This window comes from Cervus canadensis, chromosome 1 (genome assembly GCF_019320065.1).
Source record: "Cervus canadensis isolate Bull #8, Minnesota chromosome 1, ASM1932006v1, whole genome shotgun sequence".
Classification (NCBI taxonomy): domain Eukaryota; kingdom Metazoa; phylum Chordata; class Mammalia; order Artiodactyla; family Cervidae; genus Cervus; species Cervus canadensis.
The window spans coordinates 110,329,006-110,457,507 of NC_057386.1; the positions used below are offsets into that span (position 1 = coordinate 110,329,006).

At 51.5% G+C, this 128,502-nt stretch overlaps 5 protein-coding genes and 1 non-coding gene across 10 annotated transcripts; 3 read left to right on the forward strand and 3 right to left on the reverse strand.

Annotated features, from left to right (window-relative positions):
• The first annotated feature begins 1,686 nt into the window (after nucleotides 1-1,686).
• On the forward strand, nucleotides 1,687-12,363 carry PIK3IP1 (phosphoinositide-3-kinase interacting protein 1). 2 transcript variants are annotated; one of them, XM_043436117.1, is made up of 7 exons: nucleotides 1,703-1,914; nucleotides 2,849-2,965; nucleotides 3,057-3,176; nucleotides 4,061-4,252; nucleotides 4,351-4,429; nucleotides 5,487-5,533; nucleotides 10,860-11,017. In XM_043436117.1, the coding sequence occupies exons 1-7, from the start codon at nucleotides 1,845-1,847 to the stop codon at nucleotides 10,871-10,873; spliced, it is 639 nt and encodes a 212-aa protein (XP_043292052.1). In that variant the 5' UTR covers nucleotides 1,703-1,844; the 3' UTR covers nucleotides 10,874-11,017. The 2 variants fall into 2 exon arrangements, with proteins under 2 accessions (XP_043292044.1, XP_043292052.1); XM_043436109.1 differs by lacking the exon at nucleotides 5,487-5,533 and having other exon boundaries at nucleotides 1,687-1,914; nucleotides 10,860-12,363.
• A 1,022-nt stretch (nucleotides 12,364-13,385) lies between these two features.
• Nucleotides 13,386-66,243, reverse strand: LIMK2 (LIM domain kinase 2). Of its 3 annotated transcripts, XM_043436092.1 has the most exons (16): nucleotides 66,091-66,243; nucleotides 53,356-53,455; nucleotides 26,728-26,863; nucleotides 25,942-26,051; nucleotides 25,213-25,401; nucleotides 23,949-24,054; nucleotides 23,483-23,679; nucleotides 22,242-22,428; nucleotides 21,426-21,512; nucleotides 20,675-20,806; nucleotides 20,372-20,428; nucleotides 18,888-18,953; nucleotides 17,843-18,017; nucleotides 17,104-17,159; nucleotides 16,154-16,311; nucleotides 13,386-14,797 (listed from the first exon to the last, which is right to left on the reverse strand). In XM_043436092.1, exons 1-16 carry the CDS (start codon nucleotides 66,104-66,106, stop codon nucleotides 14,653-14,655), a joined length of 1,917 nt encoding a protein of 638 aa, XP_043292027.1. In that variant the 5' UTR covers nucleotides 66,107-66,243; the 3' UTR covers nucleotides 13,386-14,652. The 3 variants fall into 3 exon arrangements, with proteins under 3 accessions (XP_043292027.1, XP_043292033.1, XP_043292034.1); XM_043436098.1 differs by lacking the exons at nucleotides 53,356-53,455; nucleotides 66,091-66,243 and adding an exon at nucleotides 35,089-35,495; XM_043436099.1 differs by lacking the exons at nucleotides 53,356-53,455; nucleotides 66,091-66,243 and adding an exon at nucleotides 26,998-27,030.
• On the forward strand, nucleotides 15,354-15,426 carry TRNAG-CCC. The gene has a single exon. It is a non-coding gene; the product is annotated as a tRNA-Gly (tRNA).
• A 3,740-nt stretch (nucleotides 66,244-69,983) lies between the features above and the next one.
• On the reverse strand, nucleotides 69,984-98,161 carry RNF185 (ring finger protein 185). Its single transcript, XM_043436128.1, has 7 exons — nucleotides 98,069-98,161; nucleotides 84,976-85,198; nucleotides 82,262-82,280; nucleotides 79,887-79,999; nucleotides 78,372-78,426; nucleotides 74,308-74,425; nucleotides 69,984-72,405 (listed from the first exon to the last, which is right to left on the reverse strand). The coding sequence occupies exons 2-7, from the start codon at nucleotides 85,149-85,151 to the stop codon at nucleotides 72,308-72,310; spliced, it is 579 nt and encodes a 192-aa protein (XP_043292063.1). The 5' UTR covers nucleotides 85,152-85,198; nucleotides 98,069-98,161; the 3' UTR covers nucleotides 69,984-72,307.
• Nucleotides 98,162-110,584: 12,423 nt separating this feature from the next.
• PLA2G3 (phospholipase A2 group III) lies at nucleotides 110,585-116,320 on the forward strand. Its single transcript, XM_043436103.1, has 7 exons — nucleotides 110,585-111,237; nucleotides 112,450-112,582; nucleotides 112,838-112,972; nucleotides 113,287-113,591; nucleotides 114,243-114,372; nucleotides 114,486-114,602; nucleotides 115,184-116,320. Exons 1-7 carry the CDS (start codon nucleotides 110,724-110,726, stop codon nucleotides 115,395-115,397), a joined length of 1,548 nt encoding a protein of 515 aa, XP_043292038.1. The 5' UTR covers nucleotides 110,585-110,723; the 3' UTR covers nucleotides 115,398-116,320.
• A 118-nt stretch (nucleotides 116,321-116,438) lies between these two features.
• On the reverse strand, nucleotides 116,439-126,503 carry INPP5J (inositol polyphosphate-5-phosphatase J). 2 transcript variants are annotated; one of them, XM_043436313.1, is made up of 14 exons: nucleotides 126,337-126,503; nucleotides 123,771-124,428; nucleotides 123,281-123,314; nucleotides 122,814-122,930; nucleotides 122,569-122,677; nucleotides 122,241-122,357; nucleotides 121,537-121,712; nucleotides 120,784-120,895; nucleotides 120,534-120,643; nucleotides 120,205-120,388; nucleotides 117,892-118,029; nucleotides 117,657-117,734; nucleotides 117,426-117,530; nucleotides 116,439-117,212 (listed from the first exon to the last, which is right to left on the reverse strand). In XM_043436313.1, exons 1-14 carry the CDS (start codon nucleotides 126,439-126,441, stop codon nucleotides 116,703-116,705), a joined length of 2,553 nt encoding a protein of 850 aa, XP_043292248.1. In that variant the 5' UTR covers nucleotides 126,442-126,503; the 3' UTR covers nucleotides 116,439-116,702. The 2 variants fall into 2 exon arrangements, with proteins under 2 accessions (XP_043292248.1, XP_043292160.1); XM_043436225.1 differs by having other exon boundaries at nucleotides 123,281-124,428.
• Nucleotides 126,504-128,502: the final 1,999 nt, after the last annotated feature.

Below are 128,502 nucleotides of genomic sequence, written 5' to 3' on the forward strand. Positions count from 1 at the left end.
CATCTCTTGCAGTGGTGTAAGAGGACTTGGGACTCACAAGGAAAACTGAGCAATGAACTTCCCCTTCAGCCTTTTCCCTGTAAAAATATCCTCCTTGAAAACAGTGTAAGTTTTCTTCAGCAAGTGAGGTACCACCTCCTTACTCTCCCTCTCTTACCCAGCTTCACTTTTTTTCATAACACTTAAGACCACCTGACGTTTTTACAGACTTGTCATTTGTCTTTTTAAACTAGAAGGTAAGCTCCATGAAGGCAGATATTTCAAATATTTTGTTCACAGATATCTTCTCAGTATTTCAGTATACAGAACCTTAACTAACATGTACTTGTAGGAGGTTCTTAAAATTTTTGTAAAATTAATTAAAAGTGTTTAAAAAAGATCCCTGAATATGTTAGAATTATTAAAGAATAAGAATTTGGCATATCTGTGTATTTATGTCTGTTATTCCCAAACAAGACTCCCAAATCGGGTGTCAGAGGACCAGAAGCTTGTGTAGAGATGGGAGAGCAACTGCAAAGACAAAGCAATGTGTCTTATCTGATGGATGGACGGAACCCACTGTCACCAAACTTCTACAAAGAGTAAACTCAATTCATCCCTCTGCCCTTGCCATGTCTGAATCTGAGTGTAGTGAATTCAAATTCACTTCACATTACTAGGCTTAACATTAGCTTTCTTCCTTGAGAAAACGTCTGAAACTTATGTAGTAAAGTTTTTTTGTTCCCCTCCTCCCTAAATTACTGCCTGCTAGATGCAAGCCCTCAGATGGAAACCATCTCCCATTTCTATTTTGAGATTCGCCTGAGTCACAAGGTAGTCTTGGCGAATCACTCTGCTCCATCCCTCAGTTTATTGAGCCTGCCTGGGAACAGGCGCTGCCAGCCAGACAGGAAGAGGGCCGTGTTGCCTAACTCCAAAAGGTCTCAGGCGTGTGGATGTGGTGAGGTTTAATAATGGATATAAATCGCTGCAGATGGATTTCCCACAGGGTGGGGGTGGGGAAAGGGCAACCATTTTCCTAAACTTCCTCTATATGAATTCATGGCTGGTACAAAGGCCAGGCTATTAAACATAGCTGAGCAAATGTCCCAATGTCTGCAGGACATGTGTTTCCAACTAAAGAGACCCCTAGTGGGCTCCTACTATATATGACACCCCCAAGCCCCAAAGAGAAGCAAAAGAATGTGACTGATATGACTCTGGCAAAGTTACACTAAGAGTCAGTGTTTATAAACATGTATAAACCACAAGGCCCTTTTCTTTTTTTCAAGAATGGGTATAAAGAGCTGCTTCCACCTGGATTCTCTTGCCTGTGCCCCATCCAGTCTCGAGTTCCTCCGAGTTGTGTAGCTAACATGTTCTAAGTGGTTCTGCCTTACTGACTGTAATTCCAAGCTCCCTGAGCCCCCAACCCCCAGAGATGCCTCTTGACAAAATTATTCTTTATGTACTCACACAAATGTAAAAAGAAGAGAAGAAAGGCCCCGGGGATGCAGCCAGTGCATGTCTCACGCTGAACCACTGCTAAGCATGACCTGAACTTTTCTGCCTCTTTCCGCTTGGCTGAGTTCCTCTCTTGACTCAGGGCAAAGTGATGAGCATGGCATAGGAGGCTTAGGACCCAGGGGGCGCCTTTCAGCCGGAAAAAAAAAAAAAATAAAAAAACCACCTCGCTGCAGCAAGCTTGCTGGAAGCTCCCAGTTCTAAAGAGAGGCTGTTTACCAGAAGCGCATAACAAGAGCAGGTCTGACTGCCAGGCTGGGAACGGGAGGCAGAGCCGCCGCCTAGGGGGACCCCGGCTGGACTCTGGTTGGTCAGTCACCTGCAGGACGAAGGAGGTGAGGATGCTGTTGGCCTGGGTGCGAACAATCCTCGTCAGCAACATGCTCCTGGCAGAAGCCTATGGAGCTGGAGGTGAGATTACCACCTTTCCTTTCTGCAGCAACTTAATGAGGCAGAAAGGGTGAAGCTTCCTATTTCCCGAGCAGGAAGACGACAGGAAACGGAGCTTGTAGCAGGTTCCTGTTGTCCCATGAAAGCTTTGTTGGTTTTGTTTTTTTCCTTCTCCTTTCCCTGCCTGGAGCTTGCAGCTCCATCTTTGCCATTAAGAACAAAGGCAAGTAACCACTTTCTCTTTTCTTTTTCTTGCTGTTGGCTCATGAGTGGATGGAACCTGGGGGCTCATCTCCTCCACTCCTAAGTCCTGTTCTTTTCGGGGGGCTTTGGGAGTGTCTCCAGAGCGCTGGCCCTCGTTACCCAGCCCCTTCCTGCGGGCCTCCTGCTGAGGGGAGTGGGAGTTTGGAGTCACATCCAGGCAGCAATTAGGCAGGTTCCCTCCATTTGAGGCTCTCCTGTGCCTGACTGGATATAAAGGCCTTTGTAGGATTCTCTTGGGAGGGAATGCTGCCTGTGAAAGTGTGGCCTCATCCACGGAGACAAGAACACCAGAGTTTATATAACATGGAATGACAACACAAGGATGGATTTTCGGTCCTGCCGCCCCCCACCCCGACCCAAAACTCCCACCGTCTCCACAGAGGGTCCTGAACCCAGGACTCCCCCCGCATCTTCCTCCAAAGTGGTCACAAGTTCCAGAGCAACAACGCCTTGCACTTATGCAGTGCTTTCCGGCTTAAAAAAGAAAAGAAAAAAGCCAACACTGAGCAGAGGGGGCCGGGCACCGGCTGGGGCTCTTCACTCGCCCGCCCTCCCTTCTCTTTCCGGCCTCACAACAGCCCAGCGAGGCAGGCGGGGTTTTCCACGTGAGGGCAAGGTCTCCCAGCAGGGGTGGGCCCGGGCTCCCTGCCGGCCACTCAGTGTCCTGTCGGGGGGCTCCTCCTCCTCATAGGCTGCTTCTGGGATAACGGCCACCTGTACCGGGCGGATCAGCCCTCCCCCGCGCCAGGCCACCTCTGCCTCAACTGGCTGGACGCGCAGAGCGGCCTGGCATTTGCCCCAGAGTCGGGTGAGTGCCCGTCCCGGGCGGCGGGCGGGCGGGCGGGCTGGCGGCGGCCGTGTCCCAACCCGGGCCCATGCTGCCTTCTCTCCCCTCTCAGGCGCCGGCAACCACAGCTACTGCCGGAACCCGGACCAGGACCCGCGCGGGCCCTGGTGCTACGTCAGCCGCGAGGCTGGAGCTCCTGAGAAGCGACCTTGCGAGGACCTGCTTTGCCCAGGTACCCGCCCCGGACCCCGGGCCCAGGGCTTCCCAGGAGCTGTTGCTGCACCCGCCGCGCACGTGCGGCCGCGCGACGCCGGCCGGCCCCGCCCCGCCCCGCGCCGTCCGATTGGCCAGGGCTGTCTCCAGGCCGCGGGACCCGAAGCTCATTGGCCGGCGCCGCCGCCCGGAATGAGCTCATTCTCCTCCAGCGCCTAGTAAACAACCGTGGGCGGTTAGGCCCCGCCCCTCGGCCGAGCTCGGTGCCCTGAACGCCTCTGGGGGAGCCCCGGAGAAGTGCGTCGTTGGTCCACGCCCTTAGCTCGCCCCTCGGTGTTTACGCCCGTCGGTGTTTGTGTAGTATCTGCTGTGTGCTAGGCACTCTTTCACAGCCCCCCTCCACCCAGTTTGGGGGATCTAAGATTCAGAGAGAAGTTCAGCGACTTACCAAACGCAGTGGCAGGGTCCAGATTTAAATCCAAGTTTCTTGAGACTCCAGAGTGCAGCTTGTGGCTCCCAGGGCAGCAAGGACGATTCTCTAGGATTAAATGGGATATGTAAGCATGTAACATAGAGATTGGCATAAAGTGTGGGCTCAGCAAATGTGAGCTGTTTAGAGGAGTCACGCATTGCCTCTTGGCATAGAGGGGGTACCCCTGGAGCAGAGCTGAGCTGGGCCTTGGAAGACGGCAAGAATTTGTGAATATGAAGACGTGGGAGGCAGGTGAGGCCCTTTCTCACAGCCTTCTTTGTCTTGTTCCAGCTGTGGTGCAGCCTTTAGGCCAGATCTTGCCCCTAGGTCTTGATTTCAGCGTGTACAGTGCATTCTAAGGTGGGCCCACTCCGCTTCCCCCACACTCAGGCCCCTGTCTGATGAGAGCTGTTTTCCCACTTCACCTCCAGATACCATTTCCCAGGGCCTGCCAACCTCCACAACAGGAACTGAGGAGGCCGCTGAAGTGCCAGGAGATGAAGTGTTTGCTCCTGCCAACGCCCTGCCTGCCCGGAGCGAGGCTGCAGCAGTGCAGCCAGTGATTGGGATCAGCCAGCGGGTGCGGGTGAACTCCAAGGAGAAAAAGGACCTGGGACCCCTGGGTATGACTGCCTGCCTCTGTCCTTGTGAAATTCAAGGAGAAATATTTGCTGATTATCTGGGGTGGAGCTAACGGGACTTTGTGTCCTGTCCTTGGCAGGCTACGTGCTGGGCATCACCATGATGGTGATCATCATCGTTATTGGAGCTGGAATCGTCCTTGGCTACACCTACAAGAGGTCAGTAGCTTCTTTTCTGGGCTCGGTGAGAGAGGAGAGGAAGGTACACAAAATCAAACCAGACTCCTTTGTGGCATTCTTCCATGTAGAGGAAGGGAGGTATTGGGTGCAAAGACTTGGTTCTAGTTTTCACCAGGTGACCTTGGACAAACCTTCATCTTTGGTGCCTTTACTCTTCACCTAGCAAGCCTGATGAGGTAGGGATTCTTACTCCCCATTGTATAGGTGAGGTGAACGAACTTGCTCAAGATTATACTGCCTGGGAGTGGCTGGAGTCACATCCAGCTCTCTTGACACCGACATTCCCTGCTGTCTGGTGTGGAAGCATGTCTGCTGTGGAACTGGGTGGTCTTTCAGAAATGAGGCTGGGCTCTCATTGCAGGGACTGGGAGATTGAATTCTTTCTGTGTTATAAAATTATGCTCCTAGAAAAGGTTCCCAGCCACTGCTTTTGCAGTTGGGGCTTAAATGTCCTGAGCTGTAAGCAGTGGGATCTCCTCTAGGACAGGAGGAAGGAAGGGAGTTGGAGTGCATGATGATAATCAAGTTGTGCCCATTTTTCCAGCACTGGTTGACTCTGGGAAGATTATTTACAAAATGTTGGGCAAAAATCAGGGGCTTTGACTTCCATTCCTGAGTATCTGTGATATTTCTTTTCTGTGGTCTGGGAAGGCTTCCTATAAAGGAAGTGATGTGGTGGCCTGCGTTTTCCAGTGGTGAGGACCACAGCCCCCGCGGGTCATCCAGTATTAAAATCGAGTTGTCTCTAGAGTGTTGTAGTCAGCCTCATTTTACAGATGGAAAAGGGGACATGTTGGTAAGAATAATATCAGTTCTAGCAGCAGTATTTCTGAAGGCCAGGTACTGCTTCAAATGATATGTGTGCTTTAACTCAGTCCTCACAATCACCCCGATAAGGTCAATGATATTTACAGATAAGGAAACTGAGACTTGTTTGAGGTCACACACCTAGCATTTGGTGGAGCTAAGTCTCAGTCCTGCCACTGACTAGCAATCTGCATGACTTCAGGCAGCGTGGTTCTATTTCCTACTCCAGGCCATGGCTGTTGCTGAGATACTTGACTTCCTGGACCAAAGAAGGAGGTCAGTAAACCATAGTTGTTTCTCTTTTCTGTAAAATGTGGGCACACTGCACTTGCACTCTCCAGGCTCCATCACTTCTCTGATCTTCTGTGATTCAGGAAGCACAGGTTCAGAGAGGGGACGTGTTGACCTGAGAGGGTCTCCTGTCCCCTAGCATAAGGTCGCTGCCCTCAGTGCGATAGTGGCTGGGGCAGGTTCAGGGGCACCTGTTGGTCAATTCAGGGAGTTAGGGGGAGTGATGGGGAGGCCCTGGTTACAGTTCGCAGCTCAGACCCAAACCCTGTTGGCTGAGTCTAGCTGTTGAAATATTTCCTCCTCAGCCACTGGATAGTACTGGGCTTGCCTCCAGTCCTGTGACAGTGTCCAGGCCTCCAGGTGCTTGAACTGACTGTTAAATGTCCTTAATCGCGAACTCAGTTCTCAGGCCGGACGAGGAAGCCACGCCTTTTTCTTCTAGATCTGCTCCTCTAGGCTGTCACGGGAGTGCCCCGAGAGCCTATATTTTCTTTCCTGTAATCTCAGGGCGAGGCACCGAGTCACCAGACTCCTCATCACTAACCACCAGACCACCCCTTTCCTCAGCAAAAGTGCCCCAAGCACAGCCTGTACAACAGGAAACCGCATGTGGGCTGGAGGCAAACGCTCAGCTCCCACTCTCTCCCCAGAGTCACAGAACAGTGTCCTGGAAAGTGCTGTTGAGCGCAGGTCCTCCCACTTCTCTGCACCTCCTTTTCTCGTCTGTTCCATGGAGCGGTGTCCCCTCTCCAGCACACCCATACCCACCCCAGGTTACCCTTAACTATTACATGTAGACAGCAGAACACCAATCAGGTTAAATAACCACTACAGCCACCTGGACTTTGTCAGGGAGACCCACTGAGTGTCCTTCCCTGATGATAGCACCAAAGCCGCAGGACCACACTAGAAGGACCACTTTTACACCATTTCACAGCGAGGAGCTGAGACTGAGAGGAGTTCAGCAGTGTGTCCAAGCTACATGGCCAATAAGGATTGCCAGTGTCTTCCAAAAGTCCAGCAAGGCTCAGGAGCTTCGTGCCAATTCGCTTTGGATTGCATAAGACAGTCGCAAGCTTCCCAGGTGGCTCAGTGGTAAAGACTCCTCCTGCCAATGCAGGAGACCCAAGTTCAATCTCTGGGTTGGGAAGATCCCCTGGAGGAGGAAATGGCAAAGTATTCTTGCCTGGGAAATCCCATGGACTGAGGAGCCTGGCAGACTGTAGTCTATGGGGTTGCAAAAGAGTTAAGACATGACTGAGTGAACACGCACAGAACCTTTCAAAATAAAACAGAAACTTTCAAACTATAACAGCTGGGCTTAAAAGTCAGAAGAACCAGGATCTGGTTCTGGAACTGTGAGCAGTTCTGGGTGTGACAGTGGACAAGTCATTTACCTTCTCTGCTTCCCTCACGTGTAGAATAGCATGGGGCAGGTTAGCGATGATCCGCCCAGCTCTAACATTTCCTAAAGACAGTATTACTTGGTGGTGGTCGCAGGCAGTACTAGGTTCAGATCCCAAATCCGCCCTCTGCGTGAATAAATGATGGAGCCTCTCCACTTCTGCTATCCTGTTCCTGAAACAGAGATCCTAGTAGATGCCGCATAGGTTTGTTGTGACGATGAAATGAGTGTAGTCTGGGCAGACAGTTGGTATCCCTGACCTTGGCTGCCTTGAGGAACTTGCCCTGGCAGCAGTGTGGCACAGCGCCACTTCTGACAGGGATGAGAGCGGTGGCCCAGAGTTACATAATAATGTGGCAGCCTCTGTTGCCTGAAGGAGGTCTCGAGTGCCTCTGTCACCCAGCAAGAGGATGTCAGATACAGGCAGCAGCTCCGTACATGCTTGCTTTCTGGCCAGCCCAGCTACCAGGCCTGACCCTGGAGCAGTCAGGATAGAATTCCTGCAAGCTCTGAACCCTTCCAAGGGCCAGGAGGCTAGTGGGAGGGAGTCTTCCCCTGGCCGGGAGGGGCGGGCAGACACCAGGCTTCCCCCTCAGGGAGGAAGGGAGGCAGGTGGGAGTGGGCAAGGGCTCAGCCTGGCGGGCCTCTGTCCTGGTTGTCTGGTTCAGGGGGCCAGCCTGCAGTTCCCTGCCCCGAACGAGTGTCTGTGCTCTGGCTCTGATAAAAAGGCAAGGGGAAAACTGTCAGCCAGCAACTCCTCCGCCTGCCCAGGAGAGGAACTGAGTTAGTGAATGAGTCTTTTGTTCTTTCCTGGCTGTCAGACAACAGCCTGGGCCATCCCCCCACCTCACAGGTGGTGAGAAGGGGCTGAGCTGCCTGACGGTCAGTGCAGGCATCCTGGTGGCCTCTCTGAGACCCCAGAAGGAGCTGGGGGCCGCCATGGCACCTCTAGGACTCACAGGAGCCGTTAGCAGGAGGCATGCAGGGCTGAGTGTGTTTTGAGGCTTCTAAATGGAAGAGATTGCCATCCGGACTTGTCCCGGCACCTGCTCATTGCATTTACCCTTGGCTGAGCTTCAAGCCCAGCTCTGCCCCATTAATCCATATTGATTTTTCCCCCCTCAAGACTTGTGTATGATGCAACCTGACCATTATCAACAGCCTGACTGACCACAGCCAGATGCTTGGTAAAGGAGGCAGTTGAGGAAAGCCTCAGTTTCTTCGGCTGTAAAATGTGGATGACACGCAGTGCTGGGTAGAAATGAGACAAAGATGATGCATGTACAAAGGGTGCGGCATCCAGCCGGTGCACAGGTGACCCTTCTCAGGATGGACGGTGGGAAGGCCATTTCCTGGCACCTTAGGGGTCCTTGGGAAGCAGGAGTTCCTGCTTCCTCCAGCCTCTTAGGTTTTGAAATTCAGGCCTTGGCACAAGGCTCTGGGCACATACTCTGCTACTTTTGTAAATGGCCTTTGGTTCTCTGCTGGCTTGTTTGTGGGCTCCCTGGTTGTTCAGTCGCTTGGTCGCATCTCTTTGCAACCCCGTGGACTACAGCACACCAGGCCTCCCTCTCCTTCACTATCTCCCAGAGTTTGCTCAAACTCATGTCCGTTGAGATGCCATCCAACCATCTCATCTTCTGTCGCCCCCTTCTCCTGTCCTCAATCTTTCCCAGCGTCAGGGTCTTTTCCAACGAGTCGGCTCTTCACATCAGGTGGCCACAGTATTGGGGCTTCAGCTTCAATATCAGTCCTTCCAATGAATATTGAGGGTTGATTTCCCTTATGATTGACTGTTTTGATCTCCTTGCAGTCCAAGGGACTCTTCCTTAATAGAACTAAACCCAGACTTTCCAAGTTTCTCCTGACATGGGCAGACTGCAGTTTTCTGTTGTACGCTGGAGGTAGAGGTGTTCTCTTGTCCGTGGCAGTGGCCGTAACCGAGAAGCGCCCAGAAGCAGAGCGAATCTCGGGCCGTGAGCGGGGGTGCGCTTGTTCCAGGCAGTCGTGTCCCCGTGGCCCTCCTCAGCCCCTCTGGGGGCTCGGGGTGTCCAGTGCAGAGCGCGATGAGGATGGGCAGGAGCTGCAGGCTTACACGCAGAGACTTGGCCCTCCAAGTCTTGGGTGGCATGAGCATGTAGGTGTGCTGTCTGTGACCCGACAGTGAGGAGCAGGGGGACGTGGCGCCCACGTCACGCTCGGGATCTCACAGGACGTTAGGGGCCCTGGAGGTTCTCAAGTCCAGCTCCCTGTTTCACAGGATGATGAAGCTTAATGCCTAAAGCGGAGGGCAGTGGTCGGGGTCACATAAACAACACTCACCCTGGCTGTCCAGTAGGAGAGTTCCCGTGGGAACCCAGATTAAGATAACGTTGCCTGGTGAGTCACATCACCTTTAGGGCAAATCACAACAGCCCCCTGTGAGCTTTATAGCAGTCCCATGGTTTTCGAAATGCTTTCCCATTCAGTAGTCTTGCCTGGAAAACCCCATGGACGGAGGAGCCTGGTAGGCTACAGTCCATGGGGTCGCAAAGAGTCGGACACGACGGAGTGACTTCACTTTGACTTTCATCATCATATTTGGAGTCAGGTATCATTCCCATTTCACAGATGATGAAACCAAGGCTCCCCAAGGCCGAGTGTCACACAGCCCAGGCTGGGCTGGGCCAGGGGCAGAGAACTGGGTGATTTAAAGGCAGTTGGGAGGCACCTGCTCTTTCCCCTCCAGTGCCCGTGTCCTCAGCGTTGTGTTTCTGGAAACCTTTGTCTTTGCACCTCCCTGGGCGATAGCTGTGTCATCCGTCTGCTCTCAGCTGTCTCCCTGGGGACTCTGAGGCAGGCCTGTTTGCCGCACCAGGTCATCCATCAGCTACTTGCTTCAGGGCCTCTTCGGGATGGGCTCCTTCTGGGAAGATTTCCTCTGACAGCTGAGCCCACGTGTCTGATCGCTGTTAGAGGATGCTGACCTGGGTTTTGGCGTGCAGTATGCCAGGCACACACCACACCCTTTGGCTTGCAGTGGGTGTGGCCGGTCCAATGGGGCGGGCCTGACATGCACAAGCTGGAAGACTGGGTGGGTGAGGCCCTGCCCTATCCTTTTTGTAGGGGGTGACCCTGGTAAGGTCAGAACTTCTCTTGAGCATCAGCCAGAATCCAACAGACTTGGGCTTGAGCCCACCGTGTCATTTGGAGAGTTCAGCGTCTCTGGACTCACTTCCTCATCTATAAAATGAACGATAAGACCTAACTGTTAGGGTTCAGAGTGAAGTGAGGTAATGCACGTAAAGCCCTCAGCATGGAGTGAGCACTTCACGTGAATAAAATGGGGTAACACCTCAGCCTGAGAAGTGCCAGGAGAAGGCCCGTGAACACCCAGGGGCCCCATGGGCCTGGTGTCCTTGTTTCCCGTTGACCTGAGCAGCCCTCAGAGGCTCCTTGCCCACTGCACTCGGAGGGGTGGTCCCTCTTTGTAGCCAGGGCTCACACCTTCTGGGAAGGGGATGGTCCCTGTTTCCAGCCAGAGCTCACACCTTCCGAGACTTTCTGATGAGGCGTCTCAGAACAGGATGGTCAGGTCAGTTTTCTGGGCAGCTTTATGGGTGCGGGCTGAGGGTTTTTCTGGGTCCTGTGGTGCCTCGGGCTGAAAAAGCAAAACTCCATTTTACTTTAAGGGTCTCTTTCGTCCCCACCATCTTCACTGAGCCCCACTGCAGCTGTGTGAGGTTGGTGCTGCGGTCACCCCCATCTCACAGACGAGGTTTAGGGGCTCCTTGCTGAGTTAAGGCAGCCTGGCAGAACAGCCCTGCCTGGCTGTGACTGTGGCCAGCCCCTGCCGGGCCTCAGGGTGCTGGCCACGAGCAGACTGTGCAGGCGTCACAGCCTGACGCCTCCCTCTTCTCCCGCCAGGGGCAAGGACCTGAAAGCCCAGCACGAGCAGAAAGTGTGCGAGCGGGAGTTGCAGCGGATCACCCTGCCCTTGTCTGCCTTCGCCAACCCCGCCTGTGAGATCGTGGATGAGAAGACCGTTGTGGTTCACGCCAGCCAGACTCCAGTCGACCTCCAGGAGGGCAGTGCCCCCCTCATGGGCCAGGCGGGCACTCCAGGTGCCTGAGCGCCCCCCACGATGGGCAGGAGCCCATTGCAGACACTGGTGCAGGACCACCTACCCCCGCCCCCCCACAGCTGGGAGGATCTACACCTTCTGTTGTGGTTGAAACCCCCCACTTTTTCTGTTTGAACCCAAAGACAGGAGCAGGTGGCACTGTGGGCTGAGAGCGAGGCTGGGTAGGGTCCTGCCAAGGCTCTCTCTCCATACCATGGAGCAGGGTTTTGCCCACGGATGGGGACAGCGGCAGCCCCCGCAGCAGCGCTGTGACAGGGGCTTCCTGTGCCCCGGAACCAAAGCAGGGACAGACAGGGGGCTTCCCCAGCTCCCCTGTGCTTCGTTGTGCAAGGTGGCCTCAGCCTCAGCCTCCCCACGTGCTCGCTGTGGGTCTGAGTGGCGTGCGCTGTTATTCACAGGTCGAGAGGCGGTGTTTAGAAAATGTATTTAGTTTTTTCAGTATTTGGGACACAGTCCCCCTCTGACCATTTCTGAGAAATGGAAACAAGTCTGTACGAAAGTTAGCACTGTGGGTTGAGAAGAGGATCCAGGCGGAGGCTGCTGGCAGTGATGTGCCTTGAGGACTGCGGGCCGGGCCCAGGGCCCCGGGGCTCTTCCTGTTCCGAAAGGAAGGACAGCACTGAACATTCCACTGAGGAGGAGGGCGAAGGGTCCACAGCTGCCTCAGCCCCCAGGACCTGAGTGGGCCCGGGGCACCCCTGACCGACGGCCTCCCTTCAGGGTGCAGTGACCGCTCTGCATTCCTCAGGGCTGAGACAGCAGCCAGCTGACCTGCAGGAATGATGCTGAGGGCGGGGCCTCGGTGATGGAAGGACTCAGGACCACACCTTCCTGTGGGGAAGTAGGATGAGGGTCACGACCCCTAACTTGTGAGACAGTCAGAGACCCACTGGGAGGGTTCTGAGGGTTCCTGACGGTTCCTTGGACAGAGCAGGCCCGAAGGGAGTGACGCTCAGGTTCCAAGAGGAAGCTGCCGGCACGGTCAGCCTCGAGGCCCTGACGGCACACTTGGGGGGCCTCAGCAGGGCTAACCTGTCCAGAGCTTCCTTCCCAAAGCCCTGTCACCGCCCTTCACGGAGGCCAGGTTTGTGGGGCCCTGTCTCTCCAGCAGGCTGTTCCCAGAAGTGACCTGCTGAGGGGATCCAGGCCTCAGGGGGTCTGTTGTTGGTCATGATGCAGAAGAGAACATTACCGGTTTCTACTTTTCTATAAAAGCATTTCTGTGTACCTGTTTTTATATACCTCATTCTGACACCTGCAAATAAAAGTGCAGGAAATTGCTCTGCATTTGACTCAACATAAATAAATTAAAAAAAAAAAAAATCCCTACTGCCAAGTTTTTGTGGGTGTCAGGACACTCCTCCTCAAAGTTGGGAAGTGTTTGGTTACCTTGTCAGCACCTGCGGGCGAGCTCGGCTGTCTGTCCTCCCCTTTGGCCCACACCGGGGGCAGCGGCTGGGTGGTTGGTAACTGGAGCGTCGTCACCAGGAGAGCCTCTCGGGTCGAAGCTGCAGGAAGGAGGCTGTGCGGCTTGGCAGAGGGCAGCCAGTCACTGCAGACCCTCTCCCCCCAGCATTCTTTAGAGGTTAGGGAGGGGCTGGAGACAGGGTGGGGGGATGGGTGTGCAGAGGGGGGATGGGCTCCCAGGAGCTGCTCTGGCCGAGGGAGGTCCTCGCAGGGTGACTCCTAGGGCTCCAGCGGAAGCTACCAATGGCAGTTTTTTGGGGCTTTTTAGCAAGGATTTCGCAACAGGTTCTCAGCCTCTAGGACACCCAGGGTGACCTCTGCCTGTATCTAGTCACCTCTATATGGCTGCCAGCAAGGGGCACCCTAGCGCGTGTTTTTCCAGGAGCCAGATCGTGGCCCTGACTCCAGCCAGCTTCGGGAGAAGCCACCTTTGGGTCTGTGGACTTGTGCTGTGCCCAGGATCTCGCGAGCCAGATCACATCACCTGGCCCAGCCGGCACCCCACAGGCCCCGTGTGCAGACGCAAGAAACAGGTCTCCTCTCGAGCTCTTGGAAGGACACACCAGGGGCAGGGGTGGCGGGCACACATTTCCTCCCTCCCTTAAGGTGGCACCCGGCCCTGCAGAGAGGACTCGGACGGCCGGGCTGGGGGAGCGCGCGGATGGCGGAGGGCGGGCCGCTCACGTCCCCTGGAGCAGGCTGGTGTCTGTGTGCAGAGGTGGGGTCAGAGCACGCGCAGCCCTGCTGTGGGGTCACGAGGCCGGGGCTCAGAGTGGCCAGGGCGCCCTCCACGTGCGTCTCCCTGGGCCAGGCCGCAAGTCACAGTCTCACTCTCCGCACCGTCATGTTAACTGCTTAATTTATTTGGTCTGCTCCACGGCCCGGCTTGGGCCCACCACCCCCAACTCCTGCGGGGACCGCCGAGGCGGCACCAGCCGCACTCCCTGCTGCCGGGAGCCCAGGGCGAGAGAGCCCGCACACTCCACACCTAGGCAGGGCCGCGACAGCAAGGAGACTGGCCAGAGGCAACACCTAGTCCCGCAGCTCATCAGGTCTATGTACAGCGTTTCACGTATCACCCCCACAGGTACACCACCAAGACAGTCTGAACGGCAACCGCCTTCTCCCGCGTCACCCAGCCGCCCCTGCCCCCAGCACAACCACACACGCCGCAGTAAGGTCCCAAACCCACTCCTCACTTGTTAAATATGCTGCAAGTTCACCCCACACTCCACACGCTGGGCCTGCCACTAGCCAGTGTCCTCCAGAGCCTGCCTGGCACAATCCCGGGCTCCTGGATGAAGCGCACGTGAGCGTGCAAATGACAGCAGCCAGGACAGCAGGGCTTTCGAGGGCGGGGCCTCTGCCTTCAGCCTGGCCGCCTCCTGCGCTTGCCGCCACCGCCGGCAGGACAGGTGCACACACGAGTTCCCCGCCAGTCTGGAGCTCAGTGTGAGAACACAGTGGAGGCTCCCCCTCGATGTGGCCCCGGGGCCCAGGAGGCGAACAGAAACCAGCCCTGCTCCTGACTCCTGGCCGGACCCACCACAAACCGACCAGGAGACGCTTTACAGCCCACCCCCTCAACGCTGCCCAGGGGAGGGCGGGACGCGCCAGGGCCGGGGAGCACCGCGGTCGCTTCCCGTCCTCGGAGGGCCGCACTCTCTGCCACACTCCACGAGAAGTCCTCCTGCACAGGCGGAACCAGAGGCGTCAGGGCCGCCGGCGGTGCACCTGGGAGCCTGCCCAGCAGGTCCAGGGTGTGCTGGTTAGTGTCAGCAAGGGCCTCCGGGAATCCACTGCCAGGGGGCTCCCGAGTGGTCACGAGTAACAGACTCCTCCTGGCTCAGGGACCAGGCTTTGCTTGTTTTCTTCACAGCTTCCAGGCGAGTGTTGGATTTACAGACAGTAACCGGGCTCCAGGACCCGCGGGGACGTTTCCCGGTGCTGTGCCTGCTTGCCTCCGGGGACATAGGAGGATGGCCAGTCCTGCTTCTGAATGAGCTGCCGATCCCCGGGAGGCCTGGCCGGCCCTGCCCGAAGCAGGGATGGGCGCAGAGGGGGCAGTGCTGGCTGGGGGATGCCCCCCGGAAGGGGGTTGGGCCAGGGCTACGGAGGTGAGTCCCGGATCAGGCCATACTGCACGCTCACGGTGTGGTCCAGCTCCTCCAGCTCTGCAGGCAGAGGGATGCCCAGCTCCCCCAGGTATAGGGACAGTGCCTCAAAGCAGTCCTCCAGCTTGGAGAATGCCGGTCTAGAAAGAGGAGGAGGAGACAGGTGAGTCACAGGGGTGGGGCCGGGCAGTGAGGTGGCACAGAAGGCTCCCCCGGGCCTGGGGCTCCACCACTTCCTGGGTGTCTGACCTTGGGCAAGCCCTTAACCTTGGTGTGCCTTGGTAGGAAACACAGTCATATGACTGCACAGGCTGTTGCAAAGATGAGAGGTGATAACACAGGGAGAGGTGGGTCTGGCTCAAAGGGGCGGCTTGAAAACGAAGTCCAGAAGAAAAGCCCCTTCCAGGTCTCAGAGAAAATGCAATCATCACAGGTGGGTTTGGACTAAGTGCCCTTTTAAAGATCCTTTCAGTCCTGAGACTGAAAGTCGTTTCCACATGGACGGGATCTGCCCCGGGAGGGGCTTCTCACAGACTTGGCAGCTCACCCCATGGAGAGAGCGAATGCCTGGCTCCTACTGCCCTGGAGACAGCTCAGGTCCACTCCCCCATCTCCTTCTCGGATTGCTTAAACATCTTGTTGCCTTCTTGGCAAGACCTACTCTGAGCACCATCTTAAAGATGGTAACTTGGGACTTCCCTGGTGGTCTAGCGGCTAAGACTCTGTGCTCCCAATGCAGGGGGCCAGGGTTCAATCCCCGGTCAGGGAACTTGATCCCACATGCTGCAGCTAAGGCCGGGAACAGCCATATAAATAAATAAAATAAAAAAAAAAAGATGGTAACTTATACCTTGAACAACTCTTTTTGCTTGGCTTGCGTCCTTTTTCCATAGCATCTGTCACTTTCTCACATATTAAATACATGTTCTCATATACTAAAGATAATTTTAAAAAGATTTCTTTAAAGGAAAAAATTGGCTAATGCATAAAGATGCTCATTGTAATACCTATTGTAAGGAGAAGCTGGAAAAACCTGAGCACCTACACGTGTCTGTTCCTACAGTCTCCTAGTGAATTTCACAGTCAACAGAAATGATAACCTGGAATACTGGGTAGTGACAAAAATGCAGAGCAAAATGTCAAACTTTTCTCTATTTAGGAAAACTATAAAAAAAATGTGTTTGGACATGGACATGGGAATACGGAAACTTGAAGGCACTGTTAGCATGGTATACAGGTTTACACGGTATACAGGTTGGGGTGAATTTCCTGCTGTTAAGGTTTAACGCTGCTTCTGGGTCACTTGCTACAACACCCCTGTCTTCCTCCCTGCCAACTGACACGTCGGGGTCGTCAGGGGGCCTCTGTGGTTGATGGCCACATCCTCGAGCTCAAGGCTTTTGCACCCCCGTGCCTGGGAATGGTGTGGCGATGGCTGAGGACTGGGGTGAGCATCCCAGGACCATGCGGGCTGGGCGAGGGGAGTGGACTCCAACCTGCTCTCAGGCTCCAGTCTGCAGCAGATGGCGGCCAGGGGGAAGAAGGCTGGGGGGCAGTCTGTAGGCACAAACTTCTCCCAGAAGAGCTTCACGTTGAGGCCGAAGTCCAGTGTTCGGGGCAGGCAGTCAGGATCTGCATACACCTGCCCGATTATCTGCAGGTGGAAAGACAGTGGTCAGGGACGGTGCAGCCATGTGGTGGGGGAGGGGGGTGCCGGTGTGGGGACAGGACAGGAGGGATGGTCAGAAGCGGGAGGCAGGGGGACTTCCCTGGTGCTCCAGTGGTTGAGAATCCGTCTGGCAATGCAGGGAGGCAGGTTCAATTCTGCTTAGGGAACTAAGATCCCACATGCTGCGGGGCAACCAAGCCCGTGAGCCGCAACCACTGAGCCTGCACTCTAGAGCTGCGACTCAAGGGAAGACTACGTGCTGTAACTAAGGCCAGACGCAGTCAAATAAACAGAAGAGGAAGGAGGTAAAAAACAAGCAGAGAGGGCTGCACCCTCCGTCTCTCCATATCTTGCTAATGCAGGCTTGTCTCCTGACAGAGTCTGCTCACTGAGGGTCTGGAGGAGCCCCGACCGGCCTCTGGAGGGCGGCTTCCACATGGCCCCACCCCGCCCCGCTCAGTCCCCTTCTGTCCGAGCCTCCTGCTGGAGTCAGGCCCTGAGAAGGGAGGCACTGGATCTGATTCATGTCTGAAGCCCTCTGGCGCCAGCTCAGGGCTCTGCAAACCGTAGATGCTCAACTGATTTCCGTTAGAGTGAACGATATTTTTAAAACAACGAGACTCCAATGTGTCCACAGACCCGTGATAACCGACACGGCCCTCCACTCCTGCTGACTCTGTGGCACTACTCATCCTAGGAGGAGGAGCCCCCGTTCTGACTGGGGGGCCGGGCTGCCAGGTCTGCTGCCTCAGGCCTGGCCTCCGCGCTGGGGCTCACCTCACAGAGGACGATCCCAAAAGAGAAGACGTCCACTGTCTCGTCGTAGCTCTTTCCTTCGGAAACACGGGAGAGCAGGCTGTTAGGTCTGGTCCTGTCTCTGCTCTGCACTGAGTCTGCAGCCAGGTCAGGTCAGAGCCAAGAGCCAGGGCCAGGAGAGGTTCTGTCGGGGGGCCCCTAAGGCTGTGGGGACGGGCCCGTCTGAAAACCACCTCTCCTCAGGCAGCCTCAGAGAGAGCCCATGAAACAACACTGCCCAGGGTGAAGCTGCATAGGACAGTGAGAGAGAACTGGGTCAGGGTGCGCCTGGACTCTGACACTGCCTCCTGTGTGCTCTCTGCACTGAAGGCCTCAGAAACAGTTGCAGTGGACCACTTCTGCAGTCTCACGGCCCTATCGGGCTAAGGAGTCCTGGCCAGCATCTCAGGCTGGTTTGCGCCTCAGCCACGAGGGGGCAGCACACTTCAGTTCTCAGCAGAGAGAGAACAGGCACTAAATAAAGCACCTGAGCGCTCAGCTACCCCTTGGGGCACAGGAGCTGCGGTCAGACCTCAGCATGGGCCCAGGACGGGGCACCAGCCAGCCTGCAGGCCTGCTCTCAGGGAGGAAGGCGTCTTCAAGCTCTAGTCTGGCACAAGATGAAAACTGTGCACCCCCGGCTTCAGGTACCTGGCCTACCCACCCTGGGGCTCTGCTGCGAGACGCGGCCCCACCTCCCCGCCAGGGCAGCAGGACTGACCGTTCAGCATCTCGGGGGCCATCCAGTAGGGGTTCCCCACCACCGTGTAGCGCTTCTTGCGGTCGCTCTTGCGTAAGGTACGCTTCTTGGCGGTGGCCTTCTCCACAGGGGTCTTCTTTCTCTCCTCGACTATGAGCCGTGACAGCCCAAAGTCAGCCACCACCACGGTCTTGTCCTGAGAGCACAAGGGTCAGGTCAGCCCGGGGTGGGGGGGGACGATGGGGCGGGGACGGGACAGTCCCAAGAGAAAGAGAGAAGAGGCATATGACCAAGGGGTGTCTTGACATACGGGGCATGGTGTTTTCTCAGTCTGCGTGCTCTGCAGGGCAGACACCCCCAGACCCAGAGGGTGTTCTCAGCAGAGGCCCTGGAGCCTGGGACTTGGAGAGTGGAACTCAAGAGGCAGAACAGAGGATTTCTTTTGTTTTGCTTTTTTTCTCATCCTGCCTTGTTCTCATTTAAAGCTGGAACCAGGATAAGACAGAAAAAGACAAGATACAGGCCTTCCGTGGGAGTGGGGGGCGAAGGGGACATAAGCTCTTCAAATAGCTACAAGGCAGTCATGTGGAAAAGGGATTAAGACTGTTTGGTGTGAGTCCAGAGGGCATGGCCAGGGCCAGTGAGTGGACACCCAGGAAGCCACACTGCAAGTCAACAGGAGTAACACTGTAACAACCAGAGGTGACCACCCGGGGAGAGGGAGGCTGCCCCACATCCTTCCCTGTGAATTTGGGAGCTCTGTGGCCTCCGGCTGAGGCTTCAGGTGCCACAGCTGCAAAATGGAGCCTTTGGGGAGCTGTCTTCCCCAACACAGGGCAAAACCAGGAAAAGTGATGGGGCTCTACAAACAGTTGAGGAACTTTAAGTCACTTCCAACCACAGGATTTCAAAGGCTGCTACTGGGAGGAGGTGGGGTTTGTCTGCCGTGTGCGGGGATCCCCCAGAAGACAGGAGCCCGAGGCAATACCTCTGGTCCAAAGCCAGAGGGGCCAGGCAGTCCTGCTGGCAACAAGGGAGCCAGGAGGGCCGCCCTGGGGGCACGTACCAGCTTGATGAGGCAGTTGTGCGAGTTCAGATCCCGGTGGATGATACACATGGAATGCAAATAGGCCTGGAACCAGAGGTAGGAGCTGAGGCCCACCGCCAGTCAATCGGCTGGAAGCTGACTCTGAGCCTCGGGGGCCCCAAAACCCGCTGTTCCCCCAGGACACTCCCACGCCCCCATGCCAGCTTCAGAACCCAACCGGGACTCCAGGGCCCTCCTGCCGTCACTCCTCATCCCAGTGTCAACAGAAGCCGACGGCTTCCCCTCTCCCTGCCGCCATCTCCTGCCCAGCAGCCTCTATTTACCGATCCCAACCCAGGGGCTGCTCTGTCCTCAAGTTCCCGACTCCCTGGGCCCTGGTGAGCTCCCCCTGCCCCTACCTACTTTACTCAGATCTAGGCCACCCCCACCCAGTCTCTGGCTTTAGCCACCCTGGATCCTTCCTGCTGTGAAAGGGGAAGTGGCCACCTCCTGGCCCAGCTGGATCTGTGCTCCCAACACACACTTCCCTCTCTGTCCACACTTTCCCTGTGGTCTAGTGGTTAGCATTCAGTGCTCTCACTTAAAAAAAAAAAAAATTATTGACGTGTAGTTGATCTATAATGCTGTGTTAGTTTCAGGTGTATTGCAGTGAATCAATTACACATATACATATATCCACTCTTTTTTAGATTCTTTTCCTGTATAGGTCATTACAGAGTACTGAGACTTCCCTGTACTATTCAGTACGTTCTTAATAGTGACCTGTTTTACATATAGTAGTGTACATATGTTGGTTTCAACCTCCCAATTTATCCCTCCCCCGCGTCCCCCGTGACAGCCACGAGCTTGTTTTCCCCCTCTGTGGCTCTGCTTCCCTTCTGTGCACAGGTTCATCTGCACCGCTTTTTCACACCCCACAGAGAAGCAGGGTCATGTGTTTGTCTTTCTGTGTCTCGCTTACTTCACGCAGTGTGACAATCTCTAGGTCCGTCCACAGTGGCGAACGGCCCTATTTCATCCTTTTCGTGGCTGAGTCATACTCCACTGTGTGTATATACCACATCTTCTTATCTCAGCGCTCTGACTTTAACCTCTCCCTCTTCCTACTCTCATGTGTCCAAACTAGTCTGTATTTGCCATTTCCCCATCCAGGCCTCCGCCTCTGGCTCTTGTCATCACGCAGGAGTCACTTCCTTTCCCTTCCCTTCCTCAGTAAGAGTGGAAGGACCCCCCACCCACCCACAACACCGGTTCCCTCCCTTGGGCTCCTGGAGTTGCTCACATGCTCCAACCTGCCTGCTGCCCTCCTCAGGGGGAGCCCACACCTCTCCTGTGCCGCCTGCCCCCAAGATGGTGCATGCCTGCCTTTTCCTTCTGGCCTCCTCGATCTCAGCTCCTCTCTCGTCACTGCTAACCCTTACTAAGCAGCCACGCGCCGGCCTCAGCAGATGCCTATCCAAGCTTCTCCCAGACCCACTCTGCTGGCTGTCGGCAGGACTCACCATTCCAGAGGCGATGCCTTTGGCAAACCTGACCTTCTGCTGCCAGGGGAACGGGTCCTGCAGGATGGAGGAAGTCCCGTCAGAGGCCGCTGGGCCTTGTTCTACTGGTGGTCCAGGCCCCGTGGGTCTACGTGATCCACAGTAAACCCTCCCTACCTACGCCCAGTGCCACCCACCATGGCCCCTTGCAGGCAAGGCAGCGGGTCTCCCTGACTGACCACTGTGGCTCCAGAGCAGTGGTGACACAGGGGCCCCCCTGATGAGCCCCAAGGCTCTCGGGGGCTCTGGGGGTGCTGGGCTCACCGCGCTGCGCAGGAAGTCCTTCAGCGTGCCCCCCTCGATGTACTCCGTCAGCAGGTTCAGCTTCTTGTCCTTGTACAGCACGCCGATGAACTTGAGCACGTTGGGGTGGTCCAGGCTGCGCATCACCTTCACCTGCAGGGCGGGGAGGCCACGAGGGCGGGGCCCGGTTGCTTCCGCACCCCTTCCCTCCAGGGAGTCAGCGTGACACACGTGCCCCGTGTCTCCCCCCTTCTGTCTCGGGTGCTGGGGAAGAAACACCCACGTGGATGGGGACAGCCTCCTAGGCCTCGTGCCTGGGACCGTGCCTTTCCAGGAGCTACATCTGGGGAACTGGAGAGGCAGGGCCCCAGCGTGAGGTGGAGACCAGGAGGGCAGCACGCTGTGGGGCAGCAGGCAAGGACACCAAGGCGCCAGGCTTGCCCAGCTGCTCTAAAGCGTCCGTGCTCACCCCACACTCCACGAGCTCTGTAAGCACACCTCACTGTACCGGCTCGTGCTGTCCTCAGTGTTTTTCGTACAAATAATGTGCCGTCATTTACACGGGGAGGGGCAGGGACATTTCTCTAATGGTCTGTTCTGCCTTAAGAAAGTGATGACTCCAAACTAAGCTTCCTCTTCAGATCTTTTTTTTTTTTTTTTGGTGCTGAAAGCTGGGATTGAAGTCATTCTTTTTTTTTTGAAGTCATTCTTTAGTATCAATTTCCCTCTTTCAACAGTGACACAAACTCCTAGCCACCACCCCGCTTCCTACCTCAGTTAGAAACGTCTTCTGCGTCTCCTCATCACACCGGATCAGCTCCTTCATGACCATCACTTTGCCTGTGGCTTTGTGCGTCACCTAAAAGGAGGGTGACTGTTACTAGTGCAGAGAACACAGGCCCTCCCGGGGAGCTGTGCGCAGATCTGTCGCTGGCCATCCCATCCCCTGGAGGACACACTGAAGTCATCGGCCGGATCAGACTGACAGATCAAGTGCGGAACACACAGCATGGGCCTCAGACGGGAGCACACCTTTCTCCCTGGAGAGCTGGGCATGCACAGAGGAGAGGCGAGAACCCACAAAAGGGACGTGATGGGGGAGCGGGGGGAAGGGCGCTGCCAAGCCAAGCGGGGGTTCTGGTCATCTGACCCAGGAGCGTGTCTCTTGGGGAATAGGAGTCTGGGGGGCAAGAGGGTCAGTGCCACAGACATGCACCAGGGAGCTGGGGGGTTGGGAGGAAGCTCTCCAGCCCCATGGCCCCAAAGGCTGAGACACATGGCTTACCTGACCCCCCCTCCCAGCTCTCAGCAGAGGAGGAGGAGGAGAGAGAGAGAGAGAGGTTAGTCCCTGAGACTGTTCAGCAGGGAGGCAGGAGCCACTCCCACACCGAGGCCTCTGGGCACCTAGAAACACTCACTGACTGGAGATGGGGGGGCCACAGGTGACCTGGTCCCACCCGGGGCTCCAGGTCCCCCAAGCTCACACCAGGAGCAACACTGCCTTCAGGTGGCCTGGGAGGGCAGGTGATGAGAAATCCCCAGAGGTGGGTGGGAGGGCTGGGGGGCAGCAGGGCGGCGCGGCGCTCACCTTGATGGCCTGCCCGAAGAAGCCCTTCCCCAGGACCTCGCCGTGGATCAGGTCGCAGGGCCGAAAGATCTGCTGTGAGCAGCTACTGGAGCAGCGCAGGGACTCTGAGCGGCTGATGTCACGGCTGAGCAGGAGCGGCTCCTTGGGGGAGCTGGGGCCGGGGGACTTGGAGATGCTGTTACTGCGCCTGCAGAAGAGGAGGACGGATGAGGGTGGGGACGCGGCAGGCCTCAGAGACCCAGCACGGAAGCCTGGAGGCAGGAACCTCAGGGCCACCCCGGTCTTTCCAATGTCTGCAGCCAGAGTGCTGTGATGGGGGAAAGGGACTCTGACATCAGACAGAGGTGTCGTCTGGGGGCGGCAGACATCCGGAGTCTGTGTAAGCATGGGAAAACCACCCGCAAAGCGGGAACCCTGAGCACCTCTCACCCGGAGTGAAGGACTAGACTCCACCAGCGGGCAACACTGTCAATGGGTTGATGGGAATCCACCACCTTCCATGTCTGTCTGATTTAAGGCCCCGACTGGCTTAGAGCAACAGCCCAGTACCACCCAAAACAGGAGCAAATGGGACATCTTTGTAGTACCTGCCTGCATTTCCTGAACTTTAATAAATGCGTATGATTTTTACAGCAAAAAAGCCACTGTTTGTGACACTGTTAAAGAGCACCCAATGGTTGGTGACTGTCACTCTGACTTCCTGAAGAAGGGATTTCTGGTCCCCCCTTGTGCATTCATCTCTCTTTCTGGTTTTCAATGTCCTTATCCACACTTATCTGTGCCCCGTGTCCAGCCTCGGCACCCCACGCTTTCCCCACAGGCCTTGCTACCCTTTGGGATCCAGCACCGCTGCCTCCTGCCCAGCTCAGAGTTCAGTGGACGGGGCCTGACCCTCTGGCTTCTCCTGGAGAAGGAAATGGCAACCTACTTCAGTATTCTTGCCTGGACAATCCCATGGACAGGAGAGCCTGGCAGGGAACAGTCCATGGGGTCGCAAAGAGTCGGACATGACTTAGCAACTACACTCTGGTTTCCAGGGAAAGCTGGCAGACAGCTGGGTCAGGTCACGCATGGGCCCTGGCTGTGAACGGTTATCCGCGGGGGCGCTGGGTCAGCACAGTCCTCACTGCCTGCCCCTGGCCAGCTGGCTCCCTTCCTAACTCTGCTGGCCTCAGAGAGCCAGCTCCACTCGTCCGAGAGCTGGGTGTGGGGCAGCACAGAGCCAGGGCAGGACGGGGCACCTCAGGGAGCGTCTCCTCAGCGTCCCCTCCAGGTTCTCCTTGGTGTCCGGGGGGCTGAGGGTGTTCGCGTGTCTGTCATTCTGCGCACGGGGAGAGAGCTGTGCATCCAGCCGCAGCTGGTCCAGGCGCTGGGAGACCGGGTCATGCTCGATCAGGAGCTGCAGCGTCTGGCTCGTCTGGCTGATGGCCTCTTCCACCTGCGGCCGGGAGCAGTGTGAGGCGGGCCCCGCAGGGCATCCCATCACGGGCCACCCACTGTCAGGCCAGAGGACCAGAGCCCGCTGTGGCCACTGGCCACACCGTGCCCTCTGCCCACACCCTGGCAGTTCCCCCACCTGGCCAGCCATTCCTGCTGCCCTGGGAACAAGCCAGGCCGACAGAGGGGGTCACCAGTGCTCACAGGCTCAGTGGCAAGACAAAAAGGGTCTGTTCATGGTCCACCACCCCCGCCGAGGATGCACGGTACCTCCTCCACGCGGAGCGTGCGCACGGGGGCCCCGTTGATCTCCAGGATGCGGTCCCCGGGGTGGATGGCATTGCGGTTGTCCGGACTGATGTGCATCCGGTTGACCCTGGGCCAGACAGGAGAGGAGGCAGAGCAGAGGCATCTTCAGGCGGCCTGACCCATCTCACTTGTGCAGGCAGGGCTCACCAGGCCCTGGGCCCCGGCCGGCCCCCCAGGCCCAGGCCACTCAGGGAGAGGCCCCACCCCATTTCGGTGAAGGGCACCCCACTCACCCAGAGGCCTAAGCCTGAAGCCTAGACGGCACTCTCCACTTTGGGAGTTCCCTCGCTGCCCCCCAGTCCTCACGTCCCGAAGAATGCTCCATTATCATGGTTACCAACACCCCTCTCTTGCGCCGTGCATCATGCTCCTAACTGGTCTCTGCACCTCTAGGCCTGCCCCTCTCCTGTCCCACTTCCACAGCAGCGATGCTTCTAAAACGCTCACCTGGTCGTGTCACCTTGCTGCTTAAATCCCTCAAGAGACCCAGTGGGTCCTCATGATCCAGGCCCTCTGTGACTTAACAGGCCCCTTCTGGCTCCTCCCAACCACCCAACCTACCCCAGACACAGCCACAGACTCCCACCTCTGTCCTGAACACAGCTTCAGGCTTAGAGCAGACCTCACCTCCCTCTGACTTCCCAGCCCCAGGACCCCCTACCTCTGCTGTGACCACCCAGCGCCCAGCACACAGTAGCACATGATCACCATCTACAGGGCTGGGAGCCACAGTGCCTCACGACTGGTATTAGATGGACAGACCCTTTCTCCATCCGGGTGCCAACCTGGACACAGCATGGAGTCTCTACCTCTTTCTCCTCCTTCCTCCATTCACTCACTCAACCAATGAAACAATCCATGTGCACCCACTATGTGCCAGGCACTGCTCCAGGCCCTGGGTGTGCAGCAATGAACCAGACTAAGTTCCACAGGGAACTCGTGAGGAGGACAGATGATAAACAGACATAACCAAGCCAGATAATTTCAAAGAGCAAACATGATCTGAAACTTGACCCGTGAAAGGTGAGCGGCTCTGGTGTTAGGTATCTGGCGGGAAGCGGTTGCGGTGGGGGTCAGGGCAGTCAGTGCCAGGGCCCAGGATGGTGACAGTACAGTGGGCCCAGGAAGAAGAGACGCGGTGTGGATGCGGGGTCTCTGCTGAGACTCTGGGGCTCCGAGGCCTGCCTGTGTGCTCCGCTCCAGAACCCCCACCCCAGGCACTCACTCTTTCACTTGCACAGTGGTGGCGTAGTTGGAGCAGGCACTCTCCACGGACACAGAGAAGCCCCGCCTGCCTTCGGTGGTGGCCGGCATGGAGATGTGTGTGACGGAGTAGGGCAGCTGGTCCTGGACGGACTCCGTGGACAGCCTCTCAAACATGGGTGCCAGTACCACCTCATTGTGGCACTTCCCACTGCGGGGAGGAGGGGAACGGGGGCTGAGATCCTGGAGCCCCACCTGGAAGGCCCCGGCAACAACATGCCTTCCAGCGACAGAGTGCGTAGCCCAACATTCACCGCCCTTGCCCGATTCCAGCTGGCTGCTCAGAATGAGCAGCCTGGGTTCTCTTCCCTCTTCCACTGACTCAAGGTAAGAACTGGGCCTCAGCCTGACTTTTTCTGTTGACCGAGGCAGTTGGGCTGAGTGAGTTCTAAGGGGCCTTTGCCTTTAACATCCTGGGCTCCTTCTCCGAGAGCCCCCTCCCAGCCATCGTCTCCCTCTGGGAGGCCTGCAGAGCAGTATGCTTATTCTCCCAGTAGGTAAGGACAGGGGGCAAAGATGTTCCATTGTCTTGCTCACAGCTTTCAGAGCTGGTCAAGAGCCAACGCTGGGACAGGAATATAATCAGTGGATTAAGACCCCAGCAGTCCTTCTGCCCGATTCACACTGCCACTTGCCCCCTCTTGCTCAGCCACCCTTATCGGGAAGGATGGACATGGGGCCACCATCTTACCAGTAGAGGGTGGCGTGCTGCACCAGGGCGTATGCGTCCCCATCCTCAATGATCACCTTGCAGCTCATACAGGCAAAGCACTCTGGGTGGTACTTGTACTCCCCGGCCACCTGTGGGCAGGTGGGGAGAAGGGTGGACAGACACGGGGAGGAAATGAGTTGTCACTGTTGCTGGAGTGGAGGGAGGGGTGGGTGAGGGGCCTCCCATCAGGGATCTACAGACCATCCCTGCCCAGTCATCGCTGACCTTTGCCCTCCCCATCCCAGAGCTTCCAGAGAAAGGGCTGGATTGGTGCCTCTCTGTCATTTCTTTCTTTCTTTCTTTTTGTCAACACTGTGTGACCTGCAGAATCTTAATTCTCCAACTAGGAACTGAATCCAGGCCTTTGGCAGTGAAAGCGATGAGTCCTGACCACTGGACCAGCAGGGAAGTCCCTCCCTGTCATTTCTGAGATTGTAAGAAAACTCAGTCTCAGCCATGGGCACAGGCCCCCAGAAGTCATCGTCCCCAGGAGGAAGGCTCATGCTCCCCTCTGGGGCCGCATCCCATCTCACCGTCTCCCCTCCTTGCCTGCCCACCCCTCCCAACATTGGACTGTTAAGTCTCTGAGAGACGGATCATATCTGGCACTTAATAGGTCCTAAAAATCATCTGTTAAGTGATTGAATAAATAAAGGAAGAGGCCTTGGCTGACGGGAAGACAGGAGGTGAATGGCCACAGGGAACTGGAGGCACTGCCAATGAACTCTGACAACAGAGGGGGCAGAGATGGAGGGATGCACTCACCATGACGGGCCCCGTCATCAGCAGAGAGCATCCGTGGCAGAACTCCCCAAACTTCCCCCAGTAGTCCTTGTGGCAGTACAGCTTCCCATCCTTCTCGTAGTACCAGTTGGTGAGGGAATCCTGGCATTCAGAACACCTGAAAAGCAAGGCAAGAACAGAAACCTAAACCTTTTTGGGTCTTGAAGCCCTTGGAGAATTTGATAATTTGATAAGAGCCAAGAAACCTCTTGGCTTTTGAATTGTGATGTTGGAGAAGACTCTTCGGAGTACCTTGGACTGCAAAGAGATCAAATTGGTCAATCCTAATGGAAATCAACCCTGAATATTCACTGGAAGGACTCATCCCGAAGCTGAAGCTCCAATACTTTGGCCACCTGATGCAAAGAGCCGACTCACTGGAAAATACTTTCATGCTGCAGAAGATTGAGGGCAGGAGGAGAAGCGGGTGACAGAGAGGATGAGATGGTTGGATGGCATCACCAACTCAATGGACATGAGCAAACTCTGGGAGATAGTGGAAGGCAGGGAAGCCTGGTGTGCTGCACTCCATGGGGTTGCAAAGAGCCGGACATGACTTAGCGACTGAACAAGAGGCCTCTCCCAGAAAAATACACGTATGAGGAAAATGTGCATATCATTTAGGTATGGCGTACATGTCATAGGACTGAAGCCCATTCATGTGCCAGTTGAGAACTTCTGGTCTAGACTGATACCTCAATGAACCAAAGAAGCTCAGTGACCTCCACTCTTCAAAACCTACCCATCTCCGACAGCATTACTGATGGAGCATCCCTGAGAAAAATAGATTAAGTGTATGGAAAGGGAAAGGGAAGTCGCTCAGTCGTGCCCGACTCTTTGCGACCCATGGACAGTAGCCTGCACCAAGTTCCTCCATCCATGGGATTTTCTAGGCAAGAATACTGGAGTGGGTTGCCGTTTCCTTCTCCAGGGAATTTTCCCGACCCAGGGACCGAACCCAGGTCTCCCGCATTGTAGACAGACACTTACCGTCTGAGCCACCAGGCAAGTCCTAAGTGTATAGAAACAATCAGGCAAATCCAGAAAGGGGAGGTCGTTCTATAAGAAACTGTTTTTTTCTCTTTTAAAAAGTTAAGGCACAGGGATTAGGAAAGACCAGAGACTCAGAAACCCCCAAATGCAACACCTAAACCTTGGATTCGATTTTGGATTGAAAATGAAAACAGACAACAAGAGTGACATTTTTGGAACTGAGGAAATTTGAATTTTGACTATACATTAGACTATAATGTAAAATTATACTGTTAATTTTTTAAATGCAACAACAATACTTTGGCTATATAGAATTTGTTGAAGAAAAATAGTAAAGTCATCAGGAGAGTCAAGATATTTGCAATTTACTTGTAAATAAGTAAAAAATAAAACTGTGTATGTGCGTATACAGACATATAAAGTGGCTTAAACTTAACAAGTGATGAATCTTAGGTGAAGGATATATGAGTGTTCTTTCAACTAGTCTTTCAACTCTTCTATATATCTGAAATTTTTCAAAATAAACTAATGAGGGGAAGAAAATCTCCATCAGCACCAGGTAACACATGCGTGTGAGCCCCAGAGCTCCCTTCTCCAGTCACTGGGCTGTGAAGCTCCACACTCGGTCAGGCTGGGGGTGTTCTGGGGTCTGTCTACACACACGCGATCATCCTCACGTCTGACCCTGGCACCTCGAGCAAAGAGCTCCTCGGTCAGGGGAGCCTGTCCCACCTCCCTCCTCCTAGTTAGCAGACTCTGTTCCTGTCGTCGAGGCCTTGCGGCACCCACACTTTCCTTGCTTTCTGAGAGGCAGGGTGGAGCTGCTTTTGGTTTGAATCCTGACCTGCTGCTTACTAGTTATGTCATCTTGGGCAAGTTATTTCACTTCTCTGACCCAGCTTCCTTATCTGTAAGATAGACCACTGTGAAGATAAAATAATACGTGTTAAAGTACAGGCAGTTTGGGACTTCCCTGGCAGTCCAGTGGTTGGGGCTCTGTGCTTCCACTGTAGGGGGCAAAGGTTCGATCCCTGGTCGGGAACTAGAATCCCACAAGCTGTGTGGCAGGGCCAAAAATATTTTTTAAAACAGACAGCTTATATAAAAGGCTTGCACTGTAGGAATGCTGTAGTGTCCACTGCTATTGGGTGATGATGATAATGGAAACTCATGGTATCGGCCACTTACTGCCATTAGCTGGGTGGTTTTTGAACAACTTCTCTTACTAGCTTTTTCTCACTGATAAAATGTGACTAACAGCATCTACTACAAAGAGCCACTATGAACAAGTAAGTTAATAAAGAGGAAAGTCTTCTGCAAACTGTGAAGGGCAAAGCACGTGTGTTCTTAGAGTAACTTGGTAGTAAATTGGTAGGCGCTGCAGATAAAATAGATTATACAGGGTCCCCTCCTCCACTTCCAAGAGCTCATAATGAGTTGAGGAAGAGAAAATCTAAACAAAACTTGATTAACAGTGCAGGGGGAGAGGCCGAGATGGGGGCGTCTGCCATCAGCCACCCACCCTTCGCGTTTCTCATTTGTCCTTTGGATGCTGAATTTCAGGTAGACGACTGTGGATGTGAAGTGCCCAGATGGCTCAGTGTAGACCACAAGTTATGGGAGGTGGAGGGGAAGACCCCATTCTGGGCATGCAGCTCCAGCCCCTCTCAACATAAAAGGCACAGTTTCACCCGAGCTCTGAGTTGGGAGGAGACACTGGGTTCAGGTTCTTAGGAACAAAATGTCTCTGGACAAGCCCCTCTCCCTCTCTGGGCTCAGTCTCCCCACCTGTAAACTGAGGGGATTATTATTGTGGTGCTCAAATCTCAGCACCACATACCTCCCCCTGCCCCGCCCCCGGCTGATCTCGGGCCAGCGGCTCCTCATCTGTGAAGTGGCAACATCACCTATTTCCAGGCTAGCAGTGAGGACAGAACTCAGTTCTGGATGGTGGTGACATGCCCAGCGTGGGGCCAGCACCAGGGGCAGGGCCTTCCTTCGTGCTCCCACCTTCTGATGGAAAGCATCTGGGTACCTGCCTTCTTCCTTCACTGAGGAGAGGAGCAGCGTCCCACTCACCCCTGCGAGACTCAGCACCGTGCAAAGGGCCTTTGGAGTAAGCCCTCAGCAAACATTTCCAGAGTGAACACTGTGGGCTTGGCGAGTACCCACGGTCCAGGTGGGAGCACTGAGGTTCCGTGGCTCCCAGTCACTGGGCCCTGCCCGCCCTTCTCCTGTCTGAGGTGGAGGAAAGCTGGGGCAGACGAACCTGCACCAACTGTTGGCCGGGCCCTGTTACACCCTTGCCATGGTATGTGCGCTGCAGGGCATGGGAGCACCAAACATGTCCTCCTCTCCACTGCCAATATCCTGCTTTTGTTTGTTGCAAGTAGCCCAGGCCAGGCCTGGGAGCGGGGCAGGGAGAGGGGCGAGTGCAGGCATGCAGGAGCCAGACATGCCGGCCTCCTGGAAAGAACACCTGGCCGGAACGCGACACCACCACGCACATATCTGTGTCAAGGAATGCCTCTGCAGGGCACAGCCAGCTGCTCGGCCAAGGCCGGCCACCGCAGGGGTCTCTGAAGAACAGGAAGGTGAATGCCTGACAGCAGCATGGCCTGTGGGTCCCCAGGCTGCTTTACACAGGACACACGTGGTCCTGGGCCTCCAGGACATTGCCAGGGCAGACTTGCTTAACTGTTCACAGCAGCTGCAGTGACCGGTTTCGAGAACGTAAGCATACTCCGGGGCGCTGTATGAGACACCTGACTTACAGGAGCTCTAATCCTGACTGCACCCTGCAGGGGGATAGGATCAGCCCTGTTTCACAGACTAGGAGACTGAAAAGCAGAGTCAAGTCACTTCTGCGCAGTCGCCCGGGACACACGTGACGGAGCCGGAATCTGCACCAACGTGTGTCTGCGCCTCGCGGTGCAGCTCGTGCACCAAGCTGGGCCTCGGGGCTCGCATCTGTGAAGACACAGAGGCTGGAGCCGAGAGCTCGCGTCCCTTTGAGTGTCAACCTGCTGGGGCTTTTCCTGAAGCTCAAGGACCCAACGTTAAGTGGCGCAGTGACTCTCCTCCTCCACTGAGTCCACGGCAGGCTGCTCCCCAGCAGACTCTGCCCCTAAGGGTCCAAAACGCACTCTGGGAATGTAAGGTGCAACTCAAGAGAATCCCACCTTGGTCCTCAGGGGCCACGGCCACAATACCTTCTCCCCAAAGCCTTTCCCAGCTTTCAGTTTTCCAAAGGTTCAAGTGAAAGTTAGCATGTGCCCTGGCTACAGGCCCAGGGCATTGAGCTTGGAGGTGGTGGGGCTGGTGGTGGAGCCAGACCCCAGGGCCAAGGCATCAGCCACCACACTCTCCTGAGCAGTGAACGGAGTGGAGACTCTCCAGCCACAGGCTTTAACAACCTCCAGAACTTTCCCTGAGTGCTATGGAGAGCCTGGGCGGCGAGAGTGGACCAAACCCTGGAAGTCAGTTCGATGGGCAGCTCAGATCCAAGCTAAAACCTTTGGAGTCAGCAGGGAACATACCAGTTAAAAAATAATAATCAAATTTAGTTTAAAGTTTCATAAATAACTTAAGACCTGGGTCCACAGTCTGTCTTTGCCACTCACTCTCTGAGTCACCTGAAGCCGGTTACTTCATGACCCTGAGCCTCAGCGTCCTCATTCGCACACTGGTGATGATGAGAATTAAACCACATACAGAGATCCAGCAAGAGCCTGGCCCAGAGCTGGGGCCCAGGAAGTGCTCATGTCCCCGCCTCCCTCTTTGATTTGAGAACACCCAGGGTGAAAGGAGACAGACCCCTCCCTCTCCCAGGCCCAAGCAACAGGGACCTGTTTCTTGGCCCAGAACCAAACAGATTTCTGGAAACAGGGAAGGTCCCCAAATGAATTATTTATCTAGCCAGTTAGAAATCAATTGATTATAATCAATTCCAACCAATTAGGAAACAGTTACTGTGTATGGAGGGTGTGCAAGATGGAACAAGCAAGGTGCTGAGAGAAGCCAAGCGAGATAAGACAGAGGCCCAGCCCTCAGTCACATGAAAATTCTCCAGACCAAATGTTTACAGGTAAATTTTCCACCTTAGGTGGTGAGAGCACCAAAACGGCCACTGTTATAGCGGATTTACACAGGTTAAAGAACAAGCCCTCCCATGTCCTGCTTGAGGGCCTGGCCAGATGCTTGTCCTTAGCCTCTGACTGAGCGGAAAGCAGAGTGGGAGAAGCTTCTTCCACCCCTGCCTCTGAGCACTGAGTGGGGTGGACAGGACACCTGGCAGATCTCTCTGCTCTGGCCTGAGCGTCACGACTGGGGTTGCCACACCTCCCCTGGGCCCAAAGGGGTGGGGGGCAGACAGAGACTCCGGTCCATCAGAGCTCAGCCTTCTACCACCCCAGACCCCTTATCACCCCTCCTTCCTGCAGACCCTGAAGACTGAATACAGGCTGTCAATTAAGCTGTAATTATTATGGAATAAATAGGGTGTTATCCTGTTTGAAAAAATTAACCAAACACATAATGAGCCTCTGATCAGCAAGAAATAAGTGTTGCCAGAGTGCATGACTCGGTTCCAACCAGAAGCCAGAAAGCCTGTGGTTTCAAGTAATCTGTGCCGTGGTGCTGCAGCTAATGGAAGAGGGCTTGTGTGTCTCTGAGGAGCCACGTGGGTAGCAGAGCTGGGAACCATTCACCTGATCTGAGTTCTTCATTTTTCAGAGGCGAGAGAGAGTCCCAGGGGACCTAAGGCAGCTGCCAAATATGACTGTGAAGGTGGGCAGGGTTCAGAAGAGCTTCTCCTTTTAAACAAGGGTTGCTTTAGAATACAAAGATGCACTTGTTTTCTTCAAGAGACAATGTGTAAACCAAACTCACTAAATCAACGTCAGGCAGTAAGGGGAAAGCTGTAAAAAAAAAAAATCCTTTAACTATGTCAGACAAAAGTCCCCCCTTAATTTTCTTCTTCTGTAAATTCCGACTGGGGCGGTTTTCTTACTTGCGAGGACACTAGTGACCACGTCTCAGCCCCCAACCCTGGTGCACTGGCAGAGGGGGACGAAGTCTGCCTGCCGGGCAGGGGCGCCTGGGGCACAGAAATTGCATTCTTCATCCCCGGCTCCCACTTCCCTCCCCGGCGAGCTGTCACGCCTGATCATGTCCCCATGGAATCTGGTTGCGTCACTCTCCTTGAAGCCGCAGACCCAGAACTGTGTGCTCAAGGCCTGGGGTCAAGGACTTAATTTCTTCCACAGAATCTGGCAAGGGCCGTGTTGAGGAGCCCAGGAAATCCAGTCCCTACACTCCGCAGGGGAGTAAACCGAGGTCCAGGGTGGGGTCAGGCACCTGGTCAGAGGGCAGCCCTTAAAGACATCCTGCAGTAAAGGAGGGGGCAAGAGCAGGCGCGCCTTTCTGACCCAGCAGTGACACTGGTGACTGATTGGACTGCTACCTGGGAGAGGAGAGGGTCTGGGTGGTCCCTGGGTGGGGAGGCAGGGCACAGAGCCCCATGCTTGGCTATCTCTTCAGAAGTGGCCTCAGGAATGTGGCCTCCCATCTGGGGGGAGGGGAGAGGGTCTATGGCCCGCCAGTCAGTCCCCCCCGGACTCCAGCTGGGCAAACAGAGCCGGGGGGAGGGCTGTCAGGTCGCCCAGAGGGGCTGGGGCAGAGCAAGACAAGGCACGGGCAGACCTGGGGGGTGTGGTGGCTGGGTCCTCACGGGTCCATGCTGAGTGTCCATCATCTGCTTGAGCTCCTGAGAGGTTGTGTTATGCCCCCAGAGATTAAAAGGGGCACACATTCCTGGCTTCTAAGGGAGCCACCCCACCCCCAGGCTGCCAATCCAGGATTAAGAGTAAAAGGGATTAATGAGGCCCTGGTTTAAACTAGTGGCTGCTTCAAACACTTGGCATCCTGATTCCACATGGGACAACTCAAGATCAATCCCCATCCCCCGTGGTCCTGCAGAGGAGGGTCTCTGCTGTCCCCGCCATGTGCCAGGAAAACTATGGGGAAGCCTTTTCCTGCTTGCTTACTCTCCTCTGGGAGAGGAAAGCAAACCTGAGACTGATCCTGGAGGAGATACACGCCGAGGGAGGTGCAGCCTCCTGAGGACGAGAAAACAACCTGATGGAGACAGACGAGGCTGGCCAGAGAGACCCTGCAAGTTAACTCTGCTGAAAGCAGCTGCCACATCTGTAAAATGGGGGACACCAAAGGTCTTGAGGCTGTCGAGATGGCAGGATGAAGTGCTGGGCAGGATGTCTGGAAGAGGCAGCCCCAAGGACCAGTCTCATCCAGCCCCCTCAGATCCTGGGGTTTCCCACCACTCAGGGTCCAGTAATTCTGAGAAACCACGTGGTGTTCTGCTTTTCTGCCCAGGGCATGGCCACCTGACTCTTATCCCAGCAGCGTGGTCTGGGCAAGGGGCTGGGCTGGGGACGCCAGAGGGAGAAGCCTACCAGGACCACTGGTGAGGGGGAGGCAGACCTCAGAACAACAGGCTGCTCCCAAAGAATGAAAACAAGCTCCACCCCAGCCAGGAATGGCTCCATCCAGGAGGGACCCAGAGGCCAGAACCCCCTGGGGAGTTTCTGTTGGGAGGTGGGGTGGGGCAGACAGCAGAGAAAGGCAGGTCGGAGGTAGACCGGAAGTTTCCACATCTCCCTGTGAGAAGCCCCGCAGAAGTTCGGGCCTGGGGACCTGGCAGGCCTGGGGGCTGGCCCCCCAGCTCAGGACCCTCCAAAGCCGGCTGCCCCAGGTCTCACGTGCCCAGACCTTTGCCAGGCAACCCTACTCACAGGGAATGCAGGAGCCCTTAGAGGCCAGAGGCCAAGGCGCCTGCTATTAAGAGAACAAACGTGTGTAATGAGAGAGCTTACTGTGTACCAGGCTGCCCACACCCAGCCTCGCCGGCTTCCACGCTGTTTGGCAAAACCTGCCCATCCTGCTTGTTGGGACAAATTCCCGGGCAGGCGGCACAGCCCGCAGGTGAGACGTGGAGAGCTGGAAGAACAGCCCCTCCTGCGCTCCCCCCGGAAGAAGTAACACCGCGAGCAGGCCAGCTCGGCAGCACCTCGCACCTCTCGGAGGCTCTCCAGGTGCGTCTGGGAAGCCCCGGGAGGCCGAGCTCCCTGGGGGCTGTGTCCCGGCCGCCCCCTCTCCCCGTTCCCAGCACCTGGGGTGGGGGGACCTCGTTCCGTGGGAAAGCGGCTTCCATTGGCTTCTGCCTAACAGACGCGCGGTCGGAGGACAAGAAAAACCCGAGAGGCAGAGGGGGGCGGCCTCGGCCCTCCCCTCAGGACCGGGGCCCAAAGAGGAGATGGAAGCGCGACTCACCGGAAGGGGTCTCTGGAGGTGAAGTAAGCCTGGACGGACAAGTAACTCCCCATCTTCTTCCCACGCCAGACACACAAGCTCAGCTGCAAACCCGTCGGGGAGGGCCTCCGGCCTGCGGGCGGCCACCATGACAGGCCTGGGGCTCCGGCAGCGCTGGCTGCCCAGCTCACCTCTCCCTCCGGGGCGGCCGGAGGGGCGTGAGCGCTCTGAGCCCCTTGCCCCCCAGCGAAGTCAAGCAGGGGCTCATGGCTGGGACGCTGCTCCCCGGTTCTCCGAGGCTGGGCGGCCCCTGGGGACTCAGGAGAAGCACCTCTCTGCAGAGGCTACACGCACGCAGGCATTCTCAGGCAGGGGCCGGTGACTCGCCAAGAAAGAGGCGCTGCTGTCAAGTTAGCCTTCCTCGGCAGCCCCACCCCTGCCGGGGGAGGGAGGGAGGAAGGGGAGGGGCTCCGCGCGGAACGAGGTGTGTGGTTGGAGCAGCTATTAGGAAACAGACCTTGCAGGCAAGGGGTGGAGCCGAGCGGGAGGGAGGCTGCAGGCTGGCGCCGCAGACAATAACCAGGACTGGCTGGGTGTCCATCCCTGAGCCTGGGGAAGGGCAGGGCAGGAGACGGGGTGAGCACAGCTGCCCCAAGTGTCCCCAGCCTGAGGAGCTGCCCAAAGGATGGGAACGCTGCTCGGAGGTGAAGAAAAGCCCAGGAGGCCAGCTCCAGGCCAAGCCACACCCCCTAAAGGGGGGGGCCCCTCTGGCCGCAGAGGCCAGTTCGGAGACCCAGGGCCAGGGAGCTGCCCTCTGGGCTCTCGGCTCCGGGCTGGCATCTATCTACTCGGTGCTGGCACGAGGGTCCCCATTCATTCCTTCCCTCTGCCTGGCCTGGGCACTGGCACTCCACTTCTGGGCAGAGCTGCACCGCGGATGAGGAAACAAGGCCCTGAGAGTTACGTTGCCTGCCATTTCTCCTGTGACAAGCGCCCTATGATACTGTCTTATTTCTCTGACATGGGGGCTATCTCCTCAGTGGAAACAAGGGAAGCGAGGTACAGAGAGATCAGGTCACTTACCCATGGCCAAATAACTAGTCGGCAGCAGGGCTGGTATTTAAATGCAGACTCATATGACTCTAGAGCTGGAGGTCTCAGCCGCCGAGCTTCATTCTGCCTCTTCAAAGTAAACCATCTCCCACAAAACCCTTCTGCACACAGAGGGAGCACAGGGACTGGAGTCCAGGTCACTTGTGCCCTCTCATTCATTCATTCATTCATTCGTTCGTTCATTCCCGGAATGCCACCCATCGGCCTCAGCAGGCAGTGGTGTTTCTTCCCTGGTTGTCCACGGTAACCAGGCTTCTCACACTGAAAACCAGGGCACGATGGAGGGCAAGGCCCAGGGTGCCTGTGGGGACGATGAGCCAGGTGTCTGGAGAGGGGACTGGCCAAACCAGGGCCCACCATCAAGAGAGTCCCTCACCCTCTGCCTGAGGAAGACGGGGGCACGTCCAGACCCCACTGCTGGACTTGAGGCAGTGACACCTGCTTTCTCCCACCCGACACACTCTCCTCTCCATGCAAGTCACCCTGTCCCAGAGACAGGAAAGCCCGTGGCGAAGGTGGAGGCTGGGAGTTGGGGGGGCCTCTTCCCATTCCTCTCCTGATGGGGCACCGGGATAAGGACGCTAGTGATAAGACAGGGTGTCTGCACCCTGTTATAAGCTACCACTTATGGAGCACTTAGGACGTTCCTGGCCCTGCATTATCACTTATCTGTCATACTTAAATGGCCAATACGTGGGGTAGATGTTATCACCCCCATTTAACAGATGATGAAACTGAGGTTCCTAAGCGTTGTGTCACTAGCCTGAAGACAAACAGCTGCTGAGTGAGGGAGCTGGGTTTCAAATCCAGTAAGAGCCGGGGTTGGGACACTTTTTCTGTAAAGGGCCAGAGAGCAAACACTTTAGGCTTTGCAGGCCTAAAATGAACACAGATTGTGTCACTGCAGCACAACTGTGGCCTATATCTATAAAACAAACGAATGGATGTTGCTCTGTTCCAATAATGCTTTATTTATGGATACGGAAGTTTGAATTTTTTGTTTTCACATGCCACAAAATATTCTTTTGCTTTCCTCTGTTTAAGAATGTGAAGGGACTGCCCTGGTGGTCCAGTGGTTAAGAATCTGCCTTTCAACGCCAAGGACATGGGTTTGCTCCCTGGCCAGGGGACTAAGAACCCACATGTCGCAGGGCAACCACAACTAGAGAAAGCCCACACACTGCAAGAAGACCCGACGCAGTCAGATAAATAAATAAATATTTGAAAAAAGATAAAAAATGTGAAAATCAAAAGGTTGTATAAGAGGCGGCAGTGGGCTAGTCTGCTGGCTTCTGCCCACAGGCAGCTCCCTCAACCACACTGTACCTGGCCTCTAAGAGTGAAGACCACTCCTTGTATTCGTGCAGAGTGCGGCCACATCTGTGTCCCGCCACACGTGCCCTACACTCCAGCCCCCGAGGCGGCTGGCGGGCAGTGAGCCCTGGACCAGCGCGCACCCTGCCCGGAGCCCTGCTTGTAGCACCTTGCACACATGAATGAACTTAAACCACCCCAGCTGACAGTCCTGTGACTCCCCCCTTTATACGGTGGAAGGAACCGAGGTACACAGAGTATAACCCCGTGCCTGAGGTCAACCAGCTGCACGTGTGAGAGGTGAGGCCAGGATTCGAACCTGGGCTGTCGATCCTGGGCTCGACCGTTGCTATGCTGGAGCCTGGCCTGGGACCGCAGCCAGACTGTCTGGGTTTGAATGCGACAAGGCCCTGCACGTAAGCCCTTGGCACGCAGTCTGGAACACATTAAGGGTTGATAAATGTTAGCTGCTAATATCATTAAGACCATTGTTACTACCGCTACGGGCTCACTCTGTGGCCTTCAGCAAGTTGCTGCCTCTGTCTCGGTCTCGGTGAGGTCTCTAAAAAACTGCCAGCTTCCATGTTTTTCAGCCCTATGAAGTTGCAGAGGGCTCCCTGCTTCCCCTGGGTCTCAATTTGAGTTTAGACCTCTTGAGCTGGCCCTGGGAGGATCAGCATTCTGGTGTGGGGGCCACACAAGAGCCAGAGAGGAGGGGGGCACAGAGTGGAGGGGGGACGGCATGGGGGATACTGAAAGGCCCGCCCAGCTGCAGAGCGGGGAGCTCTCTTTCTTCCAGCCAACTACTTCTCACCAAAAATCTATTATGTTCCCTTGTAATTCGATCAGGCAAGGAGGGGGCCCCAAATTAAGTTTGGAACTAGCAAATTATCTTCTAATTGCACCTTCTGATTTCCATCTGATGAACAGAGTGCGGGTGGAAGAAAATGCAAGCCACAGCGAGACAGGGCCAGGGAGCCCATGAGCATAACTCCTCTTGACATTTCACACAGCTCTGCTGTTCCGGCGGCGGCGGGCGCAGTGAGTCGGTGTCTAGGAATGCGAGTGAGGCTGCAGGCACTCTCCATCCCCCTGCTCCCTCACAAAGGACTCGGTGGGTGGGTGGGCGGGCGTGTGGGGAACTAGTGTGAGGACCTCCCCCTGGAAGAGGTGCAGCCGCCTCCCTGGCCCCTCCCAGGTAGAGTCCGCTTGACCCCCATAAATCCAGACCGCCAGAGAAACCACAAAAGATGGGGGACCACCAGATGTGAGAAGCCGCTGGCCGCTCAGACCCAAGTATGTGGCTCCTCGGGGCCAACTTCGAAGGGCCTGAACCCCTCAGAACGGGAGGTGAAAGGTCACAGGGGAGGAGGTACTTAGGTCATAGTGGAGGCTGTACTTCCACGCCCTGCCCCTGGATACTGGTTCTGGGTGGGAAGCCACTCTTCTAGGTACCAGAGCGGCTAGGACAAGACGCGGCGGCTGTCAGAGGCAGTGCTGGGATCCCTGGACTGGCGGTGACAGCGGGGGAAGACGGCAGGAGAGGCAGTAATCTTCTGCACGTTTCACAAGCTGGAAACCTGGCAGGGAGCCCAGCCAACCGACTCCTCGGAATCAGCTGAGGCGTGGGGCTTCCAGGTGGCTGATGAGAGGCTGGAGAGGACAGCCCTCCAGGCCGGCGGCCCCAAGTGAACAGTATGAATGAATGAATCACCCCAGCCTCTTCTTGGAGGCAGCTCTGGTTAGATAGCCTGACGCCTGAGGAACTGTGTCCATGTGGGGCCCTCTACTGGCCGGGAGGACTCTGACCAGGGATGGGTGCTCAGTGACCTTAGCGGGGGGGCAGTGTCACCCCATCTGCTGACGGTTCTTCCTGCCTCTGCTCGCCTTCTATTCCAGCTCATTTTCCACACTACAGCAGCCGTCAGCTCTCAGTAAGGAGAGTCCCAGCAGTTCTATGGCTAGAAATTTTGCCCAGAGAAATATTCCTACAAATGTGCCAAGACACGTGTTCACAGCATGGTTTAATACTAAAAGATGAGGAACAATCCATGTGTCTAGCAGCAGGACTGAGTTAAATACAATCTCCCATCCATGAGACAGAATATTATGCAGCTGTTAAAAACAATGAGGGAGACCTTAGGTCCTGAAACAGAAACTCTCCTGGATAAGGGGTTATATGAAAAATCCAGGCATTGGAGAGAATGTGCAGAGTGATCCCACTGTTTCAAAAGTCTGCATACATAATCCTTAGCAATCACCTGGTGGGTTCTACTGCATGGTTAATCGGTTTCTCTTCAGGGGAGTAAAACAAGCAGCACAGATGAAACACCATTCATTTTCTACCTTTTTGATACTGCTTACATTTTTTTCTTACACTTAAGTGCTGCATATATATATACATTAAAAATTTTTTTTGGTATGCTCCAGGTCTTACTTGCAGCAATGAGGGCCCTAGTCCCCTCAGTGGGGATCAAATCCGGGCCCCCTGCGTTGGGAGAGAACAGGCTCAGCCGCCGGGCCAGCAGGGAAGTCCTAAGTGCGGCGCTGGGTCTTGGCTGCTGCGCATGGGTTTTCTCCGGCTGTCCCCAGCAGGACTACCCCCTAGTTGCGGCGCGCTGCCTCCTCATTGTGGCCGCTGCTCGTGTTGCAGAGCATGAGCTCTAGGGCACGTGGGTTCAGTAACTGTGGTGCACAGGCTTAGCTGCCATGCAGCACGTATGATCTTCCCAGACCAGGCGTCGAACCGGTGTCCCCTGCATTACAAGGCGAATTCTTAACCACTGGACTACCAGGGAGGCTCCTAAGCGCTGGTTTTTAAAATGATAAATGGACAAAAACAAAAAGAAGTCCCACAGTTTAGAGCAAACACCTCCTCATACGTTCTTCCTAGTGCTCCTGTCCAAAGCTAAGCCTGCCTGGGTGCCCTGCACTAGGGACCCCCAGGCTGTCTCCGCAACTTCACTCCTGGGGTTACAGCTCTGGCCACCTCCTCCCCTCCACCTCCTGACCGGCCACGCAGGCTCTCCCTGCATAGTCCCCAAGCTCTCGCTCCTTTAGCTCCTTCTGCGGCCTCCTCCACCCCCAGCTGGCAGCTGTCTGCTCCCTTTTCCAAGCCCACCTCCCACAGAGCACTCAGTCTTCTCGGGAAGGGGATTCTCTGATGCATCCTCAAGCACATCACACACAAGAGGGACTCGGAGCCTGTATCTACCTACCTCCAGATCGAATATGTGAGGTCCACACCTGATGTTCACAGATGCCTAGTAAATGGTTCAGGAACCCTGTTATGAGCAACTTCTAGAATGGTGATGAAAACTAAGGTTTATAAAGTGTTCTCCATTTACAGAGAGCTTTCAAGCTCATCATCCAGGTCAGTCCCTGCCAACCTTGAAAGGAGTATGTATAGCACAGACAAGGCAAGGGAAACCCAGAGATGTTAGCAATCCATCTGAGTTACTGTGGGAAGCTCAGGGCTGAGATTAAAAGCCAGGTCTGCCGACCTCCAGTCCTAAGGCCTTTCCTCAACAGGAGCCCAAGTGAGGTATTCAGGAATCCGGCCTCTGCAACAACACAGGGCCCCAAAGTGCTGGGTACCCTGAACTTCTGCCACTGATTTCTCCAGATTTCCTGCCTACATTCGCACTGTCAGGATATCACAAAAGATTTTATCCAATGCCTTGTAGAATTCAAGAGGACCCAGTGAGAACATGAAGTCTGGTCTAACGAGTCATGACGGATCCACGGCTGCTGAAGCCTCGAGATCAGCCCCTGTCCTAAGTGCTCGCTGCCCACCTATTCCATCATCTGCAAAATTCCACGGAACCCCACTGGAATTTGTCCACAAAATCCCCTCAGGACTTTGTGAAGGAGTCAAGTCAAAAAGATTATGAGTATTTTTTCCAGGATCTCTATTTTTCCTCCTTTTTGAAAACGGGGCCAGTTAGCCACCTCCATTCTTATTCATGATTAGATCCCCAATGCCTGGAACACAGCAGGTATTAACAATTATACAGTAACAAGCAATTATACCCGGGGGGATTATCCCATTCTAAACAGTTTCTCAAAAGTTACTAACAGTGGTTTTGTTGCTACACCCATAAGGTTGCCCCACCCCCGCCTTTCTTTCTTCAGTATATTGGGAAATAATTTTTCCATCTGAACATCTAAACACATTTCATGTGACTGGGTACCCTTGTATACCTTGGGCTTTCCATCTTCCCTTCTGAGTTTCAAGGACTCTATCTTGAAACTATCTTGGACTCTATCTCTAAGGTTCTATTCAGACTTCTGTGCCATCTGATTAAGCTGGGTGCCAAGGACTGTCTTTTGTCTTGTGTTTGTTAACACAACACCATGTTCCAGAAGTAGTGGACACTTTGCTTCCTTTCTGTAAAACACTGACCGAATTCCATGAGCCCTTTACTGAGGTGGGCTTGCTGACATGAACATTTTCATTTAATTCTCATACCCGTGAGGTTGGTGTGTAACAGCTCCATTTTACAGATGAAAAACTGGAATTCAAAGAGAAGGTCATTCAGGGTCACAGGTCTGAGAATAGGCAGAGCTGGGATTTAACCCAAGACTTTGGATTCCAGGTCCAAGAGTATCGTCTGCTTTGTACTTATGAAGAACTGAAGCTCAAAGAGAAGGTCATTCAAGGTCACAGGTTTAGGAATGGGCAGAGCTGGGATTTAACCCAAGACTTTGGATTCCAGGTCCAAGGCACTAAAGTTGCCTCGAATAACTATTTTATACTTGTTCTTTGATTTATAGCGGTGTTTCTGAAATCGTGGTTAAAAGAACGGCATCGGACGCCCCTGGGCAGCTTGTTAAAGATGAAGATTCCTGAGCCCACTCCAGGCGGATGTAGTAAGAACTGCTGAGAGTGAGCCCAAGAACTGCATTCTGCGTAAGCTGCGGTGTTTCCGAAGCAGACTGAAGGCTGAAACCACAGCTTTCCTCTCTCCTGTGTGCTCCTCCCCTTGATTCCATCCTGTTCTCACACAAAACCTGAGGCAGGCAGGACAGATGACTAGCATCCCCTCGCTACGAGTGAGGAAACGGCTACAGGCAGTCTGTTCATCTGCTTATTCTGGATGCAACTGGAGTAAAGAAAGGTTTGGTGGCTGACATCATGTGAAGCCTTGGCTCACTGGGGACGCCCCCCTCCTGGCGCTGTTCTTACTCGTCTGGAACCCACCGTAGCTGCCTCTCTCTTGTCCTCAGTGACACTGCAGTGTTGCTCAAGGTACAGTGGGGAAGGTGACTCCAGAATACAGGGTCATCTCATGAGAAGGCCACCTCTGGAACTGAAATAAGTTAACAAAGCAAAGCACAAGGGCTGACAAAAGCAAAACCAGGGACTTCCCTGGTGGTCCAGAGGCTAAGACTCCATGCTCCCAATGCAGGGGGCCCGGGTTTGATCCCTGGTCAGGGAACTAGATCACACATGCTACAATTAAAGAGCCCACATGCCCCAACTAAGACCTGGCTCAGTCAAATAAATAAATATTTAAAAAACAAAAACAGCCGGTGCTGCTGCAAGAGTCAGTGCTACTGACAGGAGCAGACAGAGCCCCTCCTGATCTAACCAGGATCACTAACTGGGTAAGGCAGGACCAGAAGATGACTGACACATAGAAAATCACTCGGATAATCCGGCCTGAGGTACTGGGAGGTTTTTCCTGGTCATGAGGAGGAGGGTGGAGAAAGAGAGCCTGTTAGCACTCTTCCAGCAGTGCCCAAACAAGGAGGGGTTCTAGCACCATGGGCTGGGCTGTGCAGAAGGCATGCCATCCCTCAAGGCTGCAGCACTGTTGGCGTTAGACTCCAGAATGACATTTACAGATGGAGGTCTTATTCCATGCCCCCATGTCAGAAAAAGCGATCTCACCTGGGAGAATACTGCAGAGCGAAGAGATGGTGATGATGTGTACTGGACAGGCTTTATCCAAGAGTCAAAAGAGAAAGGTGGTCGTTGGACAAAAACATGGTTTGCCCGACAAACCCCAAGTGCCTGCTGTGTTCTTAGCACTCTGCCAAGCTCTGGGCTACAAAGATGAACTGGATGCAGCTCCAGACTGAGAGAATTTCATGCTCGGGGAGTGATGCTAGACTTGTAAACAAATACTGACAGAGCCATGACTGAGGTTATACAAGGAGAATAACAGAGAAGGAGAGAGAGTCTCCTCTGACTGGTGGGGAGGAGAGCGGGCGCGTGTGGGGAGGCCCTTCCACGAGGGATTGGCCGCATCTAACAGGCTGATCGCCAGGCAGACAAGAGGCATTCCAGCTGAAGGAACAACATATGCAAAAGCACTGAGGCGGAACAGAGCAGACCCATCCACCGCCGCACCAGGCACATATGATGGGCGAGCAGCGGGAGGCTGGGATGATGGGGGGGGTGGGCAGGCCAGACCACCAAGAGCCAGGTTGCCCACGGGCAAGAGGAGTCATCAGAGGCGTTAAGCAAGCAGAGGCTCTCAACGAAGAGAACAGGAAGACTGAAATACAAAGGGAGTGCCGTCCTGTGCTGCCAGTTCCTCTCCCACTACTGGCATTTGTCTCAAGCCCACAGCTGGCTGCGCGTACATCCACTGAAGCCTGCTGGCCAGCTAGTGTTCACCAACAGCAGAGCACAGCTTCATCCTCAGGCCAGGTCTCCATCGAGGCGGTCCTTTTATTTACTTTTTTAAAGTCCGTTTAGGGACTTCCCTCATGGTCCCGTGGTAAGATACTGCACTTTCACTGCAAGGGTGAGGGTTCGATTCCTGGTTGAGAAACTAGTATTCCACATGCCATGTGGCCGAAAAAAAAAAGAATCCCAGGAAACTGAATTAGGCATCAGAAGGCTGAATGTGAGCATGAACCTAAGATAAAGGGAAATGAAGAGTCATGGAGAGAAATATCATTCTGGGAGTTATGAGCTAACCAAACCAGCCCCACCTGCAACAAAGGCGGCCCTTCTGGTGACTAAACCCAGATTCGGTTTCTCTATGTGGACATACTTCTAGTTTTGCCTGACTTTTCACTTTTTGTTTCATTGCTGGACACTCATTATTCTACTGATTTTTCTTTTTTTAAAAAATTATTTATTTTGGTTGTCTCTGTTGCTGAGCAGGCTTTTCTCTAGTTACAGAGAGTGGAGGCTACTGTCTCGTGGTGGCACGAGGGTCTCTCATCACAGTGACTTCTCTTGTGGAGCATAGGCACTGGGGAGTGTGGGCTTCAGTAGTTGCAGCTCACAGGCTCTAAAGCACAGATTCAATAGTTGTGGTGCATGGGTTTAGCCATTCCGTGGCATGTGAGATCTTCCTGGACCAGGGATCGAATCCATGTCTTCTGTACTGGCAGGTGGACTATTTATCACTGAGCCACCAGGGAAGGCTTCTACTAGTTTTTAAACTAATTTTAACTGAGAAAAAATCATTACTTCTTTAGTTATGTTCAGTTTAGTCAATCATGTCCAACTCTTCACGGCCCCATGGACGGCAGCAGGCCAGGCCTCCCTGTCCATCACCAACTCCTGGAACCTACTCAAACTCATGTCCATTGAGTCAGTGATGCCATCCAACCATCTCATCCTCTGTTGTCCCCTTCTCCTCCTGCCTTCAATCTTTCCCAGCATCAGGTCTTTTCAAATGAGTCAGCTCTTCGCATTAGGTGGCCAAAGTATTGGAGTTTCAGCTTCAGCATCAGTCCTTCCAATGAACACCCAGGACTGATCTCCTTTAGGATGGACGGTTGTATCACCTTGCAGTCCAAGGGACTCTCAAGAGTCTTCTCCAACACCACAGTTCAAAAGCATCAATTCTTCAGCGCTCAGCTTTCTTTATAGTCCAACTCTCACATCCATACATGACTACTGGAAAAACCATAGCTTTGACTAGATGGACCTTTGTTGGCAAAGTGATGTCTCTGCTTTTTAATATGCTGTCTAGGTTAGTCATAGCTTTTCTTCCAAGGAGCAAGCGTCGCCAATTCACAAACTGATTCAGCCCTGGGAGACATCTGGCTCCCTGGCAGCTACCAACAAGCAGATAACAGTGACAAGTGCTCGCTCTGCAAGCCCTGGTCCCACCAGGGCCACACAGGGCTTCACTCATTCACCCCCGCAGTAACGCCAGGAGGCAGGCAGTAGGCAACTGTCTCCATTTCACAGATGAGGAAACAACGCACAGAGAGCTAAGTAACTGCTCAAGGTGCACAGCTAGTGGACGGCAGGACCAGGATTTGCCTCCAAGCAATCTGGTTCTGGAGTTTTTCTTAACTACCACACAAGACTGCTCCCGTTCCACATGGACCCAATCACTCTAGCTCCCACAGGACAAACTTCACCTCCAAGTTCTTGGGGAATCACCCAACCATCCACACTCTCCCCACCATGAATCACCCACAAGTCAAAGATACTTTTCCCCCGGCTACTTTATACTCACTGGTCATCTTTAGCTAATGCCATCTTTCAAAGATTTCTAAAAGTTTAAAAAAACAAATAAAATTTAAACCTTACAATTACAATTGGGATTTGGCAGATTTCAGGGCAGTTCGTAACCAGTTTGGGCCACAGTAGCTGAGCTCTTTCTCTCTCTAGGGCTTGCTCCTGTCTGGACTGTACCTATACAGAAGGACAGGTCAAGACCTGCCGCTGGACAGGAGGACTCCTGGGCCAGCCTCTCTGGCTCCTTCGGGAGCAGAAGACAAGTCTTTAACTTCTCACCTCAACAGGTGCAGGCAGCTGTCCCAAGTAACCCAACATTCAGATCCAATCACTCATTGCCGTTTACAGTAACTGCAGCTACAGTGGCTGCCAAGGGAAGGATGTGGGGAAGGAAGGGCAAGGAAAGGCCTCTCTTACATCACATCTCTTGGCCGCCCCCCGGCAATTCATTCAACAACGACCCCTCCCATGCCAACATGACCTCAGTGGTGACACATGACAGGCAAAAAGCCCTATGGTCCCCGACCAATTTATGCTAGGAGAGTATAAATCTGAGAATGTCATTAAGGAGATGATCAAGTGAACAAAAATTCAAGCTTAAACCCACAAAAAAGTCTTCAAAGGGAAAGGTCTGTGAAACAGGGGCCATGACTTATCCTGCAGCGATTTCCCTGAGAATCCGTTCCTCATCCAGGTAGAGATCTGAAGGATGAGCAGGTGTTAATTAGGCCAAAAGAGGGTGAAGAGGCATTCCAGGCAGACCGAACAGCAGGAACAAAGTCCCTTCAGAAGAAAGAAGGGCAAGTTTTGGACCTGTGAAGAGCAGCAAGGCTGAAGCAGAGGGAACAGAGGCTATGGGGTGAGGCCAGGTCACAGGGGGCTCTACAGGCGCCCGAAAGGACTGTGGCCTTTATCTAAGAACGCTAGAAAGTTGCTGAAGTGTATAAGGCAGAGAGAAAACAGAATGTGATGTGGTCACACTGTTTTTTTTTCCCCCACAGATCACCCACTCTGGTTGCTCTGTGGAGAATGGACTGGGGGTGCAGAGTGACTATGGACTGTTAGAAGTCTACTGTGGTCATCAGGTGTGGGATGGTGGTAACCCAGAATACAGTGGTGACAGGAGCAATGGAAAGAAGTGGAGGCATTCAAAGCTATTATATTACTATTCAAAGAGATATTAATAAAACTGACAGACTTGGATATGCGGATGACAAGAGGTGAAGGACACCTGGGCTGTGGCTTGGGCAGTGGGCGGATGGTGGCACCATTCAACGGGACAGGTAACGATGGAAAAGAAGTCAATTTGGGGGGGAAGATTGAGGGTCCAGCGGGGTCTGAGATGCCCACAAGACATCCAAAGGGACATGTAAGGTTGACAGAAGGACAGCTAGTCGAGAACTCGGTGGGAAGGTCTGGACCGGTACTGGTCTCATCAGTGTGTGGAGTATACAGTCACCAGTGACTGGACAACAGGAGCCGCAGGGGTGGATGAGGCTGCCCAGGGAGGAAATAGAGTGCCCGGAGGGGCGGCAACATTTCAGAGCTGGGTAGAGACATGTGAACAAGCCAGAATGACCAGAGAGATCAGGGAAATTCAGGGACGCCAACGGAAGGGGCAGCTTCCAGAGTGACTGAGACACCAACAATCAACGCTAACACCTATTAAGTCCTGACTACAGCCAGGCACAGTGCTGAGTGCTCTGAATGCACGATCAAATTTAGTCTGCACAATGAATGACCTTTTGAGATGGGAATCAATCCACTCTTTTATAGAGGAGGAAACTGTGGCAAAGGAAGATGAAGGCAGCGACTCAAGAGGCACTGGGATGGAAACTCAAGCAGCCTGACTGCGAACTCTGGTTCCTGTTACCACCTCCAGCACAGCTCAGAAGGCCAGACAAGACGGACTGAAGAGTGGTCGGCAGACAGACTGGTGGCGCTGGCCTCTGGTCCAAGGGAATGTTCCAGGGAAGAGACACAGTGGAAGCCAGACTAGAGCCCACTGTTAAAAATGCTTCAAGCTAGGAGACCAGGCCAACAAGTCATCTGTATCCCCAACAGCAGCCAACTGAACGCTTTAATACAGCAGATGATGCTCCGAGTGAAGTCAGAACTAAGGACCACAGACTTGCCCCTGACCCTTTACATTACCCCATCCTAACGTCCTCAGTGCTCTCTGATCCACTATGTCTGTGATGCTCACAGTGACTTCATGAGGTGGGTAACTTCCACCACATCTTAGAGATAAGAAAATGAGGCTCATCTAGCCAAGGAACTGGTCCACAGTTACACAGCTGGTCTGGCTCAATTAAAGCTCAAATCCAGGTCTACTGTTCCTTTGTGGAAGTCACAGTGGAAAGAAGACCACCCCCCCAACAGCCAGAGAGACCTGAATTCAGATGTCAGCTCTGTGTGACCCTGAGCAAGTTACCTATCCTTTCTGGGCCTTCCTGTTTTAGGATAAAATGGGGTTGCAGGATTATTGGAAGACAATCTAAGTGAAACCAATTCAATCAGATAATCTAAGTGAAAATCCCAATACAATGCTTAGTAAATATCAGTCGTCCATCCCTGGCTCCCCACAACCCCTCTCCATCTCTACCCCAATAGCTGCTGCAGGGCTTCTATGGGATCTTAGTCTTCTCTTTCCAGAGAACAGAGCAGGATTAAGGCGCACAGTGAAGGACACACAGTTCTGCTACGTACCAGCAGAGCCCCTCTGTTCACCGAAGGTGGCCCGGTGTTTGCCCTTTCCCTTCCCCGTGGGGAAGGCCCCAGGCCGCTGACAGCCCGCCTTAATGACCTGCGGCGGACTATTTCCTTAGAGATAAACTGGACAGACGGGTAAGCAGGCACCAAGGTCTTGAGTGGGTAAACGTGGCGGCAGCACCAACAGTACAGCAGCAGGGGGCAGGGTTGCTCCACTGCTCCCACACCCGGAGCCGAGCCGTTTAACAGCGCTTTCTGTTAACACTAGAGTTCGTGAAGCCTTTGAGGTCCTCCAATGTTATCTGATACCACCAGTAGTCTCTTTTCACCGTGACGTTATAGAAGAGGAAACCTAGCCTCAGGGAGGTTAAATGACTGCCCCTGTCAGGAACGCAAAGACTCTGGTAAGTGAGGAGGCAGGACACCTCGGTTTAGATCCCAGCTATGCCAGCTACTAGCTCTGTGACTGTGGGCAAGTAAGCTCCACTTCCCTTTATTTGTAAAATGGGTAAGACCAGCACCACCATTATTAGGGTACTGTGGGAATTAAATGAGATAATGTACGTAAAGTGCTTAGGACAGTGTCTGATGCAGACTGAGCACTCGATAAGTGATACCTGTTACTCTAATTATCAAGCTACTGAGCTTGTGTGGATGGGGGTGTGGGTGCTCTCAGCACCGCGGAAAACCCTCTGTCGTCAGCCAGCCCATTACACCACAGTCTCGGTGGCTATGCCTGTGATTTCTTCACCAGCCTTTCCTGGAGTCAATTTAGAGGAAATGGTCTGCAGCTTGATGAGGTGACAACAGCTTTCTATCTGCAGCATCCCTTTCCCAGAGCTCTGCCTTTAGAAAACACTTCTCGAAAGAGAAAGATCTTCACGATCCTGAGGAAGAAGGCCCTGAAAGTTCGTAGGAACCTCATGGCGTTTCCCTCCGCAAATGATGTCAGATCAGGTCAAACAGCAGAGTTCTAGGTCAGGGCCATGAAGACCAACAGAGGCAGCTTTTCCCTCCTCCTTGGCCAAACGTCTCTGACAAGGGTGAAAAGGGCAGTCTTCAGAAAACCTGTCACCTGCTTTGCAAACATGCCAAGAGGCCAGGTCACCATTCACAGCTTCTTGTTTTACCCTCAGCTACAAACAATGAGTGCCAAAAAATGGATGCTTTCGAATTGTGGTGCTGGAAAAGACTCTTGAGAGTCCCTTGGACAGCAAGGACATGAAGCCAGTCAATCCTAAAGGAAATCAACCCTGAATATTCATTGAAAAGACCGAGGCTGAAGCTGAAGCTCCAATACACTGGCCACCTGATGGGAAGAGCTGACTCACTGGAAAAGACCCTGATGCTGGGAAAGATTGAGGGCAGGAGGAGAAGGGGGTAACAGAGGATGAGATGGTTGGATGGCATCACCGACTCAATGGACATGAGTTTGAACAACCTCTGGGAGACACTGAAGGACAGGGAAGCTTGGCTTGCCATAATCCACGGGGTCAGAGAGTTAGACACAGCATATCGACTAAACAACAACAACAAACAATGTGTGGCCCAGATGCTTTCCTCCCCACCAAGAGGGGGCCAGTTTTCCAGAAAGCTTCAGAGAGAAGGGCGCCAGCTCTAGAACCAACAGCACTGCTTATGGAGAAGAAAGGTCGGAGCAACTTAAGAGTCCAAATGGGCCCACTGCAAAGGCTGAGGAGAGGAAGCGGGAGGGGCGGTCACCAAGCATCCAGAGACCACAGGGATCCTGGCCAGGCGCCCACCGGCACCAGCACAATTCCGGACTTCCAGGAGGTTTGTCAGCTGGCCTCCACCGTACAGCCCTGGTTCCCAGCCTCAAGTGGTTTCCTATTGTCCGGGGAACCTGAGAATCTGGCGGAAGGCCCTATCAGAGGCAAGATTACGGATGTGGCTGCAGACAGGGGATGGGCTGGTGTAAGAAGGCCAGGGGAGGAGTTTCGGCTAAACTCCAGCAATTTCTCCATTCAATATCCAGCCCCACCCTGTGACTAGGAAAACAAAGGTGTGGGGGAAGGGGAGAAGAAAAGTCATTTCCTTTATTGTAACTGGAGCCCAGCTGGGTTGGGAGTCAGAAAGAATGGATTCCTTTGGGTAGCTTGAAGGGAGGGTCCTGCTTCTAGCAGACTAGACCCTGGCCCCTCTGAACCCACACTCTGAAATCAGATCAGTTGGGGTGGAAGAGACCTTTTAAGACCGTTCAGGTTGAGGCCTTGTGCTCCTCATAACCAAGGTCACTTCCAGAGTCAGAGAGAAAATGCAGTCCTTCCAAGCCCTGAAGATATTCGTCCAATTCGGGGCAAAGTCAAATTAGCAAGAACGAAGCAGTCAATCCTAAAGGAAATCAACCCTGAATATTCACTGGATGGACTGAGGCTGAAGCTCTAATACTTTGGCCCCCTGATGTGAAGAGCCGACTCATTGGAAAAGACCCTGATGCAGGGAAAGACTGAAGGTGGGAGGAGAAGAGGGGCAAGAGAGGATGAGATGGCTGGATGGCATCACCGACTGAACGGACATGAGTTTGCGCAAACTCCAGAAGGCAACGGAGGACAGGGAAGGCTGGCGTGCTGCAGTCCAGGGGGTCACAAAGAGTCGGATATGACTGAGCGACTGAACAGCAACAACACATTGACTCCAGAGCAGCCAGTCTCCCCAGGGCAAACCGCCAGGCTCCGTCTGAGGGTCCCACGCCATCCAGTCTCCATGGGAAAGCTCAGGAGGCAGGAGACATGACCCGTCAGTACAGCAAGATCAGAAAGACTCTGTCTGTGAGGCAAAGCTGCAAATGGGAGACTGAACTGAAATACTCTGCTTCCCCCAAAGGCATGACATTGGTTTAACTGTGCCAGGGTGGTTCAAAGTTAAAATACTCATGTGTGCGTAGGGGAATATAGACACACACTCAATATAACACTTAATGACAACTACTGATTATTTGTGGTTTTCTATGTGTCAGGTGCTATGCCAGGGACTTTTACGGGCCATCACATTTAGTCCTCCTGAACAACCTTGTGAGACGAGAACTGTCCTTCACCATTTTACAGACGAGGTGCCTGGAGCTCAGGGGAGTCGCTGACGGCCCGTTAATAAACCGCAGAGCCAGGACCGGAACAGTCTCCTCACAGCCTGTGCTCTGCCCCCAGGACAACGTGCCTTACCTCCTTAGGAGCACGTACTTGTATCTGTCTCTCACACACACAGTGCACGCGAACAAGCTAGCATCCCACCAGACCTACTAGTGACCCAAGACTGCAGTTCTAGAGCCAGCTCATTTCATCCACGGCCTGTCCATGTAATTTTTGTCTTTCTGGTTTCAGGCCTCGAGTCTGTGATATAAAGTGGCTGTATCATTCAGGAAGTGGTGCTTCTAGTTATAGGAGAATCCAGCAATTCTCCTATAGCTTTTCTAGCCATTCTTGCTTATTTTGGATAGAAGATATCCATACAAATAGGAAAATGGCAGGAACAAACACGACCATGTGGGTCAGAGGCAGAGGAGAGTTCCAGCCTGGGAACTCACAGGGCTCTGATGTTGCTGGTTTAGCTGAGCTGTAAAATGAAAGGGCAGCCAGAGGCCCCTGCAGCTCTGACACTCTGCTCCTATCTTACCAAAGAAGCAAAACAGAAGTAGAATCAACTTCCCCGGGGATAAGAGGAGTAACCAAGGCAATCAGATGCACAGCGAAGACTGGCGAGCTCTGAGTTAGAGCTGAAAGGGCAGGAAAGTGCTCCAACTCCTCCAGAGGCCAGAGCCCTCCAGGCCAACCCCTCACATAGTTCCCTGGGTGGAGGCAAGTGCTCAAAGGTCAATTGAATAACTTGCTATCAGCACAGTGGGCGCTTTGCTGTGTGTGGGAGCTGGAATTTATAGCACGTGCTGCCCGTCTGCACTCTGTCTCATTCTCCATCACGAGCACAGCGCTGCTGCTTCAGACCACGAGGGCCACAAATGCCCACCCAGCCTCCCGGTGAAGAATGACTGCGGGCCAGGTGCTGGGCTCTGTATTATACAAAGACAAGCTCTTGCTTTCGAGGATTCCAGCTATTCAGTGGGAACCTACCAAGGGCTGGACCACTGGCATATTTGACTTCATTAGATCTCAACAAGTCTGTGAGAGAGATGATTAACATCTGTATTTTCCTGATGAGGAAACTGAGTCTCAGAGAGCAGGAACAGATCTGACATTAAAGGCTGTGCCGTTTCCAAAAAACCAAGCTGCCTCCAAACAATCATCTAAGAGCCACTGATATAACAGAGTGAATAACAAAAAGCAGGAAGCTAGGGAGGCATCCTGGGGCGAAGAAGAGCCGGCTCTGCCAACAGCCCTCAAGGCACCTGTGTAATCGGAAGTGCAGGGGTCGGAAAGCCGCGTGTTCTCGTTCTCAGTCTCCTCATCTGGCAGGTGAGGGTGCCGGGACACCCTGAAAAGGGCTCCTCCCATCCCCAAACCTCCCACCCCTGGCCTACCTGGCCTGCGTGCCATTCTTCCAGTTCCATCTGGCGTCAGGGGGCCCCACCTGACCTCTGCTCATGTGCACTTCCTGGGCACCTTCCTCTCTGCCCCTTGAACACCACCCCTCAATATGGAAACTCTCAAGTCAGAAGCTTGTTCTGTATATTCCAGAGGATGAAGGCCAGTGCCTGGCCCACAGTGTATTGGTGAAGACAGGCAAATGGACTCACTTACCGGAAGCAGGAGGTGTGCCAGGCTTCGCTGACGGTCCTGTACAACCTCTGGTTGGGAGCAACGTGGTCTCCACAGCCCTGACACCTCCAGGCATCTTCACCTGCACACAGAACCGAGGGGTTCAGAGGCTGAAGAAGCAGGGAGTATGGGGGCAGGACCCCTACCTTCTAGAAGAATACGGAGTTAACAGACTCTGGTGTTGGAAGGGCCGAGTGACGCTCTGCTACATGCACAGTTCCCTCCCCCACAAGGTCCCTGCTGAGCAATCATTCAGCTGCTCATCTCCCCAGGGGCAGGGACTCCATGGCCTCAAAGGTAGTGTCGTTCCACTTTTTAAAAAATGGTTCTGGCACTTCCCTGGTGGTACAGTGCATAGGAATGCGCCTGCCAATGCACGGGGCCCGGGTTCGATCTCTGGTCCAGGAAGATTCCAACGAAGCCCTTGTGCCACAACTACTGAGCCCCTGTGTTCTGACTACTGTGTGCCTGGAGCCTGTGCTCCCAAGAGTAGCCCCTGCTCGCTGCGACTAGAGAAAGTCTAAGTGCAGCAACAAAAGACCTGAGGCAACCAATAAATAAGTATTTTAAAAGCCGGTTCTGGTTGTTCCTTTTTTTTAAATGAAACAAAACCTGCCTTTTCCTTCCTTTCAGCCCATACTTACAGTCCTGAGTACAAGAAATGAACAAGTCTCTTTCTTTTCAGGTCGACCTTTCCTACAACTGTCCCTAGCCAGCACCCAGAAAGGTCTACTCTCTAGGTTACACATGTTGTACTCTCTAGGTTACACACACATCCTTCTCCTCAAATGCCCTAGTTGTGCTGATTTCCCATCACTTCGTCCAGGAGCTCATTCATTCAGTCAGCATCATGGGTATTTTCACTGGACCCATCGGTCTAAGCTCTACCCTGGAGGCTGCTGGATAAATCACCTTGCTCCTGGAAGAGGAAATGCGCTGGAAAAGAAACATTCTTCCATATTGTAATTTTTTTTTTTACTGAGATGTTATTTCACAGCAAAGTACTTAGTTCAGCGAAAGAAATTACCAGTACAGTACGAAAAGAACAAACATTTCATGAATGCCTCCGCCTTGCCAAGAACTGTGCTAGGTTCTTTCACAGACCCAATCTCAATTCTCAAAACGATACCATGAGACAGGTATTATATTCATTTAATGGTGAGGGAGCTGAAACTTGGGGCTGGGGGTGAAAGCTCAAGCAGCAGCGTCAGCATCCTAGCTCAGGTCTGGCCACTCTCAAGCCTGTGCTTTTTCTAGTTCCTGCTCATTCTGCTCAGGGGAGCCAGGAAAGTGTCTGCAGGGGAAGTGGAGCCTTGAAAGACGGGGAAAGTTTACTAAAGGCTGAAAAAGGATGGGGAAGGGCTGTGTGGGCTCAGAGATGAGTATGGGCCGTAGCACAGAGTCCGTCTATGTCCCTCCAAAAGGGATAGAACACAATGCTCCTGGTGTGATTCAGATGCTAACTTCGTGAAATAAAGTGGGCAGCTGAGATCAAGTTGTGGTACCTGACTCAGCCCTAGGAAACGGGACAGGGTTGTTACAAGACTCTGTTGTGTGCCTGTGTGTGCAGCTTTGTTCTCTTTGGGTAACTCCAGACTGCCACAGGCACAGTGACAGGCACCGGACCCTGGTTTACAGGCACAGGGGCCATGAATAGACAATGCACGGCTCCGTACACTTCAAGACTGCTTGGCGGCCTTCTGGGGCTGCCAGGGCACCGGCAGCTGTCCTCCCAGCACAGGGAAGAGTTGAACAAGCTGGCAGGTTTTAATGCCTCAGCCCACCCACTCCTCTCCTATGCACGCATCACCTCCTGGATCTAAACTTCTTAGACTTTCAAGGGGAAGAAGCCTTTGTGTTTTGAGGGTGGTAGTGCTCACACAGTGCACCAACAAGTTCACAAACTCTGAGGCAGAAAAGTCTGAGATACTCCCTCCAACCAGATTATGGGTGAAACAGTGGTTTAGTGAGAGGGGTTTTAGTGAACACAGACATCAAAATGAATCTTCCCAGTTCTGGAGGTACTGGCATAAAATGTTTTGAGAACTCTTACATGAAAGGCCTGTTAAGACTGCCGAGTCTCACCCCCAGCAAGTCCCGTTATTTTAAGCCACACCTGTTTCTTGCTTTAACTTTTTAACCCACAAGGAACAGGCTCTGAACTGACCACCCACTTACTCAACAATCTGTCTTGGCTCTGAGTGACCTCTGGCTGTTTGCAAAATTCAAGAAGAATCAGGACTTTCCACTATGAAGATATTCAAGCTAACTTGTTATGTCCATACCCTCCAGAGCCTGTGGTGCTCTCCAGTCTTGAGAAACTCAAAGCCATTAAACACACACTTAACACATGCTCTGCAGACATTGAAAGTGAAAGTGAAGTTGCTCAGTCGTGTCCGACTCTTTGCGACCCCACGGACTGTAGCCTACCAGGCTCCTCAGTCCATGGGATTTTCCAGACAAGAATACTGGAGTGGGTTGCCATTTCCTTCTCCAGGTTATCTTCCTGACCCAGGGATCAAACCCGGGTCGCCCGCATTGTAGGCAGACGCTTTACCGTCTGAGCTTTCCGTACTAGACATTAGAGGGGCAAAGATCAAGATCCCCACCTCAACTTCCTCCTCTCACATCCACCCGACTCCACCTTTGAAAAGTCTCCGTGTCCTTCAGCACGGCCACTCCCCCACCCTGAGGTCAGCCCTTTGGCTCCGTTTCCTGCTGTACTGCAGTCGTAGCTGACTCACCCAGATGCCCCAGTGTCTACAGAACTCAACTGCTGAGCACTGTGCTCTGGTCTGGACTCCACCCCATCACACCTCTCAGAAGACAGTCTCCACCACTCCCTGTTCCACTGCTCCTTCCAACTGCCGTTTAAAGAAGTTCAAGTCTTTCCCATTCAAAACAAATCTGGAGCCCGCTTTCTCCTCTAGCTACCACCCTTGCTTCTCCACTTTATAGCCACATGTATTAAAAGCTGTCTAATAGAAAATAAACTTATGGGACTTCCCTGGTGGTGCAGTGGATAAGACTCACCTGCCAATGCAGGGGACTGGGATTCGATCCCTGGTCCAGGAAGATCCCCACATGCCGTGGAGCAACTAAGCCCATGAGCCACAACTGAAGCCTGAGTGCCTAGAGCCCGAGCTCTGCAAGACAGAAGCCACTGCAATGAGAAGCCCATGCACTACAGCAGAGAGCAGCCCTCACTGGCCACAACCAGAGCAAGCCTGCACAACCGTAAATAAACAAACATGGATCAAGAACAAGTTAGTGCATCGTTTAAAAAAAAAAAGGGATTCCTTGGTGGCTCAGCTGGTAAAGAATCCGCCTGCAATGCAAGAGACCTGGGTTCAATCCCTGGGTTGGGAAGATCCCTGGGAGAAGGGAACGGTTACCCACTCCAGTATTCTGGCCTGGAGAATTCCATGGACTGTATAGTCCATGGGGTCGCAAAGAATCGGACATGACTGAGCGACTTTCACTTCACTTTCCCCTTCCCTGGCAGTCCAGTGGTTAAGACTTCACCTTCCAATGCAGGGGGTGTGGGTTTGATCCCTGGTCAGGAGCTAAATTCCCACATGCCTCAGAGCCAAAAAAACAAAACATAAAACACAAGCAATACTGTAACAAATTCAATTAAGACTTTAAAAAAAAAGAAAGAAAGAAAACAAATTTAAGTACCAAAGGGGAAAGGACAGGGAGGGATAAATTAGGAGTTTGGGATTAGCAGATATAAACTACTATATACAAAACAGATAAACAACAAGGTCCTACTGTAAACCATGGGGAAACATATTCAATATCCAGTAAAACCCAAAAACCAATACAACACTATAAGTCAACTATACTTCAACTTAAAAAGAAGCTGTCTACACATACTACACTGCCTTCATTTCCACACTTCCTATTTACCACACAATCCACTGCAATTTGACTTCCACCCCCACCATTTCTCTGAAACTGCCTCACCAAGATCAACAGTGACTGCTTACTGCTAAATTCAATGGACATGCTTCAGTCATTCTTTCAGCAAATATTTATTGCATGCCAACTATGTATCTAACTGTGCTCGGTCGGAAAAAAGCAGCACACAAGAAAGAGATTAAACATAGAGCATATATTAAACATTAACATAATTATTTTCATTATAATTGTGGCAAGTCATAGGAAGGAGATATCAAGTTTATATAACGGAGCAAATGGTGTTGGGTAGGGCACACAAGAACATATTCCCGAAGGAAGTAATTTCCAAGTTGAGCTCTAAAGGATGAAGAGAAATTAACCAGGCCCGAAAGAGGAAAGGATAACTGTGCAAGCTGGGATGGCAGGCAGATCTGTGCAAAGCTCCTAAGGCAGGAACACAAGCTCCTCACACACACTGCTGCTGCTAAGTTGCTTCAGTTGTGTCCGACTCTTCGCGAACCCATGGACGGCAGCCCACCAGGCTCCTCTGTCCATGGGATTTTCCAGGCAAGAGTACTGGAGTGGGGTGCCATTGCCTTTTCCTCACACACACTAAAGCTGGCTATTGTCAGCTCCTTGGCCTACTGCAATCCCTCAACAAACATTTATTGAAAGGAGGACTTCCCTGGTGGTACAGTGGTTAAGAAACTGCCTGCCAATGCAGAGAACATGGGTTAGATCCCTGGTCTGGGAAGATGCCACATGCTGTGGGGCAACTAAGCCCATGCACCACAACCACTGAAGTGTGTATGCTCCAGAGCCCATGTTCCACAACATGAGAAGCCAGAACACTGCAATAAAGAAGAGTCTCTGCTCACAGTAATGAAGATTCAGCCACAGCCAAAAATAAAGAAATAAATTAAAGAAGAAAAAGGAAGAAATGGCCCTCGACTAGGTGGCCCCAAAGAACCTTTAACACCCCTTACAAAGGAATGTTCTAGTCACATCTTGATCTATTTTTTATTCCTGTCACACACATTTATATTCCTGCATCCTAATGCTCACACCTCTAGTTACTCTGGGTGTTTAGGCTACTGTTTACCCACCTTTTCTGCCCCCTTCATCAGACGTCCATCTTCCCTTCATGGTCCCCTAAAGGTAGGAAGTGTTTGTTTCACTTTGTCAAATACCTGCTTAATACCTTTTGTTCTGTAATTTCAGTTCATGTTTCTGCCTCCTTCAGTACCGCCCTCTCTGCATCACTGCCTCCAGCTCTAAGGGGCAAAGATTATATCTTGATCATCTTCAGATCTCCAGGGCCTAGCCTAAAGGTGGGTGCCAAATGGATACTCCTTTATGTGGCAAATCCAACTGAAAAACTGGACCCAGCTGCCAGCTATAGAGGTAATTTCCAAAGATAAGCTCCAACAGTCAGCAGTGATGAGTCACCTGGAATGTATCCTTGGGACTAACTCCAGGTAAAGTCACATGAAGATGTCCTGGTCTGTCACACTGTAACTGACCTACGCAATTCCCTCAGCACCTTCAGCCTCCCAAGCCTGGACTTTCTTCAGAAAAATACTATTGGCCTTTTCCTCACGCTTACAGCCTTAAAAGTCAATGATTCTCCCTTACAACCTTCATTCTAGGAAAAGGAAGAGAAATGTAGTAATACAAAGTCTTGGAGATTTTGGTGAGGCCCAGTGAAAGACCAATCTAGAGTGCTGTCTGCCTTGGAAAGTCTTCCTCTAAGAAAAGACCTCATTGTACCAGGCTGTTCACCTCTCCCTTGACTGTGTTTACAGATCCTGTGTGCAGACTTAACAGTGCCTACTGACTGTCAAGAGTCTAGAAAAGGGAGCCTGGCTACGTAAATGCCCTTAGCAACTGAAGAATACAGAGCTCTTTTTAGGTGTTTAATAATCAAAAAACTATGCCTCCACAGATTAAGACTGAAGGCAGGAGGAGAAGGGGAGGACAGAGGATGAGATGGATGGATGGTATCACCAACTCAATGGACATGAGTTTGAGCAAGCTCCGGGAGTTGGTGATGGACAGGGAGGCCTGGCGTGCTGCAGTCCATGGGGTCGCAAAGTCGGACATGACTGAGCAACTGAATTGAACTGACTGATGCCTTCATGGTTATTACTGGGATTTCTTGCTTTTAAGAAGTGCTAAATGTGTGATGCAGACAAGGTGACAATTATAATAAATGGCTCATTAGGAAGTTTCTCACCTTCAGGATCTTTGGAAAAACAGTATAAAATATATTCAGCTTATACATGCTTCTCTCTCCCAACTTAATAATTGGTGATGTGACCCTCAAACAACCTGTGACTCTACTGGGGCAGGCACAAGGGTACCAGGATGGTAAGGCTAAAAATCATCTATTCAAACCTAACCCTTTCATTTTTCTGAAACATAAATGGGGTCAGAGGATAACTGAGTTGTCAAACCATGAGAAAGGCTCAAACCCAAGTTCTGAGACCACCACACCTGTTGCATTTTCATGACACTAGGCAGCCTCAAACAAGCTGAGACTTGCTCAAAACTACAGTTACTCTGTGGAAGGCTCAGCCTACCACCCCAACTCAGAGCCAGTGCATTTCCCATAAGACACTAACATTTACCTTAATCTTGATCTAAGAGTTGGGTTTCTGCAAACTAGTCCTTTTCTGACTTCAAAGTGGTGAGAAATTCCCAAGCACTGAGAGCTCATGAAACCATAAAGCCTGACCTGAACCAACATGTACAGATTCTATCCTTTCACTTGAGAAAAAAAATCTTTGGTGCTTCTCATGTTCCACTAGACAATGAGAACCAGGAACAAAACCCAGCCAATTCAGTGCAGCACAAAACAAGTATGGTGACTGCTGTGCCCCCTGGGAGTTGACAGGTCAGGTATAGAAATCTGATTTGTTCAGGGATAAAGCAGGAAGCCAAGGGGCAGGGCAGCAACTGGTAGGAAACAGCAAAGAGAAAAAATATCACATTTCAATGACGTGACTACCAACAAGACTAACAATAATGATTTATGTTCCAGTAGATACTCTTCTCTGCATACCAAAGGATTTTCCTCCTCACTAGCTTCCCAAATATACCAAAGGGAGTGTCTAAGGAAGAAAGACTGGATGATTTTTAAAGATGCTTATGGACTTTTCTGGACCTTAGATTCTTCATAAAAGGAGCGATCAGATTATTCCTACTGAGAGTCTATGACACCAAACCAGGGGCCTCTCATTTTTCAGGTCAAGGCACAGACACAGGAATCTCAGGTTTTTTTCTTGCTGTTGTTCCCTTCTGCCCTTCTTTAGTTTATTGGGAAACATTTGTAAGGGTTAAGCAGAAGAACTGGAATTAGACCTGGGTTTGAAACCTGACTCTGTGTCCTTGTGCAAATTATTTAACCTCTCAGATCCTGTGTCTTAAACTTTTTTCTAAGAAAGTAAACAAATAACTTTCTCCCCCAGTTCCTATCAGTTAGGATTTTAAATTGAAATATAGTTGATATACATTATGTTAGTTCCGGGTGTACTGTATAGTGATTTGATGTCTGTGTACATTATAAAATGATCACCACACTAACTTCAGTAACCACCTGTTTCTGTACAAACTTACTACAATGTTATTGACCATATTCCTTATGCTGTATATTACATCCCTGTGGCTTATTTTATAACTATTAGAGGTTTGTACCTCTTAATCCTCTTCACCTATTTCACCTCCCTTGTCTCTTAATCTTTAAAAAGAGGATAATATCATCCACCTTACAGCATTATTAAGAGAATTAAGAGAAATACATTACATGAAAATACCTCCCACAGTGCCTGGCACTTAGTTGGCAACTGAATTGTGAGTAGCTTTCCTTCCTTCTTTCCTGCATACCTAGGCAGTTGGCTCGGGAAAAGTTTGAGCTATTAAACACACTAGCCTCAGGACTTCCCTGGCGGTCCAGTGGTTAAGACTCCGCATTTCCACTGCAGGGGACACAGGTTCAATTCCTGGTGGGAGAACCAAGATCCTGTATGCCATGAAGCCAAAAACAAAAAACAACAACAAAAAAACCACTGGCCTCTAAAATCTGAAGGTGAGGTTTTCAAAACAAATTCAGCAAATGTTTTCTATGTGCCCACATGCAAGACATAAAGTAGGCCACAAACTTCTGGGGCCCTTCATGAGTGTAAGGGGCAAGGATATGTACAAAAATAACATACCTCAAAGAGGGACAAACCAGGTGCTGGGGGCAGGGCAAGCTTGGTAGAGAAGTAAGATATTTGGTAGAGACACAAACTAGACAGGTGATTCCTGCAGCTTTGGGGCACTCAGGTTCTCACTTCCAACAAGTTTACTTAGCTGTGAATGAGTGGGCATTTTCTGATCTGTGGGAAGGGCTACAAATTGGTGAATCTGGTTAACCAATCACACACTCTTGGATGGTCATTCTCAACCCATTGTCAATGGCAGGGAAGAACTACTTTGAGTCCTTATTATGTGTCAGGCAGTGTTCTAAGCACTATGCAAGCAAGAACTAAACGAACATGGTTGGAAAAATCCCCTGGAGGAGGAAATGGCAACCCACTCCAGTATTCTTGCCTGGAGAATTCCACGGACAGAGGAGTGTGGCGGGATATAGTCCATGGGGTCTCAAAGAGTTGGACACGACTTGAGTCACTAAAAACTAAAAATCAAAAATAAGGATTCTATGAAATAAGGACTAGTATTGTTTCTATTTTACTGAAAAAGAAACGGAAATGGTCCATTAGCAAGTGTTAGAGCTGGAATTAGACCACAAGGTTTGCTAGCTCCAAAGTCTGTGTCTTTAACTACATTCTAGACTTTCTTTCCTGGAAAAATAAATCATGGCTAGAAAGATCTGACCAAACAGAATCCAGGTTGGATGTTCAAGGTTTATTTTAATAGAATCAAGCAATGGTTTCATGTTTAGCTACTGTTGGATGTGAATGAATAGGTAACAGAGTCTAATTCTTGCTACTGTATAAAGAAAGGTCAAAAATGGGAAAGAACAGACTTGTAAGAGACTTGTCCAGTTCCCCGTGCTCTCACTGAAACACCAAAGTGATACCTGGGGGTGGATCCCACCCCTCCCTAGTATGCCTGAGCCTGAGCTCCTTGCCTCAGTTTGCACTCATCAGAAGCCAGCCCTGGACTAGAAACCAGCCCAGCCTCCAGAAAAGGCAGAAAACCCACCAGGAATGTGGAAAGCCTAACAGTTGGGTTTCTATTCTATGATGGGTTTCTATTCAGCTTTAAAACCTTGTGGTCTTCTTAGACCCTACCTTGCTCCCTCCATCCCATATCCAGGGCCATTCGTATCACCCTGCCCTGACCATGACAAAAGGCATTTCCTCTGGTTGGTGCCTCCTTCCCCATTCCTATCACGAACAAGCTCAGCTCAGGGCCCAAAGTACCCTAATCCAGACTGGTGCTCTTCCTCACCCTTGTCCAATCCATCGTGCCCACCAGAAACAGATTGATAGTCTAAACATAAAATACCCACATCATGCCACAAAACCTACAGTCTCTACTGCAGACCAGAAAATTCTACAAGCCTGGCATTAAACCCTCCACAGTCTAGCTTCACGCACCTTCTCAGCCTTACATTCCACTTCCTACGGCTCCCACACCTTCCAATCTTTGTCTCCACCGTACATATCAAGTCACCACCCCTTGTGAAGATCTTGAAACTCACCAGCCTTTGCAATTGTACTCCCACAGTTTCTCCCTTACCAGGATATCAACCCGCTAAATTCCATCCCCCTTTCTTTAACCTACCTAAGATTTCTCAAATCTTACCCTCAAGTATTCCCCGAACAAATCCGGTAGCCACTCTGGACACCGTGCTGTTCTTCAAACACGCCAAGCACATACCTGGCTCAGGGTCTTTGCTCATTTTCTTGTATTCCCTGTCTAAAATCTTCTTCCCCCAGATACGCTTCATTTCTCTGCTCAGATGGCATTAACCACAGGGGTTCCCGTGACCTCCCATTGCACCTATGCCCTCATCATACTTCATTTCTCTTCAGAGCATTTACCCCTGACATATGATATTCATATATTTACTTAGTGTCTATCTCTCACCACCAGAACACACACTTCACAAGGGAAGGGATTTGATCTATCTTGCTCTGTGCTGAATCCCCCAGGCCTAGAAGTGTTTGGTATACAATAGGAATTTAATATAAATTTGTGGGATGAATGAATGAATAAAGTTCTCCTTCACCTTTGAAATTCCCTAGTGTTATCACTTGAAAGCTTCCCTGGTGGCTCAGATGATAAAAGAATCTGCCTCCAATGTAGGAGATGCAGGTTCCATCTCTGGGTCAGAAAGATCCCCTGGAGAAGGGAATGGCTACTCACTCCAGTATTCTTGCTGGGAAATCCCATGGACAGAGGAGCCTAGAAGGCTACAGTCCATGGGGTCACAAAGAGTTGGACATGACTGAGTGACTAATACACACACACAAAATGTTATCACCTACAGGACTCATAATAGCTTGCCTTGATTTGTTTATTTTTTCCTTAATTACTCTAAATAGTGAATTTCTCAAAGGCACAAACCACATATTATTCATTTCCACAAATATTTACTAAGGGTCTACTGTGTGCCAGACCCTGTACACCTCAAGGACTTTGGGCTATTGGAAAGAGCACTGGACAGGTCAAAGGTTAGTCCTGGATCTACCACTAGTTGAGTGACCCTAGACAAATCCATCTTTCTCCCTGGGTCTCAGTTTCTTTACATGTAAAATGAGGAGGGTTGCATTATCTCTAGCATCTGTTAACACTTGGACCCAGCTCAGTGCCTTAGACATCACAGGTACTTAGCAAATATTTGATTTCTTTGTTGCTGATTCTCCTGTTACACAGGAATCTGAGTTGTCTTGGAACACAGTTCAGACATAACAAGTAAAAGTTTAAGTCCCACTTCCTTCTCTGACTCCATGGGCAACTTCATTCTAGTGTTTGTGATATAGAGAGGATGATGCACCAAATTTGAAGCTGGAAAATATGAATTCTGACCACTGCCATTTACTTGGCTTTGGAAACTTGAATAAGCAATTTCTGAACCTTAGTCTCCTCTTCCATAAAACAGCCATATTGACCTTCTCATAGCTCTTCAAAGGCACCACATGCCTTCCTGCCTCGGGGCCTTTTTATGTTCCCTCTGCGTGGAAAGTTCTTTGCCCTTTCTTAGCTGGACTAACTTCTACTTATCTTCAGGGCTCAGTATAAACTTGCTTTTTAAAGGAATGTATTCCCTATCCACTCCCCTTGCCCCTGGTGCAATCTTACTGCAATTATCTCAATTGCTCACCTCAGTTATTATGGCATTTATCTCAATTGTCACCTCATTTATTTACTGTTCATCTCTAGGAGTGTAAGCACCACAAAGGTAAGAACTGTGTCTGTTTTGTTTATCTTTATATTTCTCAGCACTTGGCTAAGTGCGTGGTCCAGAAGTATCCAATAAATATTTTTATGGAAGAATGTACAAACTAATGCATCCAGAGGCACTAATACCTCCAGACAGCTTTTCGGTTCCTTCAGAGAAAGAGCCAATAAACATTACTGCACTATAAGATCTTTCCCAAGTTTCTGAGAATCAAGGTTCAAGACAGGGAACTGACATTACCTAGAGGTTAGAAAAAAAAAATTAGAAATCATTTGAGATAAAGAAACTCTGAAAGCTAAAAAAAAAAAAAAAAGTAAAACAGGAAGGGACAGGCAGCATGTCTACCCCTAGCCCTCTTTCTCCAGTAAGCCTATTATCAAGAATAAGGAGAAAATGCCATGCTCCCATGGTGAGGAAGTGACCCATTGGTGGCCTGCTCCTTGTATTCAGGATGGAGGAAGTGACTGTCCACAGGCTGAAAGCCAGGAAGCGGGGGCAGATATCCAGGACAGTCTCCCTCCTCCACTATTCCCTCCTGCCAGCTCTAGAAAGCTTCTGGATGCTGACCCTGGTCGACCTAGAGGCTGGGCCACCCACACAGGTGGCTGGGAAACAGTAAGGTCCTGGTGCTGGGGGACCGACAAGGAGGGCAGGAAGCTGCACGGTGGTGTGAGGTGATGGGGAGGGGACTGCAGGCCTCACCAACCTAACCCTGAAGCTACCCTTCACCCTTGGATACTTCCTTTTAGGAGGTGTTGGCCCACATTCCTCTCTGCTCTCAGAGGGGCCCTCACGGGGGGCGGGGGGGGGGGGAGCCTACTTGCCCCAGAAAGATGCACTCTCTCCCTACCCTCAATCGCTGCCTAAACCCCCAAGGAGCCCACACTGCTTACTTCCTGCAAAGAACCCCAACCCCCCGAGACCGACTGCAACATACCCGCCAGAGAACTTGGATCCCACGGGGAAAGCCATACTCTCCGCAATTTTCCACAGAAAACCCATTACCCGGGGCAACTCTCCATTCCCTCCTGGCCCAAACTCTGAGGTTCCCGTACTCTCCGTGTTCTCTCAAACCCCTCACTGCAAGGAAACCCGGGCTCCTCAGCTTCCACAGTTTTAATTTAGGGACTTGCAGCCGCCAGGGCCACAGAAAAAGATGCTCCCCGGCATTCCCCCGCTCAGGGACCTCAGCTCGCGGGAAACCGACCCTCTCCGCTAGCCCCCCGCTTCTCGCGAGCTCTCTTCCCCGCCCCCCACAACCTCCGAGTCTTCGGGGAGCGCTGAGCTCACTCACCAAACTACCCCTCTGAGGAGCGGGGACCACACAGAAACCCCCGAGAGGTCGCCAGCTCCCCTCAGGCGCTCCGAGCCCAGAACAGGACGGCGCGGCCCTTTCTTACCCGCCGGCGCCGCCATGGTCCCGGAGGCGCGGAGATGAGGAGGAAGAGACCGCTGCCACACCAGCTCCGCGAAGCTCCCGCCGCCGCCTCAGGCGCGGGAGGACCTCAGCCCCGGGCGCGAGCGGGTTACGCCGCCTACGGCGCCCGGGGAGGACCAAACCCGCACCTGGCACGGGGGCCCGCCCGCCGACGCCCCGCCCAGCGGAGGCCAGGCCCCGCCCCCTTGCCTCGGGCTCTGTGGCGGCCCTAGCGCCCCCTAGCGCTAGAGGCGCCCGCCTTGGGTGCCCGAATTGGTGAGGGTGATTCTGAGCAGGCCCGAGATCTCAACTCAGAGGACCCTCTACCCATTTTAGGGACGAAGAAAACAGAGGGCTAGAGGGTAAAGTCTGACTACCTCAAAATGAGCTGAGCTGGAATGGTAACACAGGCTCTTAATCTCCAGTTCAAAGCTCTTTTCAATAGAGTGTTTGGAATCAAGAATATGAATCTGGAGAAACCATGTTTACCCCTCAAATAGCTTTGGGGAGGGTGGTGGAGGGTGAGCTTTTCTTAGAAGTTTACGGCTCAGAGAAGTCACTTGTCTGTGCCACTAGAAGCAAGCTCACACTCGGTGGCAGATCCTTAGCAGGCCAAGTGTGTATATAAATGACTCCCGAACACCAGACCTTCCAATGGAAATATACCTGTGGTCTGGATTTACCCTTTTCGGACTCCTCTTTGTAGAGAAGAGCCCTGGACCAGGATTTAGGACAGCAGACAGGTTTCTGGCAGCCACTACCTGGCTGATGGCCTTGAGAACCACTTCCCTCGCTGGATTTGGTTCCCTGTGTGATGAAGGGTTGACCACATCGGCTGGTCCCTGAGGTCCTTCCTGTCTGATTCTCTTGTGCTGGGTCTTTCCTTAGATCAGATTTAGGTCATGAGAAAGTGTACAAATGACCAGGAAGAGACAGGAAGGGGGCCCAAGGAAATGAATCAGGACACTCCCACCAAGGACAAAGTTCAACCCAGCCGACTCCAGTCCCAGCAAAGGTGAGCACAGTTCTCCTGCCCTGACCATGTAGTCCAAACCAGATGCAAGTCAGATGGGCCCCTGACGTCCTGAGTGTGAAGAAAGTGCTGAGGGGCAGTAGGGGAGATGCGCCTAACTTCTGTTAGTTCCTGGGAACCCTCTTCAGCAGCTGCCTTTAGTGTCTGAGGAAATCTCTGCTCTGATATACTAAAGACGAAACTCTGTGTTGAGTTAAAGTGATGGGGATCCAGGGAACTCTCCTGACAAGCCACCTCAAGGCTAGACAAAAGGCGCGGGACTTTTATTTGTTCTGCACATGGAAGAGATTACACTGTATTTTCCCAGACACCCAGGCACTGGCAGCCTTGGAATCAAGATCCCTGGGAGGCTTTCCCTCTCCCTCTGCCCCACAGCAAGGTACCCAGGTCTGTTTAATCTCCTTCCTCACTCTCTCTCACTTCTTTCCCATCTCCAGCCTCATGGTCTTCACCCACTGGGCATGAGGGGATAAACAACTCCCCCAAGTTGCCCCCTGGGAAGTTGAGGGAACTCTGAGAAACGCAAGTTAAATGTAAAGGGAGAGAGCAACCGTCTATAGAAATGATATAACCCAGAGAAAGCTTTTCAACATGGACATAAAGAACATTTCAGAAGCACTTATGAACTCAAAGGGAGTTCTGGAGGGCAGAAAAAGCCTGTGTGTGCAGGGAGAAGGCCCCCTGCGTTTCTGGTATCAAGTCAGCTGTCCAGTTTGACTACATGACCACGGCTTGGTCAGTCCTTGAGGCCAGATACTGCTGACTGACTGACTCACAATCAACTGACTGGGCCAACAGAAATGGGAACCTGGGCCATGACACCACCTTAAGGTTCAAGCTCTGACATCCTGAGGGAACTGGTCTATTGGTCGACAGCTAGACACCCCCAGTGTCACTTCCATGTGCTTCCAACCAACTCAGTCTAGGATCTCTAATCTCCTCTCCCTGAATCATCCTACCTAAAATGGACTGATGAATCGTCCAAAGTTATGCTTCTGTCACCTCTCTGCTCACCTCTCTGTAATAGCTCTGTAATAGCTCCCCGCTGCCTACACAGTAACAGCCAAACCAGGCCGTCATGAGCTAACCACATCTCACCCTACAGCCTTCTCTTCCTACTCCCGTCACTCCAGGACTCTGCTTTCTCCTGAACGCACTCTGCCCTGGTACCCTTCTGCCATTCCGACGGCCACCAGTTGTGCCCACCAACCCCACTGCTCCCCACCTTCTCTGTACTTTTGTTGTCCCATTCTGCCAGAAGAGCAGTCTTGTTTCTAAACTCTTAACACATTGTTATTTTCAATTGTATCATTTTGCAACCCCTGTGAACTAATCTAAATCTGCACTGTCCGGTGTGTTAGCCACTGGCCATATGTGGCTATTTAAATTGAGATTACAAAATTCAGGCCACCAGCCACGTTTCAGGAGCCTGACAGCCCCCCCGTGGCTGGCGATTACTGTGCTACACCGTGCAGACAGAGAACATCTCCACAACTGCCAAAACTCTTCCACGGTGCTGTTCTAGACAATGATCAGGAAAGGCTGCTAACGTCACAACGAGGGACTACCAGACATTGTGTGTCTCCTGATATGATGCAACAAGTATACACTACCACCTATGACACAGTCTTGCAAAACAAACAAAAAAATAAAGCCTGAATCTGGCCAAGTCTCTAGACTTAACATCAATTTACAGGAAATACAAGACTAAGTAGACTTGGTTAATACCACAGTGATGCAAACAGCAAAAGTGAAGCTGTGGGAAACTCAACAGGACAAATGAATTGGTTTTCTTAACAGATAAACCGCAAGGGAAAGAAAAGAGATGGAAAAGGATCATATAGATATAATAGACTTAGACATCCAATAGCAACGTATGGGTCTATTTTGGATCTCAACACAAACAGACTGTATGAAAAAGTGATGAGACAACTAAGAAGATTTGAACAATGATTGGATACGATATTAAGGAAGTACCATTGATTTTTAAAGGTACATGAAAAGTATTTTGGTTAGTTTTAAAAATCATTATTGAGATGCACATTCAAATACTTAATTGATGGGATATGACTAGAATTTGCTTCCTAACAGTGTTCCAACAGGACAAATGAATTGGAGAGGAACAGTGTGAGTGGGATAAATTAAGATTGGACCTGTGTTGATGGTTACTGGGGTTGGAAGACTGGTCCATGGAGGCTTTATTGTCCTGTTCTTGTGCCTTGTTTCCTTTTCTTACTGGGTTTATGAACTCCTAGAGCTCCCTTATCCTTGCATTTTCTACTACATCTTGACATTCAACTTGCTAACCGTGAGGTCAAAGTTTCAGAGGGTGAAGAGAGCTCCTTTCAGTGGGATGACCTGTAGCTCTGATGTGCTGGGGAGCTTGAGGCTGGGCCAGGTTTGTAATCCCACCGTCTTCCAAGGAACCTCACAGAGCAGCATGGCCCCTGCTCAAGGTGGAGGGCATGGCTGGAGGACAAGACAGCCTGCCTTGTCAAGGAACATGGAGAGACATGCTGACACTCAACAACCCGATTTTCCTCAAGGCTCTTTCGGGCCACAAGCTAGGATCCATGGTGGCAGCCTGCAAGCTTCAGATTTTCATACACTTATCAGAACTGGGTCTGTCTGCCACACAGGTCACAACTTGGGTGGGGCTGTCTATGAAACCAGGCCTCTAACCTAAACTTCTCATTTCTAACTATCCACGGGTGTCTGAAGACTTTCATCCTCAGTTTAACATTCCTGAGGACGCAAAGGTGCTTTGAAGAGGTCAGACCAGTGTGATGAGTCCCCAGCCCATACCCCCAACTCCACTGACACAGAAACTCCACAGCTCACAGTTATGTAAAACCATTTGTTTAATTCTAAATCAAATCACTTTCACAACAGTGAAAATTAGTGACTGGTCAAGGTGTGCCACTGTACACGGTGTTGTTTTCTGACTGTGGTTGGGACCTGGTCTTGATCCACAAAGGTGGCAGGAGGGGCTGGGGACCAAGAACATAGAAACACACACAAAAGAAAGGAAAACTGCCTCAGCAGAGAGGCAACATGGTGAGCCTGCAGGGGGGTGGTTGGAAGGGGGCTCCCTGTCGGGGCTGGGCCAGCAGTCCCAAGTTGGCTCTCCTGCCCCAGCTCCTGGCAGAGGGCAAGTGGGGACCTGCAAGGTTCAAGATTAGCACAGGGCCAACCTGGCTTTGCTAACAGGTTCCTGGGGTGCCTTTGCTGGTGGAGCTCTCCTGGGCTCACTACACTTCGTTGAAGGGTCCAAATTACTTGTCTTCCTACCTGCAATCCTTCTTTCTTTAACCTTTCTTCTGCAGACCCATTTCTGTTGGATCCATCCAACCGAAGTCCTCTTGCCCATCACTAGGTGGGACCATCACACTGAGAAACTTCAGGGGCCCTCACACTTTGGGGATTTCCAGAGGTGATAAAAAGGGCACTCTTCCGTGGGCGCCCAGAGAATGTTTAAAATCCATCAGGCACGCTGTAAAGCAGGTGGCTTATTCCTACCAAATGGGTTCGGTAAACGAACCACCTATTCAATACTTGTGTTTTGTCGGTTTGAACACTGAGTTCTGGCACTGAAAGGTATGGGGTGGCAGAAGGGGGTTGCAGTGGAGAGGGCAGAGGGCTTCCCTCATCTTCCTCCAGGTCTTGGTTACCACAGGCTGTGCAGAGCCGTATCTGGAACACACACCAGGTGGGGCTCTCAACTGGGGTAAACCCAGGAGCAGTGTGGACCAGTGAAGGGACAGAGCGCCCCAGAGTAAATCCACCTTCCCCCACCCTGAGGGTCTCTCCTGTAAGAGACTAGATTTCTAGGAAGAGGCCAGACCGGCAGAGCAAGAACCATCCCACCCGGTGAACTGGCCTGCTGCCAGCACCACACTTCCTCAATCACATTCAGAGGAAGAAGCTTGTGAGATTGAAAATCAGATCAAGGGCTGGGGAGGAATGGCTTCCCTGGACATTTCCAGGGGAAGCTTTCCACGGGAAGACCGCATCCTCTCATCATGCTGAGGCTCTTGGTCTCTGCGCCCGGCTCTACAAAACACCAGGGGCTGCCTGCTCTGGAGTCGCGTGCTCCCCTGGGTCTAGCACACACAGGGAAGGTCCTGGAGCCGTACCAAAATCAGAGTCACATGCTCGTCTTCCCGTCCCCGCCTCTTCATTAAGGACAACCTGGTCTGAGAAGAGTGGTCTTCAACATGCTGCTGGGATGACTCAACACGGCCTCCCAGTCTCCTCTGGGGGGTCTGGGCGAGGATGCACCCAGAGCCTCTGTGGCCTTTGGGATGGCTGCTTGTTCAGTCCTCTCTGCATCCAAGCTCGGAACCCCACCTCAATCCCACAGCAGGTCTCTCCTAAGATGCAGTCAGTCCCAGGCTCGGCAATCACCTGCGTTGGTGCCCCCGGACAGGAGGCAGATGTGCATAGTTCTGGAGGATAAGGTGATGGGCAACCACATGTCTCTGAGGGTAATCTATGTCAGGAAATCGGGAGGTCATTCAGGCCACTCTGGAGCCAAAGACACTGAACAAGGCCCAGAGGCAATAAATCTTTGGGTCTCTGGTGAGTTCATGAATCAACCCAGCTCCAGCTGCTGCAATTAGGATCTTAACAGAACAGCAATTTCATGCATCTCTGCTGAGGAGAAAGAGGAGGAAACAGGACAGAACAGCACTGGGATGCGGCAGCAGAACCTCTCTGTTCGAGGAGTCCCACCGACTCCAGAGGCCACTCACCAAGGGGTATTTAAAGAGATGGAAGAAAGTTTCCACATTGGGTTCATCCCTTTGTCTTTGTAATGTTAACTTCGGGTGAAACTGGACAGTTCTTCTTCTGCTTCTCCCCTGTGAGGAGTCAGGACCTGCTGAGCTGGCTGGAACAGAATTTCATGGTGTAACCAGTGAGAGACCAACTTGATGCCAAGGCCTGAGGTTACAGCAGGGTGTTTACAGCAGTGGCCAGACTCCAGAGTCCTCAATGGCTGGTCTTGAGTCCCAAAAGCTCTGATGGAGAAGCAAGACTCCTTGACGTGTCGCTAACCCCGCTGATTCCAGGGGTCAGGATTAGCCAGGAAGTCAAACATCAAGAGTGGGGGTGGCGTGTCACCGGTCCAGAGGCCCTGCCGTGGATGTGGGCTGGGAGCCCAGCATTAGGCAATCAATAGCCAGAACATGATCACCAGGGCCACAAACAGGAAGAGGCGTGAGAGGAACTGCTCGTCCACGTACTGGGGCGTTCCCGGGACAGCTGGAGGGACACGAGGGAGGAGAGAGGCTGTGAGAATGCTGCAGCTGTACACACTGCCCGCTGGGGTCAGAAGTCCAGAGCATCAACCTTCCTCTCTTTACAACAGAATCCTGCTACACTAAAAATACTTCCAACCCCAAATAATGTCAGACAAAACAAAATTAAAATTATTTTAAAAAATGTGGAATCATGTAATAACGAGGATAAAAGTCCCCAGTTTATCCTAAGAGGGTTTTTGCCTGCAGGTACACATAAAATAGCAAAGTCTTAGAGGGAAAAAAAGAAAAGAAAAGCTACTATCTGTTAAGTATCTTATGTGTGCTGTTTAGTATACACACTACGGCCTAGTGGGTACTTTTATCCCATTTTGTGTAAGAAGAACTGAAGCACAGGTATGAGGGGACCTTCCCAACACCTTGAGGTCCATGAGCTGGTGGAGACCCCGCAGCTGTGCTCTCAGCCTCTGCACACCGCCCCCGAGTCATGGAGTCTCCGGGTCCTGGCACTGGTGAGTCAGGAGGGGTTTCAGGGAGCCCTGTGTGGGGTGTCTTCCTTTTCCAGAGGCAAGAACTAGAGCCCAGACAGACAAGACGACCAGTCTCCCTTAGTGCACAGCAAACTCAGGGCAGAAATGGGCTGAGAACCTGGGTCTCCACTCCTCTCTGCTCTGAGGAAAGCTACTATGCAGAGCTCCTCCTCCTGCTTTGTGCGGCAAGGAGTTAGGAGAATCTCCACCCCAGATGGGCAAACTGTACTCAACACAACAGGGAAAACCGTCTGTGACTGGGGCAGGGGGATGAAGTGATCTGGGGTCAGCCTGGCTGTGAACTCTGCGCACCTGGGAAACCCCAGGCGAGGCTGGGCCAGGCTGGATGGAAACATGCTCCCAGGCAAGTGCCTGCTCCTTCCCAGCACCCTGACCGGCTCCTGCGGAGCAGAGCACCCCTGGCACTTTGGGATCTCTTTCCTCTGCTGAAACAGCAGATGAGGAGAGGAGAAACTTCTGGGGTGGATAAAGTCAGGAAGGGCAGTCCCCAGATTGCGTGGTGCCGAGCTCCTCCCCAGTGAGGCGCTCTGGTGGAGTCAGGCAGGCAACAAAGACTCGTTGATTGTCTGCCATGTGCCAAGCACCAGGGTGGAGGCAAGAGAAGAATGGACAGCTCAGGAGAGGCTACTGTCCTGAGAGCATAAGCTCCTGGTCTGGAACCATGCACTGTGCCCAGCACACTTGAGGCCCCGGTGAGCACAAGCAGTGCTCAGTGGCCCTCGGCAGCTCCGGTCAGGATCCAGGCCCGGGCATCAGACTGTAACAGAGCCCAGGGCATCTACCTCACCACCCCGCCCTACATTGAACGAGTTGGCACTCAAGCTGGCTGAAGGGACAAAGGCAGAAGCAGGTGGCAGACCCCGGCAGAGTTCCCAAAGGAACAAAGGGTGGGATTTAGGACCAGCCCCACATGTGTCCTGGGGGACTGGCCAGATGCTAGAATCAAAAGGTCCTGATGACTCCATGCAGTCTCCCTGCCCTCCCTGCCCCCAATGGTCAAAGGTGAGGGGTATGTGCCCAGGATGATGCTTCTACTCAGCTGGTACAATTTGTCCCTTTTCATTTTAGGGGCATGGGATATATCTTGGGAAACTACTGAGTGTTTTCTGATTTGTAAAATGGAGCTGATTGTACCCCTGTCCCACAGGCTCATCGTGAGGACCCCCAAGTTTATGATGGAAAGCACTCTGAATGTGCCTAACGCTTGGTAAGTGTGCAATGTCATGACCAGGACTACCAGTAATTTGAAAAGAGTTTAGCACATTTTGAAAAGCCTGATTATCCATGTAGTAACATACATACTGCACAATTCCAAGCAGTCTGCAAGCAAAATTACCAAGAGAACAGGGTCTTACCTGGAGGAGGCCGCCCATCATTTATGTTAAATGCTGTGGCAAATATGCCAAAGGGAAAGGCCCCAATTCCAAAAGACATCTGGAAGCCACCATCTCCAAATCCAAACCCTTGGAATCCCTGTGTGGAAGAGATGCAATTTAGGACCAGCAGGTTTCTCCCATACCTGTCACATGTCACCTTACATACGAGTGGCACCTCCCACCCTCTTTTCCTCCCTTCTCAACCCCAAGGCAGAGGAGCTCTGCCCCTCTGCCCTTCCAGGTGGCCCAGCCAAGGAGCTGCGAACGCCAGAAAGGACTGGCTCTGGCCCAAAGTGGAACTCTCTACTGATGCATGTGAGGGTTCTCAGAGCTCCAGGGCTTCTTTCCCAGAGTCCCACAGTAGCCAGTAAAACTTTTCATGCTTTATAACAGCCGAAGTGGCAATAACCCCTATGTCCAATTACAAAGGAACATAGAACAAGCTACACACTATCTGTAACAGCAAAAGAAAGTGGAACCATAATTAGCCAACAATGGAGACCATGATCACAATTTCCATACCTCCTCCCAAATAACGGTACAATGACTATGCAGGAACATAGAAAGACTCTTGTGACAAGTTATCAGATAAAACTGCACACCATGATCACAAGTATAAGACAATATGTACACAGGTGGAAAAGATATGGCTAAGTATTTTCCCTCAAATTTTTCTTTTAATATTGTCACAGAGAATTTTAAGACTTCAAAACACTTTTTCTCCTGATTACAAAAGTAATATATGCCTGCTATGAGAAATTCACATATTATAGGAATAAATGACATAGAAAGTCAGAGGTCTCCTTGTTCACCCTCCACTTCCTAACTCCTCCCTGCAATGATCACTGTCTGCAGTCTGGTATCATCCTCAGCTTTTTTCTCTATAATGTGTTCTACACGGCATCATCTTTCACATGAAAAGATTCAGCAGGAACTGCAATACTGCAAATAGGTTAACTTCTATTTTCTAAGTGCCAACTTTGTGCTGGGCACCAAGTGAAGCACTGGGATACTCAAATCACATTTAATTCTTACATCAGCATCACCCACATTCACAGAGGAACAAACCAAGGCTCAGAGGTGAAATAACTTGACCAAGGTCACACAGCTGGTAAGGGGTAGAGTTTAGAGCTGAAACTAGATCAATACGGTCTGAAAGTCCAGGCTCTTTTTTTCCTTTTTTAACATTTGGCTGCACCAGGTGTGCGCCAGTTGTGGCATGTGGGATCCAGTTCCCTGACCAGGGATGGAACCTGGGCCCCCTGCCTTAGGAGCTCAGAGTTTTAGCCACTGAACCACCAGCGAAGTCCCAAAGCATATTGTTTTTATTTTTTTGGCAGCACCGAGCAGCATTTGGGATCTTAGTTTCCTGACCAGGGATCGATCCCGAGCCCCCTGTAACGGAAGTGCAGAGTCTTAACCACGTGGAGCACCCCCCCTTCCCCCGCCATGTTCTTAATTATTGTGCACATCTTAAAAAAAACTCTCCTCCTCTGCATCTGTGGGTAGATCCTTAGAATGAATGATTTTAAAATAATTTTAGTAAGAAAAATTGTTGGGCTAACTGCTCTCCACAAAAAGCTGACTGGCCTGCACTTGTGAGTCTTTCGAAGGTCATGGAAGTGGTCGCCCCATCCCTACTGAGTGTAGCCTGGCACCTGCTCTGAACTTCCTGCTGGGCAGCACTACCTCTAAAGCCTAACAGCTGATTTTGATAAGAGGGCAAATGTACAGGGAAGGAAAACAACTGGTTTCCATCTCCTTGGTACAGAAAAGCTCTGACTCAGAGCCAGCCGGGTGGAGTCTGAGGGCTCCCAGGATCAGGGCAGCCTTACCCAGTAAGGTGCAACAGTTTCATCAGGAACCACCACCTCATTCAGGGCCAGCCCAAGAACTAACCCTCCAGCCCCACTTCCAGCAACACCTGTGTAACCCCACAAGTCCTCGCATGTGGTGGGCTTATGCTCCTGGGGCAGAGCAGGCAAAGCCTGCCTGGCAGCTGTGAGTGGACGCTGGTCGACGTCAGAGGTGCATCGCAGTTTTCACAGCCAGGGCCTCCGCCTTCCTGGGGCCTCAGACGACTGTGTTAGGAGCAATGCTCTGCTGGGAACCAAAGCCTGGGACAGTTAACATGGGGTCATCTGGTAGTCAACAGCCAGGACCTCAATACAAGCCTGGTCTAGGTTTCAGCTTTGTTGTGTGGACAAGTCACTTCACAAGCCTGTCTCCTCTTTTGTTCAGTGGGTTGATGTGAGGTTTAAGTAAGATCATACCAAAAAAAAAAAAAAAAGATCATACATATAAAGCCTTAACATAAAGTTCTTTACATATAATAATCATCTGTCAAGTGTTCACTGCTGTATTAAGATCGTCAATCTGAAAGCAACTAAAAGGTCCTTCAATGAAAAAAAACAAATTATAATGCCTCAAAATTCAATGAAGTATTTTTTATTATTATTAAAACTAATAAAGAGGACACTAAGAACATCATGGAAAATATTGTCAAAATTAAATTTTAGCATTGGTAATCAGCTATACCCCAATACAAAATAAAAAATTTTTAATTAAAAAAAAATTTTCTTGGAGAAGAAAGCAGAATGCTAATGGTTACATAAAAATATACATACACAAGCACACAGATGAAGAGAAGATGGGGAAATGAAATATACTTGTTTTGTGCAAATTTAAACGTGCAAATTTTTAATCCAGTAACTCTACTTCTAAGAATTTATCCCAGTAATCATGAACCTGCAAAAAATTTATAAATTCATCAAAGGGGGAATTCTCTGGTGGTCCAGTAGTTAGGACTCGGTGTTTTCACTGCCGAGGTCCTGGGTTCAATCCCTGGTTGGGGAACTAAGATCCTACAAGCTGGCTGTGCAGTGTGGCCAAAAAAAAATTCATCAGAGTATTTTTTAAATATAAAACAGAAAAGGATGCAGTTAGATATCCATTCAATCCAAAGGATTAAATAAATTACGTTAAGTCCATCTGAACACTTAAACGGCCAATTAAGTAAAATATTACTGATGCAAAATCTCAAGATACATCATTACAAACTCCTCCCTCTGAGGGTATTTCTCACTGTACTGTGCCTTGCTTTACTGTGCTTCACAGACACTGTGTTTTTTACAAATGGAAGGTTATGGCAACCCTGCACTAAGTCTGTCTATAGGCACCATTTTTCCAACATCATTTGTTCGATTTATCATATTTTGCTAATTCTCACAGTATTCCAAACTTGTTCATTATTATATCTGTTAGGGTGATCGATGATCAGTGATCTTTGGTGTTACTACTAAGACTTGCTGAAGATTCAGATAATAGCATTTTTTAGCAATAAAGTATTTCTTAATTGAAGTATATACTTTTTTTGGGCCATAATTTAATTTACTGTCTAAAAATTATGTCTGCTTATTACACATTTAAGAGACTATAGTGTAAACATAACTTTTATACACATTGGGAACACCAAAAAAATTGTGTGACTTGCTTTACTGTGATACTCACTTTACTGTGGCAGTCTTGAACTGAACCTGAAATATCTCCCAGGGATGCCTATGAACTCCATAGACACAGGGATCTTTAGTATGTTCACTATGTATATCACCAGTGCCTAGATTAATGCCCAGCATACAGAAGGCATTAAATAAAATTTTAAAAAGAAATATTTTTAAAAATAAATTTTTTAATTAAAAAAAAATAAAATTTTAAAAGAAGGTTACAAAACAGGAGCCAAATGCCATAAAAATAAAAACACATGTATACAAACAGATCTATCTGTAAAAGATACACACACACAAATAAATCTATAAAGTTTGTGTACACAGATAATTATAGAAAAATAGAAAACAGACCAAAATGTTTCCAGTGGTTATCTCTGGATGGTGTGATTATAAGTTATTTTCTCCCCTCTTTTCGTTCCTGTATTTTGCAAATTTTCCTTTACTTTTGTAATCAAGGAGAAAAAGTGTAGGGCCAAGAGGGAAACTTCTAAAGCCAGGGGCTCATTTCAAGAAGGTTTGTTCTAGAATTTTCCTTACCCCTCTGTTCTCCGGCTCTGGCCTCTGCCCTTGAGGACGGGGAGGGGTCTTCTCTCTGAAAGAAATGGTATAAAGTCAGTCCATTAGGAAATGCTTTGATCTGTTTCCTGAGTGGGGGAGCCCTTCACCAATAAGGTCAAGGCCAGGGCCCCTTTTCATGCCCTGCACATGAAGCAATGCCAAGTAAGATCAACTATCAACTCTGTGCTACCTGCAATTGCCTTTCCCTAGTGTATAGAAAACCAGAGAGAAAATCCACTTGCTACAAGATGCTCATCAGATTGCTCTTGGCTTACTCCTCTAATAGAGAGCTGGACCCAGACTGGTTATGACTGCCAGTGGGTCACCGTGTCAAAAACCCAAAATCCAAACTGGAATAGAAGACGGCCTATCAGCAGAGAGGGCTGAGATTCAGGGTCTCTCTGTTCCGCCCCATCACCTTCAGCTTTACCTCCCACTACCCTTGGGCAAGTACTTTACACTGTTCTTTTGCCTCTGGGTCCTGACCCCTTCCATCACTCACCCTACAAATACTGGACTGAGGACTTATTACCCATCAGGCAGTAGGTTATGACAGACCCTACTTCTGAGATGTTTGTGGATTAAAGGGGGCTACAGTCAATCACACTACTGTGTAGAAGGGGCTTCTTTAATGGAGGTGCCAACTAAATGGAGCAGGGTGCAAGCAGCTAAAGTGGGGAGGAAAGGCGGCTTCAAGGAGGAGGTGACTTTAGGGCTGCTCATTAAAGATGGAGAATTTAGAGGAGGAGAGGGGAGTTGAGCAGGACCTACAGGGAAGAAAGGGCAAAGGGACAATAAATACAATGGCTCATGAAGGTGAAAGGGTAAGTGTGTCCCTTAAGGGAAGGCCAATGTGTCTGGGTACAGGGTATGCTGGAGTGGGGCGGAAGGTTGAGAGACGCTTCAGAAAGTTTGGGGGGAAGAGAGAGAGAGAGTCTGTGTGTGCGTGATGCAGGCAGAGAGAGAGTGTGTGGGGGAGGAGCTGCAGGAAGACTGTGTGTGTGTGTGTGTGTGTGTGTGTGTGTGTGTGTGTGTGCACCACACCATGCAGGCTCTCAGTACTTGTGTCTACAGCATGCCAGACCTGCTCATGCCTCCAGCTCCAGAAATCTCAGACCCCAGAAAGTCTCCCAACCCCGTTCCCTCCCGCTGACTCTCTACATCACTGCTACAGCCACCGCCCTCCCTGCAGACCCTCCCGCTGGACACCCTGCTCCCCAGGCCCCCTCACAGCACCCTGCACACCTGCAGGGGTGGAGTCCGCATGCTGCCCAGCACACGACCTGCCCATGAGCAGGTGCTCAGGGCACGTCTGTGTTACAGCCCAACAAGCGGCAACCTGGCTCCGCTCCCCTCCTGGCTGACTCCCATCTGGATCCCAAGCGCTGGAAACTGAAGGTCTCTAAGCACCTACTAAAGGGTAGGGGTGAGGGATGCTGAATGGAAGTGAGTTTGCGTCCACGGGGAGCAGTAAGAGGGGCCCCATGAACTCACCTGGGGTCCTGCTGCCCAGTGCTGCCCCTGCCATAGAGCGGAATGACCTTGTCTCGGCTGATGCCAGCTTTGCAAACTGGACACACCTGTCTGTTAGGTCTCGTCTCCAACCACTGCAAGCAGGAGAGAAAAGTGCATGAAGGGAACAAGCCCACCAGGGTGGTCCGTCAGAGCCAGCAGGGGGGCTACAGGGACCAGAGGCCCCACACTGGAAACATGAGCACCAGCAAGGAACATCTCAAAGAACCCAAGTCTCTCATCTTGCACCTGGCACTTGATAAATATTTACTAGTGGTGCAATCAAAACTACCTTTAAATGCCATCATAATTAAACAGGCTTTTTAATGCTTCATTCTCTCATGGGGCTTCCCAGCAGGAAGAAACTGCAGGCCTGGAGCTGTGTCAAGAGGTCTGACAGATCTAGTCTCAGGTTAGGTTGTAGATGTAACAAGGGTTTCCCAGGTGTCATAGAAAGTGCAAAGTGAAAGTGAAGTCGCTCAGTCGTGTCCGACTCCTTGCGACCCCATGGACTGTAGCCTACCAGGCTCCTCCGTCCATGAGATTTTCCAGGCAATAGTACTGGAGTGGGTTGCCATTTCCTTCTCCAGGGGATCTTCCCAACCCAGGGATTGAACCCGGGTCTCCCGCATTGTAGACAGACGCTTTACCGTCTGAGCCACAGGTGTCATAGTGGTAAAGAATCCACCTACCAAGCAGGAGACGTAGGTTCAATCCCTGGGTGGGGAAGATCCTCCAAGAAGAAAATGGCAACCCACTCCAGTATTCTTGCCTGGGAAATTCCATAGACAGAGGAGCCTGGCGGGCTATATATAGTCCATGGAGTCACAAAGAATCAGACATAACTGAGCACGCACACCTAAGTATAACAAACTTTATTTTTCTTTTTGGCCATGCCCTGTGTTATGTAGGATCTGTTTCCCGACCAGGGATTGAACCCCCACCCCCTGCATTGGGAGCACAGAGTCTTAACCGTTGGACCCCAGGAAGTCCCAATATAACAAACTCTACATCTCCACCTCCCCTAACAGATCAATTGTATGATCCTGACAGTTATATTTTTCTGTTTCTTGTTTTTACAGCATTTCCTCAACAACTATGTACCTTAGTCATCAGTATCTAGACATAAACTGACCATTTTCTGGTTATTTACTATGTGCTAAGGATAGATTTTTCTTATTATCTAAATTTGCTTAGTGTTTTTTAATGCACTTTCATTAATTTTTGCATTCAACTACTTCTTTCAAAATTAAAAACAACAATCCCATTTTGAGTTTTCAAGGTCCTTTCCCTGGTCATATTAAAATAACTTTGTTTAATTTTCTCAAAAACAAAATTAAAATAGAAATACATTACATTAGTGTCTTTGTAGACATTACTTATTTATAATCTCTCTGTATATATATACACACACACACTCAATATTTATCTTAAAGCATAAATGGTACCTTTAGACACAGTGATACGTAGTTTATCACATAAATGTGAATCTAGAACTTCAGGGCGAGGAGAACGTAGCCTCCGATGACTTTATATCCTACTGCCTTTATTTTACTGTCAGAAGCACGAAAGTGTGCTGCGTGCTCTCTATCGATTTAGAACAGACATGCTCTACCCGGTTCCCCTGGGCTCAGAATGCAGAGCTGGAAATGCAGTGGAAAGCCCTCTTGCCTCCTCTGCTTCTCCCATTCAGATTCGGAGGCTCCAGCGGTCTGGAACTTCTAACCTCCCCCTACATTCCCAAGCCACCTACGAGTACAGGGCTTGACTGCCAACAACCATGGAGACTGTCAGCCAGCAGAGATTATTCACAGCCAGCCAGGCCCCGCTCTGTCCCACCAAGCAGGCGCCTGGGTCTTGGAGAAGACTTACTAACTGGTTTTCATAATAATCAGATGCCGGGAAAACAGACTTCTTCCCTCTCATAGAAGCTCTCCATTGATACCAAAAGAGTTCTCCCCTTCCTAGTATTTTCAAGGTCTTTAAGGCTAGAAATATTGTTGATATGATGGGAGGTACCTTTTATAGAAGCACAATCTCAACAATAAAATCTAACATACTATCACATCCAACCTGATTTACACATAAGGGAATGAGACCCAGAGAAGAGCAGCTTGCCAAAGCCACAAAGGCCACTGGCAGCAAAGTCAGGAGCATCCCACCTGGGACGCCACTGACCTCCTGTTTCATCAAGTGGCTGTCAGCAGGCAGGTGTATACACAGGGTTGGGGGGGAACGCAGGCAAATGAGCCCACAAGCAGGGGAGATTGCAGCTGCTGACAGCAGTCTCCTGAGACCAGGGGTGTCTTGTGCAACCACAGCTGATGAAAGACAAAGTAAAATGAAATGCATCTTACCTGATGTAAACACGGCCAACTGCAAGAGTCCCCAGGGCAACCATTCATCAAGGAGAAAGAGAAAGGGGGAAAGGTAAAAAAATGATTTCGTTAACAGAAACACTGGGTAACGTGGCAGCAGAAAAAGGGGCAAAAGGATTGAACTGTGGAGCACTGCAACCCACTGAGGGTCTGCGGGGATTGCTGGTATCAGAAACTAGGAAGACTGAGCTAAAGCCACAGAGCAAGGGAAGCAATGGAGACAAGATCCTAGTCTCTACCCTCGGAGTCCCACTACTTATGAAGATCCCCAGGTTCCAGACCATCCCAAACCCAGCTTCTCTACAAATCGACCTTCGGGGAGTTACGACCTCTGAAGGAAACCAAAAAAAGCTAAAGATCCTCTGTGCAGGGAAATTCATGGGGGCATCCTCACACACATGCACATGCACACATGTCCTATTTTAGACTCAACTTCAGTGGGTTCACAGCCTCCTCAGGCTTACAAGGAAGGTGGGATCTAGACCCAGTTTAACAAAATCTTCAGGCTATCCTCAGCCCTGAGAGCGCTGCAGGCAGGAAGCAGCTTAAAAGTTCAAGTGCACTGTAAAGACATCTTGAAATAATGGAAAGACTGGGACACTGCTTGGCAGAAAGGTCCACCTCCAGCTTAGGGAGAGACTGCTGCCTGATTTCTCATTGTACAAACGAAGAAACCAAACTCTGAAACATGAAACCACTTGCCTGTGGCACCAGGACTAAAACAGAAGTCTGGGCTTCCCTGGCTCAGTGGTAAAGAATCCTCCTGCCAATGCAGGAGACATGGGTTCAATCCCTGATCCGGGAAGATCCCATGTGCCACAGAGCAACTAAGCTCATGCACCACAACTGCTGAAGCCTGAGCATCCTACAGCCTGCCATCTGCAATGAGAGAAAAACCTGCTCAGCAACGGAGATTCAGCACAGTCAAAAATAAATAACACAGAAGTCTTCTGGCTTCCAGTTTCCTGTCCCTCTTCTGCCCAGCACTGGGTGCCAAAGACGTTTACAGAATTGAAGGAAAAGTTACTCTACCTCCAGATTTATTCTTTCTCTCTTCATTCATTCATCCACTCAGCTAACGAATATTTACTGCATGCCTACCAGGTGCTAGAACAGTAGAAAACGCAGACATAACCTATCTTCTCTGGACTCAGAGGATAATTCCCTTCCCAATTACTGAACAACACGTCAGCCTCACAACCCAGACACACAACCTCCCTGGACTTGACAGACACTTGACTCCAACATTAACCCTGCAACTCCATTCCCAACAGAGCAGAGGGCACCCCAAACTGTGGCAGCTCTCCAGTGGCAGCTTCCCTCACAGGCTGCAGGGGAGAAGACGGGGTGCCTCTCCAGGAAAAATTCTGGATTCTAACAATGATAATGGTCACTCCCAGGCAATAAACAACCACTGTGTGCCAGGCTGTGGCTCAGTGACTCTTCCTGTATCCGTGTCACTCAACAGTCGTCACATTAACCTTCGAGGGACTGCAACCGTTTCTGTTTCACAGACAAGCAAGGGGGTACAGAGTAAGGACAGCAGATTTGCTTGGGGACAAACCACTTGGGTTGGAAGCATCTGTTTCATTTTTGAATCTGTTCTTTCCATCGGTACCCTGACTGAATTCTTCATTTTTTTTCAAATCTTGGTTTTATGATACCTCAGTCACAAAACTAGAATATCTTCCATTTCTAAGAGAGGGCTGATGACAAACAGTTTTTGCATAAAACTTAATAATCAGAGCAAAAGCCTCCTAAAAAAAAAAAAAACACTAATAAATTTATCCTTTTCCCTGCTGCCAATTTAAATTTACTGACACATTATTTAAATGACCCTTTCTTCACACCACTCCTCTGCTCAAAAACATTCAACAGCTCCATGTTCTGCTCAGTCAAATCTAAGTTTGACAATCTGGCCCACTTCTCCTCTAACCATCTTGTTTCTAATACTCCCCTGCCCACACAGCAGCTTCAGGTCTCACATGAACCCGACCACGCAAACTGCCTGCCTCAGGTGGCACGCTCTGCACCTTACCTGGCTGGCACTCTCATCCCTCTAGTTCCCCCAATTTGCCCCTCAGGGTCCAGATCAAAAGCAAGAGGAAAAAAATAAATCAATAAAATCTTGACATTCACTCAGATTCTCAGAGCCAGGAGGGGCTTCTGTAAGCACCAAGGCTGAAATGGACACTGACTCTGCCACTTCATTGTGATATACATAAAATATGGTAACAAACATTAGGATCACAGCCAAAACATAACATTCACCACGTGCTCTTCTAAGTCACTGAATGCTCCGAAACAATCCTATAAAATGAAGCACTGTGTGAGGAAGCACCTTGCCCATGGTCACTCAGGAGGAAAGTGGCAGAGTCAGGATTCAGGGCAAGGTCCTTACTCAGGACCATTGTGCTGTAACTGCCTCTTGGATCAGGGTGGCAAGTGGGCATGGAGTAGTGCTCATTAAATGGTGAGCACTGTCACTTTAGCGATGGGGACAGGGAGCCCAGGGTGGGGACAGAACCTGTCCAAGGTCACTCAGTTTATCAGCAGCATGGCAGGGATGAGAACCCAGGTCTCCTGCCTTTGGGCCCAAGTATATCAGGACCCAAAATGCTGCAAAGCTGTCCAGGGCCACAAGCTTTTTAAACTTGGCACGTGTTCCCCAGAAGAATGGAAGGGGTACTGACCAGAAGAGGTGGCCGCACAGGCTGATGACGGCGTCCTTGGCTGTGTCCAGGCAGATGTTGCACTCGAAAGTGCTGTCCTGGCCTCCGCTCTCACCAGCGCCATTGCTGCTGCCGCTGGGCCCCCCTGCACTGGAGTTTTCAGGGGACGCAGAAGCCGAGGGCCCCTTGCTTGCCATCCTTGGCTGTCAGCAAGCTCCGAGTGACGATTCTCCCCAGGGAAACCCTGAAAGGCAGAGACATGATTGCCCATTTCTGCAGCCCACTCCCTGTGGCCCCCTCCACACCAACACCCCCATCTTCTCTCATGTCTGGAAGTTCAGATTATGACTGAACCCCTGAGACTTCCTAGAAGCGGCAGAGGGTGCCAGTCATGGGGTGTTAGCCAGAGAAAAATGACTCAGAAACTTTCCGTGAATGTAGCCCAGAATGGACCATGTAAATAACACAGTGCACAAATGGAAGACGGCCTCCGCTGGAACCAGGACCCTGTCTCAGTGTCTTTCCATTCTCCCGGGTAATTGCCCAAGTGATAAATACATGCTCAATCAGACTGAAAGTTCACAGGCAGTCCTCTTAACTCTGGATGGCCTCTATGTTGGTGGGTGACTCTGCTCAGGCCAGAGGATTGTGAACAGCACACACCAGAATACAAAGAAAACCTTGGAACCGTGAAAGGTTAGGAAACTGGCAAGGACCACAAAAGTCATCTGGTCCAACATTTTCCACACTGCCATCTTTTGCATTTTCCCTTTGGCTAAGCTGGAATCCTATCTACCTTATTTTGTTTAAATCTACCAACTTTCAATAAAGAGAAGACTTATATCCATGCTGAAAATAGAAAATCAGTATCACCTACCGTAAGTAAAAAATAAATATAAACGTAATGAAGGAAAAGCTTCCACCCCTCAGGAAACTGCAGCATGAGACCTCTCGGCGGACTAAGGGATGTGGAGTTGAGGCTGGGACTCCTGACAGTCTGTTCACACCACCACTGCGGCACCACAGGGGGAGGAACAGACCACCGTTCATGACCACCTCCAGGTCAAAGATCCACCAGGAGTTGAACAAGCACAAGCACAAGAACACCACCAGAGGATACTCAGAAATTCTGGGTGCTGAGTAAGAATCTGTCACCTCAGAAATTCCAAGGGGGAAATGCTAGCTGGCTACCAGTCAGAGAATCAGAAGCTTGGATGCTGGTCACGGATGAGCCTCCAGCTTGCTTATAGTAGTTCCAAGACCACTCGCTAGGTGATGCTGAAACCCCACCCCGTCTCTGGGCCACGGTTTCCTCATCTGTAAACTGAGGCACTGGACTCCCTGGTCTCCAGGTGCCCCTCCCGTTCTGAGGCTGCTGCTCCAGGCCATCTCACTCGCTCTCTCCAGTGCAGGTAGGCCCACCACAAGTCTGGGACTCACCAATGGAGCAACAGAAGACCTCCCTGATTTCAGCTTCCAGGGTACCAGGAGATAAGCACCAAAAAGCCACAGTCTTTTCAGGCCCAGAGCCTTCCTACACACCACGGACTTGGAACTCTGCGTCCACGAGCACCCCGCACCACGATAGCAGCTCAGCGACTTGAGCAGGGAGAGGTAGACAGCTCACCACCACTTTTTCACTCAGTTACATCATTTTGCATAATGTCCCAGAAGAGCAGCTGGCTGCCAGCAGCACAGCGCCGTGCTGGCCTCAGCTCCAGGCCCTTCCCCGTGGTCCAGGGCTTCCTCCTCTCCACACATCTGCTGTCTTCTTCACAGCATGGAGCCTGTTTGTGAGGGCCCCATTATGGCCTTTCTTTGTCATTCCAACTCAAGTACCCTGACACGTGTGTTTCCTAACAAAAAATTATTTTTAAATTAACGACCATGTGTACAGATATGGAAAGACAACTGTCAGTCAGGTTCACCGATGGATCTTAATGACAGTCGCCCGATGTGATGCAACAGGAAGCACACAGCACCAACAACAAAGCGTCCTCGCCTGAGAACACAGACTCCAGTCAAGTCTGTAAAACAAATGATGACTTACAGAAAATACGGGGCACAGATGCACGTGTTAAACAACTCCAGGGAACTGCAACCAGCAAATTCAGAATGTGGCGGTTTCTACAGGGCAAATAACCTAAGTTCTCCAAAAAATAAACAGCATGGAGTTATAAACTGAGACTTGAGACAAACCAACCACTGGCAGCATGCAGGTCTCACTGGAGCCAGACTCACACAAACCACCTGTATAAAGACATTTGTGAGATGGATGACAAAAACCGACTTAGCCTGGGCATTAGTTTATATTAAAGAATTCTTGTTAATTTTATTGGTTATGATAATGGCATATTTAAAATTTTTTCACCTGCTAGATATGTATGATTAAGTCTTTATGAAGAAATGATAAAATGTTTGGGACTTGCTTTAAAGTACTCGAAGGGGAAAAGTGAAAGTGGAGAGAAAAGATGAAACAAGAACGAGGAAGTTGATGGTTGTTGGAGCTGGATGATGAATGCGGATTCATCGCATTAGTTTATTTATGTGTGCCTGAAAATTTTCCATAATAAAAGGTACTTTTCAAAGAGGTCAGGCTGCAGAAGAATACGTGTATGAGTTTATTCAGGTAAGAAGAAATAAATTATATTGATGAGTATACATCCACATATTCACAAAGAAAATGTCTACACTATCAACTATCAACAGTGATTTCTGGGATTAGGAGGGCTGGGGAACTTTGCAGGTGGGGGTCAGAGGTCCTCCCTGTTTATAATACTGACATTTCTACCTGTATTCTAAAGTCAGACAATAACAATGCACTTAAAGAACTTTTCCCCTGATGTTTCAGTTCCCAAACCTGAGAGTTCTGAGCTGAAGTCCTGGCTCCACACTGACCAGCCGTGTAGCCCTGAGTAAGTGCCTTGATGGCTTAAATATCTCACCAAAAAATGAAAATGTCACACCTCCTACAGGCTGCTTAGGTGGCCGTATGAGATAACACAGTTACTTGGAGAAGCCACCAACGTAGGAGGGGGCTGCTGCTATGGGGAGATGCATGTACATCCACTGACCCTGGCTCACTGCCCTCTCCACTCACTGGCCCTATAAGGCTCCACACAGCACATTTCCTACAGAGGCCTAAGGGGACAATCGGGGTCATGGCAGGTGTCAGGGTAGGAATGGCCAGGGGACAGTGACAGGTCACCTCAGAGTTTGCAGGGAATAGCAGTCCTGCAGCAGGCAAGGCACTGGGACAGGCCGGCAGGTCCCAACTCTAGGTAGACTATCACTTTCATTCTAATTCTTAGCAGACTGATCACGTGGTCCCTACCTAAGCTCCAGAGCTTTATCCCAGTAGGCACTCAAATATTTGCTGAGTGAGTGGGTGCAGACACACATGACTGGTTTCAGTCAACTCCCAGCCGGCTGCTCACATAAGCTCTCTCTGCAACGTACCCTGGGCCCCATCCCCAGAGCCTCCTCTCCCCACCTCCTGCCTTCCCTCAGGCACAGGAGCCTCACCACACCAGGCCAGCGGGGCAGAGATGAGCTGCCTTCCCTGGGGCCGTTCACTAAGCACCCACAGAACATGATGTGGACAGAGCCTCTGGGACACTGGTCTAGAGAACAGAGGGCCCGGTCTGCTCAGGAACTGGACGGAGTGGAGAGGAAGTAGACCCCGGGTATATGCAAGCTGCCATCCTGCTGAAAGCTGGCCTGGTCCCTACAGGGCCTCGATTTGGACCTGACCACAGAGAAGCCCTGCAGTAATCAGTTATGTGCCCTTGTCCCTACCCCTACCGTTCTTCACTCCTGATCTGAACGCACTTTCCTGTTTTCAAAGCACATTCACATCTACTACCGCTTCTGACTCTCACTCCACTTTACAGAGGACATCAGACCAGAGATGTCAGAGGACCTGCCCAAGGTCAGGCCACTGCACATGTTAATTCCGTGCCCAATTCAGACTTTCCAACACATCAGCAATCTTTCCACTCTTACCTGTTGCCCCTTTAACATGCAGCTTTACAAAATTAAACATCTGGTCTTTGCTTTTCCTCAAATGCATTCCTCTAACTTTTTTGTTCTCTGCAGTGATTGGAAAGCAAACTCACCCTTCATCCATCTATGCCTGAGACCAAAGGATCTCTACTCCAGCTATAATCGAGGCCCAGTGCTACCACTTGGGGTGACGGAGTCATAAAGAAGAGCAAGACCATGCTGAGTCCCTGGAGTCTAGAATAGGAGTTAACTGTAAGAATCCTTAACAAGGAGCTCCATCAAACTTGCCTGTTTTTCCTAAACAAGGCACCCTCCCAGAGATCTGGTTCCTAGACTCCCTCAGTGATTTAAACAGGACCTGGAACTGGATGGTGGGATCTTTGATCTTCGTTGTAAGATCTTTAGTTGCAGCATGTGGAATCTAATTCCCTGACCAGGGACTGAACCCGGGTCCCCTGCTTTGGGAGCGAGGAGTCTTAGCCACAGACTATCAGGTAAGTCCCAAGAACGTGTATTTTAAGTAAGTGGGCCCACAGTCCACTCCAGATGATTCTGATGAAGAGTTCTGGAAAATCAGCTCTCAAATAAGAGAACTCTACCAGAAAGCAGTTTGGAGAGATGATAACCTCAAGGCTTGTCCTTCAGAATGCCCAATCCCCAGCTACAGTCCACAGGGACCACAGAGAGGTCAGGTCAACTCACGGGGTGGGGGGAGGCAGGGACAAGTCTGCTGAGATCTCAGACCAGCCGGCACCTGGACCATCCGTGACAAAGCTGATCATTTAAAGAACAAGTTCACACCTCGCTCTGAAAAACATCTCTAAATCTGAGATGTCCAAGGCACCACACATAATGCTGGGACTAAGGCAGGTTTGTAATACTCCATGATCCCTTGGGAACGCCAAGCCTGGCAGCTGGAGTTGACTGACCAAGCAGCCTCACTCCTACAACCTTCCCAGAGCTGGCCTGGCTTACCTCACAGGAATGAAGCAGAAGAGAGAAAGCGAGAGTTGCACATCCCCGAAGGAACCACCAGGGAATGTGAGCTCATGAAGAAATCTCTTTGCAGTACTCTTGTGCTCAGTTCTTAGGTCCTAGAGAAAACTGCAGGAATGCATAATCTTCCTTCTCTGCCCCTTTAACTCTAAGAATTCCTTGACCAGAGTGTACAGAGGCATCTGGAAACGTCGGTTCTAACTAAGAAGGTTACAGATTTGGATGATAAATAACTAGCATGATGTGAGAGGTGATCCAGCAGAGGTCTTGTTTCTGTGGGCAGATACGTGTTCACACAGAAGTCTTCTGTCGGGAACAGTGGTGAGCCCCAGCCTGTCTTCACGGCTCATCAGGCTGCTGCTGGACACACAGGCCCCGCATTCTAAGAATGTCGACATCACACTCACAGGTTAGAGTGGGAGGAAATCTGAATAAGCTGACTGAACTCAGAACACACTGAAACCAGGCTCTAAAATTTTGGCGTCTAAGTGGAGTTTTGGTCCCGCAGCTAGCTCACAGGGATTAAAGAGAGAAAACAATGAGGGCTGGCAGAGTTAATCCCAGTCCACTGTTAAGTTTCACAGAGCACACTGAAGGTGTGACTGCTTCTTCACACTCCCCATGGAGCTATGCAGTCAGCAGGTATTTATTTGATTAATTTGCTGAATGAATGAGTCAAAACTTCCCTTTCTGAATGAGCACTGTTCCTTGAAGGCATTGTAGGTGAGACAGCAGAACTGTGTATGAGGAAATCCAGAACAGGACACAATTTTTGACCTGGGCAAGATCAGATTTCCCCCAGCAGTGTTACAATCAGGAGGCCACTGTTATATCTATTGTCACTATGAGTACCATCAGCTGACACTGTGCTCAGCCCTTTACATGAACTGTCTCATTTAATCTTTACAACCTGCCTTCAAGGTAAACACTCCCTACCATATATATAGCATCCCCTGGGATGTTAGATTGAGGCACAGAGTAGTTAGGTCATTTGCCCATGGTCACAGAGCCAGTCAAAGTTTTCAACTCCCAAGCCAATGTGCCTAATTAAGTACCTCCATGATTCATTTGTGTGTCCTTTCCAGTCCAGACCCAGATTCTAAGTGCCTTACTCAGCACAGGGCTAGACACCTCAAGAGCACCTCATAAATGTGTGTGGGTTGATGGATCTGATGCTCAGGAGTACTCTGAACTGTACAAATCAAGAGAAGTCAATGTAGCCAACTAAAGCTGTAAAAAATCAGTGTCCTAAAAGCACAAGACATTATTCAGTGATGTTTTTCAGAACTGGAAATGTTACATAACTGTTTTAGAGTAATTTTTTTCTTAAGCATTGTCCAAAACTCTTCAACAAATGAAAGAAAAAAAAAAAGATTATGGACATGGGACCATAAAAAGTTCCGGTTTCCTCAGATTAGTACCGATCAGTATCAGAGATAACACTACTCACACACAGGATCAGTTATTCACTGAACTGTCTTGCTCACTCTAGTTAAACACCTCCTAGAGTCACATGCACAGTACCTGACACACAGTACATATTCAATAAATATACATCAATAAACAAAGGAAATTTGACAATTTCAGTTCAAACCAATATAACTGGATAAAACACTGTATCAAAGAAAGATCTTCAGAGTGGACAGGTCCTAGTTAAGCATGGCAAATTTCTAGTATAATACAGTGAGAGAAACAATCTAGAGCCAGAGGGCCTAGTCTGATGCTCTCAGCTGGACCTCTCAACTAGGCCAGGGTCCTCACCTGCAAATGGGGTGATTGTGTTTGTCCTTCGTCACCCAAAAACTTTTCAAAGTGAGAGTTCTGTTTTTGTTTTCACGTGGCCAGTGAATTCTTATTCAGTTCAGATTCTACAAAATCTCACTAATTCAAATTTTATCTGAAACTGAGGACCTCTGAAAAACTCTAAAGACAGAATATCAAGAAAATGAATAAAGTCGACAAGATTTAACTAGTTAACAAGAAAACTTTCTAAGAGTTTTAATAACGTCGGCATATACATCACAAAAACAATGATCCCACTTCTCCTAAGGTCCCAAGGAGGACCATCAGGAAAGCGGCGTGTAAAAGACAGATCAGGGGAGTTCCCTGTCTAGTGGTTAGGATTTGGCACTTTCACTGCTGTGGCCTGGGTTCAATCCCTGGCCAAGGAACGGAGATCCCACAAGCCATAAGGCCAAAGGAAAAAAAAAAAAAAAAACACAACTAAAAAACAGTATCAACAGAGTAAGAAAGCAACTTACAGAGTGGGAGAAAATATCTGCCAGTCATGTATCTGAGGGATCAATATACTGAATATATAGAGAACTCTTAAAACTCAACAGCAAAAAAATGAACAATCTAACCCAAAAATGGGCAGAGGACTTCAAAAGACATTTCCCCAAAGAACATATACAAATGGCCGATAACAACACAAGAAGATGCTCAACATCACTAATTATGTGGGAGATGCAAATTAAAACTGTGACACGCCATCTCATACCCATTAGGATAGCTACTATCTTAAAAAAAAAAAAAAAGAAGATCACAAGAGTTGGTGAGGAGGTGGAAAAATTTAAACCCTTGTGCACTTTTGTTGGGATGTAAAATGGTTCAGCTGCTGCGGAAAATTGTCTGGCAGTTTCTGTATTCTGCAAAATGTCTAGTATGAGCACAAATTACTTTCACAATCAGAATTACTGGTGTGGGGACTTCCCTGGCGGTCCAGAGATTAAGACTCCACCTTCCAATGTAGGGGGTGCAGGCTTGATCACTGGTTGGGGAGCTAAGATCCCACATGCCTTTGACCAAAAAATTTAAAAAAACAAAACATAAAACAGAAGCAATACTGTAACAAATTTTCAATAAAGACTTAAAAAATGGACATTAAAAATTTTTTTAATTAAAAGAACAAAGAAGAATTACTGGTGTGTGTATGTTTTCCAGACAGTCTCATGAGAGCCGAATATTTTGGAGTCAGGAGATGCATGAGGGCACTGGCAGCTCTGCCACCGGTAGCAGCGGCCCAAGGCCATCACCAGTCCCGACGTTGCCAACTACCTCTGACTCCTCAAGTCTCTGCCTGTGACCAGACAAACACAAGAGTAGCTCCTGATTGACAGCATCTCCTAGTGTTCTTATCTTGTCTGGGGTGAGGCTGCAGTACCCCTTTCACTGGACGTGGCCATCCCAGCTCTGCACAGTCAGCAGCAGTTGGGGCTGAACCAAGCTCTGTATGGTCAGCAGTTTCAAACAGCAACTTACTTTGAACTTCATGCTCAGTCACTCAGTTGTGCCTGACTCTTTGGCGACCCCATGAATTGTAGCCCATCAGGCTACTCTGTCCATGGGATTTTTCAGGCAAGAATACTGAAGTGGGTTGCCATTTTCTCCTCCAGGAGATCTTCCCAACCCAGAGATGGAACCCACATCTGCTGCATTGGCAGAATTCTTCACCGCTAAGCCATTGGGGAAGCCCCTTCAACATGTCCAAATACAACTGCATTCAGATCAGGGAGTTACTGGCATCGCCTCAGATTTTGCAGTTTAGCTCACTCTGAATTACTTCAAAGGGGTTTGAAGGGATCTGCAAACTCTGAATATTTACATGCAAAATTGTACATGATGACAAGTAACTCAATTACAAAAGGACTAAGGGTCTGAATAGACATTTCTCCAAAGAAGATACAAGGATGTCCAATATGCACGTGAAAAGTTATTTGACATAATCAAGCCTTAGGGAAATGGGAAATGCAAATAAAACTACAATGAGATGCCACATCACACCCACTAGGGTGGAAAAAAATAATAAAATAATAAAGGACAATAACAAGTATTGAACAGAGCGTGAACAAAATGGAATTCTCATATATTGGTAATGAAAATATAATGGTGAGGTGCTGTAGAAAGAAGTTAGGCAGGTCCTCAAAAAGTTAAAAAACAGAGTTGCCATATGACCTAGCAATTCCACTCCTAGGTATACACATCTAAAAGAATTCAAAATATGTTCAAACAAAACTTTGCACATGAATGTTCAGGGCAGCATGTCATAACAACTATAAGGCAGAAACAAATGTCAATCAACTGACAACTAACAAAACACAGTATATCCACGCAGTGGAATATTACTCAGCCATAAAAAGGAATGCAGTACTGACACATGCTATGACATGGATGAACTCTAAAACATTATGCTTAATCAAAGAAGTCAGAAACAAAAGGCCACATACTACATGATTCCAGATTAGTGGCTGTCGGGACGGGAAGAGGGAAGAATAGGGAGAAACTGCTAACATGTACAGGGATTCTTCTTGGGGTGATGAAAATACTCTGGAATTCAAACAGCGGTGAAGGCTACATAGTTTTGTGAACATTCACACATTAAAGTAATGAATTTCATGATATGTGAATCTTATCCCACCCCCCCCACCCCCCAAATTGAGAGACATCTACAAAATAATTGGCCCATTCTCTTCAAAAGTTTACAGTCAGGCTTCCCTGGTGCCTCAGTGGTAAAGAATCTACTTGCCAATGCAGGAGGCACTGCACTGATCCAGGAAGATCACAGATGCCAAGAAGTAATTAAACCTGTGCACCACAGCTATTGAGCCTGTGCTCTAGAGTCCATAAGCCGCAACTACTAAAACCACTTGCCCCAACTACTCCAGCCTGAATGCCTAGAGCCAGTGCTTTGCAACAAGAGAAGCCAGCACAAGAAGAAGCCCACACACCACACCTGGAGAGTAGCCCCCACTCTCTGCAACTAGAGAAAAGTCCACACATCAATAAAGACCCAGAAGAGCCAAAAATAAATGAATAAATAAATCAAGTTATCTTTTTAAAAAAAGTTTACATTCATGAAAGCCAAAAAAGACTGAGTAACTGTTTCAGATTGAAGAGACTAAGAAGACTTGATACTAAATGCAATGTGGGAAACTGGATTGGATTCTGGAACAGAAAAAGGATATTAGTGAAACAAATGGCAAAACTTGAATAAAGCCCATAGATTAGTTAGTAGACTGTATTTATGCTAAATTTATTAGATAATTTTATTATGGTTATGTAAATGTTAACATTACGGACAGCTGGGTTAAGAGTAGGCTTGAAGTTTATGTATTATTTTTGGAAGTCTAAAATCATTTCAAAATAAAAAGAAAAAAAAGTATATGGAGCAGGTCAGTGGTTGGCACATTTTTTTCTGAAAAGCACTGTATAGTAAATACTTCAGATTTAGCAGATCATATGGTTTTGGGGGCAATTACTCAACTCTGCTGCCAAAAACAGTATGTAAATTAATGGATGTGGCTGTGTTCCAATAAAGCTTTATTTATAGAAACTTATATTTGATTTTCTTATAATTTTCATATATCACAAAATATTCTTCCTCTTTGGATGTAATACACACCATTAAAAAATGTAAAAAACCATTCCCAGCTCACAGGCCACACAAAAACAGGCAGTGGGGTCAGATCTGGGCCCCAGACTGCAGACTCCCGCTCTAGGTCAGAATTTGCCAGTGTGCTTCAATTACTCAAAAAAAAAAAAGTGCTTCACATCAATTGAGTTTGGCAACACTAGATTAAACAAGGTTAGGCACGTTTCTTATCGACGTCTCAGTGCCTTTGACAAGATCCTACACACTGAGAAGCTCTAAGAAGGGATAATCATACGTAGCTTTTTCCAAACTTACTTTAATCACAGAATACTTTTTTCAGAGGCTTCTCTTCAGACTAGCGGCCTGAAGAACACACTATGGAAATGTTGCTTAAGTTACTTTTTTAAAAGGAAAACTTCAGATTGAAAAGTTTTAAAGACACCACCAAATTAAAACCACTTTACTCAGCACCTGGATAACATCTGAATAAGCACTTCACAACTTTAAAAAAAAATTCTAGGAAACACAAAAAAGGGAGGAAGAATAAACACAAGCAGGAAGTCCTGGCTCAAATCCAACCTTTTTTGGCAAAGGCATGTCAGCAGGATTGGGTCATAATAAGGAACCTCTGTTCCATAGGGCAACCTAAGCATTCTAACTGGTTTTTAAAAAGTGATCTGCTTGGAGTTTTGTAAATCACAAAATAAGGAGCTTTAACGTTTAATTAGAAAACGAGCGGGTGCCCTGCGGGCGCTCACGCACCGAGTGTGCGTAAGGGGCGCGCTGGACGCACACCCGTGCCCGCGGGGCCCGCCGTAAAAAAAAAAAAATAAAAAAAAAATAAAAAAGAAAACGAAAGATACTAAGAAGAGTATCTACTAAGAAGAGTACTAAGAGTCATGCTAGAAGCATTATCTGCAGATTACGGGTGAGGATGCACTGGCAAGTCAAGTCCATCAAAAAACCGGTTTTAAATGCTGAAGTTAGCCAAGAGATTGCAAAAATTCTCTCAGTAGACACATCATCTATAACAACACACTGCTGGAGAGAAGAAGAGGGATTTATGTCCTGGGGCTGCGGGGAGGCTGGCTTGAACAACCTCAAGGGGGTCTTTCTTTTATATTTTGTCCTACCTCCTTTCGAAGACAATGGTCTGCTTTTCTGGGCGCCTGATGACCTCAGCTAGCGATCAGAAGTTGTTTTGTGAAGTTTGCTCTGCATTCAGTTATTCTTTTGATGAATTTGTAGGAGAGAAAGTGGTCTCCCCGTCCTACTCCTCCGCCATCTTGGCTCCTCGTCAAGGGGGTCTTTCATACACAGGCTCCTCAACTGAGTCCAAAGAGTTTACTGGCTTTTCCTCATCAATCACAAAGTCTTCAGATTCATTTCCAAGTTGTTCTAAGACAATAAGCTCCAAACCGAGGGAGTGGGGACCTTTCTTAGTTATTCATTCAACAAACATTAATGGCCCTGATCAGATGGGCCATTCCAAAGTCCTTGAAAAGAACGGTACACAGAACAAGGAAGAGATTACCTAAATTTAGATCCACTGGCCTCACTTTTAGGAGATGTAGGCTGGGGGGACGTAGATATTAAGAAAAGAGGGCAGAAAAAAAAGAAGTCAGCACCAGAGAAGACTCAAAATAACTACTTAGAATTAGACACTTTAAAGTTGAAAAGGACTTTCATCTAAAAACTCCTTCGACAAGAGTACACCACCTCTGGAGGCAATCCATTCCATTGCTGGTCCCCTGTGACCAGCCTTAAGTTCTTTTATTAAAATCTTGTCTTCCTGTAGAATCCACCTATTGGTCCTAGTTTCTGCCTCTTTCAACAGCAAAGATGAAGTGGAAGCTCTCTTCACTGTAACAATGCTTTTGATGACAGTTCCCTTCCATTGCTCTCTTTCCTGGGCTAAACACCACCCCACCCACTTCCAAAGACACTGAAGGAGTTCCAGTTGCTCAAAGCAAAGAATGGATATCTAGAACCCACAGCAAGAAAGCACTTACCATTAGTGGGCTTCAAACATGGGTGTGCAAAGGACCCCCAAGGAGTATGTTCAAAATGCAGTTTCCCTGGTTCCGACCCAGATTCTAAATCAGAGCTCTTATTTGAGTCCGGAACTGTGAAGTATGCACCCCACGGCATTTCAAAGCATAGGCTGTGAGAACCGTATTTAGAGAAACACTGCCCTGTTTTACAAACGAGGAAACAGGCCTTGTACCGGGAAAGGACTTGGCGCAGAAAGCACAACTGGCTGTTGGCGGCGAAGTCTCCAGCTCTGGTCTCTTACTCCCAAGCCCAACTCTACTCAGCCCGCTTCCCGGCCTCGGCCTCTCCACGGGGGCAAACTCATTAAAAGCACCCCCCACATGAGAAGCGGCCTCGACTGGGAGTCAAAAGTGAGTTCCTGACTGGAGAGGGGAGTTTGTGGGAGCCTTCTCTCTACTAAGCCTTCAGTTTCCCCAAACTGTAATCAGTGGACAAAAGACCACAACATAATCCTGAACTCCCTTCTGGGAAGGAGGGCCTGGGCCAGAGTCGGGCTTGAAGTCTCTGCGCTCCTGGGCTCAAGTGTCGAAGTCCGTGCGCCCAGTGAGGGCGGAAACCGGTCCCCGTCCCTCAACCTGGACTGCCCCGAGTTGACCCCCTAACCCCTTATGTACCTGCCTCTCCTCAGTTAACGCCGCAAAGGCCACCCCAGCCTGTCAGCCGTCGGCCCCTCAGCCAGTCTCTTACCTGGGTCAGTCTGTCCGGCCGGACCTCGGAGCCCTCCTACGCGGACTCTGGTCAGCTGACGCAAAGCCGCCGCTTTCCGATGAACTTCCGGCCAAAACCGGAAGAGGTTGGTCCGCTGCGCTGTGCTCCGGGCCAGATCCTGGGCTCTAAGGTTCCGCCTGCCGGGAGGAAGCAAAAAAAAAACCCACAAGGACTGTCTGGAATCCTTTGAGAAAGCCAAGGTGTGACCACGGAAAGCGTCAGGCAAGCTTGGAACATTTTGGAATGTGTAAGGATGTGTAAGGATGATGGGAATCAGACTGACGAGAATATGTCAAAGGACACATGAGCTAACTTGAAGATCCAATGGCCAAATTGGCCCAATTTGAGCAAAATGCATGATGAGAGTAACAGAGTATAACTGATTGACTAAAATGGTAACCCAATGAGTCTTTACTGATATAAAGAAGTAATTAAATAAATGGGGGAGGAGAGGGAATTCTTCCTTTCAGTAGACTATGTGGTGTGTGTGTCTGTCTTGTGTGTGTGTGTGCCGTGTTGGACTCTGTGACCCCATGAACTGTAGCCCACCAGGCTCCGCTGCCCGTGGAATTTTTCAAGGCATGAATACTGGAGCGGGCTTGCTATTTCCTACTCCACGGGATCTTCCCCACCCCGGGGATGGAACCCATGTCTCTTGCCTCTCCTGCATTGGCAGGTGGATTCTTGACCACTGCGCCACCTGGGAAACCTTTTAGTAGAATGCTGACCATCAAATATGATGGAATTAGAAAACCAGTAATGGATGGTAAACCTGGAGGAACAGGATGGTTACATAGTAAAGGGTCTCCCATAAATTACTTACTGACTACAAAGGAAAAATAGGAATTTTACAGAGGTTAACCTTGCAGGACGAGTGAATCAAAATGATCAGAGTTAACATCATCAGTTGTAGGTCAGGTAAAGATAATGTGCCTCCTGAAAGAGATCAAGTTTGAATATGGATTGTGGTTTTGCTGTTAATACAAATTGTATCAGTGTTTAAATTTCTACATTTGATCATAGTATTGCTGTTATATGTTAAGAGAACTCCCCTTTTCTTAGGAAATATTCACTGAATTATTTAGGGGTAAAAGGGCACAATGTTTCCAACTTAATTTCGAATGATTCCCAAAAAATGTATAAAATTGAGAGAATAAGCAAATGAGGCAAAATAGTAAACAAGTGATGAATCTAGGTGAAGGATATGTGGAAGTTCCTTACATAATTTTTGCAACTTTTCTTTTAGTTTTAAATATCAACTGAAGAAAGTCTCTTGACACCTGGTTCTATGAAGATTGAGTCATCAGCCACTGTAGTCTCTGACCTCCAACACACAAAGAAAGGAGTTTGGGGGTGGAGATCAGAAATGAGGCACTCTGTACACTGGGAAAACTGGCAGAACAGGCCTTCAGATGGTTAGGTATTTTCAGGAGAAAATTTTAGGAGCCCAACTTCTTGCATCTTATCATACCTAGAAAAATTTTTGTCATTAACTGAGATATGTGTTTCTCTTGACTTTCAGCAAACTTCTATCAAGATGTGTACTTGATTGCATGTAAGTTGTGCCTGAATCTTTGTGACCCTATGGACTGTAGCCCACCAGGTTTCTCTGCCTGTGAAATTTCCCAGGCAAGAATACTGGAGTGAGTTGCCATTTCCTTCTCCAGGGAATCTTGCTGACCCAGGGATTGAACCTGCATCTCTCACATCAGCTGGCAGATTCTTTACCACTGAACCACCAGGGAAGTCCTGAGTTCACACACAATTATTTTAGATTTATAAAATTTTACAATTTATATATGTGATTTCAGATATAAAAGTCACATATATACTGACCTCCACTACCATTTGGGAGCAGTTCCTCAGAGCAGTTCCTCTAAGAGGCTATCTCCCCCTTGGCTATAGTCCTCAGTAAGCCCCCACCCCAAAATTGAAGCTGACTGCTGTCATACTGTGTGTTTTTATTTCACTTGACAGAAATTATATAAAAATGAAAATTTACCCTCAAAGTGAAGGGAGGGCCCAGGTCCTAGCCAGTTTACTTATTTACGTATGAAACATTTGTGTGCTTGGCATGGTGATGCAGTAGAAAAGAAGACAAGATCTTTGCTTTCATGCCTAGCAGACAAAGTATTAAACATACAATAACAAAAGTAATGGGCTACTTAGCTTGGAAATATTAATAGCAAACGTTTACCGAGCTTGCCTCAGCACATTGCACGCAATGGTTCATTTGATCCTCACAGCGGTCTTATGAATGGTTTTGGTCATTACCTCTGCTTTACAAACAGTAAAGAAAAGCTTTTAAAAGCTTATGCAATTTTATCATTTAATTAACAGTTTTCAGATGACATACTGAAAGATGATAGAGCTGCAATTTGCACTCAGACATTGCTCTCTCGAGTTCTTAACACCCATCCTCATTGTTCCATTAATTCAACAAACATTTATTAAGTGCCTACCATTATCCCAGGGACTGTCTTAGGGGTTGAGTCTGACTAGGAGGTGAAGGCAGTAGATGAAATAAACTCATAGATGAGATTCCTCATCCGCCATCCTTCTCTTCAAGTTCCTGCGGACACAGGAGATGTTTCTGATGTCACATGAACCTGGATTTGAGTTCAGGCTCTGAGAAACAGAAAAGTAGTCCCTGATATCCAGGAGCTAGGCTGACACTCACAGGGAGCCCTTGGTGTTCTGTTCAGCATAAAAGCAAAGCACAGAACATCAACATCAGACAAGGCCACTCCATGACTGTGATGGATCAAGACATTAACAAGGCCTTTCCATAATCATGTCTGAATCAGACAAAACAAAGAACATTGTCCAAAGCGCAAAAATGACCAAGTATTTCCCTACTATGGCTTATACAGAGATTGCTATTTCTTCATCAATTACAGCTTTAGTCTCTGTCTAGTGCCTTGTTCTAGATAAGATTTATCAAGATAGCAAGTCATACACAGCATCCGATCCAAAAAACCTTGCTTCCTTATTTAACTATAGTTGATTTACCATATTGTGTTAGTTTCAAATGTACAGTTTCAGATTGTTTTCCATTATAGGTTATTACAAGGTATTGAATATAGTTCCATGTGCTAAACAGTAAATCCTTGTTGTTTATTTTAATTTTTAAAATTTATTTATTTTTTAGCCACACCAAACAGCTTGTGGGATTTTAGCTCCCCTACTAGGAGTCAAACCTGGTCCCTTGGCAGTGAGAGCACAGAGTCTGAACCACTGGATCAGATTCCCTATCTGTGTTATATATAGTTGTGTCTATCTATTAGTCCCATACTCCTCATTTATCCCTCTTCCTCCCCTTTCCCCTTTGATAAGGATAAGTTTGTTTTCTTCATTTGCAAGTATGTTTCCACTTTGTTATTAAGTTAATCTGTATCACTTGGACGCCACATATAAGCGATATCATATACTATTTGTCTTTCTCTCCCTGACTCACTTCATTTAATATCACAGCCTCTAGATCCATGTTGCTGCAAATGGCAATATTTCATCCTTTTTAAAGTCTGAGAGCTCCTGGGACTGCAAGGAGATCAAACCAGTTGATCCTAAAGGAAATCAGTCCTCAATATTCCTTGGAAGGATTGATGCTAAGGCTGAAACTCCAATACTTTGGCCACCTGATGCAAAGAACTGACTCACTGGAAAAGACCCTGATCTTGGGAAAGACTGAAGACAGGAGGAGAAGGGGATGACAGGGGATGAGATGGTTGGATGGTATCACCAGCTTGACGGACATGAGTTTGAGCAAGCTCCAGGAGTTGGTGATGGACAGTGAGGCCTGGCGTGCTGCAGTCCATGGGGTCGCAAAGAGTTAGACACGACTGCGCAGCTGAACTGAACTGAGCTGAAAGTCTGAATAATATTCCATTTTGTATATCTATGTATGTGTATATATATGTCTTTATCCATTCATCTGTTGATGGACATTTACACTGCTTCCATGTCTTGGCTATTGTAAATAGTGCTGCACTGGGGTGCATGTATCATTTTAAATTAGACTTTATATCTTTTTCAAATACATGTCCAGGAGTGGGATTGATGGATTATGCGGTAATTCCACTTTTAGTTTTTTGAGGAATCTCCAAATGGCCTTAAACAGTGGCTGCACCAACTTACATTCCCACCAACAGTGTAAGAGGGTTCCCTTTTCTTCACACCCGCCCCAACATGTATTATTTGCACTCGTTTTTATGATGGCCATTCTGAGTGATGTGATGTAATAATTTATTGTAGTTTTGAATGACATTTCTCTAATAATTAGTGATGTGAAGCAGCGTTCCATGTGCCCATGGGCCATCTGTATGTCTTCTTTGGAGAAATGTCTGTTCAGGTCTTCTATCCATTCCTTGATTGGAAGCCCTGCTTCCTAAAGCCTATCCTCAAGTTATCTCTCACAAGCCCAAAGCCTAAATGACCTTCCTAAGGCTGTGTTACTGAGATGCCCTATTGTTTCTCATAGTTCACATCCCCTGCTTTGCTGTAACAAATAATAAACCCAACTTGTTCAGCCACAGGCTTGTTTCTGCTGATCTCTGATTGGAGAGTGTTCAAAGGTCCCATGAACTGTAGCTGTGTGACTTCAGACAGAAGTGTCACCTACGGAAGCCTCCATTTCCTCACCTTTTGCAATGGGAAGATTTAGTCCTCCCTCAGAACGTTGTTGTAAGGATACGGAACAGGCTTAGTGCTGAGTGAGCGCTCCGTGTACTTTTAAAAAATTCCTGTTTGAGATGCAAATTATTACATATACAATGGATAAACAAAGACGTCCTATTGCTTTGCACAGGGAACTGTATTCAATATCCTCTTCTAATAAAATGGAAAAGAATATGAAAAATAATGCATGTGTGTAAGTGAACCACTTTTCTGTACAGCAGAAATTAATACAACACTGGAAATCAACTACACAAGAATAAAAATAAAGTAAATTCTTGCTTAAGCCGCTACCTCCTTTGAAAAGTCACAGAGCACCATCATTACGAAAAGACACTGAAGCCAACAGCTCCATTTAAGACAGACTTACTGATTGTATTCCCATTTGTCCTTTCCTTGGGTTCTTGAGTCAGACTGAAGGTGAGAGTTCAACTTTTCCTTTGTCAGAAATGAGGTCATTCTCACGGTCTCTTCTGGAAACATTCCCAAAACTTTAACATTGGGGAAATAGCACTGTTTATTTCTTCATGTTCTCGCTATTAGAAACGTTCCCAAGACATAACAGGATTGGAACTACCAAACTTGGAAGCACTTCAGCTTCAAGAATATATCAAGTAATAGCTTTCTGCCTAGCACATGAAGGTACATACAGCCCCCAGAAGCCCCAGTGGTGATGTTTGCATTTATGTTGCTAGGACCTCGCATGGATTTAATAGTATTTGATGCCTACCACAAGCTGTGCTATGTGAAAAATATTCATTTTAGTGGGGAAGAATACAATAAATAGAAATGTTCTGATTTCTTCCTCTGCTTGCTCTGAGCATCCCCAGAGTTTTTTTTTTAATGTTTACTTATTTGGTTGTGTCGGGTCTTAGTCATGCAGATCTTTCTTTATATGCAAGGGCTCAGTAGTTGTCGAGCCTGGGGGCAGGGGGGTGGGGGGGGGTGAGGGGGGTGTTCGGTTGCCCAGGGGACTCTTAGTTCCCTCACCAGGGTTCCAACCTTCATCCTCTTCGTTGCAAAGCATATTTCTAACCACTGGACCACCAGGCAGGTCCCCAGAGTTCTTGTTTTAACAGCCCTAACCTTCCTCCTCACCCCACACCTCCTCTCCTCCTGCTCCTCTAAGACAAATACTAACACTCATGCTAATAATGGGTGCCAATGTTTATTGAGTGTTTATTAATGAGTCACACACCATGCTAAGGGCTTTATGAAGGTTAATCCTTCATAAAGGATTAACTTTATGAAAAAAAATCCTTCATAAACCCCCATTTTTTTGGCTGCACAGCTCGGCCTGTGTGATCTTAGTTTCCAAACCAGGGATCGAACCCACACCCCCCACAGTGAAAACACTGAGTCCTAATCACTGGACCCTCAGGCAATTCCCATCTCAGGGAGTCCTCCCGACAGTTCATGGAGGAAAGAATTATCAGCCATACATTATACAGGCTTCAACAGTACATGAATCATGAACTTTCAGGTGTTCAAGCTGGATTTAGAAAAAGCAGAGGAACTGGAGATCAAATCGCCACCATCCACTGGATCATCAAAAAAGCAAGAGTTCCAGAAGAACATCTACTTCTGCTTTATTGACTATGCCAGAGCCTTTGACTGTGTGAATCACAACAAACTGTGGAAAATTCTTAAAGACATGGGAATATCAGACCACCTGACCTGCTTCCTGAAATATCTGTGTGCAGGTCAAGAAGCAACAGTTCAAACTGAGCATGGAACAACAGACTGGTTCCAAATAGGAAAAGGAGAACGTCAAGGCTGTATATTGTCACCCTGCTTATTTAGCTTATTTGTAGAGTACATCATGACAAATGCTGGACTGGATGAAGCATAAGCTGGAATCAAGATTGCCGGGAGAAATGTCAATAACCTCAGATACGTAGATGACACCAACCTTATGGCAGAAACAAAGAAGAACTAAAGAGCCTCTTGATGAACGTGAAAGAGGAGAGTGAAAAAGTTGGCTTAAAGCTCAACATTCAGAAAACTAAGATCATGGCATCTGGTCCTATCACTTCGTGGCAAATATATGGGGAAACAAAGGAAACAGTGAGAGACTTTATTTTCTTGGGCTCCAAAATCACTGCAGATGGTGACTATAGCCATGAAATTAAAAGACGTTTGCTCCTTGGAAGAAAAGCTATGACCAACCTAGACAGCATATTAAAAAGCAGAGACATTACTTTCCCAACAAAGGTCCATCTAGTCAAATCTGTGGTTTTTCCAGTAGTCATGTATGGATGTGAGAGCTGGATTCTAAAGAAAGCTGAGCGCCGAAGAATTGGTGCTTTTGAACTGTGGTGTTGGAGAAGACTCTTGAGAGTCCCTTGGACTGCAAGGAGATCCAACCAGCCCATCCTAAAGGAGATCAGCCCTGGGTGTTCATTGGAAGGACTGATGCTGAAGCTGAAACTCCAATACTTTGGCCATCTGATGCGAAGAACCGACTCATTGGTAAAGACCCTGATACTGGGAAAGATTGAAGGTGGGAGGAGAAAGGGATGACAGAGGATGAGATGGTTGGATGGCATCACCGACGTGATGGACATGAGTTTGGGTGAACTCCGGGAGTCGGTGATGGACAGGGAGGCCTAGAGTGCTGCTGTGCATGGGGTTGCAGAGTCGGACACGACTGCGTGACTGAACTGAACTGAACTGAACTGCTATATCGCCACCAGGGGGCAGCCGAGGTTTGCACAGCTCCCAGTGGTTGGGGTGACTGGAAACGCCCAGGTCCTGGGAGCAGCAAACCCCTAAAGGGATCAAGATCTCAGACTATTTTCCCCATCCTGCTCCCCCATCTGTCCACCTTCAGTCTCCTTCACCCCCAGGAAATTGCCTCACCCTTTGTCTACCCAGGATCAGGCCAGAAACCGGTGAATATTTTTTTTCCCCAAGACTAGAGATAATTTGCATACATAATAAGGCCAAAGTCTTAAGTGTTAGGCTCCATGGGTTTTTACATCTAAACACACTTGTATAATCACCACAGAGATCAAGACACAGAGCCATGCTGTACATTTCAGTAGCCTAGATCTAGTGTCATGTTGCTACTGAGTGCTTGAAATGTGAAATCTGAATTCAGAGGCACCATGCTTTTGAACTGTGGTGTTGGAGAAGACTCTTGAGAGCCCCTTGGACTGCAAGGAGATCCAACCAGTTGATCCTAAAGAAAATCAGTCCTGAATATTCATTGGAAGGACTGATGCTGAAGGTGAAACGCCAATACTCTGGTCACATGATGCAAAGAGCTGACTCATTGGAAAAGACCCTGATCTCAGGAAAGACTGAAGGAGGGAGAAGAAGGGGACGACAGAGGATGAGATGGTTGGATGGCATCACTGACTCACTGGACATGAGTTTGAGTAAGCTCCAGGAGTTGGTGATGGACAGGGAAGCCTGGTGTGCTGCAGTCCATGGGGTCACAAAGAGTCGAACACAACTGAGCAACTGATCTGAACTGAACTGATGAGTATGAAGCGGGCTTCCCAGGTGGCTCAGTGGGTAAAGAATCCAGCTGCCAATGCAGGAGATGCAGGTTCAACCCCTTGGTCGGGAAGATCCCCTGGAGGAGGGCATGGCAACCCACTCCAGTATTCTTACCAGGAGATTCCCATGGACAGAGGAGACTGGTGGGGCTACTGTCCACAGGGTCACAAAGAGTCGGACATGACTGAAGAGACTTCACGCATGCACACGAATGTAAAATACACAAAGATTTCAAAGACTTAGTATGAAAAGAGAATGCAAAATAGTTCATTAATAATTTAAGTTTTGATTACACACTGAAATAATATTTTGCACGTGGTTTACATAAAATGTATCATTAAAATTAATCTCACCTGTTTCTCATTTTTTTAAACTGTGGCTAGGAAATTTTAAGTTACATTCACGGCTTGCACTAGACTTATTGTTCAGCACTGGTGTAGACAGAACTGATTTGTTTACCTGTACAACAGGGACTCAGAAAAGTGGCTTTACATTGCCCAACTGTGGCAGAGTAGGATGGGAAACAGGGTCCATTTGAACCCTGAATCTATGACATCCACAGCGCCTCCCTCCTCCAGTCCCCTGTCCTAAATGAGGGTGCTGCTGCTGAGTCCTGGGTGCTGGGTGTGGAGGGTGCTGCTGAACCGTGTCCTGGGTGCCCCTGATGCAGCAACTGCCACCCCCTCGGTGAGCCCATCCTGGGTTAGGGTAGTCAGGGAGGAGGAATTCCCGGAGGAGGTGATTAAACCAACACTTGAAAGATGAGCAGGAACAAGCCCAGGAGAAGCAGAGGGAAGTATTTTAGGTAAAGGGAACAGCATGTACGAAGGCCCTAAGAGGGCCTGGTTATTATAAAAATGAAAGTAGTTCTGTGTGGCTGGAACAGAGAAGCCGGGAGCTGCTGAGTTCAGCCAGGCCCAGATCCTGTAGGTCATGACAGGCTTCAGCCTGAAGGTCAGAGATGGTCAGGGGACAAACCTAGCCAGGCTTGTGTGTGATCTGATAAGATCACTAAGTGTGGTCACTAAGATCCGCTGCAGGATCTTAGTTCCCTGACCAGGGATTGAACCCAGGGCCCTAGAAGTGAACATGCCGTATCCCAACCACTGGACCACCAAGGAACTCCCTCCCATGGAGGCAGCTTCCTAGAAGACACAGCCCAGGCCCCGGCTGCTCCAGGTTGCACAACCCCTGACCCCCAAGGATGCCTCCCACCTCCATCCCCTAAGTCAAGCATCCTTGACCCCCTTCCCCTCCTCTCTCTGTGCAGGTCTTTGACCATGCCTGACACAAAGTAGACTCTCAGTAACTATTTTAGTTTTTGAATGAACGCAGAACGCTCTGGAGCTACGCACCACCTGCACCGCTGTCCTGGCAGAGAGAACTGCAGAGAGCCCTCGGGGTGGGGCCAGGAGGCCAGCTCCAGGGGGCAGAGGGAGGAAGGCCCTGAGGCAGGGAGGTTCTCTAGGAACTGAGAGTCTCCCAGGGTCAGAGGAGGCCCTCCCCACAGCTTAGGGGGGCGTCTGACCTGGCTTCTCCCTTAATCCACTGTGTGACTCCTGGCAAGTCACCTCCATCCATTTGGACAATGGGATGAGAAAGCCTGCCCTGCCTGTCTCCCCAGGGAGGGGCAGGGGTTGTGAGCATCAGATGAGGTCATGGCTGGGAAAATAGGAACAGGAAAGAGCTGGGTTAGGCTGGGTCGTGGGCCTGGGTTCAGGGTGTGGAGCGGGGAGAGGGACAAGGAAAGCAGGAAGAGAAAAGAATTAGGAGAGACAGACACACACACACACATGCATGCGCAAAAGAAGGAAAGAACAGAAAAATCTGAGAGATGGGGAAAGAAGGAATGAAGGAGAGAGACAACAAAAAAGGAAATGTAGAGGCAGAGTGAAAGAAATGGAGAGAGGAAGGAAGATGGGAAGTCAGGGGCAGAAAGATGGAGGTGGAGGAATGGAGGAGACAGAAAGAAGTTATAAGAATCAGAGTCAGGGCAGGAAAGAGACAGAGAGCGATGGGAGAGGGGCAAGGAGACAGGATGATGGGGGTGGGGGCGTCAGACGGGAAGGGAGGGAGGGGGTACTCCTTCTCCCATGGACCCCAGGCCGGGAACCACACCGTCACCGACTCTGCACCCTGCCACTCCCCGGACGGGTGGGGCTCCTCTTGTCTGTGGGCCCCGCTGGTCTGGTCCTGTCCTGCTGGTTTGGCTCCCAGCACCCTCCCCTCCGAGGCTGCTGAGGGGCGCCCCCGGGGGAAAGCACGGCCCCAGAGCCTGTACAGCTGATGTGGCTGCTGGTTAATCTGAAGGGAAAATCCAGTGACACCCTCCCTCAAGGCCCCAGGCAGGCCGCAGCCCACCTCCCTCTGGGGCAGGCAGGAAGAGACCTCAAAGGTCAGCTCCACTGCACCCGGCACTGAACAGAGCAGGAAACGAGACCCCGAGAGCGGCAGGGACAAACCTGCAGTCACATCACCAGGCAGGGGCCTCACCAGGACTCCCCACCGCAGATGCTGTGGCCCCAAAACCTTGGGGATGCGCCTTCTTCTGGGTAAATTGCTTCCTGCTCAGGGGTGTCCTGAGCCTTTGGCGACAGCATTTCAGATGCTGGGCACTGTGCCCAGGGTCCTGTGAGGTGGCCACCGTGAGTATGTCCATCACATAGATGAGAAGACAGAGGCTCAGAGAAGCTGAGACTTCCAAGCCTGAAGTCACACCGTGCCAGGACCCAAGCTTGGTCTGTCCCACCTTGAAAGTCTGGTTCCTTACCTGGTGCCTCCCAGACTCCCTGGGTGGTGACCAGCACAAAAAGGTTCTGTAATATAAAAAAGGAGGGCAAGGTGTGTGACAGGGTTTTATACTGGGAAAGTTCTCAGAACAGTGGGAAGATCAGACTTCTTCCCAGAGGGACCCCCCTGTGTTCAGTCCCTGCCTTTGGGAACCCCAGGTGTCCCTACCCTTCCGGCCACCACTTGTTCTACCGTACAACCCCCTTTCCCAGCCTCTGGAGAGAAGGAGTTTGGATGCTGGGCTCCCCTCCCCACCTCCCCCTCCTCTTTACTGTCCCCAGCCGTGACCTTTGGAGCTACAAGACCCAGGCTGCTGCTGAAGCCAGAGATGCATTTGCATAGCCTGTAGCTCCCTTCTCCCTCCTCTGCCCCAGGGAGCTGCCCTTCCCCACATCTGCCCCCACTGGGACTCGTCCTCCTGGAAGAGACCCAGGTGGAGATTGAGGGGATGTTACAGGAGCAGTAGGCTGACAGGCAGAACAGAAGAGACACCGTCCCAGCCGGCTCTGACCCCCCAGCAAAGCCCCCCAAGAGCTGCACTCCCAGCCTCTAACCCCAGCTCTAACCCCTCTAGTCCCCAGCTGGAGTCTGACTGTCAGCTGAGGTTTCCTCACCCTCACTGAATCTCAGTTTCTTCATCTGCATGTGGGCTTTAAGTACCCAGCTTTCCCAGTTGGTTGGAAGTTGAATAATACATCAGCTTTGAGATGCAGGAACATCTGCTGGGTGCTGCCCCTCCCTGATGGAGAGACCACATGGGTCTCTTGCAGGACACAGGATGGCCTGCCGTGTCCCCAGGTGACTGCAGTCCAAGCAAGGAGGTGCCGGCAGACCCAGCCCCCCAGTCCACCTCTGCTCCTCTGGGGACCTCAGTCCCTTAAAGTCCAAAAGGATCAGCCCAGCCCAGAGCTGCTTTCGAAGTCTGCGGTGGCTGTGAGGGCTGCTACTGGGCCACGCTTGTGCTTGGAGTCCAGGAAGCGGGGAGACCTGGGACTCTGTTCCCTGAGGATGCGTGTGCCTTTCCTAGAACCAGGACTGGGCAGGGGGAGCACCCCAACGGGCCGGGGGATGGATGCTCCCTTTCCCAGAAGCCTCAGAGCTCCCGGGTGAGGGGGTGGCCACAAAGCCCCGATTCTGCCCTCGTCTCCTTTACCCAGCTTTGGCAGAGACTCACGGCCTTCCGCCAGCTTCACGGAGGTGGGCGTGGCAGCCACCTCTGAGCGGGGCCATGAGGCCGAGTTCAGGAGCCTCCTCTGAGCCCCTGGACACTCCTCCCGCACCCAGGGAGACGCAGACACCCCTCCTGGTCCCCCCGCCCCCAGGTCCCAGGGCTTTAGCTCCCACTGTTCCCATCCAGGCGGGCTGGGCCGGCGGCAGGTGACTGGAAGGCGTGGAGGAGAAAGGCAGGCTGCGTGGGGGCGTGGGCCCCGGCAAGTGCACTTCTCAGCCAATCAGCGGCCTGCCTAGCCGGTGGATTCGGTTACAAGCCCCGGATCACCGCATACTCCAGGCTCCTTCCTACTCCTCCCAAAGCTCCATTCATTGGCGCCGCCACACCAGCTCGGCTGGGCACCGCTTCCGCTCGGCGGCCGGCAGGGTTGCTGCCTCGTGGGCCCACCAGGGTAGGCTTCCCGAGGGCTTTGTCTGGCTGGGCCAGGGCAGGATGGGGGTTCTGGTGGCACTGTGGGGAGTGCTGAGCTTCCTGGGGGTGGCTCCGGGGGGCTCCCCTGCCCTCCACTTGCACAGCACCTCCTGCCACTTGGCCAGGCCCATCGCCAGCATCTCTTTGGGGTCCCTGAGCTTCCTGGGCAAGGATGTCCAGGGACTAGCCCTGTTCCATGCCCGCTGGGATGGGCACGGGAGACTGCAGGTGTGCATCCGGCAGGATGAGCTGGAGCTCACTGCAGCCTTCGGCGCGCTCTGTGCTGGTGAGATCACCCGAGGCTCCTTCATCCACACCCTTGGACCCGAGCTGCAGAGAGCCCTGGCCATCCTTCAGAGCCAATGGGAGGTCTGCCAAGGGCCTGCTGAGAGTCCAGCGGGGACCAGGCAGAAGCGAGCAGCAGGGCGGAGTGCAGCGCCTGGCATCGGGCTCCAGCGGGTGAAGAGGGGCTGGACTATGCCTGGCACGCTGTGGTGTGGAGTCGGGGACTCTGCCAGGAACTCCACGGAGCTGGGTGAGACCTCGGGGTGCGGACTGGGGGGCTGGTGGGAGAGGAAGTGCAGGCTTTAGCCCCGGCATCCACTCTCCCAGGCTGCGTGTCCTGAGGGAGCGACTTAGCTACTCTGAACCTCAGTGTCCTTATCTGTAAAATGTGCATGCATGCTCAGTCGTGTGCGACTCTTTGCAACCCCACAGACTGTAGCCCGCCAGGCTCCTCTGTCCCTCCAGGTTCCTCTGTCCATGGGATTCTCCTGGTAAGAATATTGGAGTGGGTTGCTGTTTCCTCCTCAAGGGGATTTTCTCTACCCAGGGATTGAACCCGTGTCTACTGCATGGCAAGCGGATTCTTTACTGCTGAGCCACCAGGGAAACCTGTAAAACGGGGTGACCATAAACCTCATCTTGGGGTGCTCAAATGAGGTTATAGATGGGAAATGTCCTACTCACATCTGGGAGCCATCATCAATCACCATTAGTCACCAGGGAGGGGGCTGACTGGGGCTGGCTGTCCAGGTTGGGCTGAGCCAAAAAGCCATTACCCAAGAGGAGGATTTATAGGCACAGGATGCCCAACCAACTGGACGAGGAGACCCAAAGGCTTGGGTTCAAATCCCAGCTCAGCCCTTCCAAGCTGAATGAGTCACTTCCCCTCTCTGAACCTGTACAGTAAAAGTGACAACTCCCTCCCAGGGCTGCTGTGTGCTGGGGTGGGAAGTGCCAGACGTTTGGAAGATGCTCAGTAAAGGGCCTTATTGCTCGGGTGGTGGAAAGCACGCATGGCTTTTTTGCACTTCTCAGTACAGCTGTCTGCGCTTACGTGCGGAGGGCTGTGGGAGGACTTGGCACTTGCATTGGAGCAGGTTGGCGTCCTGACAATGCCTCATTGCGCCAGCGAGGCTGCACCCGACTGTTTGCCATCCCATTTCACACACATTTGGAACTTTGGAGTTTCACTTGGGGTGCAAGCCTGAGAATTCTAGAGGCAGACACCTGTTCACCTGAGGAAGATTTTTCCACGGGCAAGGGCTTCTGGGTGGGCTGCCTGGCACTTGCCGTTGCTCAGCAGAGGCTGCACCTGGGTGTTCTCTTCAAGTGTTGGAACCGTGAGTCCCACAGAGGGAGACACGGAGGTGTCTCTGCTCCTGACACCACATGGGCAGAATTGGCATGTGGTGCCCAGGGTCCTGGGACCCTGCTGAGCCAGTGCCCCCTTTGCTCCCTGCAGGGGTCTTCCAGGGCCCTGATCTCTGCTGCCAGGAACACGACCACTGCCCCCAGACGGTCTCACCCTTCCAGTACAACTACGGCATCCGGAACTACCGATTCCACACCATCTCCCACTGCAGCTGTGATGCCAGGTTAGTTAGCGGTGGGCAGGGAGGGCTGGGAGCTCAGGGTGGGGTTATCCAGTTACTGGGTACAGAGTCTGAGCTCCAGAGAGTCCCAAAGGATCAGCCAACCAGACTCCCCTGTGCAGTGGGAAAGCTGAGGTTTAACAGGAGCTGGGATTCTTGGACTCCATGTCACCTGGCTGGTAGTGGTGGCTGGGTGGTCTGGTAGAGGAGCCAGGTGGCCTTCTCAGATCCAGGGACTGAGCGCTGGCTCTGGGGCAGGTTCCAGCAGTGCCTACAGAACCAGCGGGACTCCGTCTCCGACATCGTGGGCATGGTCTTCTTCAATGTACTGGCGATCCCCTGCTTTGTGCTGGAGGAGCAGGAGGCCTGTGTGGAGTGGTACTGGTGGGGCGGGTACGTTGGTTCCCTGTTTGACCCCCTTCCCAGCCTGGGGGGCAGGGGTAGCTGGGGCTCCAAGGCTGGGAGGGAGACCTGTCTGTATGTCCGTCATCCAGGGAACCATGTCTCGTCCTGTCCTCCCTGTCCTCTCCTCGGGGAGGGGGTGGGGGCCCCAGGATACAGACATTCCCTGGGTGCCCTGCACAACCCAGTGGGCTGTGGGATGAGGGGATGGGACTGGCAGAGCCCCCATCTCCATGGAGATGAACCTGGGGACCTCTGGGAGGGACAATTCTGGGTGACCAATGCCAACATGTGCTGCCTCCCAGGTGTAGAAGGTACGGCTCTGTGCCGCTTGCTCGTCTCCAGCCCAGGACCCTCTACAATGCCTCTTGGAGCTCCCCTGCCACCCCAACTCCCAGTCCCCAGAACACAGCCCCAAGCCAGCCTCAGCCGATGCAGCATCCTCGGACGTGGCCAGCACAGCAGAAAGAGTCCAGGCACCCCAGTCAAGCCAAGGCCACAGCCCTCCAGGCTCCTGCAGCCTCCGCTGGAGGAGTCCAGCTCCCCAGAGTCCAGCTGGAGGTCACCAATCCAGGCCTCCAGGGGCCTCGGGGTGGCATAAAACCTCAGGGTGAGCGCAGAACCTAATCTAACTTTGGGGGCGCCTGAGGTAAAGAGGAGCCTCTGTGTGGGGTTGGGGGGGGCCCTGTGTTATTTCCTTTCCTGCTCTGAACTCCTTCCAGTGACTCCCAACTTCACCCATCAAATCACACTGCAGCCAGAGGGATTTTTGTAAGCTGCAGTCTTGACCGTGGGACTCCCCGCTGAGCCCCCACCACAGTGTTCCAACACTGAGGGGTTCTTTGGGTGCTGGTCCTGCAAACCCCACTCCCCAGTCAAAATTCCAGCTTCACAAACTGCATTTGTTTCCTCCGAAGCCGCTTGCTCTCTCCCACTGCTGGGCCTTTGCACATGCCGCTCCTGTTCCCTGGGGCATTCTCCCTGAGTCTTCCTCTTTCAGCATCAGCTTAGCAGCCTCTGCCTCCAGGGAACCTTTTCTGACCACACTTACCTCTCTGGGCCTCCCCCAGGGCAGCGCTGCTCTGTATGTGTGTGTGGGGGTGGGGGTGTGTCCTCTACGTGTGAACCACTCTAAGGGAACAGAAGACAGGAGACGAAGGGACAGTGTGCATGGAGGACTGAGCCTGTGCCAGAGGGCAGCGGGCAGCAGTGAGACCTCGATGCGGGACAGGGCTTCCCTCACCACTGCACCTGCCCCCAGGTGTCCGCCGGGCCTGCCGCAGCTTCCGCCACCTGGACCAGTGTGAGCATCAGATTGGGCCCCAGGAGACCAAGTTCCAGGTGTTCAACAGTGCCCGGGACCCCCTCTTCCACTGCAACTGCACGCGCCGGTGAGGCCTGCTCGCACCCCTGGTGGGTGGGCTGCCTGTTGCCAGGCACTGGGAAGGGACGGGCTCCAGGCTGGAAAGGCTCTACCCCGGCCTGAGCTTGCCTCTGTCCTCAGTCTGGCCCGCTTCCTGAGGCTCCACAACCCACCCGTGGGTGCCATCGTGCTTCGGGAGCTGCTGGGCATGAGCTGCTTCAAACTTGTCCCTCCGCTGGACTGTGCTGAGGACAAAGGGTAGGTGACGGCAGGGCCAGGGGGGACGGGGGACTTCTCCAAGGGGGTGGGTTGCCTCTGCCCTCTTTGTGCACCGGGGCTGAGAGGGTGATGGAGGGGGTCGGGGCCCACGTAGGTTGCATCTCAGCTCTGTCGTCTACTTCCTGTGTGATCTTGCCAGCTGAATCACCTGTCCACACCTCCATTTCACTACCTGTGAAATGGAGGTAGACGCCAGGGCGTGTTGTTTGTGATGTCTATAGGCAAGGCCTGCAGAACACCTAGTGAAACACCTCCTGAACTCTTCCTCCTAAGCCACAATCTCATTTCGATTCCGATTCTCAAAACCAACTCCTTGTTACTTTTCCTATTTCACATGTAGGGAAACTGAGGCCCAGACTGGCCCAGGTTTCTGCAGTCATCTAGGGCAGAACCCCGGCCGCTAAGTAGCAGATTAGGTTTATTCTGCCCCCTGCTAAATATAACCACTCCCAACCCCAGCCCCATCCCTGCTCCTCTCTGGGCCTTGGTTGCCCTGTATGCAGAGCAGGGTGGGTTTCTTGCCAGCTACGACCCCCTGTCTCCCTCTTCTCTCCCCACAGCTGTTCCAGTGACCCCAGGGCCATCAGAGTGTCAGCTCGGCACCTGCGGCGACTTCAGCAGAGGCGACTCCAGCTCCAGGGGACGGGCACACACCACAGGCAGGCAAGGCCTTCAGAGCACCCAAAGGCCTCCATGTCATTCTACGACCGGTGCCTGCAGCTGACCCAGGGAGCCGGAGGACCCAAAGGACAGCAGAAACCCTGGAACCAGTGACCTCACTTCTTATTCTCCTGGGCACTAGATCGGACCTTGTCCTGGCTTTGCTGGGCCCTGGGGTGGGTCTCAGCTTCCCCTCCATTGTGAGACTGAAGTGTGGACAGACAGAGGGCCGCATGGAGAGTTGTGGGGGCCAAGGCCCAAATGCTGGACCGTGCCTCCTGCTGTGCTGAGCGATCTTGGGCTGGTGACACAAACTGTCTGTGCTTGGATGTGGTATTCAGGAGGCTCATTCTGCTGCCCCAGGCTTGGGCCTTCCCAGGAAGTTAACAACCAGATGGGAAAGAGGAAAGGGTAACACTGCAGGAACCCCAGGAGGTACCAGGAGGAGGTACACGTATGTCCGTGTTGTGAAACTAACACACATCTCCAAAGAGTTGTCCAGGAAAGCCCCAGAGCCTGCCTGCTGAGGTCTTGGGGCAGAGGGTGGTGAAGGAGGGATGTCACAGAAGTGCCTGTGTCTGAATACAGGATGGGGGAGCTAGAGAGGGGCTTCTTAATTCCCCTCCTCCCCAGGGGACCCCCTTCTATTAACAGCTGCTATGCCCTTCCCGGCCCACCCCTGACCCATTCTTTCTGCCCTAAACCTAAATTCAGACCTTCCCTATGCCCTTGAGCAAGAGACCTCCTTCACTCTGAGCCTTAGTTTCCTCCTCTGAGAAAGCGGGGTGTACACAGGAGCTACCTCATAGGGTTGTTGAGGATTAAGTGAACCAACTCCCAGACAGCACTCAGCACTCAGTAAACGTTCTCTCCCTCCAACGCCCAGCCAAACTGCACTTAGACGACTGATTTTCAAAGGTTCACAGAACCTCTTGGAGGCCTCAGTTTGCTCACGTGTGAAATGGGGCTAAGAACTGCACTGAAGTCAGTGCCACAACTCAGGCTTAGGTGCCGATTAAAGGAGATGGCATGTGTGGTGTGTACAGCTGGTGCCTAGTCATTGTCAAACCTGTCATCCTCTCGCCTCTGTAGTCCTTTCCTCCGACCGCCTGCTCCCCACCCCAGAGTGCTAGCAAGTTAGGAAGGAGTCGGGAGTGAAGCTGGAGAATTTAATTCCTAAACAATGACCTCTGGGTTTGCTCCCCTCCCCCATCCCAGATGGGGGCCAGGACGGGGCTTTGCTGATTGTCACAGTTGAGGTGCCAGGACCGAGTTCGGGGGACCCCAGGTGGCCACCCCTGGCCAGAACAGAGTGGCAGGTGCGGATCAAGCTGGAGCAGCGGCAGGTGGGAGGCAGGTGGGTTTGCAGAAGACTGGGGCAGAGTCGGGGCCACCTGGGCCCGCCCACCCACCTCACCCTCAGGGCCCCAGGCCCCCCTCCTCCAGCCCCTGCCGACCCTGGGGGCTGGGAGACAGGCTGCTGGAGGAGGCCAGGGCCTCCCGATCAGGTCCCCAGGAGCTACCCCCACCGGGGTCTACGGTCTCTAGGCGCAAGGCGGGCAGCAAGCCCAGGCTTCGAGGCACAGATGGCGGGAAAGCCCAGGCCCCCGGCAGCCCAGGGGGCCCCTCCTCACTGCTGCCCCGGCTGCCACCGTTGCTGCCCCTGTCGGGGGCCGCCTGGGGCAGGTGGCGGCTCTGGGGCGAGGGGCTTCTGCTGGTGCCCCGGCGCTCCCGGGACGAGGGCCGCAGGGCGAGGTTGGGGAAGCGGGCCAGGCCTGGGCTGCGACTGCGGTGCCGCTTGGACTTGCCAGGGCTGGGGCTGCGGGACTTGGGTGCCAGCAGCTCCACGGTGCTGTCATCCTCATCCTCCGAGCTGGAATCCGAGCTGTCTGTGCTGCTGCTGGTCGGCTCCGAGGTAGGCAGCGAGATCTGGGGGGGGCAAGGCCGCTCAGTGGGGTGCCCCTCTCCCTGACCGGCTGTGGAGGCCTCTGGGAACCCCTCCCGCCCTCCCCACTGGCAGACCCAGGAAGGTCAGGGTACTGTCGAGCTTACAGAGAACGCAGAGGCTCTAGAGGATCTGAACAGTCTTCTGGCGCCACCTCCCCACCCCCAGCCCCAAACTCTGCAGCCAGGACCACTCACCTGGAAGGGCTCAGTGACACCGATGAGGATGCTGTGGGTGTGGCTATAATAACCTAGAATGAAGTCTCCGTGGCCTTTGGGCAGTGACTCCTCACTGAATGTCACCTGGTGGGTCGGGAGGTTTAGGCCCAGGTTGGGGTGAGGGAGGCAGCCTCAGGACCCCTGAAACTGAATCCTGAACCCCCAAGGGCCATGAGGGCTTCATCCCACTCTCCCCCTCCCCTTAAATACCTGGTAGGTGCTCCCGTCCACATCCTCGTGTTTGGCCCAGACATAAGCCACGTAGTCCTTGCAGTGACGGAAACCCACCTGGGGCGAGAGCAATCAGGATCGTGACCCGTAACGGTGACCCTAGCAGCCGCCCTGGGTGACATCAAACTCTAGAGAAGCCCTGTATGGGTCCCTGGCAGCCCCTTCAGGCTCCAAGTTCCCTCCCCGATCTGTTGACCACCCCTGCCCTTCTCACCCGGTACAAGCCGATCCAGTCCCAGGAGCTGCGGGCGAACACCGTCTCTATGCGGTACCTCACCACGGCCTGCTCCGGCCGCACCCACTCATCTGCTACCTCCAGCCGCACCAGAGGCACGTCGTCTCTGAAAGCAAACTGCCCAGGGGGGGAGGCAACATCAGGCGAGACCCTATAGCATTCTCTGCACCTAGAGCCCTTGGGCCTGAGTTGGCACAAATAAGCTGAGATGAAGGGCCTTTGAGGCCGCTGCACGGACTGGGAAACTGAGAAAGAGCAGGTTCAGGATAAATGCCAGGCTTCCTGCCTCCCAGTTCAGGCTCCTTTTGTCCTTAGCCTCCGTGGGGAGTGAATGAGAACACAGTTTTGACCCTTGGTAGACTGTGGGTTTGGCCCTGGCTCTGCCACAGGCATGCAGTGTGACCCGGGGTGAGTTTCTTGACCTCTGAATACCTGGGCTCCTGTCTGTAAACTCTGATGGATCACATTTAACTTGGGGTTGCTCTGCAGATTCAGTGAGATACCCTATAAAGCATCCTATAAACTTCTCAATATACAGTAGGTGCTCAATGAATGACTCCCTTATATGCTAACAAAGGAGACAGGTAAAGTCCCACGATGCCCTGGATATTCTGGGGTAAATTGAACACCCCTGAGCCAGCAAGTAGAGCTCTGGGGAGAAGCCTGAAGACCTTCTAGGCTCTGCTACTAACCTGCTCATGACCTCAGGTAAGTCCCAAGCCACCCTAAGTGAGACCCAGCTTCCCCACCTGTACTAAGGGGCCACTATGAACCTTGTTTGTCACCAGTCCGTGGAGACAAACAATAACCATGAGCCTCCTCTTCCCTGGGTCACCCTGGGCTGATCGGGGGCTCACCATGGGGATGAGGTTGCTGGAGTGGCAGGTGGCCAGGGTGCTGGCTCCTGCTCTGTCCCTCGGGGAAGGACTCAGGTGGTGCCAGCCTCAGGCTTTTGTTGGCTCCCCGGTTTACCTGGTTTCCACTTTCTTCCCTGCCTCAGCGTCTAAGCCAAGCTGCTTCAGAAGAAACCAGCACCTCCTCTCCCTGCCCCTGGGTTCCTGACAGCAGGAACCAGGCTGGGGTGGCCAGGCTCGGGTCTCGGAAACACCCTCCAGGGCCTTGTGGGGTCAAAACTCCTGCTGAGCCCTGTTCTATGCTGCTTTGGGTAAGAGACTGAAGTTCTCTGAGGCTCTGTTTCCCTCTTTGGTGAAACCAGGAGGAGAATGTGGACATCCTTGGGACCTACCAGGACATTCAAAAAGATGACACATTGATGTATCCTACACATGCTTGGGCACAAAGCCAGAGGAGGAAGTAAGGAGGTGCTCAACAGGTAATATCTTATAAGGGACACAGTTATAGATAAAGAATACAGGATAGAGCACCCAAAAGGAGTGGTTCTTAAGGTGAGGTGCCTGATTGGGGTTTAAACCTCACATTCAAGGCTTTTACCAAAGGTCATAGGAGGTCAGACATAGGCAGATTTCCATTCCCAGCTGAGGACATTGGCTGCCATACAGCCGACTGATCATATGACAAAGTTAGCTGGGAAAATATTCTCTGGCTTGCTGGGCTCCATCTTATCAGACCAAGAGAATCGGAGAGCCCAGAGTTGGGTTTCAGGGCTGGAAAGTGGGCTCCACCCTACCGTGCCGCTGAGTCTGTGTGCAACCTGGGGCTCATGCCTACCCCACTAAGGGCCTCTGTTTTCCTGAAAAACGGAGAGTTGGATCACATGATCTCTAAGATCCAGTTCTGACATTCTTGGATTTCCCCTCTCTACTTTCGCAAGTAGAGGTCTCAATCCTAAACACAATGCTAAATTTTATAGTAACTATTTAGAGCCTAGCTGTGTATTGTTTTATATCTCTACTCCCTCTCCCCATCACATGGTAAGATGGCAAATAAATAATAAGTGAATGTGAATGAACACTCCATGGGATTTGAGTATATATTTTGAGTTCGCTCATCTTACGATACATGTAAGTTTTAACACAATTGCCCTAAACATTTCTTGGAAAAAGAGAGCTAGAAATGAATGGAAAACACAGACTCTTTGAAATCAGCCTAGCCTGGGTTCAAATCCTAACTCCTCCCTTTGTTAACCATGTGACCCTGGGCAGCGGATGCTGTGTCTCTGAGCCTCAGGGTTTTTTCATCTAAAAATGGAGATCATAGTCCCACTCCCAGTCTGTCACGATAAGTGGATGGTGGTGAGGGCCTGGGGTCACCCGTGGGCAGTGGGATGCTGAGCCGGGCTTGGGGATGTCATGAGGGGAAGCCAGGACTCACGTGCAGGACGAACTGGGCGGCCACAGGCTTGTGGTCACTGACGGTGTACTCCATGTGGCTGCGGTAGCTATACTGGGTCACCTGGAGCCGGTGGCTCTCCCTCCCTGAGGGGCTGGGACCTCCACCTGGAGCCTTGACCTTCCACAGGATACGGTCTGTCCAGGCTGGCTTCCGCTTCTTCGCACTGCGATGGGCAGGGGTAGCCTGAGTATCAGGGGCTGTGAGTCAAGCCCCGCTGTTCCCCTTTCCTCTCCTTTATCCTTATTCCTTTATCCCCTTTATCCCCTCTCAGCCCACATCCCCACCTCTCATCCTGGGGCTGAGCTCACCTGGTATCATATTTGTTAGTACCCACGTCAAACTTGAAGGTGGGTGCAAAGTTGAGGGGCCCCTCTTGGAAGCCCTTCAGGATGGGCCAGGTGTTCTTGGCCATGTTGAGCTGTGAGGATCCAGAAGCAGAGAATTGGACAAGAGCTTGGGCAGAGCAGGTGAGGGCAAGGACCATCGCCTAGGGTACAGGTGGTCCTAGGGCATGTTCTGTGTGCTTGGGGTTTGGGGTGCAGGTTGCAATTTCCCCACCTGGTCTTTCTCCCAGAGCTGGTGGAGCTGCTCACTATCGATGGCAAGCTTGACAAAGTGCAGGTCGTAGCTCTCGATGCGGAAGTTCAGGTCTCCGAACCAGAACACGAGGCTGTTGCGGGAAGGGAGGGGGGTGTGGTCAGCAGGGTCCATGGGAAGAAGAGCCCAATTCCATCTTCTCTGCCCCCTTCCAACCTGACAGAGCTGGCTGCTCTCAGTGATGACACAGGGGGGTGGGTGGGTTGTCAGGTTTTGACTCCCAGCAAGGTCCTGCCCCTCAGCAAAGATCTATCCTGCAGGATCCATCCACTTCCCGATCAAAGTGAAGGTCACTCAGTCGTGTCCGACTCTTTGAGACCCCATGGACTATACAGTCCATGGAATTCTCCAGGCCAGAATAGTGGAGTGGGTAGGGTAGTCTTTCCCTTCTCCAGGGGATCTTCCCAACCCAGGGATCGAACTCAGGTCTCCCGCATTGCGGGCGGATTCTTTACCAGCTGAGCCACAAGAGAAGCCCAAGAATACTGGAGTGGGTAGCCTATCCCTTCTCCAGAGGATCTTCCCGACCCCGGAATCATACCGGGGTCTCCTGCATTGCAGGCCGATGAGGGAAGCCCTCCCGCATTCCGGTTCCTAGACAGAGTGCGGGTGGTCTCCACCCCCAAAGGCCCCGCCTCTCCCTACAAGGCCTACCTACCACTCCTCCTCCGCCAGCCCCGCCCAGGCTCCAAGAGGTCCCGCCCCGGCCCGTACTCATGATCCAGGATGCCTTGAGCGCCAGGCCCCTGGAACTGCTGGAGGCTGAGGATGGTCTGGAAGTTGTCCTTGCGCTGCTCCGCTTTATCCATGTGGGCCGGCAGGTGGCAGTTCAGGAAGCACAGCATGTGCCCGAAGGCGGCCAGTCGCACACTCACTCCACCCTTGTTGCCCTGGGGAGACAGGTTGGGCGGGTCGTGGGCGGGGCTTAGACAGGGAGGTGAGTCCTGGGCAGGGGTTTGGGTGGGCGTGGTCAGTGGGTGTGGCTTCAGGCTTGGAGAGCGGTGGGTTCTAGGGAAAGGAGTGGAACGCTAGCAAGTGGTGGGAATAGAAAGGGGTTCCACTTTGCAGCCCCACGGACCGAAGCCCGCCAGGTTCCTCTGTCCATGAAATTTTCCAGGCAAGGTTACTGGAGTGGTTTGACATGTCCTACTCCAGGGGATCTTCCAGACCCAGGGATCAAACCGTCATTTCCTGTGTCTCCTGCATTGGCAGGCGGATTCTTGACCACTTGGCCACCTAGGAAAGTTTTATAGAAAGGGGCGGGGTCTAGAAAAGGAGAGGTAGCGGTGGGTGGGGAGAGGCAGGTCTCAGAGTAAGGGGTGGGTTTGGGGAGGAGATGCTGCCACTGCTTGGGGGCCGGGGACTAATTTACAGACCCTTTAGGTCCCCGGTCCCTCCCAGGCCGCTCCCACGCTCACCCAGTAGCCTCCCAGGCCGGTGCGCGTGCGGTCAGTCTGTACGTCCCTCAGGAAGGGTAGATGGTAGTACTTGGCGAACAGCAGCAAGATGACACCCTGCATCCGCACAGTACTCACCTGCCGCAGAGGCGAGAGGAGGCTGAGCAGCGGGACCCAGCTCCCACCCCGCCCTCGCCTTTTCCGGTCCTTAAAGGTCTGCTCCTCCGTCCTCCTATTTCAGAGACCCGGCCACAGAGGCTTAGCGGGCCCCGCAGTGAGTCAAGGCAGAACTAATGCGGGGAAGCCAGGGGTCTCCACCTCCCTGGGGGGCGGCTGAGTTACGCGTTACCAGCACAAAGTTGAAGGGCCCCAGAGCGTCCATGAAGAGCTCGCTCCACTGGTCCGTGAAGAGCGCGTCCTTGAGCCGCTTGTTGATCATGGAGTTCACTTCCTGCAACCTGGGGGGTGGAGGGGGCGCGCCATCCTCGCCATCCCAGTTCGGACTGGGGGGCGCCCTAGAAAACCCCTCCCACGGGTAAGGGGCTGGGAGGCCCCAGGGGCTCAGGAGGGAGCCTACTCGCCCTGCCCCCTCACCCTATGGCGATCATGTCTGCCCTGTCACTGTCATCGCTGGTGCTGCCCAGGTGGAGAAGGGACGTGACATCGTCGGGGGGCATGGCGGTGCCCACGTTCCACGTGACCACAGTGATCCTGGGGATGGGGGTATGGGAGGGGTTACTACTGGGCACCACTCCTTACCCTCAAGCTCCCTCCCACAGGGCTCTTAATGGGGAGACAAGCTGTGGGTGAATGCCCACGGAATGCCACCGTGGGCCCAGGGCCCCTCCCACCAGACTCTCCAGGGGAGATCAACTGAGGCAGGGGTGGGCAAGTCCTTTCCGAGGGGACTGCTGTCTTCTGAGGGTCCCAGAGTGGGTCTAACACCCCCAGGGACTTTTCCTCAGGGGGGTCAGCTGGGGCAGAGTAGGGCCCCCCACCAAAGGATTGCTTGTCTCATAGCTCAAGCCCTGGCAGCCAGCCTCTCCGGAGAAGGCCCTCACCAGAAGCCAGGGTCGCTCTTGCAGGTGGGCTGGGCTGACCAAGAGGAGGATGACGAGGTGGATGCAGAGGTGGAGGTGGTCAGCGGGACCAGAGTTTCTCTGGGCTGAGGGCTGGGACTCAGACGCTCACCAGGTCCGGCACCCTGGGTGCTAGGCCTGGGGAGGGCCATCTCAGGAGCTGGGGGGACACCTGGGGAGCGGTTGGGGGAGCGGCTGGGGGAGCGGCTGGGAGACCGAGGTGGCTTCGGCAGAGGTGGGGGCACAGTCTGGGCTAAGGTGGCCCCTGGCCGGAAGGTGGGGGACAGAAGTCCCGGGGAGCGAGTGCTAGGCTCTGGAGGACCCTGGCCCACATCCAGGGGCAGGGTCTGGGGTGGCCGGGGCAAAACAGGATCCTCGGGGCTGCTGCGGGGGACCTCGGGCCGGGCTCTGAAGGAGGGGGAGACCCGAGGATCTGGGGGGGCTTGCATTAAGGATGGGGAGCCCATAGCACCAGATGCCTGAGCTGGGGCCGGGAGATGCCCGTCAGAATGGGGGGGAGGTCTAGGGGCTGGAGTGTCCCTCTGTTTAGCTGGTGTCCAGCCTGTGGGGGCCAGGGCTGGTGTCACAGATGCTGGAGCCAGGACCTGTTCCTGAGATGGCGACAGAACCGGACTGGGCCCTGGGGAAGAGCTGTGGGGGGGCTGTGGGGGCTGTTTCTCAGATGTCATGGCCCGGTTCAGGCCTGAAGCAGCCAGTGCTGGCTCGGGTCCCATGGAGGCAGGTGGCACCTGCTCCTGGTCCCTGGATAATGGAGCCAGCCTGGGCCTCGGGGTAGCTGAGGGAGGCCTTGGCCCAGCTGAGGCAGACATCAGGAGCTGCCCCAGGGACGACGGAGCCAGGACTGAGCCTGAGGTCGCAGGAAGAGGCTTCGGCCCAGCCGAGGCAGACATCACCAACTGGCCCACGCATGTTGGAGCTAGGCCGGAGCGGCGGTGGGCAGGAGCTGTTTTCTGCCCTCCAGGGGTGGACGCTGGAGCCAAGATGGGTTGGGGAGACGCCAGAGCCAGCCTTGGCCCCTCTGAGGAAGGCGGTATCGCTGCTCGTGGCCCCACAGGTGTCAGAGCCAACCGCGGTTCCAAGGGCACTGGGGCTGACTTCTTTGCTGGGACCTGAAAAGGTGAGTCCATCTTGTATGCATGCGTGCTAAGTCACTTAGTCATGTCTGGCTCTTTGCGACCCCATGGACTGTAGCCCACGAGGCTCCTCTGTCCATGGGATTCTCCAGGCAAGAATACTGGAATAGGTTGCCATGCCCTCCTCCAGGGGATCTTCCTGACCCAGGGATTGAACCCACATCTCAATGTCTCCTGCATTGGCAGGCGGGTTTGTTTTTTTTTTTACCACTAGTACCACCTGGGAAACCCCCTTCTTGTATAGGAACAGGCAGAGACTCAGGGTCAACCAACCCTAAGCAGTCCTCCACTCCACAGAGATCCTAGCCGACTCTGTCTAGCTAGAAAAGGCACATCTTTCTGAGGAAGTTCTTCCTAATTTCTCACCTCAATCGATTCTGCTGTGAATCAGTTTCACTTTTAAAGGAAACAGGACACAGAAACCTATCCCCTCCCTCATCTGTGCAACCTCTTTCATAGATGCAGAGTTTAAAATCTCCGACTTACAGGAAGCAGAGTGTAAGCCTGGGCCTGAGGGCTCCCCTTAACCTCCGGGCTGGCATCTGCTTCCTCGCCACCCTGAAATGTTGGGGCGCTGGAGCCAGCTTCCCTGAGCACTGCCCCACCCCCCTACAGTCCGTGCTGCTTGCCTGGCCAAGGGCTACTGATCTGACCCCCCAGACATGCCTAATCTGGACATCCTGGGTCCAGCCTGTTAAACAGCCCCCCTTCCTCCACTGTACCCAGGAACCCTTGTGTTCCCCCCCTGCGCCCAGCAAACATCCCCGCCTCCTTGGTCACAGTCCCCTCTGTCCTCTTCACCTATTCCCAGACCTGCTGCAGGAGCAAGAGCCCTGCTGGGACTGGCCATGCTGATCCCAAGCCCAGCTCTGTGTGACCTTAGGCTAGCATTTCCCTGCCTAGGGCCTCCGTCTCCCTGTCTGTAAAGTGAAGGAACCTGGTGAAGGGTCCGTGGCCACACTGATCCTGGGGAGCCCGGTCTCCACTCTCTGCATTTCTGAGCTCATTTGCTAGGATTGCATTTGAGCTCCAGGGAACTGTCCATCCTCTCGAGGGTGATTTTAACATCGAGAGCAAGTCCAGGGTTCTGTTGATCCTGGTGCCACACATCTGTGCACAAGTTGTACCCTCTTACCCTCGTCACTTTGCCTGGGAGATCAGGCCAGCAAGTACCCTCTTACTCTCTGGAGGTGGAGTTGGGGGTATGGGGCCCAGCAGGGAGGTCCTCTCCCTTTCCCATCTGTTCTGTTTCTGATGCCCCTGTGTCCAGAAGTCAGGATGAAGTGTCCTTTGCCAGGGAGGGCAAATGAAGGTTTGCACTCACCCTGGGGCGGCCCCATCCCTGCCTCCAGAGATGCAGTTCTGCTGGTATCCCGCGTCCTTCTCGGTTCAGAGAACCTGAACCTGTCTCCACCTCTGTCCCCAAACTCAGCTGTTTGAGGCTTGCATTTTGGGCATCTTCCTTGGTTTCTAGTGTCCCACTCCACACCCCCCGCTAAACACCACACCGCCTCCAATACTAACAACTTAGACATCCCAGATGTCACAGTTTCAGTCTTCAGGGACAAGCCTCCTCATTTTGCATTGGCTCAGAGAAGACAAGCAACTTGCCCAAGGTCACACAGCAAAGCTGAAGCTCGGCTGGGTCCCCTGATACCCAGTCCAGGGCTCTCCCATGGGGTCCTGGAGATGGCTAGCTCCATCTCTCTCTGGGTGTCCCATCGCTACCCCCTCAGACCCTAGGGTACCCTGTTTGCCCAGTCCCTGCTTGGTGGGCAGAGAAGAGTGCCAGCCCCTCAGCTGGGGGCACCAAGGTGCCTGCAATGTGTGTAGGGTGTGGGACCAAGGATCAGGAATGGGGGGGACTAGCTTTAGGGGTCTTACCTTGGAGGGTGCCCCAGTTTGTGAAATGCCATGGGGCATGGGCAGGGGGCCCAGGCCAGCCGGGGTCCCTGGCCTCCCGCTGCCACCGACGCCCCGGCCCTCCATGTCTGCAGCCCAGGCAGCCCCAGGTTCCCTCTGGCTCCAGCTCCAGCTCCTCCGCTCCCGGGAACCAGTGATGTCATCAGTCGGTTCAACCTGCTGAGATTTTAAAGGCACAGGCACCCACTTTCCAACCTAGAGGTGGTTGGGCAAGGTGGCCTTCCCTCTGGGGACTGGCTGCTGAACCTGGAACGGTCTTGGTAGGAGAGGAAAGGGTGGGGAGTGGGCCCATGGGCCTGGCACAGGTCCCAGCATAGTGGAAGCTCTCTTCTTGTTTTCACCCTCCTTCCAGTAGGGCCTGGCCAGCCCTTGCTCAAGGGAGGGGTGCTGACATACCTGAGGTAAGGTAACTCAAAGGGTCAGCCCCCTCTCCAGGGCCTCGGAGACACCTGGGTCCCGGCCCTGATCCTGTGACCTTCCTGACTCCCTGCCAACTCATGGCTTGCCTTGGCCCCCACCTTTGCCCCATTTTCAGGCCCTGGTGCTCGGCCCCCTTCCTGGCTCTATCCTTCCCATCCCAGAGCCAGACACTCAGGCTCCAGCAACTGGAGCCCGTTTACCATCTCAGCCTCAACACCAGCCCCTTCTCTTTTGTAGACACCTCAGCTGACACCTACAGCCAGGCCTGGCGGCTCCTCTCAGCTTTCCTTCTCCAGGACTCACTGGGTGTGGCTTGGGAGAGGGACTTTCTCAAGGTCATCTGGTGAGCTAGGGAGGTCCCCTGAGCCTCAGAGAGGACAGAGAGCTGCCTCTGTGACCCACAAGAGCCAACTGGGGTTTCTGGGGGAAGGGGACTAGGGTGGAGAAAGGCCAAGCGGTGGGAAACAGATGGTGAGAGGGTCAAAAACAGGCCTGGGAACTTCCTTGTCCAGGACCCAGCACAGGGCCTTGTCTCTCCCACACCTAGGGAAGTGCTGGTTGAATGGATGGACCAATCAATCAATGAGAAGAGTGAATGAGTGACAAGGGTCAGACATGGGTGGAAACGGCTGTGGGCTCTGCTTCTGCCTCTTCCCCACTGTCATTCTCATCTGCTAAGCAGTCCCTGAAATCTCAGTTCCTCCAGAACTACCAGATTGCTTAGGAAGGAGTGCTCTCACTCAGTTTAGGCAGAAAATGCTCAGAGTTTTGAGCTCCTTGCTGGTCAACAGTTCCCTCAGTATCCTCATGGACCCGTGTGGTCCCCTGCAGAAAGGTCATGTGGACAGAGGCCTCCTTCCCCTCTCCTGGATGGGCTTCCCACCTCTGCTTGACTGTCTCTGGGTCTAGTCTGAGTTTTGGCCCAGTGTCTCCATGAGGCTGGAATTTGAAGAGGCAGAGACCCAGGCTGCAGTAGGGTCCTGGGGTAGAAAGGTTGTTTTTGGGTGGCGATGGGGGAGGTGATGACACTGGTGACTACAGGGGTGGAGAGGAAACGGCACATAATTATGATGATGGAAGGGGAGGACGGACAGGGATGTTGCAGGTGGTGAGGTGACAGTGCTGGCAAAGTGGAGGTGACGGTGATGGGGTGGACAATGTGATAGAAAGGATAGTGGGGGTGATGGTGATGGCAACAGTAGAGGCACTAGCAAAGCTTGGTGATGGTGGAGGCGGTAGAATGAAGAGATGGTGATGAGGGTTACAGTAAAAGTGGAGGAGAGATGTGGGCAGGAGAGGTGTTGGGGGGTGTTATGTTGATGGAAGACGAGGTGGTGGTAGAGTTGGAGGTGAAGATGGGGTGGCAGTGAGGGAGGAGTTGAGTGTGGAAATGGTGGTGATGCTCAGGCCACTAGAAATGGAAAGGAATTTTGAACCTACCCTGCCTAGCCCTCTGACTTCTATTTTACAGATGAGAAAACTGAGGCCCTCAGGAGTACTTGGCTTCTGTTGCAACCCTGGAAGTGAGGGTTGATCCAGGTCCCAGGAACCAGTCCTAAGGCTCAGTCACCAGGGCTGATACGGGGGCATCAATGCCTTTGAAAAGCCAGGTAAATGTCAGGCAAATATGTGTGCAGGGGGCTCCTCTGCAGGGTCTCCACCATCTCTCAGATCCTGCAGAGGACTCTGTTTCCGCCTGTGCCACTG

What these genes read in the sequence shown, in the direction of transcription:
- PIK3IP1 (XM_043436109.1), top strand. Translation starts at nt 1,845, where the DNA reads ATGCTGTTGGCCTGGGTGCGAACAATCCTCGTCAGCAACATGCTCCTG. An exon ending in AGAAGCCTATGGAGCTGGAG is followed by an intron (nt 1,915 to 2,848) that starts GTGAGATTACCA and finishes TCCTCCTCATAG; the next exon opens with GCTGCTTCTGGGATAACGGC. An exon ending in CGAGGACCTGCTTTGCCCAG is followed by an intron (nt 3,177 to 4,060) that starts GTACCCGCCCCG and finishes CTTCACCTCCAG; the next exon opens with ATACCATTTCCCAGGGCCTG.
- LIMK2 (XM_043436092.1), bottom strand. An exon ending in AGAAGACGTTTCTAACTGAG is followed by an intron (nt 20,807 to 21,425) that starts GTAGGAAGCGGG and finishes CCCGCCCTGCAG; the next exon opens with GTGAAGGTGATGCGCAGCCT. An exon ending in AGGACTTCCTGCGCAGCGCG is followed by an intron (nt 20,429 to 20,674) that starts GTGAGCCCAGCA and finishes TCCATCCTGCAG; the next exon opens with GACCCGTTCCCCTGGCAGCA.
- RNF185 (XM_043436128.1), bottom strand. Translation starts at nt 85,151, where the DNA reads ATGGCAAGCAAGGGGCCCTCGGCTTCTGCGTCCCCTGAAAACTCCAGT. An exon ending in CAGAGCCGGAGAACAGAGGG is followed by an intron (nt 74,426 to 78,371) that starts GTAAGGAAAATT and finishes TCTTCCACACAG; the next exon opens with GGATTCCAAGGGTTTGGATT. An exon ending in TGATGGGCGGCCTCCTCCAG is followed by an intron (nt 72,406 to 74,307) that starts GTAAGACCCTGT and finishes GTGTCCCTCCAG; the next exon opens with CTGTCCCGGGAACGCCCCAG.
- PLA2G3 (XM_043436103.1), top strand. Translation starts at nt 110,724, where the DNA reads ATGGGGGTTCTGGTGGCACTGTGGGGAGTGCTGAGCTTCCTGGGGGTG. An exon ending in CACTGCAGCTGTGATGCCAG is followed by an intron (nt 112,583 to 112,837) that starts GTTAGTTAGCGG and finishes GCTCTGGGGCAG; the next exon opens with GTTCCAGCAGTGCCTACAGA. An exon ending in CACTGCAACTGCACGCGCCG is followed by an intron (nt 114,373 to 114,485) that starts GTGAGGCCTGCT and finishes CTCTGTCCTCAG; the next exon opens with TCTGGCCCGCTTCCTGAGGC.
- INPP5J (XM_043436225.1), bottom strand. Translation starts at nt 126,441, where the DNA reads ATGGAGGGCCGGGGCGTCGGTGGCAGCGGGAGGCCAGGGACCCCGGCT. An exon ending in AAACTGGGGCACCCTCCAAG is followed by an intron (nt 124,429 to 126,336) that starts GTAAGACCCCTA and finishes TCACCTTTTCAG; the next exon opens with GTCCCAGCAAAGAAGTCAGC. An exon ending in CAAGGCATCCTGGATCATGA is followed by an intron (nt 120,896 to 121,536) that starts GTACGGGCCGGG and finishes TTCCCGCAACAG; the next exon opens with CCTCGTGTTCTGGTTCGGAG.